The sequence below is a fragment of the Leptodactylus fuscus genome, chromosome 1, assembly GCF_031893055.1.
Source record: "Leptodactylus fuscus isolate aLepFus1 chromosome 1, aLepFus1.hap2, whole genome shotgun sequence".
Classification (NCBI taxonomy): domain Eukaryota; kingdom Metazoa; phylum Chordata; class Amphibia; order Anura; family Leptodactylidae; genus Leptodactylus; species Leptodactylus fuscus.
In genome coordinates, this window is record NC_134265.1 from 196,030,517 (window position 1) to 196,160,566 (window position 130,050).

A 130,050-nucleotide genomic window follows, 5' to 3' on the forward strand; every position below is an offset into this window, starting at 1 on the left:
GGGGTGAACCTGCCCCTTTTGCCGCCCGAGGCGAACTACAGAAAGGGGGAGGGGGCGGAGCGGGGGCGTGGCTGAGCGGAGGGGCGTGGCAAATTGAAGGGGGCAAGGCTTAGCACCGTTCGCCGGCAGAGAGCAGGCCCGGAAACTGCCTGCTCTCTGCCTGAGCATGAGGGGAGGCTGCTGGAGCAGCGCTGCTCCAGTGGCCTCCCCAAACCACCGCTCGGTGCTAAGCCAGTCCAGGACAGCTTTTCCTGGATTGGCTTAGGTTAGCAAAAATGCCGCCCTCCCTAAGGCCCTGGCATAGCGCCGCCTGTAGCGCTCGCTTCAGGTCACCTCATGGGAGGTGCGGCACTGGCTGAACGCAGGTGTGAACCTAGCATCCGTCATGTGACTGCATGTCAGAGCAGCTGCAGAAGGAACAAGAATTCCAGTGTCCCCTGCTGCTCTCTACAAAAGTAACCAGAGGGACTGGAATGTACATTATTAATAAAGGTTGCACTGGTAATTTCAATCTCTCAAATAACCCCCTTTAATGGGTTTACCAGGAAAAAAAATTTTTTTTTCAAAAAAGGTCTGTTAGTGCTATTAATATAAGTGCACCCAAATACCTTTAGCAATGTTTTGAGTGATTTCTGGGGGCTTCGTGTCCTGTGCCTTTCCTAGAACTCCCATGATTCCTTGAGCTGAATCACTCCCCCTCCCTGTTTCCGCAGCTAGTCCACCCACTACGTCCTCAGCAGCCATCTTTAGACTTACTCATTAACCTTCTCCTTTGGCTGTAATATTATAATCACTTCCATATATTATCATTATTATAGGGCTGCCAGCAGGAATTTTGAGCACCCCCTTTTCCCCTCACACAGTATAATATTTTCCACAGTGGCCCCTGCACAGAATACTATGCTCCATTGTGCCCCCCTGCACGGTATAATATGCTTCATGGTGGCCCTGCATAGTTACATGTCTCAAAGAGGAGATGCCAATTAGGTCCAAAGCTGCCAGGAAGAACAGTTAAAGGGGTTGGCCACTTTCAGACCAATATTGACAAACAAATGTACAATGAAAAGATATACAGTTTTCCAATATAATTTCTGTATCCATTCCTCACAGTTTTCTAGATTTCGGCTTACCAGGGGGGAAGGGGTCACCAATACAGACCAGGCATCCGCTGTAATAGAGACGTGGATGCCGAGGAGGGTTACAACAATGGAGGATCGAGAGAGATAGATACAATGTTCATACTCACGGAAGAGTGACTATCAGGCACTGCTCTTATGTTATACTTCTCAGCAAGTGGGGTCTAGAGTCTGGTTTAGAGGCTTTCCTTGCAATAGATTATAGATTTAAATGGGTGTGGAATTAGGTATAATCAGACACAGTTTAGAAAGGTCATTTATGCTAGTTTCAGGTTTCCGTCTGGGGGAGGGATGCATTTGGGGACACCCCCTCATGGAAACCTAATTCGCTTCATTAAAAAAAAAAAAAAAAAAAAGCTGTTCCCCCATAGAACCCTGCAGGTTATAATATAATGCTGTTACAGTATAAAGTAGTCAGTGTACAGCTTGTATAATAGTGTAAATTTGTTGTGCCATCAAAATCACTCACACAGCTATTAATGTCTAAACCTCTGACAACAAACGCGAGTACACCCCAAAAATGGACAACTTGTGCCCCAAGTGTCTTGGGCATGAAGTTCACTGGAACATCACAGGTTGTTGCTGGAAAGCTATTCCACTCCTCCATGACGACATCACAGAGAGGATGGATGTTAGAGACCTTGCTCACCTCTACCTTGCACGACAGATGATCAATAGGGTTTAGGTCTAGAGACATGCTTGGCCAATCCAGCACCTTTACACTCAGTTTCTTTAGCAAGTCAGTGGTTGTCTTGAAGGTGTGTTTGTGGTTATGTTGGAATACTGCCTTGTGGCCCCAGTTTCTGAAGGGAAGGGATCATGCTCTGCATCAGTACATGTTGGCATTCAAGAGACTTCCACCACTATGTTTAACTGTAGGCAAGACACTTGTCTTTGTACTCCTCACCTGGTTGCTTCCATACTACATCTGAGCCAAATAAGCTTATTTTAGTCTCATGAGAAAACAGGACATGGTTCCAGTAATCCATGTCCTTAGATGCTTTCTCGTGCATCTTTGGAAGAAGCTTCCTTTTGGGCAGACAGCCATGCAAACCACTTTGATGCAGTGTGCGGCATATGGTTTGAACGCTGACAGGCTGACCCCTATGACTAAAGCACTGCTGAATGAGTCAATGCTCTATGAGTCAAATTAAATATGAGCAAGGGAACAAAATGTTAGTTTGGGGGGGAGGAAATCAGAAGGAATATCAAGAATCACTGAAAGTAGTTGTGTCTTGGGACAAACTTCTAGCAGATGTGGTTGGGGAATCTACAATAAGGGAATTTAAGCATGCCTGGGATAAACATGTCTTTACTAAAGATAAAATGGATATAATTCAATGTCAGACGTGATGGACCATGTGATCTGTCTTGGTCAATCTTCTCTGTTTCTATGTAACTAATAAAGCAGCAACATTTCTGACATACAGATCAGAAGTGGAGTTCGAGTTACGGGCATGTATATAGGCTGCTGCCCCATAGTTGCCTTTTTTCTATCAATCACTATACTGTGGTTCACTGAAAACACAAAGCTTGTCATAACTGGTTTTCCCTTTTGGCTGCTCAAAAACCGTGATAAAACCATAGCAAAATAAGATTCTGAAATATGAAAGAATACTTTATGCAAATTCTAAATTCTGCAAAATAGTTACATCATTCATCTCTTGTGGTCAATTAGAAAAATACATTGCCACTGCTTGAAAAATCTGCTGGCAAAGTACAAGCCATTAATGGGGAATAAGCGAAGAGGAGAACACAGCCCACTTGCAAAAAATGTAATGCATGTATATAACTTGTAAAAAAAACTCACAATCCTTGCGGTCAAGACAGGTGCACAGGCTGGAGTAGCTCTGTCAGCTCGGAGAATGTCCATAGAAGGAAAATCGAAATATGGTCCAGCAGCCACGAATAAAAATCCAAAATTTTATTCCATGTTAAAAATTGTACAAAATGTTAGTTGGATGGCAAAAATAATTCTCGCGAATTAAGTTAGCGTCCTGGCTAAGGCTACAACTAAGGAACATAGCATCCTGGCTGACAAGTTTCGGAAACTAACTTCACTCACGAGAATTACTTTTGCCATCCAACTAACATTTTGTACAATTTTTTTTTAACATGGAATAAATAAAATTTTGGATTTTTATTCGTGGCTGCTGGACCATATTTCGATTTTCCTTCTATGGCAAAGTACAAGTCCATGGACCACAACTGAAGCTCAGAAGAAACCAGCACATCTTCATGTTGACAACCATACTTTATTTTGTATGTACATATATCTCAATATTTTTTTATTTTTATTATATTATATATTTGATCTAATACTTTCAGAAAGACAAAAACAAAACCAGTGGAAATGGTACAAATATGTACATACACTACGCATAAATGTACACAGTTTCTAAGCATACAAACCATCATTCTCACATCCACAATGAATTATTGTATCTTGAACAGAAAGTCTTCATGAATAAACTCTACCCCTCCCCCTATAATAGAACTTGGGGACTCCTAAACATCTTCAAACTGCCCTAGCTGTGAGATGGTGACCAAATTGCAAATGCTAGATAAATGAGGATTTCAGCCTTGAAAAATCAGAAGTGCCCTAGAATAATCTCCTACATAGTCAGTTATCTGAGCAGAGCTGCTGACTCTACTACTCAGACCAGTGCAGAATGAGACATAAAAATATCTAACAATCTCCTTAAAAATTCTAAAGTGCTTGTAATCCATACTACTTTCATAGGCAAAAAGAGTTCTTCCTGCATCTCTTTATATGCATTGGTTCTCCTCTTCTTAATTCAGCCAGTCTCCAGTACGGAGCAGAGGCCAAGAAGTTTCCAAAGTAATTCTCATGTGGTCTCAGCAAACAAGATATTTACCTAAAATTAAAACACACACAATTTAATAAGACATCTCAAAATGCAAACGTGATTACCCCTTTAATAACCAGCTCATTTTAAAACATCCTCCACCATGAAGAAAGGAAGCCTTTCTTGTCCCTAGGTTAGCCACTCTACCTAAATATACCTGGCTAGCCTTCATTATTTAAACACTTCACTTTTGTACTACCCATATGGACATAAAATGCATTTTAAAGATGCTTACAGGTGTTGTCCTTCTAGACATTTGTCCCCCATTCACAAGATAGTTGTAAATGTCTGCTAGGTTGGGATCCAAATGCTGGGACTCCCACCAAGAACGTAGATCCTGTCTGCTCTCTCGATGAATGGAGCAGGTTTGCTGCATTCCAGTACCATCTAAGGGACTGCTGGAGAAAGCCAAGTGACAGGGATTGTCAATCTCCAGCAATCCCATAGAGATGAATGGAGAACAAAGAACATGTGCACTGCTATATTTATCCCCATTCTCAAGATTATAGAAGATGATAAGGGTCAATAGTTTGAGCATAAATTAACCACATGAGGACCGCCGTACGTAAATTTACGGCCTCATGTGCTGGTACCTAAAGACCGGACTATTGCCGAAATACGTCCGGCCTTTAGGTACCTTTCTGGCGGGGGGAGGGGTGCGGGGAGGACAGGGATTAGGTGTTACTAACACCTAACCCCTTCCTCCATAACGTCCAGTCGGAACTGAGTCCGACTGGACGTGTTAACCCTTTCGATCGCGCCGTCAAACATCACGGCGCGATCGAAAGGGATCCGCCGACAGGTTAACCCGATCGGCACCCCCCGCGGAGAGATCGGGGGGTGCCGATGTCAGTACAAGGTAGTCTGGGGTCTGGCCAGTGACCCCAGACTACCGGAGCCCCCACATACCTGGTTGATCCTGCCGACCGATGGAGGAAGTGAGCGATGCAGCTCACTTCCTCTGCAGCTTACAGGACACGAGCAGGTTCATGTCCTGCTCGTGTCCTGTCTGCTACTGTGTAGAATCAGCTGATGCTTTCATCAAAGCATCAACTGATTCAAGTGTCCTAAAGGGACACATGAAAAAGTAAAAAAAAAAGTTAAAAAAAAAAAATAAAGTGTATGAAAAAAGTAATAAAGTTCTAAAGTCCAAAAATCCCTTTTTTCTATACAAAATGAATTATATAAAAAAAAAAGCACTAAAAATTAAAAAAAAGCAATGCATATTTGGTATCGCCGCGTCCGTAACAACCTGTACAATAAAACTGAAATAATATTTAATGTACACGGTGAACGTCGGAAAAAAAAACCTGAAAAAACTCGCCGGAAATAATGATTTTTTGCCATCTCATCCTACAAAATATGCTATAAAAAGTGATCAAAAAGTCATATTCACCCCACAACAGTGCCAATAAAAAGCGCACATTTTCCCGCAAAAAATAAGCCCTCAACCAACACAGTCAACCGAAAAATAAAAATGTTACGCCTCTCAGAAGATGGCGATGCAAAAAACATTGATTTATGTCCCCATATGTGTTTTTGTTCTGCAGACTTAGTATCGCATAAAAAAATAATATAAATGAGGTATCGCCGTAACCGTACCGACCCGCAGAATAAAGGACATATGTTACTTATGCTGTACGCTGCATGGCGAAAAATTTAAAATGTAAAACTCAATGCAATATTGATTTATTTTTTTTTTTAATCCAGCAAGAAAGAGTTAATAAAATGTAATCAGTAAGTTGTAGGCACCCAAAGATGGTGTCATTACAAAATGCATCTCATCCTGCAAACAATAAGCCCTTATATGGCCATATCACAAGAAACATAAAGAAAATATAGCATCTAGCAATGTCAAGGCAAACCCCCCCAAAAATCGCCAAATTATTAGAACACAACTGGCTGCGGCAGGCAGGGAATGTATAAGCTGTGCGAGCGAATATCAGGGGACACCCCAGATTTACAGCTTATGAGCGAAAAAACACCAGAAGTGACCCCCAGAGTGACTCCCCCAATTATAGGAGCTCCTGGGACATAGTAGGGAATTTGGTGTCTGCAATGTTTTCCGCACTGCTTATATATTCACTCTTCGCCATCCGCTGTGCAGTCACGTTTGGGATACTAATACTCACTACACCCCCTGATAAATTCTGTAAGGGGTGCAGTTTTCAAAATGGGGTCACTCCTTTGGGGAATCCGCTTTTCTGGTACCTTACAAGCTCTACAAACATGACATGGCGTTCAAATACCAAACATCCAAATCTGTGCTCCAAAAGCCGCATAGCGCTCCTTCGCTTCTGTGCCCTGCTGTGCGCCCAAACTGCAGTTTATGCCACATGTATGACACATGTATGACTCTGGTGTACCCGTTATATCGGACGTAATGTCATATGTGGTATAAACTGATATTAGGGCACAGCTGGACGCAAAAGGGAAGAAGGGTTATTGGGTTTTTGGAGCACAGATGGTTTGGTTTTTGGATGCCATGACACTTTTGTAGAGCTGAAACGTCAGTAAAGTGGAATCCCCTGATATGTGACCTTATTTTGGAAACTACACCCCTGAAGGATTTATCCAGGGGTACAGAGAGCATTTTTAACCCCCAAGTGTTGCTATAACTTATTATCCATAAATGAATACGAAGCTGATTGTGAGAGGTGAAAATGACAATTTTTCCAGGAATCTGTCATTTCAGTGCGTAATATGTTGTGCCCGCCTTGTATCAGAGATGAACGCTCTAAAAGCCGTTGTGCCCGGGATACCCGCTTACCAGTTTTTGGAGTGTCTCTGCTGACATAAGTTGGGCACAACATATCGGGCACTAAAATGGCGAATCTCTGGAAAAAATGCATTTTTAACTTCTCATTATCAGCTGTGATTTCATTTCTGGAAACTAAATAAATGCAACACTCAAGGGTGAAAAATGCTCGCTACACCACTTGATAAATCCCATGAGTGGGGTAGTGTCCAAAATGGGGTGACATGTCTGTGGATTCCACTTTATTGGCAATTCAGGGGCTTTGCAAAAGTGGCATGACTTCCAAAAACCAAACTGTGCTCCAAAAACCAAAATAGCGCTCCTTCCCTTCTGTGCCCGGCTGTGCCCAAACAGCCATTTATACCCACATATGGCATTAAGTACGTTATCCGGGGTACACCAGTGTCATACATGTGGGCATACACTGCTATTTGGGTACCCAGCAGGACGTAGATGTGAAGGAGCGCTATGTGCTTTTGGAGTGCAGATTTAGATTCTTTGTTTTTGGACACCACGTCACATTTGCAGAGGCCCTAAAATTGTCCCTACAAAATGGGGTCACTTCTTGGTGAATTCCAGTTTACTGTCACCTGTGTAGTTTCTAAAATGGGGTCACAATGGGGGGTTTCCATTGTATTGATACTTTAGGGGCTCAGCTAATGCGACATGGCACCTGAGAACTATTCCAGCCACATCTGCTTTCTAAAAGCCAAATAGCGCTCTTTCCATTCTGAGCCCCACCGTATACCCATACAGCATATTATGGCCACATATGGGGTATTGCCGTGTTAAGAAGAAATTGTGTAACAAACTCTGGGGGGCTTTTAATTCTTCAGCTACTTGCAAAATTAAAAATATGGCGCTAAATGGACGATTAATTGGAAAAAAAAAGTAATTTTTCATTTTTACGTCCCATTGTTAATAAAATCTGTGAATCAGCTGTGAGGCCAAAATGCTCACCAAACCCCTAGATAAATTCTATGAGGGGTGTAGTTTCCAAAATGGGGTCACTTTTAGGGGGTTTCCACTTTATTGGTACACTAGGGGCTCTGCAAATGCGACATGGCACCTGAAAAATATTCCAGCAAAATCTGCCCTTCAAAAGCCGAACAGCGCTCTTTCCATTCTGAGCCCCGCCATGTTCCCATACAGTAGATTATGGCCACATATGGGGCATTTCTGTGTTCAGGAGAAATTGTGTAACGAACTTTATGGAGCTTTTTTTCCTTTATCCTCTTGTGAAAATGAAAAATTTGGGGCTAAATTGACAGTTTGTTGGAAAAAAAGTAAATTTTCATTTTCATGTCCCAATGTTAATAAAATCTGTGAAACAGCTGTAGGGTCAAAATGCTCACTATACCCTTTGATATGTTCTGTGGGGGGGTGTAGTTTCCAAAATGGGGTCACTTTTAGGGGGTTTCCACTGTATTGGTTCTCTAGGGGCTCTGCTAATGCGACATGGCACCTAAAAATTATTCCAGCAAAATCTGCCATCCAAAAGCAAAATAGCGCTCCTTCCATTCTGAGCCCCGCCATGTTCCCATACAGCAGAATATGGCCACATATGGGGTATTGCCGTGTTCAGGAGAAATTGTTTAACAAACTTTGGGGGGCTTTTACTCCTTTAACCCCTTGTGAAAATGAAAACTTTGGGGATAAAGTGACATTTTAGTAATTTTTCTTTTACACATTCCAATGTTAGTAAAATCTGTGAAACAACTGTAGGGTCAAAATGCTGACTATACCCCTTGATGAATTCCGTGAGAGGTGTAGATTCTAAAATGGGGTCACTTTTGGGGGGTTTCCATTGTTTTGATACGCTAAGGGCTCTGCAAATGCGACATGGTGCCTGAAAATTATTCCAGCAAAATCTGCTGTTCAAACACCCAGTGTCGCTCCTTCCCTTTCGTGCACTGCCGTGTGCCCAAAAATCAGTTTACACCCACATGTGGGGTATTTCTGTGCACGGGAGAAATTGCATAACAAAATGTGAGATGCATTTTCTCCTTTAACCCTTTGTGAATGTGTTAATTTTAGGTCTAAATGAATGTATTAGTGAAAAAAAATGAAATGTCTAAATTTGACCTCCATATTATTTTTATTCTTATGAAATGCTTAAAGGGTTAACAAACATCCCAAATGCTGTTTTGAATAATTTGAGGGGTGTAGTTTTGAAAATGGGGTGATTTATGGGGGTTTCTATTATATAGGCCTTTATAATTCCTTTCAGAACTGAAGTGGTCCCTAAAAAATTAGTTTGAGGAATTTTCTTGTAAATCTGGAAAATCGCTGTTACACTTGTAAGCCTTGTAACATCCAAAATGAATTAAAAGACAATCAAAAGATGATGCCAATATAAAGCAGAGATATGGGAGATAATATTTATTCATGTATTTGGATGGTATGACTATCTGCCTGAAAAGCAGAGAATGTCACATTTTGAAAATTGCAATTTTTTCCAAATTTCCATCAAATTTGCTAGTTTTTTTTATAAATAAATACAAAAATATTGATTAGTGTTTACCACTAACATGAAGTATAATGTGTTACGAAAAAACAATCTCAAAATCACTTGTGTAAGTTAAAGCGTCTCAAAGTTATTGCCATTTAAAGTGACACATGTCAGTTTTGAAAAAAGAGGCCCGGTCCTTAATGTACTTCTGGGCCTGGTCCTTAACCGGTTAAAGAAGTGTAACAGTGTCACCAAATAAAGCTTATTTTTTGATGAATTGGTTTACAATTTCCCAATGATTTCTTCAGTTTTCACAATCTGTGCTAGTAGATATTGAGCAGGATCACTTTCAGAAGCTGGTACAGGTAGTTTACCACTTTTGCCAACCTCTTTTCTGTTGGTGCTGCCCGGGCAGTGGGAGTTGATCCTCCAACTGCTATGACATAATCCATCCAACACTGAGCTTAAAGGAGTCAGGAAGAGAAGCTGAGCAATGCACTGTGCACGTGAAAGATTTATAACCTTGGATGGATCAAGTTAGAGTACTGGGAGGATCAACTCCCACAGCCCAGGCAGCACGAACAGAAGAGGGAAGATTTGCCAATGAATGTGATCCAGGACAGATCCTCTAGGGTGAGAAACTGTGCATCTTCCCTGTACTCTGGCTAATACATGAGGGTCCTAGACAAATAGCCCTCCTCTAACTCATGATTCCTCAATAAGGCATTTAGAAATGGGTTTTCTAAACTAAATAAAAAAAAGAGCACCATATTAGTGCCAATCTCCATTTTGGTAGGATTCTGTCCCCCCCGCCCAAGTACAGCACAGTTTGCAAATGTAAAAAAAACCCCACACACCTGAAAAACTCATTTTAAGTCACTGGCATTAGCCAGGGTTCATTATATGATTAATTGTAAGGGTAGGAGAATTGATCAGCTGATCATTTTTCAAACCAAAAAACTTCCCATATTGCAGTGATGTGGCACTTGAAACTGAAGGTCACCAAAAAAAACAGTAGTCGGTAGTCTTAAAATACAAAATGCTGAATAACCACAAATACTATTACCTGCTGCAAACCTTTTCTTGACCAGTGACATCCTATATCCTGATCCAACAAGCTCTATGTCCACACCAGACAGGGTACGACCCTCACATGTAAACTGTGCAGCAGCTGGAGAGGGAGTGCTACAGTTGTGAAGAGGTTGCCAACGTGCATACAGCTGACCATAGCCTGTAATAGATCATTAAATCTTAAAATCCTGTGCAAAAATTCAACTACAAAATGAAATTCTATATACCGTGATAAAGAATTATTTGATCCCTTGCTGATTTTGTAAGTTTTCCCACTGACAAAGGCATAAACAGTCTATAATTTTAAGGGTAGGTTATTTTAACAGTGAGAGATAGAATATCAAAAATAAAATCCAGAAAATCACATTGTATAAATTTGCATTTTGCATAGAGAAATAAGTACCGTATTTTTCGGACTATAAGACGCAAAATTTTGGGAGAAAAGAAGGGTGCGTCTTATAGTCTGAATGTGGCGCCTGGCATCCGCTGTAATAGAGAGACGGAAGCCGGCAAGGGATAGACGCCGGGGCCTGAGACATCGCTGCGCTCCTCTGCCCTGCATGAAGCCAGCAGCGGCGATGCTATTCCGCTCCTCCGTCCCCCCGCCGCTGGCTTCAGGCAGGGCAGAGGAGCGATGTCTCAGGCCCCGGCACCTGTACCAGCGTCTATCCCTCAGTATCGGTGGCCCCTTCTCCCCCGGGGCCGGTCCCCACCGGCCCCGTACCTGTGAAGTTGCAGGCCGGCTCCTGCGCGGCGATATCGCAGGAGCCGACCTGTTCGGGTGACAGCCGGGAGCCTAATGAGGCTCCCAGGCCTGTCATTGCTGTATTAGTATTGCGGCTGGGTCTATGACCAGCCGCCGTAATACTAATATACAGAATGTCCCATAGACGGCAATACACTTGTATTGCCGTCTATGGGACTTGCAATCAAGTGACCGCAGGTTCAAGCCCCCGGGGGGGAATAAAATAGTAGAAAAAAAAAAAAAAAAAAGAGCTTTAAAAATATATAATAAAAATATGAAATAAAAGTTCTAAATCACCTCCTGGTTTTTTTTTCAATACAAGGTGATCTAAGAAATAGACATTCCCCACAATGGTATAACTAAAAAGTACATCTGGCCCCGCAAAAAAAAAAAAACACTCTATGCATCCCCGTACAGCTGCAGGGTCACCTGTCAATGTGGCCTTGCAGCTGTTGCAAAACTACAACTCCCATATATTAAATATTTTACCAGTTTTTGCTTCAAATTTTTTTTTCCCTATTTTCCTTCTCTAAAACCTAGGTGCGTCTTATAGTCCAGTGCGTCTTATAGTCTTATATATTTGATTCCTCTAGCAAATAAGACTTAATGCTTGGTGGGAAAACCCTTGTTGGCGCGCACAGCAGTCAGAGGTTTTTGTAGTTGATGATGAGGTTCGTGCACATGTCAGGAGGAATTTTGGCCCACTCCTCTTTGCAGATCATCTCTAAATCATTAAGATTTTGAGGCTGACACTTGGCAACTCGGAGCTTCAGCTCCCTCCATAAGTTTTCTATGGGATTAAGATCTGCAGACTGGCTAGGCCACTCCATGACTTCAATCTGTTTCTTTTTGAGCCACTTCTTTGTTGCCTTGGCTGTATGTTTTGGGTCAATGTCCTGTTGGAAGACCCACCCATGACCCATTTTTAATGTCCTAGCAGAGGGAAGGAGGTTGTCACTCAGGATTTTACGGTACACGGCTTCATCTATTCTCCCATTGGTGTGGTGAAGTAGTTCTGTGCCCTTAAAGAAACATCCCCAACAGATAAGGTTTACACCTCCATGTTTGACAGTGGTGACTGTATTCTTTTGGTCTAAGGCAGCATTTCTCTACCTCAAAACATGACGAGTTCAGTTAATGCCAAAGAGCTAAATTTTTGTCTCCTCTGACCACAGCACCTTCTCTCAATCACTCTCAGAATCATCGGTGTTCATTGGCAAACTTCAGATGGGCCTGCACATGTGCCTGCTTCTGCAGGATTTTAATCCATTACGGTGTAATGGATTACCAATGGTTTTTTTAGGCTGATCTCTCACCTTCCTCATGATCAAGGATACCCCACGAGGTGAGATTTTGCATTGAGCCCCAGATCGATGTCAGTTGACGGTCATTTTGTATTTCTTCCATTTTCTTACTATTGCACCAACATTTGTGTCCTTCTCACCCAGCATCTTACTTATGGTTTTGTAGCCCATTCCAGCCTTGTGCAGGTCTATGATCTTATCCCATGTGTAGAAGTTAGACTCTGATTGATTCATTGAGTCTGTGGACAGGAGTCTTTTATAACAGGTGACAAAATAAGACAGTTGTCCTTAATGCAGGTAACAAGTTGATTAGGAGTGTAACTGGTCTGTAGGAGGCAGAACTCTATATGGTTTGTAGTGGATCAAATACTTATTTCTCTATGCAGAATGCAAATACATTTATAAAAAATTTATACAATGTGAATTTCTGGAATTTATTTTTGATATTCTCTCCCTCACTGTTAAAATTAACCTACCCTTAAAATTACAGACTGCTCATGTCTGTCAGTGGGCAAATTTACAAAATCAGCAAGGGATCAAATAATTATTTCCTTAACTGTACAGACACACGTATTTTTTTTTTTTAAATAGATATAGTAAGTACATCCCTCACATTTGTGAAATTATTTAATTATATATTTTCATGGGACAACGCTAAAAAAATCTAATTCTGATACAATATAAAGTAGTCAGTGTACAGCTTGTATAACAATATAAATATGTTGTGCCATCAAAATTACTCAGTACACAGCTCTTAAAGTCTAAACCTCTGGCAACAAGAGTGAGTACACCCCTAAGTGATAATGGACAAATTCCGCGCCAAGTGTCAATATTTTGAGTGGCCACCACCATTTTCCAGCACTGCCTTAATCCTTTTGGGCATAGAGTTCACTTGAGCATCATAGGGAGTTACAGAGTTGGTAAACGTTGAGACCTTGCACTCCTCCACCTTCTATTTGAAGAAGCACAATAAAGGTTTAGGTTTGAATTCATGCTTGGCTAGTCCAGTACATTTATCCTCCGTTTCTTTAGCAAAGCAGTGGTCATTCTGGAGGTATTTTTGGGGCGATTATGGAATACTGCCTTGTGGCCCAGTTTTTGAAGTGAGGGGGATCATGCTCTGCTTCAGTATATAACAGTACATGTTGGCATTCATGGTTCCCTGAATGAACTGTAGCTCCCACAGCCAGCAGCACTCATGCAGCTCCAAATCATGACACTCCCACCACCATGGTTCACTGTAAGCGAGACACACTTGCCTTTGTACTCCTCACCTGGTTGCTACTATACACCATTGACACCAAATAAGTTTATCTTGGTCTCAGCAAACCACAAGACATAGTTCCAGTAATATATATGTCCTAAGTCTGCTTGTCTTCAGCAATCTGTTTGCAGATTTCTTGTGCATTATCTTTAGAAAAGGCGCCTTCTGGGATGACAGCTAAGGAGACCAATTTGTTGCAATGTCTGGCATATGGTCTGAGTAGTCACTCATCTATTTTGCAAGGTCAACCTCTGGATGTGATGCAAAGAACGGGCATATTTATATATATATAAATATAATCTCTCTATCTTAAGCTCTGACTTATCTACTGAGGGCAAGATACTTCTTGTCAGCAGTCTGGCTCACACTGAGCTTAACCAGGTCCCTTTTTGGATTTCAGTCTTGGGACAGACCCCTCTGTTCCCAACTGGTCCACAGTGCACCTGCTCCTGTAGGGCACCAGCAGCACTCCCTCTCTGAAGTTCGCTCCTTTTGGATTCCAGTTCTCTTGGGACAGACCTCCTGTCTGTCTCCAACTGGTCCGGTCCACCTGCTCCTGCAGGTCACCAGCAGCACTCTCCTGCTGTGTGCACTCCCTCTGGATTTGAGCTCCTTTCTTCGGTACTGGTGTGGTCAGAGTCCTTTTTAACCTCGTTTTTGATAACTCTACTGTGCCCTCTAGACTCACACTCTTGCTATCTATCTATCTATCTATCTATCTATCAATTTTGCTCATGGTTTTCTAATTTCTGCCCCAGCCTTTGCATACCAGCATTTCACTATGCCCGCATACATAGTGAAGGTGGTGCTTCGTGTAGCCAGGCTCAGTGTGACGTCATGGCTCCACTCTGGACTGAAAGGAAGGGAAGACCTGTGAATATTGTGTGCTGGCACATGGAAAGAATAGGGGGCAGCCTCCAGAGGATGTCACATCGGCCCAGGTCCAAGGCCTTTATACTAACGTAACGGGTCAGGATATGGAAGACACCGGTGACCCTTTAAGACCGTGTAAAGGTAAAAAAAATTAATCTATGTAGGTCACATGACCTACATATATTACAAAGTATAGAATATAGATTTAAAAAGTAAAGGGAAAAAAAAAAAGATATATTACAAAGTTGGAGGGGATGGCTTGGGGGACAGAGCTACAAAATATTGCATTATCCTAGAAACCCCTTTAAAACATCTGCTCCCCATTCATACCTAAGACATTGTAACACTAATAAGTCACATGACACCAGGGAGGAAAAATCGCTAATTGGGCACAATTTGTCCATTTTCACTTAGGGGGTGTACTCACTTTTGTTGCCAGGGGTTTGGATATCAATGGCTGTGTGGAGTGACTTTGATGGCATAACAAATTTACATTGTTATACAAGCTGTACACTGGCTACTTTACATTGTATTAAGGTGCCATATCTTCAGTGTTGTACCATGAAAATATATAATGTAATGATTACAAAATGGGTATAAGCATACATATGAACAGTTAAAAAAAATTAATTCAACCCTATTATCCTACAGCATCAATCCAGAAGAAGGCAAAAATCCCTATGAAGCAGGCACCAATTATCCCATATTAAAGAAAAAAAATCTCAACTTCAAATATGAAAGTCAGAATTAATTCATAATTGTACCATTTATTATTCTGTACATGTACTGTTTGAGCTCGAGTGGCTGCCATATTTAAATACAAGACATTCCCATAGAATACCCAGATTATTATGACAAGGGGTTAAAGTTTTTCTGTAATATTTTTGCAAATCTCAGTTTTACGTATTTTACAAAGTTCTGTATCAGCAAAGAAAGAAACAGCTTTATATACTACACACAAGGTCATTAAAGGTTAAACGAGAACTGCACCTAACACAGATCCTTATGGTACTATACTACTGACCTTTAGCCCATTTTGAATATTTATCATTTATAACTATTCTTTGTCTTCTGTTTATTAACTAGTTTTTACCCATATGCATATAAAGACCTAGCTATTACATCTGTAGTTTTAAAACAAGGCATGGTCCAGTAAATTCAAAGGGTTTGTCCAGTTTCAGACCAATATTGACAGACAAGTTATTGTTTGTATATTGGACAATTTTGTATATTTGTACAATTTTCCAATATACTTTGTATCAATTCCTCACGGGTTTCTGGATCTCTGCACTCATTCATCCTGCTTATCTCTAGTGAATAAAAATCTCTCCATGGTCATGTGATGTACACACAGGTGCACAGCTCGTTACAGTCACATCCCAGTAATCAGACACTGCCCGGCAACGAGCTGTGCACCTGTGTGCTCATCACATGACCATGGACTGATTTTTATCCACTAGAGCAGGGGTCCCCAACCGCCGGTCCGCGGACCAGTACCAGGCCGCGGGGCATGTTGCACCGGTCTGCGTACCGGCGGTGAGGAGTCAGCAGCTGCTGTGGAGTCGGCGAGTGCCCAGGGTTGAGCCAGGACGCTTGATTGTTGCAAATCAGGATAAGGTGAGCAAAGTGCAGGGTTGAGCCGGTACCCGCTGTATGTCCAGGATTCTAGTACTATGCAGGACATGCAGTGGGTCTTGGCTCCACCCCGCACTCTCCTACCAAACTTTGGGCAACTACATTACACGTCACTTGTCCCTGTAGTGAAGCTGTAGTGAAGTTAATTAGGCGTGAGATTCGTCATCAGTATCCATCTTCATAACAGTGTCTGTCATCAGTAGCCATCTTCATAACCTGCAGTGTCAGTCATCAGTAATCTACACCCCCATGCTTAACCCGCCCCCAACCACACCCCTTCCCAACCCCTTTCCGCCCCCACCGGGCCATAGAAAAATTTTCTTGCTGAAACTAGTCCCTGGTGAAAAAAAGGTTGGGGACCACTGCACTAGAGTAGTGATGGCGAACCTTTTAGGGACTGAGTGCCCAAACTGCAACCCAAAACTCACTAAATTATTGCAAAGTGCCAACAGGGCAATTTAACCTTAATACTTTGTGGATCCACAATTGCAGACAGTTACGGACCCACAAATTAGTATCATGTGAACGGGGCTATATCGAGCTTTCAATAATACAAACAACTTTGTACTGAAAGGTAAAAGCTTGTATTTGATAGACACATTAATCTCTTCCTGACATCCACTGTACTAATACAACAGACACCATACACTAAATGCTCACACTCATCATGGGTAATAACCCTTCTGGCACCTTGGTCAAAGGTGACCGAGGCGCCATTTTCCTGGCAGCGCATGGGCGCTGCCATTTTGCTGGTGATTGTCGGCACCTGGAGCAAGCTCCAGGACCGACATTACGTTGGCTTGACAACCGGAAGCCTTGTAAAGACACCTCGGCCTGTCTGCAGTGACTTTCTTTTGCAGGCTGCTTTATTCCTGCAAAAGAAATGACAATTTTTTTTTTCAATGTATTGCAGTGCATTAGTGATCAGACCCCCCCCCTTTCCCTAGAACACATATAAAAGTAGTTAAATATTATGAAACACATACATGTTAGGTATCCCTGTGTCCGAAAACCCCTGCTGTACAAATCTATAAAAATATTTTTCCTGTACAGTAAATGCCGTAGCAGGAAAAAAGTCAAAAGTGCCAAAACGCCATTTTTTCACTGTTCTGCCTCTGATAAAAATTTGAATTAAAAAAAAAAAAAAAAAAAAAAAAAAAAAAAAAATCAAAACAATAGCAATTTCCCAAAATGGTATAACTAAAAAGCACACCAAGCCCCACAAAAAAAAAACACCCTATACATCCCTGAATACAGAAGTATAAAAAAAAGTTACGGGTGTCAGAATATGGAGACTTTTTAGAAAAAAATTGGAACAGTTTTGATTTTTGTTAAGGGATTACAATGTAAGTAAAACCATATAAATTTGGTATCTCCAGAATCATACCAAAACAAAGAATACAGATGACATGTCATTTTGGCTGCACAGTGAACGCTGTAAAAACAAATCCCATAAGAAAATTGCACAAATGCACTTTTTCTTCAAATCTCCCCCATTCTCAATTTTTTTCCAGCTTCCCAGTACATTGTACAGAATAAATAATGGTAGCCTCATGAAGAAAAATTTGTCTCTCATATGGCTCTGAGAATGGAGAAATAAAAAATAAATAAATAAAAAGTTATGGGGTTTGGAGGGGAGTCAAAAACGAAAATCAAAAAATGCCGTTGGCGGGAAGTGGTTAATGTTCACTATTTACACCACACAGGATCTGTTTTATAGCGACCGTGCAATGTACTAATATCACATGTCTGCTATAAAACAGATACTGTATTATATAAATAGTGAAGGGCCCCCACACAGTACAATCTGGGCCACAGTAGTCCCCAGGCAGTATTCTATGCTCCATAGTACCCCCCCACTCCGTATTATATGCTCCACAGTAGGTCCCCCACACACAGTATTTTATGCACCACAGTAGCCTCACTCCCCCACATGGGACTTCAGGTAAGCATGTGTGTTTAAGTCATCACGCCTCTATTAGGGCAGAAGTTTCTGTATTCAGTGTAGGCCGCATTTGCCCATACAGCTGAAAGCAGCGATCGTTCACTAAACGGAGAATCCTGTGCCAAATTCTCAGTTAGTGAGCGATCTGGGCTACGGTGTGCATGCCAGCAGAGAGGGCTCTGCATGAATGACAGCAAGCAGAGATCTAGAAAACCGTAACCAATTGATACAGAAAGTACATAGGAAAATTGTTTATCTTTTCATTATATGAACAATTCTATTTGTTTCTCAATATTGGTCTGAAAGTGGACAACCCCTATAAGATTGTGAGGAAGCAATTTTCTAATATTACTCTAAGCTCAGGAGCAATGTTGAGCATGTTCACTGCAAACTCGTCAAGCTCAACAAAAGCATAAGTAATGCAGTTTATATATGTATACCTTCTCTTTCCTTTCCAGGTGATGTATTGGGTATTTGCCACATCAATCTTCTTTCAGAGCTGGGTTTGAAAAAAACAAAACAAAACAAAAACCATTTATACATAAAGTGTTAGCTAAAAATTACATCAGTAGCACAGTGCTGGAGATTGAGAACTAGAAACTTTCAAAGAACAGTTTAAGGCTAAGGCCGCACGTTGCAGAAATGCAGCTTTTTTTGTTGCAGATTTTGCTGTGGTTTTTTTGAGCAAAAGTCAAGAATGGCTACAAAAGGAATAGGAAATATATAGGAAGTTCTTATACATCTTTCTTCTGCTCAATCCACTCTTGGATCTGGCTCAAAAAATGCAGCAAAATCTGCAAAAAAAAAAAAAAAAAAAAAAAAGATGCGTTTCTGCAACGTGGTCCTTAGCCTTAGGGTTTTTGCAGGTAAAGGATATTGATGCCGAATCCTTAGAATAGGTCATCCGTATCACATGGGTAAGAGTGCAACATCCAGAACCCCTGCTGGTAAGACTGTGCTGAGTTACTAAAGCTTGTTAACTTGAATAGGAGTAGAGCTGTAGTAACTCAGGACAACCACGACACAAACAATGTAGATCTCTTCTTATGGCTCTGCTCTCCGTAGAGTGTCTGTGGGTAATAGCTGATCAGCAGGTGTCCTGGCCACTCTAACAGTGAAAGGTCATCAATTTCCTTTGTTTAACCCAGCCTTATGCACCACAAGTACATTTTTGAGTTTTTCCAGACAGTTAGGGATGCTAACCGCATTCGCCACCTAACTATAGGATAAGTATAACTGTTGGAGCTGCAACCATTTTGATCTCCCCCTACACCTTTGATAAGATTGCAAGTCCAGCAGTACAGTTACCAGTACAGCAGTATTGTTCAAAGGGGAAGATTACAGTATGGGCAAAATGTGTTGCAGCTGGGGAAGGGCAAGGCTTCAAGATGGTCCAACGGGAAATAACTGCCTATTTACCCCCATTATAATCTCACTTGATAATTAACTATATTGGCACTGCTACTGTAGTGGGGCACAAAAGTCTACTGAAGGAAAGCTGAATATTTGTTGGGCAAACCTCAGATTCATTTAGTTGGAAAAGAACACATCTAATTCAGAACTGCTGTTATACTCTGGGATCTCTTCAGAGCACAATGGCAGAGATCCAGAGGAGGTGAGTAAATATCAAACCGCAGTACTCTCCCAACCCTGGGCTCCAGCGCAGATCCTCATGTTCTTTAGGCCTCTTTTGGCCTCCTGAATGACATCACTGGGCTTCAACAGTTACACTAGAGCCATGATGCATATATGCAAGCATCATGACCACATGATTGGGCCTTATTGGTCCCTGACATTCAGGAGGCTGGAAGAAGCCCAAGGAAACTGGTGCTCTTGCAACCAGGAGAGGAGAGTAATAATGTTTTATTAACTCACCTTCCCTGGGTTTCCATTTATTTTACTCTGGGCTCAAAAGAGATCCCAGAGTACAATTGTGTCGCATTGGTGGAACATCCCCCAAATTTTGAGTTCATGCATGTGTTTTTTTTCTTCTATTTCAAAAGCATAGGGGTCACTTGGACATTATACTGAGTTGAGGAGCCACTATGGGATATTATACTGAGTGGAGGGGCTATTGTGGGACATTACACTGTGTTAAGAAATGCTATTGGACATTATGGAAGGGGAAAGGGGAGGAGGGGGTCTGCATTTTCTGAATAGCCCAAGGCCCACAGTACCATTAATCTGCCCGAGTGCATGCATGACGGCTTCACTAACATCTTGTTCTTATCTATCCCTTCGCTCCAACTGATACAATATCCGTACAAATTTTTTTAAAAAAAGTTTCCCTCCATTTTATATGTACACATATAAGTAAACACACTGCTAGATTAGGGTCACCTGAATATTTTTTTTTTTTCCTTTTTATTTCCTAATCCGGGTCTCAGTTTCAGAAATAACTTTAGAAATCAGATTGTGAAAGTGATCAGTCAGGAGAACTGAGGGCATCTCTAGCGCTCAAGACTGCCGCTGTATTGAAATTGGCTACATTATCACAGCTATTCAGGAGTAAACCTAATCTCTCTAGCAGCGTTACTTGCATGTGCTCATCCCTGGAGAGTCCATTTAAAAGTTAATCTCAAGACAAAGCCAAGTACACCTAAACTGAAAAAGGGAGGGATACTCCATACTTTCTTACCAGCGAGCAGGGGGATCAAACTGCAAATTTGATAAAGGTTCATCAAGGGGAAGAACAATGTGCAGGTCATAGAGAGACAGGGTATGTTTATACTCCAAGCGGAATTCTGTAGAGGTGGGACTGCAATTCCAGGAACATGAGAGATGCAAGGGAGCAGCAGAAAAGCCTGGCTTCAAAGCCTTAAAGGGGAATAAAAACAGTGTGAAAATTCTATTTGAGAATTTATCATTCCAGATGCAAAAGATAAAATTACATAAAAGATCAATGTAGTAAAATATTGTGAATAAAAAGTAAAACAAAAGGAGACCTGGTACTTCAGAAGGACGACATTGTAATACGGAGCAGTGTGCTGTTCTGCCATATTTTGCAGGTGACAAGTCAGCCGCTGCATATTTAACCAGAAGTCTTTGCAGTTTCGGTCACTCTGAGACAAGTCACTGGTGTGGGGGAAAAAAAAAAAAAAAAATTAAATAACGAACAACAACATGACAGTATGGAGGAAACTTTTTGCAGTGATTTGAATGATTGCAATAACATTAAATTCAAGCTGGACCCAGGGGCTTTGGGCTGGTTGCAACTTCAAATCATGTGATTGGAACCAGTCTAAGTTTGAACAGCCTAACTTTAAACAGTGGTGGATTTACCCATAATACACACCAACTGTACCCAACAGACCCCACTCATTTATAATGGGGACTGTGGCACATTTATTATGTCCACCATTATGTCCAACAAAAAAAAAAAAAGCATTGTAAGGGGGCGTTCACACTACCGTCGGTGTCCGACAGGTAGTGTCCGCTCCAAATCTGTCACGGACATTAGGAGCGGACACTAGCTGTGTCCGAGACACCTGTCATTCATTTCAATGGGCATCGGGTGCGTTCTTTTGCACTCCATGCCCGTCCTTCCCTGTCCGCAAGTGAAGATGTCCGACTTCTCAAGCGGACAGAAAAACCCTGCATGCAGGAGCTTTATTCTTCAAACAGGTCCATCTTCTGTTCCAAATATGAAAGAAAGCTTTAGCTTATGCTGTGCTATATTTTCCGGCAACTGTGATTGCTCGGTACTAGAGTTGATTCGAATACGTCGCTCCATAGGAATGCATGTTAGCGGCCGGCGCTTAACCCCTTGGTGTTTGGCTGCTCCCATGCATTCCTATGGGAGCGAGGTATTCGAAACTCTAGTTAATCTCTACTCGGTACCTAAATTAGTCAAAGTCTCTGATGTAGATATGAATTGATGTAGTGAAAAAATTAAAAAAAAAATAAAAAGTTCTAAATCACTCCTTTCCCTGGAATAAATATAAAAGTAGAAAATTACTATGAAACACATACACATTAGGTATCCCTGTGTCTGAAAGTTCCCGTTCTACTGAATATAGGGGATCTGCAGTGCTCCTGTTCCATCGGGAAGGGGTTAATAGGAGCACTGCAGATACCCTATATTCAGCCAGGCTGAATTCCACGTGGGGTAAAAAAAAAAAAAAAAAAAAAAAAAATCCTCAAGCTCAGGGAAGGGGCCGACAGACAACCAAAACACCCTCTCCCCAGCATCTACTGCACCCAAAAACTCCGACCATTTTAATTTTTGAAATTTTCCAGTAGCTACTGCATTTCCCCCCTAGGCTTATACTCGAGTCAATAAGCTTTTAGTGGAAAAATTAGGGGCCTCGGCTTATATTCAGGTCGGCTTATACTCAAGTATATACAGTATCCTGAATCCAAATGAGTTTTTCAACTTGTCACATTTAAAGAGTCCAAGCTTTTTCATGTTTTCTGACAATGTAGCGTAATAAATTTTAGTACTGATTAGCTTTTATAAAAAAAAAAAATTGTGAGGAGAATGCATATTTGTGGAGAATATTTATTTGACTGGTTGCTGAATGTGTTGATAAATATGTACTGAGTTTAAGTATCTTTGCACAATTAAAACATATTTTACCTCTGGACAAAGCCAGCGGCAAAACACCTTTGAGGTGTCTGTTCACTAGATGGGGCTGCTATGTTGTACTCTGTGTATGGCTACCATCTTTGTCAATATATTTTCTGTGGCACTGTCTATAGATTTACCTATATTGGTATTGTGCATATATATGTAAACAAGCTATATTTATGGCAGTTGACACCACCAACCACCATATTTATCAATTGTTAGTTTCCTACGACTGGCCCTCCTTAGTAGAGATGAGCGAATATACTCAAATCGAAAACCTTGGCCGCATAGCTCCCGGCGCCAGAGAAGGTGGGAGGGGCAGTAAAAATTTGATACCCCGGAAGTGTTTTTGCACTGGGAGCTATGCAGCGTAGGTATTCGATCGACTATATTCACTCATCTCTACTCCTTAGTAGCTATTTTTGTTAGTATTCCCGTATGTATATTGAAAAATGAGATTTTTATTTAGTATGGGCTTTTTTATTGTTAATAGCTGTGTGGTAAAAACAGTTTACTCAATGTGTCAATAAATATGTATTGAGTATTTAAGTTTTTGTACAATTAAAGCAGGTTTTATGGTGGAAAAAGTCATTTCTTGTATCATATTACAAAAGTTAAACGTAAGGAGGCTTTTTTTGAGGGATGAACTGCAGATTTTATTGGTATCATTCTCGTACATATAATTAGAATATATTTTACAAATTTTTTTGGTAAATAAAATGGCAGATTCATATTATTGCAATGCTATGTGGTATATTGTAATATGTGAACCCAAGTTTAATTCATTCATGTGTAAACTGAGGACTGCATTAATGCAAGTGGCCTGCCGTCAATTACTTCTCCAATGTTCCCTGCATAAGGTAAAAGGGATGTTGCTACCTGCTTATATACAAGATGTATTGCTTTTATGCATCCAAAACAAAGTGAAATCCTAAGCCCTTCCCTCTTCTGGGACAGACACCTGGCAGCAGAAAACGTCATATGAACTTCTCCTTACCTATACAAGAGATCTGGATTTGGAAAGAAATGCTCAACGTCCGACGTGTGGATCAATCGAAAGCTTAATACTGGAGGTGGATTTGGGCCACCAAACACGCGTAGAATACCACCTGGAAAGGACATTGTGAGTTCTCCAGAAACACGTATTCCTGAGCTGCAGAACAGAAGGTGTGAATATTCAATAACTCCATAATTAGAACCAAAAGTTGCAATATATTTTGCCATCAATTCAGACACCACCATACATGAACTTAGATTTCTGGTAAACCTGCGTGAAACAAGATCATTGCATTTTATATTATAGATTTATCTACATTCAAAACAATAAAATATTAAAACTGAAAAAAGGAAAGTTTGCAATTGCATGTCTGCAAACTTACCTTTCTAGTCCCCCTTCTTCAAAAACAGCATTCACATATTCTGTGAATGCAGCAGCCACAGGAAGAGACTCCTGAGATCCAAGAACAACAGGACTGGGTCCACGAGATAATCCTGAAAGATGGTAAATGGAATTAAATTATACAGACTAAGACAGCTAGAGAAAAGTAAAACTCGTTAAAATTATAAATCGCTAAGGCTAGGTTCACACCTTAGCCCTGTATTTGTTTGGGGTTTCCATCCCTAAATCAGCTTTTAAAAATGCTATACTTTTCTCTCTGTATTTTTCGGGTGGAAACCAGACAGAAACCTAGCGGACTCCATAACAGTTTATGGGGTCTGCTGGTTTCCGTAGGTAACTTATTTATTTTTTTAAGAGAAGTAGGTTTCCACTTTGTGGTGTCCTCAAGTGGGCCCCATGAACGAAAACTTGAATGCAAGTGTGAACCTAGCTCATTAGCATTTTGAACCTGTGCTTTTTCGATCATATTTTGTAATGGGGGCTCACTTGCACCCTGCACAGCCATGCATTATCTGGTATTGGGCAAGCGTGGACTTTTTCTGCGATTATGTTTTTTTCAAAATCAACGTCAGACGCCGCAGTGTGAACATAGCCTTAGTTAGACCTCTGTTGCGCCATTCCTCAGTTATTCCTGTTACAAATGTATAACAAAAAGATGCTCCCAAATTGTCATTTCATGTTCCTAATAATAAAGGTATGTCAGGATAGATGAAAAGTTCTCTAAGTTTGCACTGTAATCATTTGGCTCTACATTTAATACATGGGCATAACCAGTCTAGAAGCTCTGATGTATAAGGGTTCTGAAAGGAAAGAATCCACACAAGCTGGTGTCACTAGCAGAAATGGCTGGAGCAACAGAATAGGTGAGATGCATATATCTCACCAAGGTTAAAAAATAAATAAATAAATCCATTTACTCAAATAATGTACCCAAAGTAATTTTTGCAAACATTCTTACCAACAGACAGCCCAGCACTTAAAGTTGGAGGCGAGAAGAATCCACGGTCACTGGTTGCACTGGATGGAGGACCAGGGATCAGCAGAGACTGTTTGACAGAGGCAGTCTGGGAAACAAATTTGTAAACAGCGGGCATAAAGCTCCAGTTAGGTTACTATAGAAAATATACCATAAAATTACAGTCATTTAGAGCCAACTACCACAGAGACATTCGAGACTACTATAATGCAGCCATGACAATGGACACACACACACACACACACACACAGCTCTTCTTCTGCATACGTTACATTACTGTCTCTGCGGGTCAACATTTTCTAAGCTTTAGATTTCACTTTCTCTGTGTTCTGCTATCATACTTCATAACATCACATGTCGGCGGGGAAGACAGTAATGAACCATCTATCTATAGTCTCCTAAACAAGCTAAGAGACAAATATGCTGTCAGGGAGGATAAACAGTCATCCTCTTCATTACAATTGTGTGTCATGGGTCCAGACCATCTGTACTGTGACAGATGTACTTCTCATGCAGGAACACAGAAGCAGGTAGGGATAAGTTCATGCACAAAGAGTTAACCTAGCTAAAATAAGGAACAAGTGCCTACAAAGACTAACGACTGTCAGCATTAAGATATTTAGCAAGAATCTTCAAAGCGCTGCATAAAATTTACCGTATTTTTCGGACTATAAGACGCACCTAGGTTTTAGAGGAGGTAAATAGGGGAAAAAAAATTTAAGCAAAAAAAAAAAAAATAGTAAAATATTTAATATATGGGAGTTGTAGTTTTGCAAAAGCTGCAAGGCCACATTGACAGGTGACCCTGCTGCTGTACAGGGAGGCATAGAGCGTTTTTTTGCAGGGCCAGATGTACTTTTTAGTTATACCGTTTTGGGGAATGTCTATTGCTTAGACCACCTTTTATTGAAAAAAAACAACAACAAAAAAACGGCGGTTTGGCACTTTTGATTTTGACGTTCACCGTACAGGAAAACTATTAGTAGACTGGGCATTTTCGGAGACAGGGATACCTAATGTGTAATACCTGTAATGTGGATACCTAATGTGACATATGATTTTCTACTTTTATATGTATTCTAGGGAAAAGGAGGTGATTTAGAATTTTTATTTATTTCATTTTCTTATTATATATTTTTAAAGCTTTTTTTTTTTTTTTTTTTTACTATTTTATTCCCCCCAGTCATTTGATTGCAAGTCCCATAGACGGCAGTACAACTGTATTGACATCTATGGGACATTCTGTATATTACTATTACGGCTGGTCATGTAATAGTGATGCACAGTGACACCATCTGCAGCAAGATGATGCTGCAGCTCTTTGGAGGTGGTCTGTGGATTGTCCTTGACTCTTCTCACCATTCTTCTTCCCTGCCTTTCTGATATTTTTCTTGGCCTGCCACTTCTGGGCTTAACAAGAACTGTCCCTGTGGTCTTCCATTTCCTTACTATGTTCCTCACAGTGGAAACTGACAGGTTAAATCTCTGAGACAACGTTTTGTATCCTTCCCCTGAACAACTATGTTGAACAATCTTTGTTTTCAGATCATTTGAGAGCGGGCTGTCCATGTTCGGCGACCATCAAACTTAACTGAACTTGAATTGTCTTGTAGAAAGAAATGGTCCAAAATACCTTTATCCAGGAACTGATTAAAAGCTACAGGAAGCGACTAGAGGCTGCTATCTTTGCAAAAGGAGGATGTACTAAATATTAATGTCACTTTTCTGTTGAGGTGCCCATACTTTTGCACCGGTCAAATTATGGTTTAATGCATATTGCGCATTTTCTGTTAGTACAATAAACCTCATTTCAATCCTGAAATATTACTGTGTCCATCAGTTATTAGATATATCAAACTGAAATGGCTGTTGCAAACACCAAAATATTTAGAACTAAAAATGATTAAGATTAATAGGGGTGCCCAAACTTTTTCATAGGACTGTAGATGTGGAGAAAACCAACTTTGAAATCTTATGCAAATTAGGCACTTGGTGCACTGGGGGTGGCCTTCAGCCATGGGAGCAATGTCTTTTCTGCTTAATTAAGTAGGATGGACGATGTAAGTGATTATAATATTGGAGTAAAATTATAAGATTACTGGGGAAACTACAATTAAAAAGGAGGCTCTAGTACCCTGTTGGGCCACTTCTAGCCCGCATACAAAACTACAAGATGAGATATAGTTGATATGGAGGCATTCTTGTTTTGTATGGTCTATACATATTAGGAGCTTCACAGATCCAAAGCCCTTCCTGCTTCCACAGAACAAAATTAAAATGCACACCCTTTGAGTTTATCTTCCACAACCCTTTCTTTTACATATACATTTGACATAGGTTACATTGGTGCAATCTTTCTTTACAATGACAATTGACAATCAAAGCAATCCACATTAATGTGAATTATGTTATTTAAAAAACAAACAAAAAAAAAACCAACAAACCACAACTGATTAAAGGTAATGCTGTTTACCAGAATGCCTACCACACTAGCTCTATAAATATATTTTACTTCACATTAAAGCGGCTGTCCCATCACAAGGATCCTACCTATACGGCTAGTTTATGTGGATTTAAGACTTTTCCTAAATGCATTGCTTTATCAAAACTGCTTTGTTTGGCCGCTATCTTACTTTACTCACTTCATTGTTTACACTCCGTTTCTATGGCCCTTGGGATTATCGGCTCATTTGTGAAGTGATGTAGCTGCCTGCTCTCAGGGGGGAGGGAGGGTCTGGGAGCAGCAAATATAGTATGGGAGGAATAGAACTAAGTGATAGCATAGGGGAAAAGGACTTGGGCATAATAGTAGATCACAAATTCAACATGAGCCAACAGTGCGGTGCTGCTGCAAAAAAGGCTAATAAAATTCTGAGATGTATTAAGACAAGCATTGAATCTAGATCAAGAGAGGTCATTATTGCGTTGTACTCTTCCCTGGTCAGACCACACCTGGAATACTGTGTACAGTTCTGGGCGCCTCAATTCAAGAAAGACATCGATACGTTGGAGCAAGTCCAGAGAAGAGCAACCAAAATGGTGGAAGGTCTGCAAACCATGTCCTATGAGGAGCGGCTAAAAGAACTGGGATTGTTTAGTTTGCAGAAGAGAAGGCTGAGGGGAGATTTAATAGCAGTCTACAAATATCTGAAAGGTAGTCACAGTGCAGAGGGATCTACCCTATTCTCATTAGCACAAGGAAGTACAAGAAGCAATGGGATGAAACTAAAGGGAAAGAGATACAGATTAGACATTAGGAAAAACTTTGACAGTGAGGGTAGTGAGAGAGTGGAATAGGCTGCCACGGGAGGTGGTGGGCGCTCCAGCAATGGAAATCTTCAAGCAGAATCTGGATAAACATATAGCTGGGATGATTTAGGAAGACCTGCACTCGCAGGGGGTTGGACCCGATGGCCCTTGAGGTCCCTTCCAACTCTACCAAAAAGTAAAGTAAAAGTAAAGCTCTGAGCTGTTTGTGTCTGATAAGTAGCGGAGCTTCTCAGATAGGGGAGGTGAGAGCTCCGGGATTTCTGAGCTCTTATCAGTTGGTTTAATTGAATTTGGCTGATAGATAGTCTGTTACCTCTGTATGTAATGCAAACTGACTCAAATCCAGCTCTGCTACATCAGCTTCACACTGTGGTAATTCATTTACAACCAATCCTGTGCAAGTGAAACCCCGCCCACCTATGTGCTGAGAAAAGCAGGAAGTGGAGAGAGCACAACAGCCTGCAGGTTAGTGAACAAGCGTCATGAGAATATCCCTTTAATTTGATGTTTTCTTACTGTAACTAAGATGGACATAGTTCCCTTTAGTACAGATTATTGTCTATACCTAACATTTATAGAGCATCGCTATTTAAAAGTGCTTGTCCCTCAATAGAAAGTTAGGTTACCAGATAGATAAATTGGGGACATCTAGCAAAGTATCAGTATGTATTGTTCTTATATTATAGAAAGGTTCATGGGAAGCAATGTACTATTTCAATATTCATGCCCTTCGGGCCATAGTAACTGATGGATGTATTCTGTCTCATTCTGAGACAGTACTCTCACCACATCTTCATCTCTCCATTGATTTTCCAGCTTACATATGCCTATCATCTTAAAGAGGACCTTTCACCACCTCCACCAACTGCAGAGTATGACACAGTCAGAGGCAAAAAATAGGGTCTACCAACTATGACTAAAACCTCTCACCAAGGAAAAGTTAGGGAAGAAAAAAAACAAAAAACAAACTTATTGCAAGTTCAAATAAAATCTGATATAGTGCAAAACACAAAAAGTAGTACCACTAGCATTTTAGAAGTGAATAAACTGCGACTTAAATACTGCACTAGGGAGTATCTCGAAGATATCAGGGCTATTTGGCCATAAACACATGTACTGCCAATGAGATATACTATCCTTATAATGCTTTACCTCCCTATAAAAGAATCAATAGCATAGAATTGTTCCACAAATGCAGTTAATAAATGTAATCCAGTACAGACTAACTTAAACTGAGGCTACTGGCCCACTACCACGCCAACAAGCTCAGGGGCAAAATCTACTGAATAGCTATATTAAGAACAACTCTGCTTGTGCCTCATCAGCGGTCCAATGCTGATCGTAATAAAAACCGCTGTTACGATAATGGTTTAAACCATGAATCGCTGGTGGTACAGCATGACCACTCTGATTCCGGCGGTAACAATGATGCTGACAGCACCATCTTATACGCACACACACCCTTCGTGTGGCCACAGGATTTCCTGTACATCCCTTGTATCGTTACTAGCGGAGACTGACTAATGTATGCAAAAGCTCTCCAGATCATTACAACAGCAGTTGTAAGCAGGGAAGGTGAAAAATAAAACAAAGCACACTATAGGTATAACAATAGTAGAAAAGATCCAGTGTCACCAGGAACTTTAAAATTTAACCTTTATTTCTTCATCTTTAGAAAAAAGTTTTAACAGCATACCGAATAATACTAATACAGTGGATTGGAGTCCGTCCATGTCCGAGCAGCTCGGGAACCCATTCAACACATCAGGAAGGGCGAGCTGGATACTGGTTTTTCTAAATTTACACTATAGGTATGTTCACACAGCGGAACATGGATTCAGTGTGTGAACATACCGCGCAGCTAGCCGTGACGAAATGCCGATGTAGTGCACTGGCATCCCATCACGGCATTCCACTCCAGATTAGGCCTGAAGAACGGGCCTAATCGGGAGGGAGTCTAGCGCGTGTACGCCGCAGCTGAGTCAGCTGCGGAATCCGCGGGAGGAAGGGGCACGTTGTTTCTTTTTACAGCTAGCGGAAAAAAGAAGCGAGCGGCTCCCATTGAAGTCAATGGGAGATGTTTTTGCCAGCAATTTTGATGCGGATTCCGCATCAAAATCCGCTGCCAAAAAACTGTGTGAACAGACCCTAACACTGATCTATCCCTGGTGCTCTGGTGTCTCCTTGCATGGTCTGGTTCTAGGTTTTCTTCTGGTGAAAGTTCCTGCTGCACGTGACCACTGAGGCCAATCAGCAGCCTCAGCAAAGGATATGGGACATCACAGCACTGATGACTTCCAGCAAAAGGTGACAGCAGAGCAGCAGGACCAGATCCCACTGGCAGACACCAGGGTCAGGTGAGAATGTTTGCTTTTTTTTCATCTTCTCAGGGCCAATTTAAAAAAAAAGTTTTTATCCTGGACAACCTCTTCAACAATTATATAAGGGTCATTCCATATCAAGTGATCCAAATATGAATATTTTTTTTACCTGATGTCTTTAGATTTTTTAATTTTTTTTTTGGAAGTACAACTTTAGTTAATTACAAATTAAAAGTTTAGAATTTTTCCCTTAATCAGTTAATTATTTACAGACTTCCAAAGTTTTGAAAAAGCGCGAATTTTGGCCTGGTATGGCTTTACATTTTTCATGACATCTCGGGCTAGAATTTAGATAAAGAGGTGGGAGAGGCATCATTTTTCTCAGAACTGTACCAATTGTGAAAAAAAACATACGGTTTAAAATTGTGAAAAAAATTCATATTTGTTACTTGTGTTCTTGGTTATATTTTCACAGGTATTCAACTTGGAACCAAATTTTTTTTTTTTTTTTTAAGCTTTGAATCATCTGATTTTATGTTTGTATGAGTTTCTTCCTTTTTTCTTTTCAAATTACAATCTACTGAATTCAACATTTATATGCAACAAAGAAACACAAAAAAAAAATACCGCAAGTGCCAGAATAAATACATCTTAATCATCATAACACAACTTTTCAACCTGAATGCATTGAACAAACCAAAAGATAAAAAAAATGGATTATTGTTAATGATATTACAATATTCATGGCATACATAGGGTTAATACTCTGCTAACTTCACTCTTCTATATTTTGGTACATGGGTGTGGTTAGCGTACACCATTTTAGAGTTGTCCTTATAAAGCAACAAGATGGAGGGCAACACCTTCTCTCATGAACATAAATGAGTGACAGACACACGTCTGGGGTTGTCGTTGTGGTGGTCATCCATGGGGGAGGGGGGGAGAGGGGTCTGTGTCAGGTCTGCCTGCTATCTCTCTCTCTCTCTCCGTCATCCTGGACATGATGTTGTGACCAGCCTAGAGTCCATCAACCAGATGATCAAGCATGAGCCAAGCTGTAACTCTACAAAGTATCCAGATGAAGAAACCTAACTATGAGCGTCTCTGATTATGTAAGCTAATGAGACATTGACTGATATTTCGGTTACTCTGGAAGTTTTCCCTGTTCCTGTGCTTTCCTTAGAGACATTAATAAACCTCTACACTGTTTTTATAACAAGCTGACTCTTCCTATCATATTAAGGCCTCTCAACACGTGATCACAAATTTCACCGAATACTGGATATTTTACAAGTATCGAGTCATCCCAGTGATATTTTCAGATCCTCAAATGTGATTTTCTAAATACAGTCTCATCATTTATACACGTAACTTTTTTTTTTTTTTTTTTTTTTAATCACTAAACATGACATTTATGAAGTTTTTAAAGAAGAATAGTGCAGTAGATCAAACAATTAAAAAGGACCTTTCACCACCTCAGGCACATGCGGTTTTATACACCGCTAGAAAGCATACAGTGCGCTGAATTCAGCGCAGTGTCAGCTTTCTAGCTGTGTACTACAACGCATGTGCCGCAGGAGGCGAAAAGTCCTCTTTAATAGTACGTTTTTAAACTGGCCTTTTATAATCAATTTGTCCCTTCCAGTGGGTGAAATGTAATCTTGTCCATAAGTACTTACTAGCAAAGAGTATGCACGGCCTGTCATGGTGTTCGGCTCCACCTGAGTTAATATCTGATTTTTGTTAACGTTTAAAATGTCTGGTTTTCTACCAGTGCATTTACCGATAATGCTTCACTGTCAGAAGGGTGTTCCTGATAGTCTAACTGGAACGCCCTTCCTGACAGTACTGTGTGTAGCGCATTCCTTACCACTCAGCAATGACACAGAGTGGTGAGGAAGTACTGTCAGGAGGCACTCAGTGTCATCGTTGGGTGGTAAGGAACACCTCCTCAAAGTATAGCACTACAAACAGCTCTTCACGGTACTATCGGTAACTGCACCGACAGCTCTTCACCAGGGGCACATAATGGGAAAGCCGAGAGTGTGCTGAATTCAGCGCGACGTTGGCTTTCTAGCGGTATATAAAACCGCATGTGCCTGAGGACATGAAAGAATGTCTAATTCATGCACAAAAAAATGGAATCCACGATGATAGATTATTGCTAACAGAAAAATTTGTATAGCTGCTGCTGTATTAGGCTAATGGGGGAGTCCCTAAATTAGATACAGGATCCAGACCAGTTTTGTACCTATTTGCTTTTGGTGAATTATAACACTTTCTTGTACAGACTGCAAACTAATGGCTTATAAACAGAAAAGGATATTTCTATCTAAAATATTAGTGGCACAGAAATGAATGAATTAAGTAAGAGGGTGGAGGGGTCTGATTGTGTAGCTCCTTCCATCAAGATGTGGTGAGCCATTTATCAGGTGGGACAGGGGTCAGTGGTAGGACCTATACCTAATCACAGGCCTCAGTGGTTCTATCAGGAGAGGCAAGTAACACTGGTTTTTGTTTGATCTCCTCTATGGGGAATCAGCATATTATACTCTGGGGTCTGAAGCTAGGAACTAGGAGACCTGCACAGTTAACACTCCTTTATTTTAATAAATGTTGATTCTCTATACATACGCAGTGGCATTGTACACACAATGGAAGCGCTGACATGTTTCTTTACTGAATTACTCCATATATAGTAAGTGGGATGTTTCCGATATACCATATATACTCGAGTATAAGCAGAGTTTTTCAGCACAGTTTTTGTGCTGAAAAAGCCCTCCTCGGCTTATACTCGAGTCAAGGTGGAATTTCTCGGCAGCCGCTGGAATTTCAAACTGCAGAAGTACTTACGGTACTTCTGCTAGCAGGCCAGGAACGCAACGGGCCTCCGCTCCCTTGCTCTCCAGACCCCTCCCCATAACATGCTAGGTGACGTGGCCACATAAGCTCAGGCCCGCACCCAGCGTGTGTCTACGTTCCTGGCCTGTTAACAGAAGTACTGCAAGTACTTCTGCAGTTTGAAATGAATAGCATCGCCAAGTTCCTGCCGCCGCTGGTTTCCTGCTGCAGCAGGAGTGCGGCGATGCTGTGCCCCTGAAACCCACCCAGGTGTCTGTATGCCAGGTCTGTAAGTATAATGTTGTCGCTCTGCTGTAAAGTGGTCGCCATAGCAACCAGCATCTCGGCTGTAACTCTTACAGCAGAGATGCCGGAGCTAATGCCAGGCATCAAAGTCTATGACTGTCTGCAATAGTAATGTATAGAATCTGCCTTTTACGATAATACACTTGTATTGCCGGCTATGGGACTTGCCAGGGGGGGGGGGGTGGACGACTAATAAAACACCTCCTCCCCCCCCCCCCTCGGCTTATATTCGGGTCGGTTTATACTCGAGTATATACGTTACTTTATTATATTCACCTGCACCTTCATTATTGTATTTACACTGTTTTATGAACTTTAAACATTTTTGTACTTTATTGCTGTATGCATTTTTTTTTTTTTTTTTTTTTAAATCTAGATTGTGAGCCCCATATAGGGCTCACAATGTACATTCTATTTTCCTATCAGTATGTCTTTTTTGTTAAATGGGAGGAAATCCACGCAAACACAGGGAGAACATATAAACTACTTACAGATGTTGTTCCTGAAAGGATTTGAACCCAGCACTCCGGCCCTGCAAGGATGCAGTGCTAACCACTAAGCCACCGTGTTACCCCTGTATGCATCTTATCTATGTGATTGTACATTACCTTTGTGTTTATGCAAGTGTTTATTACACTTTTAATATTTGCATTTTTGTACTAATTGTATCTTAATTATGATTACAGTGAGCATTGTGCACCTTATATAATGTTCCCTTGGTCACTGTGTTATTGATTGAGAAAGGTTCCAGCTTAGGAACCGAAACGTTGCAACTTTGAAAAAAAACATTGAACCTTTTTTGAAAGGTTTTGCCTTTTGTATACATACTGTAAAAGGGTCGTGCTTTAAAAGGGGCATTACCTAAATAGTAGTCATTGAGGTAAAATGTGATTTTGAATCATTAGTTACAAGAGCGATGTCAATCACGTCAAGTAGTCCAGAAAGCAATTTTAAAAGAAATGCTACTCGCTATTTAGTACTTACAAGATTATTGCTTCGTTGCGTTCTGGAAGTTCCATATGTGGATTCAGTGCGGGAGCATATATTGTTATGGAACCCAGAAGAGATGCCCCAGCAATCTGGGAAAACAGAATTTGAAAGGTTTAAAAGACACAGTTTATAAACTTTATATGAAATTAAGTACAGTATATATTTGTTATAGTAGAAACAAACGCGCGCTCATTTTGGCAAAATACACGTGTAAAAAAAAAAAAAAAAAAAAACGTCAAAATACACGTGTAAGATGTCACTGAAGTCAATGAGAGTCTTATTTTACACGTGTATTCTTTACACGTGTATTTTGCCAAAATGAGCGCGCGTTTACTCCGTGTGAACTACCCCTAACGCTAGGTTCACACTAGCGTTCACCTGTCCGTTCTGAGCTTTCCGTCTTCTGCATGCCAGAAGTTGGAGAGCTCAGACCGGGTCCGGCCATGAGCGGCGGTGAGCGTTTTATGCTCTCTGCTGCGAAACCAGATTTTTTTATCCGGACACAGAGTACTGCATGTCCGACTATGTCCGGATTATAAAACCCGGTTTCGCGGCGGAGAGCCTAAAACGCTCACTGCCGCTCACGGCCGGACATCTCTCTCACCCATTCAAATGAATGGGTGAGAGAGACTCCTGCACGTTTCCGTCTCCTGCCTCTGTTTTATGCAGGAAACTGAAACCTGCACAACGGAGTTCACAACGCTGATGTGAACGAGCCCTTACAAACAATTGTCCAAACTCAATAACCCTTTCAATTGAGTTTGGTACCATTCTTTAGTTATAACATACGTGACATATTTATGTATTCTTAGTCTAATGATCGCTTTATGATGAAATTCTATTATGAAGAAAAAGTATTGATCATTACGGATCAACTGAAATGTCTGTGTGGTTTCATGTGAAAAAATAATACATATATCTACCCCCACACAGCAAAGCAATAGAACCTTTAGCATGGCAACTGAATAAATATACCGACTATTCTCCACAACTGGAAAAACACTAACTCAATTCACTCTTCTAAAGATGAGGTTATCCTCAGATAGGAGGGATTGGGTGTCCATTCCTGCATATTTTTCCTACATTAATGATAGGGACTATTTGAAAAAAATTCTAACACATCTAGTAACTGATTATTTCCAGGATGCACAATAGGGACTACACTGTGTATGATTTGCAAAAAAATATGCACCATTAATATCTATATTCTGGTAACAAAGTGAATAAACACTGTCCTTCCATACATACATATAATACAGAACCTTTCACCACTTCAGGCAAGTCCAGCTCTTTGTATCAGAATGGGTGCAATAGCACCTATCAAATGATACAGTTAGAATTTTTACTCCAGCCGCCACCGTTCCCAAACAATCAGTGCAGTTAGTTTTAGTGCTTCAATCACACCCCATTCCTGTTCCTGTCTAGCACTGTCCACCTGACTGAGCAGAGGCCAAGTAGCATCTCAAGCAGCATAAGTACCTGCATTACTTGTTTTGGAATGGTGGGCACTAGAGAAATATTTCCACTGGAATAAGAGAAGCACCTGACAATATTAAAGAACGTTCACACTACCGTCATTGTCCGACAGGTAGTGTCCGTTCAAAATCTCGCACGGACATTAGGAGCGGGCACTAGCTGTGTCCGTGACACTTTTCATTCATTTAAATGGCGATCGGGTGCGTTCTTTTGCACTCCGTGCCTGTCCTTAACTGTCCGTTTGTAAAGATGTCCAACTTTTCAAGCGGACAGCAAAACCTGACATGTAGGTTTTTTCTGTCCGCTTGAAAAGTCATACATCTTTACAATCGGACAGTTAAGGACAGACATGGAGTGCAAAAGAACGCACCCAATCGCCATTTAAATGAATGAAAAGTGTCACGGACACAGCTAGTGTCCGTGCGAGATTTTGAACGGATACTAGCAGCAGACACTACCTGTCAGACAATGACGGTAGTGTGAACGCCCCCTTAATAGATGCTCAGAACGGAAGTTGGAGGAAGTTGTGAAAAGTATTCTAATCAAAAAAATACATTCTTGTATTCAATGGAGATTAAGCTTGATGTCCGATTTTGGCCCCTGGCTGCAACTCTGTTGCCCAACAAGAACAAGCGATTGTTAACTGCATGATAGTCAGGGTGCAAAAAAAGAAAGGAAAAGCATTTTACAGCGAGTACAAAAATCCTAGTTTCTCGTTTATTTCACTGGGGGACACTGCACCATGGGATGTTCCAAAGCAATCTCAAAGGGTGGAACTTACATGGCTATGTGAACAACCTAGCACACAGTCACTGCAGAAACTTACGGCCCAAACTGCCATTGGCAGAGGCCACAGAATGTATCTTGTATAACTTAGTGAAAGTGCAGACAGGAGCCCAGATGGAAGTCTTGCAGACCTTGGTGGTGAGACCCTAATGCCGAATAGCCCAGGCAGCGCCTACAGCTCTTTAGGAAGAGCAGTCTCACAGAGAGGCGACGGTTGATCCTTGAGCTGACCTAGCAAACCTAAACCATCAAAAGACGGAAACCTTGGAACAGCCAGGGCCTAGCTACGGCCTACAGGGAGAATGACAAAACATCTGCAGAACAGAAGGGAGTCAGAGAGATAGGAAGAAAAAAAAAAAAAAAAAAAAAAAAAAAAAAAAAAAAAAAGAAACACCCAAACACTATATCCATAATGATAAGGGAAGAAACCACCTGAGTGAAAAGAAGGTGGAGAAATAAGGGCAACCCTTTTATGTGGAGAACCAGAAAGGGAAGCTTTCAGAACAGGGAGGAGAGACCAGAGACCCTGTGGATGGAAGAGAGAGAGGAGAGCTCACAAGGCTCAAAAGAGGGATTTTGAAGGGAGGAAGGAACACAGTGTATCCATCCCTACAAGAAGGTCTTCACCAAAGGACAGAAGGACAGAGACTTCTGAAAATAAATGCCCATTAAGAGAAGAACAAACCAAGAACTTAGTTCAGACCAAACAGGAGAAAGGTCAGGATCCAATAAGTAGAAAGGGAGAACAGGTCAACAGAAGTCATTACCCCTCACACAACTGAACTTAGGCCTTCCACAAGCGATGAAATATCAGTGCAGATGGAGTGTCAGGCCCCGAGCATGAACTGGACAACAGGCTCTGAAAAATCGTGTTGCCTCAGGATCTTGTCTAAAAACAGCCACACCAGTAAAAACGCAGATGAAGGAGGAAAAACAGTCCTTGTGAAAGGACTAGCAGAGGAAGACGCCAAGGATCGTTCATCAGCATGAACATGAGATCGGCATATCACACAGGACTGCAAAACCATAGAGTGAGCCATAAAAGCTTGGCAACTTGAGAGGGAGAATCCATCCTCAAACTGTGGGAGCCCCCCTTGCAGAGGGAGGTGGAGTCTGCTAAGCGCAAGACTGTAGCCTGCGAGAGCCTAGCCATCGTGGGGACTCTGGCCACTAGTAGACACACTGGTCTATGAAAAAAGGACAGCCAATTTCTGGAGGAATGCTGGAAAAGTCAACACTCTAAGGCTGGGGGAGGCCAGAAGAGGACAGCGACTGTGGTAGAAGGAAATTACCTAGGATCTTCAGAGGATCTCTGACCGCATGGCTGAGCTTCTGCATAGCAGCATATATAGATGTGCCTAGCTGATGTTCCCGGTCAGAGGCAATCCCAGAGAAACAGATTGTGCGGGAGAGACCAGGTTCTGGCCAGACAGAGTGGAACAGTGAGCTGTGGCCCTATGTAGGGATTGTCCAGGGGAAGGGGAGGAGGACACTGAACTGTAGGAAGATATCCTAGTCCTCAGCGAGAATGTTCCCATTCCATCTCCTGGAGCCAATGAGGGCTCCCAGGAGGAGCCTGGAAGTCGCTGACTGAATGGCAATCTCGCAGGAGCTGCTCCAGAGCTTCCACCACGTTGGGTAAGGAAAGACACAAAATCCAGGGGAGTCACCGCCAGAAGGGGCTGGGTAGTCCAGAGCTGGCTACAGCAGAAAGAAGAGAGCACATGGGCTCAGGAGACTACATGGCAACTTTTTATTACAGCGGGTGCACATAGAATAAAAAAAATATGGCAGTACAAGAAGCGGCTAGGGGAGCGCAGCTCATTGCGGGAGGATGGAGGCAGGGGCCCAAGGAAAAAAGTAAAAGAGGGGGAATGTTTACACAGGGTGTTAGCCTATCAGACCGCTGGAAAGAGAAGCAACCCCTATGGAAAACTGCAGTGCTGGCAAGGGAAAAAAAAAGAAAAAAAAAAGAAAGGGGGCTTATTTGCTAAAATGGCAGAGCGAGGTGGAGTCTGCTAAGCGCAAGAGTGTAGCCTAGCCATCATGGGGTGGTCAGTGTGTTTTTTTTTTTTTTTTTTTTTAATATAATCCCCTAAATAAAAACAATGTAAGACAAAAAGACCTGAGTCAGGTCATGTCTGCATCCTATAGATATTAGATTAAAACTGACAAAGGACAGGGTCTTTGAAAAGTTATAGCCCAGAGGCAGAGCAGACAGCTTTTCATTCTCCTAGTGTCAGCCTCCTAGTGGCCAGGTCTATACAGGATCCATAATATTGTAAGTTGCAGCTGGAAACATGTTTTTTGTTATCTAGTGCAAGTGTTGTACTTGCAATATGTAGGTTGTATCAGGAGAATCTAAAATGGCCACTAACTTTTCAGCCGACTATATACATAAATATACATAGTACACTAGCAGTTTGCAACACACTTGTGGAGGCATGTCTGTCATCTCAGGCTCAGTATGGGATGCTGATTACATGAATGGCGAACCCTCTAGATTTGTACACAGAGGAGACCAAGAGTGGAAGTGAGGGATCGAATGTCCACTCAGCATAGTACTGGCAGACTTCATGCTTAGGGACAAGACTCCTCTATAGAAAGAATATAAAATAGCGATGGAGCTCTAGCAGGTGACTATAGCTCTGTGGAATATGATGTTGGGTTACAAGTAAGCAAAATAAATAAATCAAAAAGCGGCTCTACCAATACAGAATAGTTTGGAACTAAATAGTTTTTGTCATTTTTTTTCTTTTAATTAAACTCTGGTATACTAAGTATATAGCTGAACACATTTATGACATTAAGAATCAAGGGACCCACAACATGTCAGCTGTGTTCCAGCATCTCCCTCTCTCATCAGTAGTATATGTTATCCCCTAATATATATTACATGTGTCTTTTTGGGCATATTGTCCTGTCCTTTTTCTGCCCCTAAATAATCAGAGGGAGTGTGAACGAGTTGCAATTGATTACCATCCCTTGTATGATCCAAGACATGTAGCTTTTGCCTAACTACTAACTTACTACACTGCACATTTGGATTTAATACATGTTGAAAAGAATACTTTATTTGGTTTAAGTCCTCTGCACCATTGTATATAAGAAGGGACTTGAAACTGACCCTGTACTGTACTTATATTATTCAAAAAAAAAAAAAAAAGTCACATCCTAAATACACTAAATAGAACCTGGATTGGTAAAAAGATGCAGATTTTTAATACACAATTTGTAATCTCGGTACGCAATGCCATTCTCCTGCAGTCAGCCCGTAAAGAGTGACCGTGCTGTATTCTAATGCACACCCAGGACACCTAAGCCCAGCAATACAATGCAGAAGACTCCCCAAGTGCAGTCAGTCTGCAAAGGGTCAATGTACTTTAGCAGTCAGTGAGTATCATTACAGCAGTTTGTGGGTATAAATACAGTGATATATTCCCTTTAGTTATATATACACCCCTCTAACACTTTACAAAATAGGATTATAAAAGCTCAAACTGATCAGCTGTGAAAAACATTACAAAATATATAAACACTAGTTTAATTACAAACCATGGTTAGAAGAGAACAGCTCTGTACTTCCTGTTGTACAGCTTTGTAAGGGAGGACTAGGAGCAGTTACTTTGTGTTCCCAGGTATCTCTTCTTTCACAGAGTTGTTGCCCCGTAGAATTTGATGATGTTAGATCGGCTGGAGAGTCGGTAAATAAAGAGGTCACTAAAACAGAATCCCCAGTGGAAGAGTCATCTCGAGGTGTCCATGGCCTAGAATCTGGTGAAGGGCCAGAAAATGGATGGAATGGAGAATCCAAACCAGAGTCTTCCACATTTTCGGGAGAAGAGGAAGAGAATGGAGATGGGCTTGAGGCAAGAGTGTATGTTCTGCAAACTAAATTTAGAGAACAAAACTGCATTCATGAGAAAATAAAGGCTTTATAAAACATAATTTACAACAAGAACTGTAGTTGTTAATTCAAAGGTACATATTGACAGCATCTTACATCATATATTACAGTTTTTTTCCCCCCTGACAAAGGTATAGGTCGATACATACGTCAGGTGATGGTGTCTGGTGGTGTCACCTGAGTATCTGACTCCACATGGGTACAGTTTCCTCCTTATATAGTACAGACCAAAAGTTTGGACACACCTTCACATTCAAAGAGTTTTCTGTATTTTCAAGACTATGAAAATTGTAGATTCACACTGAAGGAATCAACACTATGAATTAACACATGTGGAACTATATACTTAACAAAAAAGTGTGAAACAACTGAAAATATGTCTTATATTCTAGGTTCTTCACAGTAGCCAAACTGTGTGTCCAAACTTTTGGTCTGTACTGTATTTTATATTTATTAAAAAGTGTCTTTTGCAGTGATTTAAAGAGGACCTTTCATCAGATCGGGCACATGCAGTTCTATATATTGCTGGAAAGCTGACAGTGCGCTGAATTCAGCGCACTGTCGGCTTTCCCGATCTGTGCCCCGGGTAAAGAGCTATCGGTCCCGGTACCGTAGCGCTTTACAGTCAGAAGGGCGTTCCTGACAGTCAGTGAGGTACATCCTTCTCCACAGCAGAGCCTATCGCGCTGTACAGTGTGAGCGGGGAGGAACGTCCCCTCCCTCTGCTCACAGTGCTCATCCATAGATGAGTATTATCAGGAGGGGAGGGGGCGTTCCTCCCCGCTCACACTCTACAGCACGATAGGCACTGCTGTGGAGAAGGACGTATCTGACTGACTGTCAGGAACGGCCTTCTGACTGTAAAGCGCTACAGTACTGGGACGGATAGCTCTTTACCCGGGGCACAGATCGGGAAAGCCGACAGTACGCTGAAATCAGCGCAATGTCAGCTTTCCAGCAATATATAGAACTGCCTGTGCCCAAATCAGTGAAAGGTCCTCTAAGCATCAATTGTGAAGTTACTGAACATGCTGCTTTTAATGACATATATATACATACATGTTACAATATAAATGCAGGATTCTCACTTTTACTTGTTATAAAGACCCTGAGGTTACAGATACCACATCGATATATGTATGTATGTATGTATGTATGTATGTATGTATGTATGTATGTAAGCAATATATGTTTCTTTAAATATTTTCAGTGTTATATGTGGTTAGCTTCTAAGTATAGTAGCTGTTACAAAAGGTAAACTTATTCGATATGCTTTAGAGGCAGGATACCTGGAAAATCATCTGGTTCAAAAGCAGATTCCTGCAGAGGTCCAAATGAAGAGTGGGCAGGATGAGAGTTGCAGTCAGAATTTGAATCAGAGCTGAAATGTACAGAAGGAGGTATTCAAGAACAAATTCTACAAACTATACAAAGAAACAGTAAGATTTCAACAGCAAATGGCTTTGGTCCTTGCTATGACCCATTATATTTTCAATTTATTGACAGGACAGTGTATGCGCCACCACAAAAAACAAAGGTAGATTTTTCTCCATCATCCTCATCTTTTGAAGGGCCATGTTTTAACACTGAGAACTATCCTAGCTCTTAGCTGGTGTACATTTCATACAACATTTATGCTAAAAAAAACTGGGGTAAGTGATAAATCTGGTGGCCTATCCTTTGTAAAAGTGGTGATGAAAACTAAAGCGCCACCAACAATTTGTCAAAAAAGGCATTCAAAAAGTCTCAAACTCAAGTTTTGAGACTTTAATGCCACAAAAATTATGTAGGAGAAAAGTGAATTTTTCCCAAAGTGTCATCATTCGCTATGTCACTTCCTTGTTGAAGAACATAGTATAATTTTCCTGGATTTAAAACACGGATATAACAAAACATTTAATTTTTTTTATCCGTGCATTTCCTGCACTGGATAAACTTTATTACTAATGTACAAGCAGGTCTCCTGGAGTCACTTTGCAGAGCAAAGTTGAGGAGTCCAAAAGTCTCACTACTCTGCCTCTAAGATGCTGTGACTCTCAGTCACATAACCAGCATTCTGCGGTGGTCTTCAGATCATCAGGGAACTTCATATATTAGTAATATACTGTATTTTTCGGACTATAAGACAAAATTTTTGGGGAAAAGAAGGGTGCGTCTTATAGTCTGAAGGTGGCGCCTGCCATCCGCTGTAATAGAGAGGCGGAAGCCGGTAAGTGATAGACGCCATTACAGGTGCCGGGGCCTGCGACATCGCTGCGCTCCTCTGCCCCGCATGAAGCCAGCAGCGGCAGGGGCTCCTCCGTGCCCCCGCCGCTGGCTTCATGCAGGGGAGAGGATCGTAGCGATGTCTCAGGCCCCGGCGTCTATTCCTCCCCGGCATCCGCCTCTCTAGTACAGCGGATGCCGGGTCAGTAGTCAGTATCAGCGGCCCCTTCTCCCCCGGGGCCGGTCCCCACCGGCCCCGTACCTGTAAAGTTGCAGGCCGGCTCCTGCGCGGCGATATCGCAGGAGCCAACCTGTTCGGGTGACAGCCGGGAGCCTAATGAGGCTCCCGGGCCTGTCACTGCTATATATTAGTATTGCGGCTGGGTCTATGACCAGCCGTAATACTAATACACAGAATGTCCCATAGACGGCAATACAGTTGTATTGCCGTCTATGGGACTTGCGATCAAGTGACCGCAGGTTCAAGCCCCCGGGGGGGAATAAAATAGTAAAAAAAAAAAAAAAAAAGCTTTAAAAATATGAAATAAATAAAAGTTCTAAATCACCTCCTCTTTTTTTTTTCAATACAAGGTGATCTAAGCAATAGATATCCCCCAAAATGGTATAACTAAAAAGTACATCTGGCCCGCAAAAAAAACGCTCTATGCATCCCCGTACAGCTGCAGGGTCACCTGTCAATGTGGCCTTGCAGCTGTTGCAAAACTACAACTCCCATATATTAAATATTTTACCAGTTTTTGCTTCAAAATTTTTTTTCCCTATTTTCCTCCTCTAAAACCTGCGTCTTATAGTCCAGTGCGTCTTATAGTCTGAAAAATATGGTACATTGGTAAGTATTATTTATTCCTGCATAACCTTTTTAAGAAGCAATTTTGGTGGTGCAGACTCTCTTTGACACATCAATTAGAAAGAAATTTGACACAAATCAATCTTCCATGACTGAAAGATGGCAGGAGGAGTGGCTATATATTTAAACAAGTCTTCTGGTCTGCATTCAAACATGTTTGTCAATCTAATGTAAATAAAATTAAAAAAATAATAATTCTGTAATTATTTTTTATTTTTTTGTTAAAAGTGTAAAAAAATAATTGCAAAATTTCATATAAAAATGATAGCCAAGAGAGATACAATTATAACTTGTATACCTGTTGGTTACGGAGGACGGTGAGGTGTTGGAAAAACCCAGGTTAGAGTTATCTGTGTAAAGATATGTACAAGAAGCCTTAGAATCTTCAATGCAAATTATGCTTTGTAAATAGGCCAATAAAAGTTTCAAAAACAAACCTGTGTGACAATTTATTTGTGCATCTGCAGATGTAGCTCCCGAATTGGTCACTGTCCCTGTATTTCAAAAGTGTGGGGGGAAAAAGAGGGGAGATTTTATTTTTTAAAAAAGGAAAAGCACAATAAAAAAAAAAAAAAAAAAAAAAAAAACAGCCAAAAAAAACCCCAAATACTATACACAAATATACTCACGAATGGTCTGCCGCCTCACAGAAACCTGCAAAATACATTAAAAATGTTATTAGTAAAATGGAATGTAACCCTCTAAACTAAAATAACTGAAGACCTAAACTAAAAAGAACTAACACAAATTTAGATTGTGAGCTTTATATGGGACAGACTATTAATGTCTGTAAAGTGGTCAGGAATATGTTAACGATACACATGTAAGAGAGAAATAAAAAAGATAAAAAAATTTACCACTGCTGTAGGCGGCTGAATCATGCACACCACGGTCTCCCTTAACCTTTTCATTTTAGTTTCCTCATCTTCCTCCCTTTCTCCACTCTGCGGGGGTTTTATCTGAATTCTGTAACGCCGTGGTTCATCGTCATCATCATCGAAGTCAGAGTCACTAGAGGAGCAGCATGCAACAGAGGATTCTCCTGTATTTTAGATAAGGTATAAAAGCCACGACTTATTTGTTCTCCTGTTTGGAGGATGGTGGGTTGCTTTGTGAGTTAGAACACTTATTAGCTCTATTTAAAGATGAAAAGCTCTGTTGAGGGGCTACCCCTTGCTCCTTGTGAAGAAAACATTAGAGCTGGTCCTGTTTTGATCAGTTTTCCTAGATCAGAATAGCACATTTAATGTGTAGCCCAAGATATCCTCATACTCCATAGTGAAGCTTTGTTCTTCAGGCAGCATGAAGGATAAAAACACTATTTACATGAACATAGCCTAAAAACTAGTCATAGAAAAAGCAGGTGGCAACATTCATGCATTTATGATGATGGGAAATCAGTAATGAAGTCTACATTGAATTAATTTACACTACATTTAACAAGTGTTGCATAATGTTGGATAAATTTGGTGCACCTCTGAATTTGCAAACACTGTTGCAGCTGTAGTGTTAAATTTAGAGAAATTACAAAAATTTACCGTACTTTTATACTCCAGACATACTTGGGTATGCACCTAATTAAATGTGAATTTTGTTTATAATTAACAAACTATACTAATCTTCAATAACTACAAGAAAAGCATTTTCACAATCTTGCATAAATATTGAAACATATACCCTGCTAGGAAGTATGGCATATCCTCAAATACCTGAAATGGGTTATCCTTTTTAAAATGGATCTTAAAACCATAAAAAAAAAAAAAAAAAAAAAAAAAGTACCATTTATGTTGGGTTCACACCAGTGTTCGGCTCTCCGTTATCAGGTTTCCGTTCTCTGCATGCAGAAGATGGAAACGAGTCATGCCGAGTCCGACCGTGAGCACCAGTGAGCGTTTTATGCTCTCCACGGCGAATCAGTTTTGTTTTTTTGTTTTTTTTTAACTGGACACAGAGTACTGCATGTCCGACTCTGTGTCCGGTTAAACTCACCGGCGCTCACGGCCGGACACTTTTCCAACCCATTCAAATGAATGGGTTTGAAAGATGCCTGCAGGTTTCCGTCTTCTGTTCTGTTTTGTGGAGGAAACGGAAACCTGCAGAACGGAGTCCCGGGCGCAGATGTGAACGAGCCCTTAGTATGGCAGCGGTCCTGTTACTAGGAAATCGATTTTAAAAAAAGCTTACTTCTATTATTTCACAGGGGTCCATATTAACTATTACAGACCCCCCTCTGAGGCTTTAAAATCACTACATCTTGACAGTGGTGCAGACATTCCTGTATTCCATAGTTAATGTAGTACTAACAGGTGTCACAAACCATTCTGAAGTGAATCTGCACATCTATGCATGTAAAGTAATATATTGGGAAATTCAGTAAATTGGGGCTAATTAAAGGATACTGTTTATATGGTCCTCAGGGCGCCTTGTAAAACCTTCTTCATCAACATCTGGGAGATCCTGCAAAAAAAAAAAAAAAAAAAATTAAAATAAATAAGCAGCCATTGTCTTGTGGCCTGTGGGCATGCACAGTCTGCTCTGCCCAAGGCCTAGAAGTTACAAGCCACCGCCAGAAGAAGAGGATGAAGAGGACGCTGCTGACGAAGATGGAGGCGGCGCTGGAGAGAGCTTTCTATGAGCATTGGGGATGCCCCCAGTGCTGCGAGTTTACTCATTTGCATACCGACAAGAACCGGGATTCCTATGGAATGGCAAGGCGGAGAAGAATAGCCTTTCTTAAAGCTATTCCAACGTGGTAGTCAGAAAAAAAAGGTTTGTATGATAGGATCCCTTTAACATGAAGCTACATCATCTGCACACTTTCCATGGTGGATGGGAACTCATAGCAATACTAGGAGGCCTCTATGGCCAATTACTTAGGCGAAGGCTGTGCCAGGACCATCAAGGGTAATCACAGTTCAAATATGACACAGCATATCTCAAATGTAGATACACTTAATGGAAACTAGAGCTGTTCAGAGACAAAATATGTTGTACTTTATTCTTTCCTGCAGAATGGAAAAATTGTTATTATACTCCAGGAAATGGTGCTACAAGAGAGGGGTAACAAACCAACCAGACCCTTCTAGCCAAACAGTTCAGAGACCAGATGGGAAAGGTGCCCTGCATGCCTATCGTAAGGGAGATGGCACTATAATATAGGACCCTTGCAAGTTTTAGAAGAATTTTGTGAGACTGTAGGTCCTGCCTTCCAACCCACCCTCTGAAACCTGAAAGCAGTCTCCTCTCTTTGGATCTATTCACACGACTGTGTGCTTCAGGGCTAGCTCAATGACCCATATGTTTATATGGCCCCATACACACACATACACACACACGTATTATCACATGTTCAGTGTATGTGGCAGTGAGCTCAGTGCAAAACTTTGCAAAGGTACTATACCTGTCAGTTTTGTTGCTGAGGCTTACTAGATGAAGTGAATGGCTCTATGCAGGAACAGGCAGCCATGGATATCATATTTTACCACAAACTGGGCACATGCACAGTCATGCATATGCAGCGTTAAAAAAAAAGTTTTCCCCACAACCAACCATATTTAAAGAGTCTATGATTTGTATTTTTTAATTTTAACCAAACCTAGCTACATATAGCCTTTAGAAAAGCTATTTTAGGCATACCTTTGGTTTCAATTATGTTGTATGTAGGCTTTTAAAACGTTTTAGGAAATTATTGCATCCTATTTACAATGCTACATTCCTTTATTACCTTGATACCTAAACTGGGCAAGGACTAGCCAGATTGAAAAACAGGCCATCAATATTAAACCTGCGGGGGTTCAACACATGGAACCCCATAGATCTCTGGTACCGAGGCAGCACGTGTTGATGCTGCAGTGCTGCCCCACTGAGGTCTTTTGAGCTGCTCTACAGTACCTACACACTTGCTGCTATAGTTTGTATGGTAAGGAGTGAGCAGAGCAGCTTTTCTGTGCTGCCTCGGTAACAGTGATGAGCAGGGGTCAAAGATAGGCCATCAATCTTGGAAAATGAATAACTCCTTTAATACTATGAAAACAGAGGTCCTCTCTATAAACATCCCACCTAACAGCTTCCTATACGTCCCTCTACAAACACAACTTCACTTCTTTTAACCCAAAGAAGGATCCTATTTGCCAAATGTTGCCCCTTTTCTCTATCTTGCTTTAGTACAACTTGGGCCATGAAGACGTCCAAGTATTATATTTGAGGCCTTACTGATACTATTCCCTTTAAAAGATCTTGGATCCCTCTAGGGCAGTGATGGCAAACCTATGGCACGCGTGAAAGAGAGGGTACGCAGAGCCCCCTCTGCTGGCACGTGTGCGGTCACCCGGATCGCTCAGTAACGGGGAATCCGGTACAGGATTCCCCGTTATTGAGCGATCGCTGCTCTCAGCTGGTTGTGCAAATGCACATCCAGCTGAAAGCTGTCAGTGAAAGCTGTCAGTGTAAGCTGTGCAGTACGTGCAGCCTTCACAGACTATACAAAGTGTGACCGAGTGTGACGCAAGTCATCAGCGCCTGCAGTGAATAGGAGAGAGGACGCCCGGCGGCCCTTCAGGTAAGTATATTTTTGTGTGTACTGTGTGGGAAGGGGGGCTACTGTGGACCACTTCATGCTGTGGGAGGGCTACTGTGGACTATGCCACTGTGGAGTATACAGGTATAATCCTTCGGGGGGGGGCCACTGCGTACAGACCTTTACCCTTCAGTACAAACTCTGTAAAGCCACATTCACACAACTGTAATTTGTGTGTCTGCAACTGTGGATCCACATAGTTTTAAGGTTAAATTGCTGTGTTGGCACTCTGCAATAATTTATTGGGTTTTGGGTTACAGTTTGGGCTCTCGGTCTTAAAAGGTTTGCCATCACTGCTCTAGGGTTTTCGCTTACACTTTGGGTACCAACAAAAAATATCAAAATACCACACCAAAGAGATGGGGAGCAGTCTCCACAGTTGTGGAGAATCTCATCCTGGTCCACCATTTCCATCCTACTAAGTGAAGAGAGATTGAGAAATTCTGGACTAGCTTCTGCATGGTCCTCATTCCTTGTCCTCTGAAGAAATTCTTGGACCCATGACGTTGACTAGAGATATCTGGAAAACAACTGTTCCATGCAGTGTTTTCAGCTGAGTTGACCTCAGACCTGCTGGTGCGTTGTTTCCAGTCTCAATATGGACTACCAGACCATAACAGATACTATTATTTTTAAATTAAGCAGTACAAAACCACCACTTTTCTGTGAGCCCCAATCCTGTATCCCTACCCCTGGGTCACTTTTTGGATAACACGTGACTTGTAGTTAGGCCTAATCACATTTCAGCATGTCACTCACTTCCGCTCACCTTCTCTCTCCCCCCCCCCCCCCCCAACAGTGTCCTGTATTTTTTACTTTTTTTCGTTACAGTACTATTGTTTGATCTTGTTCCCACCTTAGCAGTTACCATGAGTTATAAACATTTGGTTTGGTACCCTGCAGCCATGTTTAATCACATATTAAAAGGTCTTAACCTTCTGTAATATCTGGTTCTACAATTTTATATGGTTTTTACTTAACATTTTTCTTTACTCTCCCCACTTTGTTTTTTGGCAATTCTTAATAAAAATAAAGGGGAACATAGAACCACAGAAACAAGAAAATACGTTATACTTGGTTGTCTTACCACACAATCTGTCTCCGTGTGTTCCCTGAAAATAAACAGAGAAAATAAATCTGTGAAAACAACAAAAAATATCCCTTTGTTGTGAAAAGTAATTAATGACACTTACACAGGCTGTGTGTCCTTCTCCCTTCTACTTAAGCCCCGGATACGAAAAGGCTTTGACCATGTACGCTTTACACCTATGTGTATAGAGAAACATTTTTCATGATATTTAATTAAAAAAAAAAAAAAGGGTTCAAAAGTCTAAAGTTTATCCAAAGGCTTTAGTCCATATGTGAGGAGGTAATCCCAGTGAAAGTGTAATACAATTATGCTAAAATTTTTCTAAATATGACCTTAATGCCTTCTATAATTCTGTGCTAAAGTGTAAATGCAGGTGGTTATTTTTTTTCCTCCCGCTGTGAGCTAAAGGAAATTCTAACTCTTGCTGAGACCTTCTCCTGTTTTTAGCAAAGTTAGAGAACACAGACCTAAAATATCCCAACAGAAGCTCAGGGATCAAGAATGGCATATTATTAAGACACAAGTTTAAGTAATTCTCTCCCCATGCTTTCTTGTGGTTAAGGTTGCATTGTTTCTATACCAAAATAAAAAGAACCAAAAAGACCTCCTGTTTAAGAAGACCACTTGCTTGCTTCCAGAAGACTTACCCAGACCACATTTTCTGTGACAGATTTTGAGTCTTCCATACTAGCCAACCCCCTAAAAGACCACATTTTTGTGCAATTCTGGGTGGTCATCTCAAAGAGGTTTCACCATATTATGAATTCTCCAAAGGATTTTGCTTCTACAAATTGCGCATACTTAATAACAAAGGAAAAAGTGGACAAGGGGACGTGACTGCACTTAAACTATGCATTTCTTTAGCTATTGTATTAATATTGTAAAGCCTACTAATCAATGCACATAAGTGATATGACGTTACTTTTTAATTTTATATTTTATTTCATTATTTGGTTACTATCATTTACTAGTATTTTTCTATATGGCTAGCAAAATAAATACCTTCTAAAGCAGTTGGAAAGCGAAAACCTTCGAACTCTACAGCCTCTGAAATAAAAGCAGAGAATCAAAAGAAAAGAACAAAAACATCTGAAACATCAACTCCAAAACACAAAAGACATTACTACATTTATCTATCTGCATAATGCTCTTACCGGGCCGCTCTGTTCCTGTCCCATTACTCTCTGCAAATTTCCTAATCAACTTTTCTATGGCCACATTTTCCATGTTGTGTTTGAACTCTTCCTGGACCTGTCAGAAAAATTGTAGTGGAGAATATGGTTTGCATTCAAATTTACAAAAATCAATCTGTGTGAAAAACAAAATCCTGCCTATCAATTTTTCAATCTCTTGGACTAAAAGGTGTAACTAAACTGGCAAACAACTTGATTTTCTGGCAGTACTTATGTCAATACATTTAGTAATATACTTTAAACAAATTTTGGATCTTTTCTGTCAAAGCCTGGATTTTTTTTCTACTCTTTCACTCTCTCTCTCTTTTCACACCTGCGCCTGGTCTCCGCTTTCGGGTTTCCGTCTTCTGCCGAGAGAAACTGGACAGGAGACAGAAACCCGGTGTTCAGCTTTCAAACCCATTCACTTGAATAGGCCCGCCCTGATTACATACCGATAGCAATCAGTTTGTATCTGTTTTGCACATGCTCAGACTGAAGATGGTGAAGAAAGAAAAAGTGATTAGTCAAAAACTGATTACATACTGAGGACGGGTTCACACCTGCACCTGGTCTCCGCTTTGCAGGTTTCCGTCTTCTGCCCAAGAAACTGAACAGGAGACTGAAACCAGCAGTCAGTTTTCAAACCCATTCACTTGAATGGGTTTGCAAAGTGTCTTCCCATGAGAGTCTTCTACCTCTCCGCCGCGATTCCTTCTTTTTTTTTCCTTTTTTTAAACCGGTTTCGCCGCGGAGAGGCACAAGATGCTTATGGGCGGAGACATGACTGCCGGGATTCCGTCTCCTGTCCAGTTTCTCGGGCAAGAAACGGAAACCTGCAAAGTGGAGACCGGGCGCAGGTGTGAACATGCCCTTACACAGTTTTCATCCGGACAGCTTCAAATCAGTTTTTGAACATGTTAAACAGGGGCGTAACTACCGTAGAGGCAGCAGAAGCAGCTGTCACAGGACCCGGGACATTAGGGACCCGGTGACAGCCGCTTCCGCTGCGTTTTTTTTTTTTTTTTTTTTAATAGGCCGTTACCGGCTGAAGTTACTTCAGCCAATAACGGGCCCCATTTACTTGCCGATTCTGGCTGGGCCGGGATCGGTAACGCTAGGTTCACACCTGCGTTCAGCCTTCCGTTCTGCGCTTTCCGTCTTCTGCATGCCTTCGGCGTCGGTGTCTGTCGGGGGGGGGGGGCATGTCAAAAGTTCGCCACGGGGCCCCACCATTCCTAGTTACGCCACTGATGTTAAATACTGATTTCAAACAGATTTGCCAAATGCAGATGTGGACATGGTAGAGAAACTGATCAGTTTTTATTTGAGGCTTGGTTCACACATCAGTATGCCATCCCTCAGTTTGAATTCAGTTTGAGACTAAAAACGGACTGATGCACATACTGATTGTATACTGACACCTTTTTATGCTGCTAGCAAACGCTGTCGTCCCCTAGAGGACAGATAAGAGGATTAAAAGTAGAAATTGTAAACAGAGTAGAGATAGGGACATTTATTATATGAGATAAGGACATTTATTATATGTCCTCCTTAACTGTACTCTGTTTACAATTGCTACTTTTAATCCCCTTATCTGTCCTCTAGGGACAGATCCCCTTATCTGTTTGCTATCAGCATAAAAAGGTGTCAGTATACAATCAGTATGTGCATCAGTCCGATTTTAGTCTCAAACTGAATTCAAACGGACGGATGGCATACTGATGTGTGAACCAAGCATAACACTGACTAAACAGATGGTCGTCAGTTTAGGATAGGTCATCAATTGAATGTCAGCAGGGGTCAGACACCTGGGATCAGCCATCTAAAGCAGTTGCAGTGCTTTACTTCACAGGACACGTAACATCACACTTAACAGTCACATGGCCGAAGTTGTCATCTCTGGCCCATTCAAGCTCACCTGTACAGCACAGAGAATGGTTGTCTGTGAAAACACTACATATCTCACCTGAATGTTGTGGTCTCTCTTGCATGCTAGAACATATACATACAAATTTGGGTGTTTTTTGCTGCAGTGCTTTTGGATAAAAATGCAGTCACTGCAATAATTGCGCAACAAAGAGGCCCATGGAGGCTCTGCCATCCAAGAGGCCACACAAACATGGAGCTGGCCCTGTCAGCAGGGATCCCAGGTGTCCGATCTCTGCCCATCTTCAAGTGATAACCAGAAAACCACTAACTGTAAATACTTACTTGCCCAATTTGTACATGAGTATCCTCAACAGAATGGGAATAAGCTGCAACAAGCCGCTTCATTTGTGTGAGGTGAGCTGCCTCTGTGTCCTGAAATAACTAAGAGAGAAGAAAGCACGTTAATTTCCACTGCAAAATACTGATCAAATCTGCACTAAGCGAAAAGTCAATTCCTCTTCCTGCAAGGAAACAGCTATCTTCCCCGACTACTACCCTGACTGCAATTCATTCCAAAGAAGACTGATTGCTGGCTATATACTAGAGAATTTGGAAGACTTAAAAGGCTGATTGAGGCCAAGGCCCCACGCAGCGAATCACTGCAAACCCCCCCCTCAAAAAAAAAACAAAAAAAACAAACCACAACTCTGCGGAAGAGACAGTGGTGGAAAAGCATCCTGCAATGTGGAATAGGATTATCCAGAATCCCGTCCACTTTGTAGCCAATGTAAAATACTGCTGTGATTTTGTGCCATGTGGCCTGGCTTTAGGCCATTTTCTGGTGACAGAAGGCAGATATCTGAAGAAATTTCATCCAGTCATAAAACGCAGTCTAAACTTTATTCATACCTACATATAACTCACAATACAACCTTGAGAAGCATTGGGCACTACTAATCAAAGAAAATACCACTTCATTTTTAAGGTTATTGATGGGGAGCTTTGAACTGCCTCAAAAGCCTCATCCATCCCTGATGGACTCATGGTATTTGAGTGGGTAATCCACTCTGCCTCCTTTTGTAGGAGCACATTGTGACCATCAACTCCTGCCCAAAGGCTAAAGATATATTCTATACCTATAAACCGTAAACACAATGGATCACCAATATGGTGTATTTTAGAGGAAAGTGGTTTTAGAGTTACTGGTTAGCCACCTGCCTGGTTCTACCCATCTGTAGCACCCAGCATTGTAAATTGAAGACACAATAATCACAGTGTCCACCTCTAAGGGCTTGTTCACATCTGCGCCCAGGTGTCCATTCTGCAGGTTTCCGTTTCCTGCATAAAACAGAGCAGGAGACGGAAACCTGCAGGAGTCTCTCACCCATTCATTTGAATGGGTGAGAAAGCTGTCCGGCCGTGAGCGGCAGTGAGCGTTTTGCGCTCTCCGCCGCGAAACCGGGTTTTTTTAATCCGGACACAGAGTCGGACATGCAGTACTCGGTGTCCGGATTAAAAAATCCGGTTTCGCGGCAGAGAGCATAAAATGCTCACCGCCGCTCACGGCCGGACCCGGTCTGTGCTTTCCGTCTTCTGGCATGCAGAAGACGGAAAGCACAGAACGGAGACCAGAACGCAGGTGTGAACCTAGCGTAAAATTGTCTTTAGGTACAAATATATCCAAGCAAGTGGGGTATTAGAAGCAAAGTGGTTTTTGACAAAATCTTTCAAATGTATGCTTCTCCTATATGTAATTAATGGGTGTTGTCATATGCCACACCTATAAGGCATGCTGATGCCACTCAGCAGGGCAAGAAGAGTGAACACACGTGAAACGGTCGTTTTCCACTTTCCATACATGTAAGCACTCCTACATTGCTATGTGGCTTTTAAAGGAGGATGGAATAAGGGACACTTCTTCATTCTTTTCTCTCTATTGCTGCAAGTTCCCTGGATGGCAGAGCAGAACAGAGTTGCCCAATCAAGTCTGCAGGACATTGCATAGTTTCTATTGTGGATATGAGAGATTAGAAATGCCACTGGGTTTCTTTCTCTTGCCTAGACTTATCAAAAATCAGTTCATGGTCACGTTATGGATACAAAGGTGCACAGCTTGTCACCAGGCAGATGTCAGAGTACGGTGCTGTGACATTTACCTGTGTCCATCACATGACCATGGACTGATTTTTATCCACTGTAAGTAAAACAAAGGATTACAACAAGCAGACATGAAGAAAATCATATAGAGATTAAATAAAGTATATTAGAAGTTTGTATAATGAAAAAAGTTATACAAACAATTGTCAGGGTGGTCTGAATGAGACCACTTAACTATATTGGATGATAGTCAAATTTAACCCTTTCACTGCCAAGGATCTCTGGAAATTTTGCACCTCCGCCTCAATTTTCACAGTTTTGACATGTCTGAATAAAAAGCATATTTCTAAATTAAATATTTGTAAAAGTCAAATTTAATCCCCGGGGTACCTGTGTACTCGGGGATCTGGGGAACATAGTTCTCAGGAACCGAAGTCCAAATGGGGCAACTTTCCTCTGGGCTTTGTATAGTGCTGTCACTCCTTTCTGGGGTCTCAGGTGCAGTGGGTCTAGGGCGTCTTCTGGGGGTCCCTCATCATCAACATGACTTGATGAGGATGATGAGAAATAAAACAGTGTGGCACCATCAGAAGATTCGCTTTCAGAGGCGAGAAATTGATACGCCTCTTCAGCAGTAAAGGAGCATTTTTGTATGTAATGTGTGTTCACAGTTTATTATATTTGTGTGTTCTCAGTATACAGTATATTGGTGTGTTCACAGTAAACTGTATATACAATAAAAACTGTATAAAGAAAAAAATATATATATACACCCCAAAAAATCAGGTATATAAATGAAAAAGTTTTCCCTAAACTACACTACACCTAAACTAATTTTATTTATTCCCTGATGCTAAACCTAACTAAATTTTTGCAAATTCCCTGACACTGACTAATTACGAACACTGACTAATTAAAAAAAAAAAAAAAAAAAAAAAAAAAAGACAGACAAAGACAAGACGCAGAGGGTAGACAGACGGTAAACTCACCTAACTAACACTGAACTAATCCCTATTACTAAAACTAAGGTGACGGGTTTCTAACACTAAACTACTATTATATTTAAAAAAAAAAACAAAAAAACAAAAACAAGGACAAACAGACAAAGATGGGACACAGGTAAGGAGGTGGACGGACGGGGAAATTCAGGTGGTGCAATAAGGAGGTGGGCAGAAGGGGTAATTCAGGTGGTGCAATAAGGAGATGGGCAGAGGGGGAAATTCAGTTGGTACACAGTGGCACAAACACACAGGAACAGAGTTTTGAATATATCTCAAAATAGCACAGCACAGCAACCACTAGCAACCTCTCTCAACGACTGACTAAACCCAACAGAGAAGATGGAGGAGGGTGCAAGATGTAGTAGCAGTTCTGTGACATCACTGATCACTCCTATTGGTCAATAGTCAGTGACTAACCAGTAGTGGCGATCAGGAGGCAGGACTACTACTACAGTAGCCAATCACAGCAATGGCGCCAATGCACATCTGGATAGATGGAGAAATGCAAACAGCAGCATATCGCCCACATATGCAATGGCGTTCTTGATTCACAGCAGGATAAACATACATAACGTTTGTATATTGGCGATCGCTGCCATTGCAGACATTGTTCACATGTCTGCAATGGCGGCGATCGCCAATATGTTCACGATCCTAACAGGCGACCGCCGCCATTTTTCTCTGGCGCCTCATACCGGGGTTTGGTGCATCATACTGGGCCTCATCTTGCATGCTGTGATGACTGCTGTCCCTTACAGAAGCCATCACAGCAGGAATTTTATTTATTTGCAGCGAAGAGACTTACATGGCAGGGGTCGCACTTTCACGGTCGCCGCCATTATCCACGTGACTAATGGCAGCGATTGCCGAAATGGGACCACTGCCATTTGTCACCTGAGACAGCAGACCATCCCAGCTTGTACGCATAATGAAACAAAATAGCAGCGATCCGACTTCGGCGATCGCCGCCATTAGTATTCTGTCAGTGACTAATGGCCACCATTTGTCTTTTTTTACTTGCCTGTGATGGTCTGCTGTAGGGAACAGCAGCCATCACAACTTTTTTCAGTGAAACAGAGGCAGGAGGGTGAGGGGAAGCTGGTCATTAATATTACTGACCTGAGCGTTAACGTAGTACATGCGAGGACGTACTATTACTGACCAGAGCGTTAAGGGGTTAAACAATAATTGGCACCCCTGCAATTCTGTCAGATAATACTAATTTTCTTCCAGAAAATGAAATGATTGCAATCACAAATTCTTTGGTATTATTATCTTCATTTAATTTGTCTTCAATGGGAAACCACAAAAAGAATAGTCAAAAAGCCAAATTGGATATAATTCCACACCAAAGATAAAAAGGGGTGGACAAAAGTATTGGCACTGTTTGAAAAATCATGTGATGCTTCTCTAATTTGTGTAATTTACAGCACCTGTTACTTACCTGGGGCACCTAACAGGTGGTGGCAATAACTAAATCACACTTGCAGCCAGTTGAAATGGATTAAAGTTTACTCAACCTCTGTCCTGTGTCCTTGTGTGTACCACATTGAGCATGGAGAAAAGAAAGAAGACCAAAGAACTGTCTGAGGACTTGAGAAGCAAAATTGTGAGGAAACATGAGCAATTTCAAGGCTACAAGGCCATCTCAAAAGACCTGAATGTTTCTGTGTCTACCATGTGCAGTGTTATCAAGAAGTTTAAAGCCCATGGCACTGTGGCTAACCTCCCTAGATGTGGACGGAAAAGAAAAATTGGCGAGAGATTTCAATGCAAGATTGTACGGATGGTAAAGAACCTCGACTAACATCCAAACAAGTTCAAGCTGCCCTGCAATCCGAGGGTACAACAGCGTAAATCCGTACTATCCGTTGGCGTCTGAATGAAAAGGGACTGTATGGTAGGATACCCAGGAAGACCCCACTTCTTACCCAGAGACATAAAAAAGCCAGGCTGGAGTTTGCCAAAACTTACCTGAGAAAGCCAAAAACGTTTTGGAAGAATGTTCTCTGGTCAGAGGAGACAAAAGTAGAGCTTTTTGGGAAAAGGCATCAACATTGAGTTTACAGGGAAAAAAAAAAAAGAAGCCTTCAAAGAAAAGAACATGGTAGTAGCTTGAACAAACAAAAAGAACATGGTCCCTACAGTCAAACATGGCGGAGGTTCCCTGATGTTTTGGGGTTGCTTTGCTGCCTCTGGCACTGGACTGCTTGACCGTGTGCATGGCATTATGAAGTCTGAAGACTACCAACAAACTTTGCAGCATAATGTAGGGCCCAGTGTGAGAAAGCTGGGTCTCCCTCAGAGGTCATGGGTCTTCCAGCAGGACAATGACCCAAAACACACTTCAAAAAGCACTAGAAAATGGTTTGAGATAAAGCACTGGAGACTTCTAAAGTGGCCAGCAATGAATCCAGACCTGAAGCCCATAGAACACCTGTGGAGGGATCTCAAAATGGCAGTTTGGAGAAGGCACCCTTCAAATCTCAGGGACCTGGAGCAGTTTGCCAAAGAAGAATGGTCTAAAATTCCAGCAGAGCATTGTAAGAAACTCATTGATGGTTACCGGAAGCGGTTGTTCGCAGTTATTCCCTCTAAAGGTTGTGCTACCATTAGGCTGAGGGTGCCAATACCTTGATCTGGCCCGTTTTTGGAGTTTTGTGTAAAATGATCAATGATTTGACTTTTTTAGAGTTTGTGCTTGCAATCATTTTCTGGAGGAAACCGAGTATTATCTGACAGAATTGCAGGGGTGCCAATGCTTTTGGCCAACACTGTATCTTACGGAAGTAGACACGCATATGCTGAGAAGAGAAGATATACTAGGAGTCTGTAGCAACTTAGGAAGAGAAGAAAGAAATTCAGACGACTTCATAGTCATATTCATTTAGTTTTCTGTGCGGGGTGATCTTCGCTTGGTCTGATGTAGATTATACACAGCCTGGTCACGGTTGGAAGGAAGGACTTGCGATAGCGCTCCTTCTCACACTTGGGGTGAAGCAGACGGTCACTTACAGTGCTGCCAAGTGCCATCAAGGTCCCATACATGGGTTGGGATTTGTTCTCCCGCATGGAGGCCACCATAGACAATATCCTTCTGTCGCCCACCACATGTACTGGGTCCAGGGGACTCCCCAGGACAGAGCCGGCTCTTCTGATCAGCCTTTCAAGTCTATTTCTGTCCCTGGTTGATATACTGCTCCCCCAGCAGGCCACACCGAAAAAGATGGCTGAATCAACCACAGAGTTGAAAAACGCCCTAAGAAGTGGCCCATGGACTCCAAAGGCCCTCAGCCTCCTGAGCAGGTAGAGTCTGCTGTGGCTGACCTGTAGGCTTATTTGGACTTGGAGTATACAGGAGAAAAAAAAAAAAAAAAACTATATATATATATATATATATATATATATATATATATATATATATATATATATATAATGTATATACTTCCCCCATCATAATAATTATTTGCTAAAATTGGACAACACCTTTAACCCCTTAAGGACACAGCCCAAATGTATGTTAAGGACCAGGCCTATTTTTTCAAAACTGACATGTGTCACTTTAAATGGCAATAATTTTGAGACGCTTTAATTTACACAAGTGATTTTGGGATTATTTTCTCGTAACACATTATACTTCATGTTAGTGGTAAACACTAATCAATATTTTTGTATTTACTTATTTAAAAACTAGGAAATTTGATGGAAATTTGGAAAAAAAATTGCAATTTTCAAAATGTGAAATTCTCTGCTTTTCAGGCAGATAGTCATACCACCCAAATACAGTAATAAATATTATCTCCCATATCTCTGCTTTATATCGGCATCATCTTTTGATTGTATTTTAATTTATTTTGGACGTTATAAGGCTTACAAGTGTAACAGTGATTTTCCAGATTTACAAGAAATGTAACTGTTTTTTTGTTTGTTTTACACACTTTATTTTTTTTTAAAAAAACTTTACATTTTTTTATTTGTGCTGCAAGCACACTAGAACCAGTGATCAGAGAGGATCGCTGGTTCTATACTAACTATAGACTGCAATACACGTGTATTGCAGTCTATAGGAAGCTAGCTATGCAGATGCATAGACTAGCTTCCCCTCGTCCTGGCAACCAAGGGGTTAACCCTCCCCCCATCGGAGCTCGCTCCGATGGGGGGAGGGATTAAGGAGCAGCGTGTAGCTGTAAATTACAGCTCACACAGACTCCAGATGCTGCCGGCCAAACCCCTAGGGTGCCATGATCACTATGGATCATGGCACTTTAAGGGTTAAACAGCAGGGTCGGTGCAATCACCGTCCCTGCTGCTACAGGGGAAGCCTGGCTGTCAGATACAGCCAGCCTCCCGTGGAGATCGCAGGGGCTCTGCTTCTGAGCCCGTGCGATCTCAATCACGTACAGGTACGTGGGAATGCGGGAACTAACCACATTCCCTGACGTACAGGTACGTGATTTAGCGTTAAGGGGTTAAAGGTAAAGCCACACAACACGCCACAGGTTTTCCACAGAGAAGCCATGGCAAGAACCAGCCGAAAGTGGGTGATTTTGTAGTGGTTTACCTGCGGTTTTCTCTGCTGGTCCCCTAGGGTTTTCAACTTTTTGCACTACAAAGCTTAAAAAAACACAGGTAAAGTCTACTGCAACATCCCCATGCTTGAATTTAAAACCAAGATGGGTAGTCATGTACATGAAGCCCCAGCCAAAGGACCACTAATTCTTTTTCTAGGTTGTACACAAGCATGACTATACTCACCCAGTTAGGATTGCAGCGCTTCACACTTCATCTATCTAGCGCAGTAAAACAGTTCAGAGGGATCAAAATAGCCGATGCCAAGTTCATACTAGCGTTAGGGTTTCAGTTCTTTGGGTCCACTTGGGGACTCGAAAAACAGAAAACCTATCTGCCTAAAAGTTGTTATTGCGGACTCTTTAGACAATAATGGGGTTTTCTTGATTTTCTGCTTGAAGGACTTTTCTCTCTGCCTATTTTAATTAGAATAGGGGACAGGGCCCCGAAAACAAGTGTGAACCAACCCTGACATGCCCCCAATAACTTGTCAGAAAAGCTTCAAGCAGATCTTCTATACTTTTCTACATCATGGGTTTCTTGTTTGTAAATCAGATCTCAAAAAAGTTACTACAACTAGAACTGTAAACACTGGAGGCTGCATTAGGTCTGCGTAGAGACACAAGCAGCTTCATTTTGCCTCATTCAGTGGTAAAATGTTCTTTATTTAGGTAAAAAACCTCATACTAAATTATTGTTTTTTTTACTTTGACAGTTATGTTTATTCAATATAAAAAAACAAAAACAAAACACTATTTTAATCTAATATGTATCAAGAGGGAAAGTTTCTCAAAATATTCACAAACCTGAGCAGACTGCAGCATCTTTTCCTCAAATTCCTTACGAACAGCATTGTATTTTTCCACTGAGCCACGGAGCGACTCTGCTGCTTTTTGGGTCTTCTGCTCTGCCTGATAAATTAAACAACATGGACGAAAACGTAAACTCAAGTTGATACAGAACATCAATTGAATTTTAACTAAACATTCTTCCCAACACCTTTACCTTGTCCATCTCCTTCTGCGGGGCTCCTTCCCTCCTTAGACGTTCTTGCTCGGCAAATCTGCTACAGTAGCTGTCCCTGGATTTCTGCAGAAGCTGAGAGCTACATTGCAACAGCTGAATAACCTCTAAAGTGCCAGACATCTCCTCTTTGGCCTAAATAGATTTAGTAAGGAAATAAATAGATGAAACAAAGTTGCAAAGGCCAACATAACAAATCCATTGCTTCCAATGGGGGAAAAATTTGTTTTGGAAATTGTGCTTTTACCCCTCCATATGTGGCTTGGAAACGAAAAATTACCACACACACACACACACACACACACACACACACACACACACTTGGGAGACCTGGGCAAGTCAATGTGTTGGCTACTCCCCTTTTCCAGGACATGGCCGAAAAATAAAGTGCCCATGGTAAAAGACAGATTTGGCCACTGTTCTGGGACTCTGAGGTCACACATCTTTTCGTGAGCCTCTTGGACTCAATATTATATTTATATTATATGTTCTCATAACACATTATACTAAGACAGGGATACCCTCTGGAATTCTTAGTATAACCAATGAAGTGAAAAAACAAGATAGAGGAATACTTTGAAACTATCTCTGGCTGCTTCTATAGTCCGTATGCTGCTATTACGTTACCTGTGATCTGTACTTGCAAAGCAGAAATTAATCACACCAACGCCTGAACTCCTTTTTCAGGTTTCCGTCTTCTGCATGCAGAAGACGGAAACCTGTCATGCAGAGTCCGGCCGCGAGCGCCGGTGAGCATTTTATGCGGTCCGCGGCGAAAGTTGTTTTTTTGTTTTTTTTTGTTTTTTTTTGTTTTTTTTTTTTTTTTTTAAAACCGGACACAGAGTACTGCATATCCAACTCTGTCCTGTTTAAAAAAAAAACAAAAAAAAAAAACACACACACGTTTTCACTGCAGAGCGTATAAAACATTCACCGGCGCACACCACCAGAGACTTTTCAAGCCCATTCAAATGAATGGGATTAAAACATGCCGGCAGGTTTCTGTCTCCTGCCCCTGTTTTGTGCAGGTAACGGAAACCTGCAGAACGGAGTATGGGTGCAGGTGTGAACGAGTCCTGGTTGCACGACTTTTACACCATGCTTTCAGTATTCAAAAATTCTTGAACACTACGTCCACTTTTTTTTTTTTTTTTTTTTTTGTAGATTGTGAGCCCCACATGGAGCTCACAATGTACATTTTTCCCTATCAGTATGTCTTTGGAATGTGGAACACCACGTCCACTTTGAACTATCCCTCCATTTCACTTTCTAACAGACTACAGTCAGGTTTCCCACCCCTCATTCTGAAATGATCGTAACCAAAGTTACAGTCCTATGAAAAAGTTTGGGCACCCCTATTAATCTTAATCATTTTTTGTTCTAAATATTTTGGTGTTTGCAACAGCCATTTCAGTTTGATATATCTAATAACTGATGGACACAGTAATATTTCAGGATTCAGGACATTTTCTGTTAGTACAATAAACCTCATTTCAATCCTGAAATATTACTGTGTCCATCAGTTATTAGATATATCAAACTGAAATGGCTGTTATAAACACCAAAACATTTAGAACTAAAAATGATTAAGATTAATAGGGGTGCCCAAACTTTTTCATAGGACTGTACAAACAATCTACTAACTGCCAATGCCTAAACTCTGTTCTCCTCCTACACCTTTTACCTGCCTCTTGTTACAAACTCTCATGCCGTGGCATCACAGATTAGCCCTCTTCCTGCCTCACCAACCAAACCGCACATTCAGCACTTTCCTCCTCTCTCTGTTGTTGTCCCCCAAAGTTCTGTCCTAAAACCTTCTTCTGTTCTCCATCTACACCCTTGCCAATGCAGAGTCCCATGGTTTTCAATGTAACTGTAGTGCTGACAACAATAAACTATATCTCTCTTGCACAGATATTACCACTCTGCCTTCCAGTGTCTAGCAGCCATAGTCACTGCCTCCTCCTCCCACTTCCTCAAATTCAACATGGAGAAAACAGAGTTCATCTTCTCCCCCCTCGCCCAGCACACAAAGTCCCATATATATATATACACACACACACACACACACACACACACACAAAGAGCATGTGTGCAATAATCCATCACCAAGCCAAAATGAGATCAGTGGAAGAGAGCCCTTGAATTTTTAGATCTATAGCAATAAGATAATACTAGCCAAATTATATTGATTTTTTTTCTATTTTATTTTCCCCTCTACAAGATTATGGTGGACAGCCAAGGTGATAAAACAGAGGCTCTTTATATACTATCAATAGAACGCCAAGAGAAGTCCAAGTGTTCTGCTTGTAATATTGACCTGTGGCCATAGTATTGTCATTTGTAATAGGGAATAAAAAGTACTCATCTATTTGCAATTCATGCGCCAATGTGTAACCTGCCGGAATATCACTAAACTCAAGCACGTGTTGTGTTTGGTTCATCATGCAAATAGGAGTCTGCTCAAGATAAGTTGGTCAAACAGCAAATTTATAAAATTAGAGAATGAAAGGTGATGAAATAGGAATAGTTCATGAAAGAGACTAGACATTTGTCAGATATTAATGTGATCACCTATGCTTACTTTTTTATGAACTTTTACTTGCTCATCTCCATATTTGTTAATATCCTTTATTAAATCATGCAACTTCTTGCTCAGTTCTAAATGGCAGAGAGCCAGCTTGTCTGAAGAAACCCGAAACATCTCCCACATTGGGGCGAAGGTTCTGTAGAGAAAGGAGGACATATTAAAATATGAGGCGTTAAGTATTACATAATAGAAATAGAATTCTTCTTTCAATAAATTAGGACTTGCCCCAGGTGGCTTCCACTGCTGACCATCTTGGATAATTTTTGCATAGATTTTGAATATGCCTCTTCCACAGTTGCCCTGGAAAGTTACATAAAGGTTAGAACAGATACAAAGAATTATGTTAAAGGGATTCTATTATTGCGAATTACCGATTTTAACTAAGGCTATGCTCAAGTTTCTTTTAGGAAGGCTATTGTAGGCATATCTTTTATTTGCAGATTGTTGCAGCCTTTTGCCCAAAAAATTCAGATTGTTAAAATTGTGCAAATTAGCCTTCTTGGAGCACAGTGGGGACCTGCATCGCCCTGCCCACTTGTTGACAGAAGATGACTCTTTCTGTTCATCTTATTAGCTTCCTCCTCCCATCGGCTCAAACGAAATTTGCACATGTGCTGTACGATCGGCTGCACAAGATTCCGTCCACACCGATGGGAGGAAGCAGCTAAGAAGAGGAGCAGAATGCCTGTGCTCCAAGAAGGCTAATTTGCATAACAATAATCCAGATTTTTCAAAGAAAGGGCTGCACCAATTTGCAAATAAAAGGTATGCCTACAATAGCCTTTTTAAAGGTTACTTGAGCATAGGCTTAGTTAAAAAACGGAAAATTGTAGTGATGGAATCCCTTTAAAATGTATCAGATACTGTATTTATTCTTAGCCATATTTGATTTTGTTGAGGGCTGCCAACTAAATAGATAGATTATTCCAGTCACAGAGTAAACAAATACATCTAGAATTCTTTTGCCAAGAAGTCTTCAGCTTTCTTTTGTTACCATATGTTGTTACATACCCTGAGGTGTTAGAAAGTGGTAAAAAAGCAAAAAAAAAAAAAAAAAAAAAAAAAAAAAAAAAAAAAAAGCAAAAAAAAAAAGCAATGGAATACTTATGGCTGTAAACCTTACATATTCTCTTTGGCAAGGCAGCCCACACCATGTGATAACCTTTTCAGGCTGCAAAAGACAAGACTCAGTTGTTGGCTTAAAAATAAACAAGTTTTAGCCTGGTTATCTGATGTAGACATGCTACAAAAACCCATGGTGTGTCAGGCGCCAGCAAGATTCTCTTAAAACCTCAGAGAAGGTTGGGATAAATGCCTGCCAATCACTAACACAGAAGAAAAGGCACCCTCCATACATCTTGGTATCATCACAAATCCACCACCTGTATAACGCAGGTATTATTTGTTCTCGCATCCAATACCGAGGAGACGTGTTTTTTGAGTCTTAATTTAAAATTGTACAAACATGAGATCTCTGATCGGTCACGATAACACGTTTCAAAGAGTGGAAAATGGATCCTGGGGGACAGACAGCTTATTTGTACCAGCTGATCTGAGAGGTCAGCAAGAGTTATGGGGATTCAGATGTTCTTTTAGGGTCCATTCATACGGAGTAATGTGCCGCGTGACCTGGCACGTATACGGCGTGTGAGATTTTGAGCACCGTAAAAGCTCCCATTGATTTCAATGGGAGCCTGGATCGTATACACTGCATTATTTTCATGGCCGCAAAATAACGCGGCGTATGCGATCCAGGCTCCCATTGAAATCAATGGGAGCTTTTACGGCGCTCAAAATCTCACACGCCGTCTATGTGCCAAGTCACGCGGCACGTTACTCCGTGTGAATGGACCCTTAAGTAGTCAGGGACTAAGCGGTTTATGGACTTGAAGGTCATGAAGTAGACTTTAAAAGTTATTCTATATTTTACACAGGGCAGAAAGCAGAGGATGGGGTTTATGGGAGCATGTCAGGGTTGTTTGGTTGGCGATTTATTCCTTTATCTGGAAGACCTATGTATGTCCTATACATTACAGTAGCACAGACGTGAGGTTATAAAAGCATGGATCTTCTGTTGGAATAGAGATTTTTGCAAAATGTGGATGGAATGGATGAAAAAGAGCAATTCTACCTTCATGTATTTAGTTTTGTATTTAAAGCTCCTCTCTATCGTAGTAAAAATATTTTTTCAAATTCTAAAAATTTCAAAATATTTCAAAATTCAAAAAATATTTTCTTTGAATCAGCACAAATAGTGATACCAAATTTATCCAGTTCTGTTTCTTACATTTTACTTTACAGTTAGTATTAAACAAAAAACACACACACACACACACACACACACACACACACACACACACACACACACACACACACTACAGCACTAATACCAGAATATAGTGGAACAACAAAAATGTTATACTGCTCCACCATCCTCTGATACTAATGCAGCCATGGTAACTGCATCAGAAATCCTGCTGGGCCAATACACAGCCTGAACAGACACCATGGCATTAAGCCCTGTCCCGACTCTGCCCCCACCCTTCCAGCAGTACCGTACAGTACTGCAGAGGCAGCCATTAACTTTTTATAATAATACCCATAGAGGCAAAACCTACATCACGCTAATGATGTCCTGATTTGGGTAGTTATCAGGAGAGGTACCCTGACCCTTTCAATCACATATGAAGAGTTAACCTTGATGTAGTTTCCTGAACTATGGGATACTATATAAAAACACAAATAAGATAAGATGGGGCACCAATATATTTTCGAAACAAAAAGTTTGTTGTAGTTAAAACCTGGAGGGTTGGGTTTTTTTGTAATGCCAATTTTCACAAAATACGCCCATAAATTGTACAGAACAATTAGTATTTTAAAAGATGAAAAAACCTTGTAGTTTTTCTTGACAAAGATGCAACCAAATATACTTAAAAAAAAAAAAAAAAAAAAAAAAAAAAAAATCACCAAACTGTTCACCGTGTTACTAAAGGGTCATAAAAATGTTTAAAAATGGCCTGTCTTTAAGTCGTAAAATAGTGCTAAAAGAGTCCTTTTTCAGCAGATGAGAAATTAATGCCTTAGATATTTGGATGCCCATTTAGAATTTACTTTTAAAGACAGGGAACTGTAAATACAACCCCAAGAACATCAAGCTAAATTCACGTTTAGTTCAGTTTTTCTTATGGCCAAAAGCAATAAGTTAACCCAACAGGGAAGACACACATCTTTCTTTATATCCTTTCTTCCACACACTCCTGATTTCACAAAAAAACTGCATGTAAAATGTGTGAATCCAGCCTTATATTTTGCCAATAGTTTTAAATCTACCTTTGGGTATCACAAATACCAAGAGAATTGTGTTACAGAATACTATATACAATCATACTTTGATGAACCATGACAATACTGTAAGTAGAAAATGAACACAATGAAAAATGACATACAAAATATTTTTCTTGCTACACAAGCAGGAGGGGGGGGGGGAGAAGACACATCTCCCAATAAATCATGCATATGGGTAACTAAAAGCAAATGACTAAATCAATTAAAGAAGCCTATTGTGGTCTCCCCAAGTTATAAATCTAGAATGCGTGCACTTATATGCAAGTGTACTTTTAGGATCTAAATAAAATATGAGCACAAGTAATAAACCTCAAAGAAAAAAAAAAAAAAAAAAAAAAAAAACCACCACACACTTCTCAATCTATCATACATACGAGTAACACAGAGAAGGCTTACCTCTCTCGCACAAATTCTGCCAATTCCTTGATGGAAAGTTGCCCATGTTTCATATTGTGGTATAACACTGCAAAGCCGGAATTTTTATCTCCCTGAAAATCAAGTTGCCAATTCAAAGTTAAAAAAAAAAAAAAATTAAAAATATAAAGCGTATCAGTAGTACCTTAATTATAGCAAAAGCACAGATATTCCAAAAGATCCTTAGATAGAAGGATCACTGCAATACTAGATTACTTTGGTTGCAAAGAGGAAGTCATTATCTGACAGGGAGATCGAATATAAAAAAGGAATACAAATGTGTAAAATAATCATGTAAAGAAAAAAAATCTCTAAATTACATCCATTTGTACTATGTGCCGGCTTCCTTACAGAGAAAAGTACGAAAGAGAAAGAGAATGCTGAGGAAGGAACTTATAAGCAAGTCAGAAGCACAGATGTGCATGCATGCATGGGACACCTGCAGAGAGGAACAATGTGCAAGGATGTCAGATGACAGAGTTGGCCTCTAGCTGGGGACAATGCCAGTCTGTGTACAGCTCTATGGCACAGAATAGGCTTGTGTGCCAGGCTGAAGCTGCAGGCCTTGTCGTCAAGGGAGGCTGGTTGCTCATAGTTACTAGATCTTCCCTTTGAATGTCAACAAGGCCTTAGCAAACGCCCACATTGCACCAAAATAACCCCTTCCAAGCAGGGAGAAAATTTACTAGGATGCATAACTGAAGCGATAAAAGGAAAATGTAAGGTTTAACTCTTTGTCTGCAATGACCCATTTAACCAGTGTTTCCACAATTTTAAAATGGGGGTTCCAGCTAGTTCTATTAAATACAACCTTGCCAACCCTGCTACCCAAGACATTATATCAACAATATGCCCTTTACTTCTAGGTTTCTGCATACTTCGGAATGCCGGAGAAACTGAAAACCCCCTTGACACTGAAACAGTTAACACAATGGTTATCTCAGTTTTATTCAGAAAGAAGAAATGAATAGACAGAACATGGCCGTGGTTAGGATGTACACATACAGGAGACTTATTTTATGCAGAAGCACACATATTAATATTTAGTATAAAGGAAAACATCTAAAGTGAAATAAGCATCTTGAAGGGTTAACGCTTGCAAAGACAATGAAATATGGTTATGAGTGAATTCTGGAATAGGTTGCGAGCATGGATATCATTAGGTTCCGGAGACAACTTCATATGAAGGAAGTAGAAAATCAAATTAGCAGGGGTCTGGCAAGTAATGGAAAAAGACTGATGTGACGGAATGGCACCAACGCGAAAAAGAAAAGGGGAGGAAAAAAAAAAAAAATATATATATATATATATATATATATATATATATATATATATGAAGAGCTCAACGGAAAAATGGCCTAAGTCCACATTTTGTCATATTTCAAATTATTACCTAGAAAGCTTCTTTGTACCTCGTTCTATGCATTGGGTTTACAAGGTACCTAGGATTAATGACCTAAGTCCATATATTTCAATGCAGAAGAATTTACATTCAATGGAATAATGGCCTAAGTCCAATACAAACTTACTTACTTCACTCTCGTTGGTCATTTTTTCATTGAAATCGTGACTTCCGGTCTGTTGTTTATATTAGTGTAAAAACTTTGTCTTATTGTTTAAAAGGCTCTAAATCGACTTTTGCACATATTTAGCGCCGAAAAGGGAGGCAGGTAATTCTTCTTCTTCATCGTTTAATAATTTTTACGGTATATTTGACGATATTAGCATAAGATTGCACTTAAGCCGACTGCTGCGGCAACCATAAAGATACGTGTATATATATTAACGGTGTTCATTAGCTGATTACATTGGATAGATATATTCCACAATAATGCCCGTTTGCTTTAGGCTAAAACTTTAAATTTCGTTTTTCTCACAATATTGATTTTTGGACTTAGGCCATTTTTCCGTTGAGCTCTTCATATATATTTAATATATAAATGTTAGCTAGTCACGACAGTGGGTGTATCAAGTCTTATACACCACATTTTTTACTTTGGTGTACTTATGGAATATGTAATTACAATAATATTTCAATTATTGTGAAGTGTCCACAAGCCTCATAATTTGCCGTTTGGCAATGAAACTCCAAAGGTTAAAAGCTTGGAGGGCCCAAAGAAAAACCTGCAGCAAGTCAGAATACCTTGAAAACCTTGTTTATTACTAACCCCATACATGATATGCTGCAGGTATGGCAAGCTTTTAGATCAATTGTGGATTTCTGTGACATCATAGTAGAGATACATCTTTGAGATAAGGCACTTAAATGTGGGAACTTCGGACTGAGCTCTGGAGGCAGCATGGTATTTCTACTATACATCATTTGTTTATTGAGACAGTATTAAAAGGTGTAAAGCCACAATAACACTTATCCATTCTGCAGAGGATATGTTATACGTTTATACCTGCAACATTCTACTGTTGGTATACAGAAGGACAACATGTTCGTTGAAAAATTGGGAGACCTGGGCAAGTCAATGTGTTGGCTACTCCCCTTTTCCAGGACTTGGCCGAAAAATAAAGTGCCCATGGTAAAAGACAGATTTGGCCACTCTTCTCGTACTCTATGAGGTCACGCATCTTTTCGTGAGCCTCTTGGATTCAATATTATATTTATATTATACGTTCTCATAACACATTATATTAACACAGGGATACCCTCTGGAATTCTTAGTATAACCAATGAAGTGAAAAAACAAGATAGAGGAATACTATGAAACTATCTGAGTGCTTCTATAGTCCGTATGCTGCTATTACATTACCCGTGATCTGTACTTGCAAAGCAGAAATTAATCACACCAGCACCTGAACTCCTGAAAACCTGTCATGCAGAGTTTGGCCGGTGAGCGTTTTATGTGGTCCACGGTGAAAGTGTTTGTTTTTTTTAAACCGGACACAGAGTACTGCATATCCGACTCAGTGTCCTGTTTAAAAAAAAAAAAAAAACGGTTTCACTGCAGAGTGTATAAAACACTCACCGGCACACACCGCCGGAGACTTTTCAAGCCCATTCAAATGAATGGGATTAAAACATGCCGGAAGGTTTCCGTCTCCTGCCCCTGTTTTGAGCAGGAAATGGAAACCTGCAGAACGGAGTACAGGTGCAGGTGTGAACAAGCCCTGGTTGCACGACTTTTACACCATGCTTTCAGTAATCAAAACTTCTTGAACACCACGTCCACTTTGAACTATCCCTCCATTTCACTTTCCGACAGACTACAGTCAGGTTTTCCACCCCTCATTCTGAAACGATCGTAACCAAAGTTACAAACAAACAATCTACTAACTGCCAATGCCTAAACTCTGTTCTCCTCCTACACCTTTTACCTGCCTCTTGTTACAAACTCTCATGCCGTGGCATCACAGATTAGCCCTCTTCCTGCCTCACCAACCAAACCGCACATTCAGCACTTTCCTCCTCTCTCTGTTGTTGTCCCCCAAAGTTCTGTCCTAAAACCTTCTTCTGTTCTCCATCTACACCCTTGCCAATGTAGAGTCCCATGGTTTTCAATGTAACTGTAGTGCTGACAACAATAAACTATATCTCTCTTGCACAGATATTACCACTCTGCCTTCCAGTGTCTAGCAGCCATAGTCACTGCCTCCTCCTCCCACTTCCTCAAATTCAACATGGAGAAAACAGAGTTCATCTTCTCCCCCCCTCGCCCAGCACACAAAGTCCCCCCTACCTGACTCATGTATCAAAAATAAATCGCACCATACTTATCCCAGTCCCACAAGTTCATTACCTTAGATTCTGCCCTATCATGCTAGTAGGGCTGGACAATAAAAAAAAAAAAATAATAATATCGAAAAATAACCGAAAGTCAATCCAAATAAGCAATGTGATTTTGTATACGTCAATTATTTCAGTTTGGTGAGCACAGTATTCACCTGCAATTTTGTTCAGTCCTAAAATGTTCAAACAAGAACCACTACTATAGGCCCAATCAATGGAAATAGCAGTCCCGATACCATTTAGGAGGCTGGAGAGACCTGAAAAAGGACCAGGGATAGCGCTGGAACCCAGGGGAGGAAAGTAACAGTGTTTGTTATGTTTACTCACCTCTCATGAACATAAAGAGACCTCAGTGTATAACAATAGCAGTTCCGTTTCAGACCTCAGATGGTCCATGGATCTTGCAAAGGTTGGACACATGACTTACTTATAATTGCAATGATTTCATGGTATTAAAGGAATTCTATCATTAAAATGCTATTTTTTGTCCCTAACACATAGGAATAGCCTTAAGAAAGTCTATTCTTCTCCTACCTTTAGAGGTTGCCGTCGTTCAGCAGAAATCCCGATTTTCTTTTGTATACAAATGAGTTCTCTCGCAGCACTGGTTGAGTCCCCAATGCTGCAGAGAACTCTCCAGCGCTGCCTCAATCTATACCTGGAACGGCCTCTCCCTGCGTTTTCTTCCGGCGCTGGCTTCAAACTTCTAGGCATGAGCAGTCGGCTCTGCTGTCGGGCCTCAGGCAGAGCCGACTGCGCATGCCCGCAGTAATTTTCCTGTGGATGCTTACACAGTAAACTGGTGTAAGCGGCCATTTTCTTGTGGCTGCATTCACAATAACCTGGGATAAGTGGACACAAGAAAATGGCCGCAGGCATGCACAGTCAGCTCTGCCTGAGGCCCGACGGCAGAGCCGACTGTGCATGCCTAGAAGTTTGAAGCCAGCACCGAAAGACGACGCAGGGAGAGGCCGTTCCAGGCAAAGATAGAGGCGGCGCTGGAGAGTTCTCTCGCAGCATTGGCGATGCCCCCAGTGCTGAGAGAGAACTAATTTGCATACAGAAGTAAACGGTCAATTCTACCAAACTACGACGTGGAGAAGACAACTAAAGTTAAAAGAATAGCCTTTCTTAGGGTCCCTTCACACAGCATAAGCGCACCGCTCATTTAGACACGTACACACGTGTCTGAGCACGGCGCTTCAAAACCGAGCCCATTGATTTCAATGGGAAGCGCGCGTATATCGGCATATCAATCAATGGGCATGGTTTTGAAGCGCCGCGCTTGGACACGTGTATACGTGTCTAAATGAGCGGCGCGCTTACGCCGTTTGAAGGGGTCCTTAAGGATATTCCTATGTGTTAGGAAAAAAAATAGCATTTTAATGATAGAATTCCTTTAGAGAGTGTCATGAAAGGCACAGAGGAAAATATTGCAATTAGTACAAACTGCACATACGCACAACAAAGCAACACTCCCACAGGAACATATTTTGTGGGATAAAGCAAATTACAAGCAAACAAAACTACAGACAAAGATAGGGGTCTAATAGGACTACAATGTCTTTGTGGTCTCAAAAATTATACCACCTATAAACAAAACAGCAACACTTTATAAAAATTAGGAACATCTTTATTATACTCAAATAATATCAAACATACAGGTCACAATATCCCCACGCATAAAATCCACATGTCATCAATCCACAACAAAGGGCCAATACATCAAAATCGTATATAGCTTAAGAGGGTTTTCTGGGATAAATTAAAATATTTAAACGCAAGAGCTCCCCTCCCCCCTCCAACTTTCTAAATTACATTTATAATTAGTTTTTCTTAGTTTACTGTAATATGTAGGTTACATGACCTACATATATTACATTTTTTTTTGTCTTTCTGCTGATTTTTCAGGGTGTCTGTCTAAACAATATCTGCCTACTGGCATGTCACTGGAAAATGGGCGAACTGACATGCGCAGTTGGCTCTGCCACCTGATGATGAGGTGGAGAGCCCCCTGTGCTTTCTGTAGACTCATTTGCCTAAGGAAGAAATAAGATATTTCTCAGGAATGGTGGTACGGATCAGAATAACAAAAGTAGGTGAAGAATAGCCTTTCTAATGACAGAATCACTTTAATACACATTCAAATGAAATACATAAATGGGGATCAGCAATTTATTTAAAAAAAAAAAAAAAAAAAAAAAAAAAGTCAGCTTAATTAATCGATATGGGTTAACCGGGATTGCCGATGTGAATGACAAACCAATATTCTGTGTCATGACCTGGCATATAAAAACAGGAGTATCCTAAATTAATAACTTGTTAATCATAAATCTAGGTAAACATTCAAATCGAGATTTTTGATTTAGGTCACAATTACCAAGCCCTAACAAATAATGTCATCCTAAACTGCACAGAATGCCAACCATAGGGTCTGACAAACTGCAAGCATGGCAAACAAAATATACAAATGAGTGGCTCTTCCATAGTGCGGCAACTGCACCACAGCCTACACAACTTCACCACAACAGCCTTATAGTATGTGTGACATGACTGATTAAACTCCACTACATGTGCAAGGTAACACATACTCTCTCATGACAGAGTAAATTTATCTACCATTTCTATTCAATGTCTCACTCATATAATATATATATATATATATATATATATATATATATATATATATATATATATATATATATGTTAAAACAGCACAAAGAAACAGCTTGCCGCTACCTCCCTTGAATGGCTCATCCCCACTATTTGAAACACTTGACCAGAGATTACTAAGGCATCTGAGGGAGGTATATAAATAACATACATCCCAGAGAAAGCATGTGGGAGAAATGAATACAGGTTTTTTTTTTTTTTTTTTTTTTTTTTTTTTTTTTTTTTTAAATGCAGCATATATACAAAGTAAACTACACACAGGAGATTCTAAAAATATATATATATATATATATATATATATATATATATATATATATATATATATATCTCTCTCATCATGCAAACAAAACAATGGGCATATGCATAAGATCACTGAAACAAGTGACAAATAAGTGAACATAATATGTCAGTGCATACAGGTAATGGAGGAGATGTGAAACATACTATGCATCATATATCATACCCAAAAATGGTCTCCGAAATAAGACATCTTGTGAGTAAGCAACTAAGGTAAGCAAGCAGCCTTCACGGTCAGAGCAGGTCAGTCAGCAGTCACCAAGCTGGAATGACATCAGAATGAATAAGTGACAACAGAAGAACTGTATGACAATTCATACACAAGAGAAAGGGAGGGAGTACAGGAAGAGGGAAAATATTACAGGAGGTAATTCAGAAGGCAAATCTGAGAAATGTAAAGAGAAACACACACACACACACACACACACACACTATAGAGGCAAGTGATTAAAACTAAAGTGCATACAGCAAAGGACAGATTTGTAAATCATATCTTTATAGGATTTCAGATACAAATAATGAGCATATATTCAGGTTTACAGTTTGAGATTAGAGCACAGTAGTAGAAAAACAAAAACAACTGATATTGCACTACAGAAATGACATCTTGTCATAGCCACGCACATTCTGGTAGCACTGCTTTTTTTGTATCCCAGTTAACACAAGCATCCAAAATAGCAACCACATGCTACTTTAGTCAAACATTTCTTCTGTCAGAACTTGAAAGGCACTTGTCTAATGGTACACTAAGCACAAGGTTCTCAGACCACCTCTATACGTTTACAAGAAACCCAAAGACCATGTTATGTGTGATTGGATAAGAATTAATATAGATTAAATATTTCTTAACTTACTATTTTGTTTGTAGTATAAAAAGCACCAAAACACAAGTTTCCTTTATTGGTTTGTAGCGCGCTTAGCCATACTCTTTAGTTGCATTAATACATCAATCTGCAACAGTATCAGTTATTACTATAGGATAGTGCTAATGACTGACTCAACTAGCAAAGGAGAGAAAAAAAAAAAAAAAAAAAAAAAAAAAAAAAAAAAAAAGGTACACTAAACCAATGTGTTTTAATCCAGCATTACTATCATCTTCTAGGCCTAGGCAAATAACAGAAAAATACCCAAGTCAACTTAGAGGGGTTGTCCCATTTCAAGTATCTTATCTATACCTCTAGCTTATGCAATTCAAGACTTTTCCTAAATACATTGCTTCAGCAAAACTGCTTTGTCTGGCCCTGAGATTCTTCACTTCATTGTTTACACTGCACCTCCATAACCACAGACCTGGGGATGATCTTATCTCTCCGCCTAGGACAAGTGACGTAGCTCACTGCTCTCAGCAGGGAGGGGGAGCGGAGTGCTTGGAGCAAGCTTGTATTTCTGAGTGCTTTATCCCTCTGCCCAGGACAAGTGACGTAACTCCCTGCTCTCAGCTAGGGAAGGGGGAGCTGAGTAGTCGGAGCGAGCTGCAATTTCTGAGCTGTTTATCTCCCTCTTCCAGTTATCAGGTCTGCGAATTTAATTTTGCTGAGACAGGGAGTCTGTTACCTCTGTATGTAAACACAGACCTAAAATTCAGTTTATTGCAAGCTGACTCTTGGTGCTCTGCAGCATGCAAGTTTGTTTTTCTCTCCCACCCCCGTGTAGTATAATAGTGAAACCCTGCCCACCCATTTACCGAGAAAACCAGGAAGTGAACAGAGCTTACAGCCTGCAAGTTTAGTGAGCGGGCGAGGTGGGGAAACCCCTTTAATTAACAGGTATTAATTTAGTTTTCACAGCCTGAAAGACCTGACAGAATCTGGGCAAGATGAAGAACAACACTTATTTATTCAGTTTGCTCCGATCTCTACCTAATATCGAAAACAAAAACCGCCTGAAAAAAAAAAAAAAAAAAAAAAAAAAAATCTGAACCAGATTATTTTTTGACCAATCATTGTTAGGAGTATTTAGGTTCTTTACTTTCTATTTTTCTTACCTGGGGAGTTTTTGGCTGCGCGGTGTCTGGGGTGGCATCCTGGCGCTGCGGGGTTGTCCTGTCGTGAGTATTGGTGCACACCTTCTGACTTGCACGCGCGCACTGATGGTAGGCAGCTTTATCTCCTGGTGGATTAGTCTGTCCTCCCATTTGCACCTGGGAGGAGTGGTCTCTACTCTGTATTTAAACCCATGCCTCCCATGGTTCTGTGCTGAGTGTCGCTTTTACAGAGCTAGGCCTTAGCAGGAGGAGTAGGTGGTGTTCTGGGATAGAGGAAGTTCCGTGGTTGATTTTTGGGAGGTTTGGGTGAACGAGTTGGTTTGTGTGTTTTCCCTTCTGTGTTCACCAATCCTCCCTCTGTGTAAAATTGACTGTGTGAGTGAATTGCCTTATCCTTTGATTTCTACTCAGTTTCCCTGTGTTTGTTTCCTAGTGTATGGTTCCTTCCCATATTGGTTTGGGGGAATCCTTTCCCACATGTTTCCTGTGTGCTGCTTGTGTTGTTAGTCAGCGCACACCCTTGTCAGTCCCTGTCAGTAGCAGCTTCACTTGTTCGTTAGGGGTGACCCCCTTTAGTCTCCAGTCCCTAGAGGTCTTATAGGGCATTCCTTCTCCCACTTCCCTCTAGGCCTACGGAATCAGTGAGAGAGGAGCTGTCGGGGTCAGGCTTAGCCTGAGTACAGCCAACCCACACCCGTGAGGCAGGGACCGGGATAGCTAGTGGGAGTAGTGCAGGGCGAGATTCCCTACTGCTATCCCTTAGCCCCGTTGCAGCTACCTGGACTGACATAACAATCATGGCTTGAACTTCCAATGGCCAATCCAGCACCAAAAAATAAATAAATAAATAAAAATTTAAAAAAAATTAATAGTAGATACAATTAGCATCCGATAAAAGCCAACTAGAAATCAGGGGTCAGGGGCAGAACTGGGCACTACAGGAGTCCCAAGAAGCCTGGCACCCTGTTTACTCTCATTCCTAGAAGGTACATTAAGTAGATATACCAACTAATTTCAGAGTATAAAAACCCCCAGGACTGTGGCTACCACACACTTAAAGGGATTCTACCATTAAAACACTTTTTTCCTCATTGACACATAGGAATAGCCTTAAGAAAGGCTATTCTTCTCCTACCTTTAGATGTCTTCTCCGCGCCGCCATTCCCTAGAAATCCCTTTTTTTTGTCGGCATACAAATGAGTTCTCTCGCAGCACTGGGGGCGAGCCCCAGCGCTCAAACAGCACTTGGGGCGTCCCCAATGCTGCAAGAAAAATCTCCAGCGCCGCCTCCATGTTCTTCAGGAACATCCTCTTCACGCGTTTTCTTCCGGCGTAGGCAGTGAAAATTGTAGGCCTCGAGCAGAGCAGACTGCGCATGCCCACAAGAAAATGGCCACTAAATGGGAGACGGACCTGAACCTGACTCTCTCAGATGCTAAATGTGCCAGAGTCTTTGAGTTCACCTACAAGTGTTCAGTGGCTTGTAAAGAGGCGGGTTATAAACTCCTTACCCGTTGGTATCTTGTCCCCTCTAGGCTGCACAAAATCTTCCCTTCCTCCTCCCCTATTTGCTGGCACTGTAAATTAGAGGAGGGGACCCTTTTGCATGTATTCTGGGAATGTGGTGAACTCAGGGACCTTTGGAGTGGAGTCCACAGGGTCCTTTGTCAGGTGTTTCACTCCTCTCTGCCCTTCACACCAGCCTTCTTTCTACTTCACTTGTCAGATCTTCCTTTACGCTCCTACCGCAAATCCTCCCTGTGCCATATGCTCTTACAAAAACCTGGTTGGTGGAGTCCCTTCGGCGGCTGGCTTGTTGTGGCTTTTGCTCTGGAGCCCTGGTGCCCCTTACGCCGCCGCCCAACCCCCCCCCCCCCCTTTGTGTGTTTTGTTGTTTCTTTCTTCTCTCTCTCAAACCCCCCCCCCCCCCTTCCTTTTTTTATCTGACCGGTAGATGATGTAATTGTATTGTCTTGCTCTGTTTGCTAGTATATGTATTGCTTTTCTGTTCCCTTCATCCATCCCAGATGCATTTTTATTTTTTCTGGGCCGACTGGGCCGGTACTTCCAGCCTTGTTCCACCCCAATGTTGTATTTATTATTGTTTTTATCTAAATAAAGAATTTATTTAAAAAAAAAAAAAAAAAAAAAAAAAAAGCGGCCACTAAATGGTAGGCGGACCTGAACCTGACTCTCTCGGACGCTCAATGTGCCTATGGGAATGCGCAGTCTGCTCTGCCCGAGGCCTACAAGAAGAAGACGCGTGAAGAGGACATTCCTAAAGAAGATTGAGGCGGCGCTGGAGAGTTTTCCTGCAGCATTGGGGACGCCCCCAGTGCTGTTTGAGTGCTGGGGCCCGCCCCCAGTGCTGTGACAGAACTCCTTTGCATGCTGACAAAAACAAAACAAAACAGGATTTCTACGGAACAGTGGCATGGAGAAGACATCTAAAGGTAGGAGAAGAATAGCCTTTCTTAAGGCTATTCCTACGTGTCAACCAGAAAAAAGTTTTAATGATAGAATCCCTTTAACCTCTCCCTAAACAGACAAATAAATAATATGGGTTTATAAATCTTCACACATGGATGGACTTCCTATATATTTTCCCCATTCATTTTGTAGCCATTCTTGGCTTTGCCTCACAAAACCACAACAAAAGCTGCAAAATAAATAAAATATATATATATATATATATATATATATATATATATATATATATATATATATATATATATATATATATATGTGCCTAGAGCCAGGTTCTCACGTAGTTTAAAGAGGACCTTTCACCACTCCAAGCCTGTGCAGCTTTCGGCCCCATGTTATAGGCGCTGCTGCATAGACTCTGGTGCACTTTGAATTATCTCCCTAGCCCCCCTCGTTTTGGAGCTCTGAGCCCCGTTTATTCTGGCACCCTGTATGTTAATGAAGCCGTTCAGTGTCAGAAGGGCATTTCTGACTATAAAGACAAGAGCTACGTCAGAACAAAATTCCAGCATTCACGGACAAGAAGATAATATAAAATCTTTCTCTTTATTTCTTCATATAAAACAATTCATTTCATAGTCCTAGAGGTGCTGTATCGGCAGATCCAGCATATCGTTATGGATGATAGCTACGCGTTTCAGGACATAGTCCCTTCCTCATGGCATGAAACAAAACTACTGAAACCTTGGTTAAAAACATTTCACAAGGGTGTGTCCCATACTAATTTAACCCCTAATTAACCTCCTAAAAACCACGATACTGCTATACCTGCCGTACAGCAACCTCTTTAGGTATACACTCTTTGCCATTTTATAATAAATCAACATTTTAATCCAATCATATACAATTCATAATGACTGCAACTCACAACCTGCTCCTTATATCTGTTTGTCAAGTTATAACATTCATATAGAAGAACACTTTTTAACATATTTGAAATATCCTAATAACTTGGTATCCATGATCAAAAAAGGAATATATGTACATACCAGTAATAGATGTAAAATATCCATGTCCCCTTTCACAAATCCTCTTCTAATTCAATTATAGATTTATATTATCCCGGCCTGGGTAATTCCCTAGTCATGTGATACTAAATCACATGATACCTCATCACATGGGCCCTACACTTACTATAGCCAGACTGTCTACTATCGCGAGATTTATGTCTGCGCATCAACAGGTATCTAGCAAGACACCAGAATTCAGCGATCATCTATTAAAACACCCAAAGAACATCCCAACTCAAAGTAAGTATACAAGATATAATGATCCATAAACCTCAGCATATATTTCTTTGTTGTTTAATAATATATTACCTGATTAAACTATTTCTTTAAAGCTACGATGGATACTTATGTTTATTTACCACTAGTTTTATCATCTACATCTTTGGTGTTTAATATATATAAGACACATCCGAGCGTATATTAAGACCTGTTGGAAATCTGGTATTAAGCTTCATAATCCAGAAAGCTTCTCTACGTAATAATTTTCTACGCCAATCTCCACCTCTAATAGGTCTAGTAACCTGTTCGATAGCATAGAATTTTAAAGTATCCACTTTGCCTTGATGTACAGTAGAGAAATGACGGGATAAGTTGGACATATTCTCCAATTGTTTGGCACTGTCATTAACATGTTCCGAAATTCGAATCTTAAATTTACGTTTAGTACATCCTACATATAACTTATTACATGCTGTACACTCTCCTACATATACTACATACTGACTATTACAGTTCATGAAACTGTCTACATTGTATACCTTTCTATTATCAGAGTCATGGAATATTTTTGTTTTTTTAATAAACTTACATGAGTTACACCGTGGTAAGCCACAGTTATAACATCCTTTCACAGACAACCAAGTATCTGTACTAGGTTTTGTTCGAACATATAGACTAGGGGATATTTTGTTACCTATGGTACATCCTCTCTTTGCTACTACATGGATACCATCCTGTAAAATATTTTTAGTAACCATATCCTGATATAAAATAGGTAGATTACGATGTAAAATATTTTTGATAAGTTTAAATTGGTTACTATAAGGGGTAGAAAACACGATGTTATGGTCAGCCTTCTTGATGCAATTTTTATTAGAAGTTTTTTTATTAGTATTTTCTTTAAGTAACTCCTGTCTGGGTATCCTATTTACAATATTAGTGGCTCTCCTTAATGTCCATTCGGGATAACCCCTGTCCCGAAGTCTTTGTAAGGTTATATAACTTTGTTCCTTATAAATATCATCAGTTGAACAATTACGTCGGGTGCGCATAAGCTCCCCAACCGGAATGGATTTAATAGTGTGACTTGGATGATGACTATTCGCTCGCAACAATGTGTTGCCTGCAGTATCCTTTCTATAAATTTGAGTATTAATTGCTCCAGTCACATCATCACCTTTCAAAAACACATCCAAAAACGGAATATCTGTATTGTGTTGAGAAAAAGTAAAGGACAATCCTATAGGATTTGAATTAAGATATTCAATCCATTCTGGCACGGGCGCTATAGAGCCTCTCCAAATCACCAGGGCATCATCAATATAGCGCCCGTACCAGAATATATACTCACAAAAGGGATTAGACGGAGTAAAAATACATTCCTCCTCCCACCACGAAAGTGTCAAATTGGCGATCGACGGGGAAAAAGGGGCCCCCATAGGGGCACCCTTAATTTGCATGTAATATACGTCATCAAACATGAAAAAATTATTTTTCAACAGGTACATCGTAACATCCAAAATATATTCACATAAGATGTCTGAAAATTGACTATATTTAGATAAATGAAAGGCAACTGCCTTTATAGCCATATGGTGAGGGATGTTAGAGTATAGAGCCACAATGTCCATAGATACCCAGGAAAAATCTTTTTGCCATTGTATACCATTCATCTCATTAAGTAGCATTTTAGTATCTCTAATAAAACCTGGGCAACGTGCAACCATAGGTTTCAAAAGATTATCCACCCAGGCACATAGTTGTTCGTTTAAGGCACCAACCCCTGCTACAATAGGTCGAAAAGGTATTGGATTGGTCTTTTTATGCGTTTTGGGTATACCGTGGAAAATAGCTACAGTAGGGCATTCTGGTATCAAATATTTGGCTTGAGACTCCGTAAATATACCTAAACTTACTCCCCTAGCGACTAGTTTTTTCAAAGATTCAGTTACACTTGTAGTAGGATTACCTTCGAGTTTTCTGTAGATGGTATTATCTTTTAAGATTTCCAGACATCCTTGTCTGTAATCCTCATTATTCAAAACAACTACTTTGCCATCCTTATCACTTTTTTTAATAACAATCTCTTTCCTATGGGTAAGATCTTGTAATATTTTATATTCCGCTGGTGTCATGTTTTTGTTACGTTTATTATATTTCATAGTACTAGATAATTTAACTAAATCTGCTTCTACTGCCTGCTGGAATAATGTATATACGGGTGCTCTAGACCCTATCGGGTAAAACATAGGATTCTTTACGGATGTCCCTACCATATGAATAGACTTATCATTATAAGGGCTACCCAACTCCTGCAATTGTACCAAATTACATAATGCCACCTGCTCTTGAAATGTTAGATTTTCATAAATGTTCTGATGATCTTTAATATGATCTGGACATTCATTATTACTGATTTTTTGACTATCAATAATATCATAAGACCGCGGATCAATACTAGTATCTTCCTTGTTATCACTAAAAAAGTGTCTTTTTATAGTTAGCAGTCTTACAAACCGGTTTACATCCAACAAAGTATTAAATAAGTTGAAATCCTGATTGGGTACAAACCCTAAACCTTTAATTAAGACAGACATTTCAACAGCATTTAGATTATGTGAGGATAAGTTGACAATAGTTTTGTTTCATGCCATGAGGAAGGGACTATGTCCTGAAACGCGTAGCTATCATCCATAACGATATGCTGGATCTGCCGATACAGCACCTCTAGGACTATGAAATGAATTGTTTTATATGAAGAAATAAAGAGAAAGATTTTATATTATCTTCTTGTCCGTGAATGCTGGAATTTTGTTCTTACTATCTAAGTCTACACTGACCGAGGGAGTCCATCGGTATCCGTGCATCTCGGCTAGAGGTATTTGGAAATTATTCACAAGCTGTTGGGTGAGCTGGAGTTATTTTTCTATATAAGAGCTACGTCAGTCTGACACTGTCCAATTAGCATTGGACAGTGTCGGAGCTGCTTCCAGCTGCGTGTTCTCATGAGTTCTCCGGAGATCAGGCAGTCGTCTCTTCACAGGGGTGCACAGAAGACCCGGAGAAGCGATCCAGGCCGTGTATTGAAGTGGATGAAGGGGAACTTCACTGACATTGCTACAGGTAAGTAAAGAAACCCCTAAGCAATGAGCATAAGTGCCCAGTACACCCTGTGGACCTAGGTCTAGCCCCTATACAACGAGCATTAACCCCTATAGCCCCTAGGCAATGCTCAGGGGCTAGACCTAGGTCCACAGGGTGTACTGGGCACTTATGCTCATTGCTTAGGGGTTTCTTTACTTACCTGTAGCAATGTCAGTGAAGTTCCCCTTCATCCACTTCAATACACGGCCTGGATCGCTTCTCCGGGTCTTCTGTGCAGCCCTGTGAAGAGACGACTGCCTGATCTCCGGAGAACTCGCGAGAACACGCAGCTGTCCAATTAGCTGTCCAATGCTAATTGGACAGTGTCAGACTGACGTAGCTGCTTTCTTCATTGTCAGAAACGCCCTTCTGACACTGAACGGCTTCATTAACGCCAGAATTAACGGGGCTCAGAGCTCCAAAACGAGGGGGGCTAGGGAGATAATTCAAAGTGCACCAGAGTCTGTGCAGCTGCATCTATAACTTGGGGCAGAAAGCTGCACAGGCTTGGAGTGGTGAAAGGTCCTCTTTAAATGCTGTGGTTTGGCTGCAGCAGAAATATATGCAGTATTTTAAAGGTCACTGCGAAGTGGACGGGATTTACAGAAAAATATGCATAGCAGACATGTTGCAATTTTAGAAATTACAGCAAGCCAATTATACCTATGGAAACACTGGCAGTCTCTCTATTGGTACAAAGGAAGCAGAAAATCCGCAGAGATTTTGCAGCGGTTTTATAAGCCATAGCCCGGAGTGTACTTAAAAGAAGTGATAAGCTCCAGTTTCCCATCCCTTTTCAAGTCACTAAAACTTAAGCCTGATTATCGTACTGTAAAGAGATTTGTGGCTTATTAAGAGCAGATTGGTTCATGCAGATAAAGGCATAATGAGAATGAATCTGTGTGGCAGAAAACTTTTGATTAACCCCTTCCCGCCGTGAGCATTATTCAACTTTTGTCCCCCCTCCCCCCCCTTCCAAACCCCACAAATCTTATTTTTCCACTCTCAAAGCCATATTAGGTCTTAATGTTTGCAGAACAAATTTTTCTGCATGATGCTACCATTAATTATTCTGCACAATGTACCTGGAAAAAAAAATAAATAAAAATTCAAAATGGGGTGGATTTGAAGAAAAAGTGCATTTGTGCAACTTTCTTACAGGCTTCATTTTTACAGCGTTCACTGTGCGGCCAAAATGACATGTCATCTGTATTCTATGTTTCAGTACGATTCCAAGGACAAAAAGTTTTTATGGTTTTATTTACATTTTACCAAAAATCCAAAACTGTGGCAAAATTTTTTTTAATGTCTCCATATTCTGACACCTGTAACTTTTTTATACTTCTGTGCATGGGGATGTATAGGGCATCTTTATGCAAGACCATGTGTACTTTATTGTTTTACCATTTTGAGGAATTACTATTGCTTTTTTCACTGTTTTGCCTCTGATAAAAAGTGATCAAACAGCAGTTTGGCACTTTTGATTTTTTTTTTTTTCCTTCTGCGCCATTTACCGTACAGGAAAAATATTTTTATAGATTTGTAGAAAGGGAGTTTTCAGACACTGGGATACTGAATGTGTTTGTTTCACAGTGTTTAAGTAGTTTTATATGTGTTCTAGGTAAGGGGGGGGGGGAATTTGAACTTTATTTAAATTCTTTTTACCTTTTTTATGCATTTATTAGAACTCCTAAGGGTCTTGAACCCCAGGGAGTCTGATCACTAATGCAATGCATTACTATTGCAGGCTACATATAGTAGTTTGCATTAGAAATAAAGCAAAGATAGGCCTGGGAGCCTTCACAAGGCTCCTGGCTGTCATGCCAACGTGACGCTGGCCCCGAAGCTTGCTCTGGGAGCCAGCAAACACCGGCAAAATGGCGGCGCTTACGTGTCGCTGGTAAAATGGCGCCTTAATCACAGACATTAGCGCTGTGTTTCTGCTATATAAAACAGCAGACACCCGGCGGCTATGGAGTCCGCCCGGCTTGTACTAGTACGGCAGATGTTGGGAAGGTGTTTAAGACAGCAGCTGCTAAAATACCAATACAAAGCACCAAACAAATATTTGATGGTGGATGGTGAATCTGGAGTCCCACAAACCTCAAAGGTGCACGATCCTCCAGAGGTTGTACATAAACCTACTATTCAGCCACAGTGCTCACAACAGAAACTGTTGGGCTCAGAAGTACATGAAGACTAATTTTAAAAAAAAGTCTTGTTTACTGATGAGTGCCATGCAACCCTGGATAGTCCAGATGCATGGAGTACTGGATGGTTGACCATTGGCCACCATGTCCCATTAAGGCTTCAATGTCAGCAAGGAAGTGGCGGAGTCAAGTTTTGGGCCAGAATTGTGAGGAGAGCGCCGATAGGCCCTTTAGGGTGCATGAAGGTGTGAAATGACCTCTGCATAGTATATAGAGTTTTCCTGACCAGTTTCTTCCATGGTACAAAATGATGATTATTATTTTGCACCAGAAGGCACGGCGCAGGGATGACAATGCACAGTCTCAGCAAAGAATATCTCTGAGTCATTGGCTTCTATGGGCATTAAAAAGGAGAGAAACTCATGGTGTAAACACCATCCTCCTATGACCTCAAACCTATTGAGAACTTTTAGAGTATTGTCAAGCAAAAGATCTATGAGGATAGGAGGCAGTTCAGATCACAACAGCAGCTCTAGGAAGCTAATCTGACATCCTGCAAAGAAATTCAAGCAGAAAAACAGTACAGTAAAACAGGTTTTGATTTAAATAAATATAACCTCTTAAAGGGGCTCTATCAGCAAAATCATGCTGATAGAGCCCCACATATGCGTGCATAGCCTTTAAAAAGGCTATTCAGGCACCATAAAAGTTATATTAAACTAACCCCCCCCGTTTTAAAATAATAACCTAAAAAAGAATGTGATCTACTTACCGAACGTGCACGCTGGGCGGGCATTCAGGGTGTGTCTTCATCTTCATCCACGCTTCTTCTTCTTCCGATGTCCTCCGGTCCCGTCCTCCTCTGGCGCTTGCGAACGGACATTGATTAAAAAAAAAATAGCCTGGGCGCATGCGCAGTAGCCGTAGTAGAAGCCGCATGCTACTGCGCATGAGCCCAGGCGATTTTTTTTTATATCAGTGTCCGTTTGCGAACGCCAGAGGAAGACGGGACCGGAGGACATCAGAGGAAGAAGAGGCGTGGAGGAAGAAGAAGACACACCCTGAATGCCCGCCCACAGTGCACGTTCGGTAGGTAGAGCACATTCTTTTTTTAGGTTATTATTTCAAAACGGGGGGGGGGGGGGGGTAGTTTAATATAACTTTTACGGTGCCTGAATAGCCTTATTCACGCATATGTGGGGCTCTATCAGCATGATTTTGCTCTATCATTGGGAAAAGTCATTTTTAACTAATCACATCCTTGCATAGCCTTTAGAAAGGCTATTCCACACTTACTTTTAGTATATAGATTGCCTCAGGTGGTTTCTGAATAAATCAGTTTTATTCATATGCTAATTAGACTGTTGCACGATACATCGTGCACCCCTTTGCTATTGTTTCCTATGCACAGACTGCTGTGTGTATAGTCTGACCCAATATCACTCATCCCTCCTGTACGCTTTTTTCCCCACTCAGCTACTGTAGTCTGTCAGCAGGCAAAGCCTCATCCATCAGGAAGTGGTATATACATAGTATGAAAACTGGGTTGGGAATTTATGGAAAGGGAGCAGCACATTCATTTGTTCCAAAAAGTACAGATGAGACAAACACTTGAGATTTGCAAAGATAGATGTTTTACATATACAGGAGTGTTTTGGGTTTATATGTATCCTGCATGCGGTTCCATGTAGAAGTAATTTACTTTAGATTGCAGTAAAGCCTCTAAGTGTAACAAGTTCCATTTAAATCCCTTCTTGCAGCAGAACAGGCAGGAGTTTGATATCGGTAACATAATGACAGATTGGGAGGTCACTGAGGCCGATATTCTTTCTATATGTTCCATTTGTGTTATTAATAACTTTTGTTGATCTTTAGTAAGACCCAGGGATCATGATTGTTTCTCGGGTGAAAAGAGTTTGAGAAGCCCTGCTCCACAGCATCAACAATACTGCAGGATGTGGTCTAGTCATAGGTTACAGAAAACTATTCATGTAACTACTGGAAGAGGAAGTAAAACTATGTAACTTTAGTTTTCAGTCTGTTATTATTCTAGCAAGAGAAGATTGAGTATATCAACAGTTGGTAACTGTGACAAACAGCATTTTCAAAATAAAGATGTAAGGAGAACATGAGATAAGCAATGCCACAAAACAAAAAACAAAACACTGCATGTAAAAAGAGTTGTGTCATGAATGACATGCATCCCCTATCCAGAGAATACAGGATAACTACTGGAACCTCATGTGATGAGCCGAAAGATACCCTGAATGCTTTATTTAAAGCATACCTCCAGTTAAACAACTTTTCATAATTTAATAGAACAGGTTAATATATAACTTTATAATACATCTTAAAATAAATTGGTTGTTCTCCACATGTAATTACTTTCTACATATTAGGCTATGGGAAAGGTGGTGGGGGAGAAAGGGAGGAGGGAAAAAAAAAAAAAAAAAAAAAAGCCTCCCATTGACTTCAATGGGAAGCTTTTTTTCAGCACTGAAATTCCACACCAAATTCCTCACTATTTTCCTCTGTCTGAATGGACCTTTAGAGGGGTTTTCCCCAGCTTAAAATTTCAGCAGTGTGCAGTCTGTTCTTCTCACTTCCTGTATTTCTCTCCCCTCTATTGCTACACGGGCTGAAGAAGTCACAACACTTACACAAATCAGACAGACAATATGCAGATGCTTTTACAGATTGGACTCAGTTTTATCTGTGTGTTTACATAGAGAGATAACAGACTCTGCTGAACTGATTGTCCTGCCACTAAAAAGAATTTCCGGCACTCAAGATTGAAGCTTCCAAAAGTGTATATTTATTAACATCCGACAATAATGAGCAAACGTTTCAGTCTGATATAGACCTTCTTCAGTGTGTCGGTAAATAAGTAGAAATGTGGAATGGAAGCCCAAAAAGAGAGGAGGTATGGAGCCCAAGTCAGATGGCACCTGACCTGGACTCCATACCTCCTCTTTTTTGGGCTTACATTCCACCTTTCTACCTATTTACCGACACACTGAAGAAGGTCCATATCAGACTGAAATGTTTGCTCATTATTGTCGGATGTTAATATACACACACTTTTGGAAGCTTCAATCTTGAGTGCCGGAAATTCTTTCTATTGTATATTATGGCCATGAGAAGCCTTTTCCTGGCACCTTACACCTGAAGATCGAGTGACGGTATACTATTACTATTACTGATTGTCTTGCCGCCAAGAGCAGCGAGTGAGTGATGTCACTTGTCCTATAGGTCTGTGGTTATAGCAACGCTGTGTAAACAATGGGAGAAATAAGGTCACATAACATGAGAACAAAATTTCTAAAGCAATATATTTAGGAAAAGGCTTCAATTTACATAAGCTTCGAGTATAGATAGCATCCTTGAGATGGATCCCCTTTAATATAAAGATGAATATAATGTGGAGGAGCCAAGATAAAAGGAAGAGGAGAAGGAAGCAGATCTCCTTAAGATACATTTATCACACAATTCTAGGCCTGATAACAGACAGGGTGGAGGGGTAGGCATACTTCTATCACCACAGAGCACTTTTTAAGTTATTTCCCAGTTCCCTCACTCACTTTCCCTTCATTTGAGGTCCACAGCATCAAACTTTTCCGCCCACTCTCCTTATGCGCAGCTGTGATCTACCGTCCACCTGGCTTACCCTACCAATTTCCGGATTACTTTGCTTCTTGGCTCCCCCTATTTCTATTCTGTGAAATTCCTACACTCCTCATTGATGACTTTAACATCCCCATTGACACCCCTGTCTCCCCAGCTGCCTCAAAGGTTCTCTCAATAACCATTCATTTTGGTCTTTTATAACTTTCCTCTTCTACCACACACAGACGGCAACACGACTGATCTAGTGTTCCTCTGACTCCTTGCAGTTTCTAAAATTTACTAACCCTACTCTTCCCATCTCTGATCAGAACCTTCTGTCTCTCACAATTGGTACTTTTCTCTCCTTCACAGGACACATCTACCCAGGACAGTGAGAACTGTAGAGTGTCTCAGAGGTGCTGGTGGTTAGTAACATATAAGTTCCGATAGATGGATATCGCTATCCATCTATTAGAACTTACATGTTATTAACAACCAGCACCTTTCAGACACTCTACAGTCCTCATTGTCCCCATCTGGCCACCAGTCACTATAATGAAATCCTTAAAGGGATTCTACCATTAAAATCAAATGTTTTTCTCGTTGACATGTAGGAAAAGCTTTAAGAAAAGCTATTCTCCTACCTTTAGATGTCTTCTCCGTGCCGCAGTTCGGTATAAATCCCGGATTTCGTCGGTATGCAAATTAGTTCTCTCTCAGCACTAGTGGCGGGTGTCCCCAATGCTGTGAGAGAACTCTCCAGCGACGCCTCCATCTTCTTCAGGAACGGCCTTTTCATGCGTCTTCTTCCAGAGCGGGCAGTCAAATTTTTAGATTTCGGGCCTAGGGCAGAGCCGACTGTGCATACCCACAGGCTACAAGAAAATGGTCGCTTACTTACTGTGTAAGCGACCATTTTTCTTGTGGCCGCGGGCATGCGCAGTCAGCTCTGCCCTAGGCCTAGAAGTTTGACTGCTCGCTCCAGAAGAAGGCGCGTGAAGAGGCCGTTCCTGAAGAAGATGGAGAGTTCTCTTGCAGCATTGGGGATGCCCCCAGTGCTGTTTGAGCGCCGGGGCCTGCCCCTAGTGCTGCGAGAGAACTCATTTGCATACCGACGAAATTCGGGATTTATACTGAACGAAAGCACGGAGAAGACATCTAAAGGTAGGAGAAGAATAGCCTTAAGGCTATTCCTACGTGTCAACGAGAAAAAAATTAATTAATGGTACAATCCCTTTAAAAATACACTGGATGAGGCAGCTCCCCCTCCACTTGAAGGAGGCAGCAGCCCTGGCATACGCCACAGACGTGTTTTCTTCAGCAATGCTCTAAGTGTGCTGAACGTTTGTTGGGAAAAAGAAAGAAAAAAAAAATTGCACACAGCTGAAGACTTTCTCCATGACAAGTTTATGCTCAAAACCTAAAGCTCTACTCTTCACCTTGCCAAACAAGCCTATTTCACCATTTTCAGCTCTTCTCTCTCCTGTAACATTAAGAGAGAAACTTTTCACTCATTACTCACTCCCAAGGTGCAGGCACCATTCATAGACCTCTGTGCAAATGACTTGGCCACTTATTTTTGTGACAAAATTGATAAGATTCATCAAAACATAATTGCCCAATCCCCAGGCAGCATTGATCCCCTCACCCATCACACCTGTGTTCATCCTGTGTATGCTCATCTTTTGAACCAGTTACAGAAGTGGAAGTATCCCGGCATCTCTCTTCTTCTCACGCTATAACCTGCAGTAGTGACCATTTCCCCATCACACCTTTTCCAGTCTGTTGCCTGCTGTCTCTGCTTACCTTACTAAATATTATTTAACCCCTTGCTCTCTCCTGAAATCTTTCCCTTCTCTTTCAAGCATGTGGGCATAAATCTACTACTGAAGAAATCCTCTTTTGACCAGTCCTGTGCTGCTAGCCATCAACCTGTCTCTAACTTCCCCTTAAACTCCAAAATCTTGGAATGCTTGGTCTAATTCTCATTTAATCCACTATCTTTGTGCTCTCTCTATTCTGGATTCCTTATGATCTGGCTTCCGCACTCTGCACTCTATTGAAACAGCCCTCACAAAAGTCTCCAATGATCTCCTAACAGCTAAAATGTTTTGGTGACTAGTCTCTTATTCTTCTGGATATCAGCATCATTTGACACATTTGACATTTCTTCAGCAGCATTTGACACTGTTGACCACCAACCCCTCCTGCTCTGCCGGCCTGTCACTACACTCTCTCAATTCGTCTCTTATCTCTCAGGCTGAACTTTCAATGTATCATTTGCGGGCTCTGTCTCTTCCCCTCACCATTGGGGTTCCTCAGAGCTCAGTCCTAGGCCCCCTGCTCATCTCACTCTGCACAGCCTCTATTGGACAAACCATCACCAGATTTGGCTTCCCGTACCATCTTTATGCTGATGACACCCAATTATACACATCTTCCCGTGACATCACCCCTGCACTAATACAGAACACCAGTGACTGTGATATCAGGTCCTCTCTGTCTGAAACAGAAACTCTCCAAGACTTAACTACTGTTGTTTCAACCGTCTAACAGACCTAACCCTGATATCTCCATTCCAGTCTCTAGGAAGTATGCCCATTGCCTCGGAACTTTCCTCTACTCCCCCCGACCCCCCCCCCCCCCCCTATATCCTATCAAACGCGCAGATCATCTCCACCTCAAAAACATCTCCAGAATCCACCCTTTCCTTACCAGGGAAACATTAAAGACACTTATTGTTGCCCTGATTCACTCTCGCATTGACTACTGTAACTCCTTACTAATTGGTCTTCCCCTTACTAAAGTCTCCCCTCTACAATCTATTCTGAATGCATCGGTCAGGCTCATCCATCAGTCTAAGCGCTACAGTGATACCTCCGGTCTATGTAAGTCACTAGACTGGCTACCTATACAATATAAAACTTATCACTCATCCAAAAGAATCTCCATAATGCTGCACTTCCTCATCTCTTTTTATCGCCCAACCTGTGCTCTCTGGTCAGTCAATGAGCCAAGACTAACATCCTCTATTATCAGAACCTCCAACTCCCGTACCCAAAACTTCTCCCGAGTTGCACCACTTCTCCGGAATGCTCTACCCCAGATAATCAAATTAACTCCCAATTTCTACAGCTTCAAACACAAACTAAAAACACATCTTTTCAGAACGGCCTATCACAATTTCTAATGTAAACATTTCCGCAGTTAGAATCCCTAAAACAAACCCACCTCTGTTCACGTTCAAGGACAATGAAATCTCATACAGCTTTATTTATGTGTAATGAAAGTAACCTTGATCACAAAAACTGCTAGACCACTGTATAAGAAATGCTACCTCCTATACTGCCCCTTTTAACTCTTGTGTCACTCCCTCTACCTCAGATTGTAAGCTCTTGCGAGAAGGCCCTCTGTCCCATTGTGTGAACTGATTGCTACCCTGTAATGTCTCTTTGTCTGTACTTGAACCCTACAATTTGAAAAGTGCTGCAGAATATGCTGCCACTATATAAATAAAATGTATTATTTTTTTCTGTACTATAAACAATAGCCCAGATTTACTAATAGTGAGATAGTGTAAACTTACACAGGCAGTCTGAAAATACTTCTATATTTATGATGAAGCTGGATGATAAATATGCTGCATCTTTATACATTTTAATCTAGCTTTATGCTAGCTTTCAACTGACATATTCTCAGAAAAGTGCGAGTCATTTAAACCCACGTGTCTAGCCCAAACAAGATGACCAAGGTGCTCCACAACTATGCCAGGGTCTAGTCATATCCACAATAGTAAACCCGGGCAAATGTGTGTTAATTCCCTGAACGCTATCTTGTTACATAAGGATATTACATGCAAAACAGAGCGTGATAGGAAAAACTGATATTGATTATACTAGGTGAAAATCCTCAAAAAGCAGTGCATTTTCATTGGTGTTTTTGAATTTATCAATTCACTTAAGCCCTGTACCAAGCATAACACAGTGGAGCAGGCTTTAATGGAATGTTACTTTAATATATATTTTATATCATTTCATAGTTCTAGTAACATATACACACACATATGAGAGATTGAGTATTCACCTAGGCCTTTTAAAACAATTTCCCAATCCAAGCTACTTAAATGATAGGACTGTATTGAAAAACAGATTTCTACTGTAGACAAACTTTTCTATAGACACATTCCTGAGCTCCTGTACTATAACAACACAGTAAACTTGTTCTTACATCATATTATTGTGAGACTTCTGGTGTAAAGATGAATGAAAATTACCAAAGCAAGCTCTGGATAGACATCTGGCCAATAAGGAATGGTGGAAGATAATTTTGGAAGCCTACAGATGAACTTTACTACAGTCTGTAAATCATGATCAGTACATTTTACATAATCTTCCTGCAGAACATCTCAAAATAGAGACTGTAAAACAGTTTGCACGCTAACAGAAACCTAATCACAAGTCATATTATAATATATATATATATATATATACATACATACACACACACACACACATATTTTGGAAACCACCTTTCTAATAAGCAGAACAGGAAGTGCACAGAGACTGCAGCTTTAGAACGGAAAGGAGGATTAGCTGTGAAAAGGGTGTGAGGACTAGTGCGCTCACCTTCCTCCTATCTGAGGTACAGTATTACTCACCGTGTACAAGTGTCTTTGTAGCTCCCTCCTCAACATCCTCCACTGACTGGGATGAAGAAATTATCACTGCAAGAAGACACCAAAGGTTTAGATTTCACTCGCTGGCAGCTGCTAGAAGGAAATTAGTCAGTTTACTGTCTAGTAAGAAGTTTGGTGTCAAAAATAAATATATAAAAGTTGTCACACATTACATACTTATTACACAATTGTATCAATACAGATTAGATAATCCGGAAAAGCAGCAGGTTTTAACTAAATCTAAGAAATCGATGACTTTTCTAACAAACCACCAAGAAATCAATTGAATCATTTACAGTCTTGGCGGGGGTCTAAGTTTATGGACTGTCACCTTTCATCACATGACAATTCAGAAGATGCCGCAAACTGAACTGCCTCACCATTCACACAGTAGTGTACAGAGAAAGGACCCACATTACTCCCACTCCTCAATTGCAAACAAAGTAATATGACAAGTCATGTTAAAAATGATTTGCCCAGCATCATACCTAGTAAACATTATTGTGATATACTCTAAGGGCTAGTTCACATGGGCACAAAGGGGGCGGATTATGGTGCGGAATCCATGTCATAATCCGCCGCCTCCCAATGGTGGTCTATGGAGACAGCTAGCGATCATTTTTCTGTGAGCAGCATGTTGCCACTCACGAAAAAAAGAAGGGAGCTGCCCTTTCTTCAGGCGGATTCCGCGGCGTCCGCCTCGCGGCAGTACCCTCCGGACTAGGCCCATTCATTTTGGGCCTACTTCGGAGCGGGAAGCCACAACTGACAGTCGCAGCAAAAGTATTTTGGTCCCGATTTTGATGGGGCTTCCCGCATCAAAATCAGGACCAAAACACGCTATTCCGTCCCAGTGTGAACTAGGCCTAATAGTATGCTATGATATGTGTAGTGGTTTGGTGCATACACACATGTATATTGGAGACCTTTTGTCAATTGCGCCATTTCTTTGTGAGGCCATTTACTGTTATATCCATTTATAAGTATGGCACTATAGTTAAAATCTATGTAAATATCTAAAGAATATCATTAAATTCTGTGAGTAATTATATATAATATATATATATATATATATATATATATATATATATATATATATAATGATATTCTGTCATGCTGTGATCGTGATATCGCTGTATTATCTCCAATTTTGTGCCGGGTATTGGATGGGACCTCTATCATGAATTTGTCATTTTATTATTAGTTTTTAGTGCTTAATGTTTGTTAATAAAATATTTATATTTTTCAATTATGTTTTGTGTATGATTTCTTCAGTATATTCATATAGATTGGTTATGTAGATTTCTGGGATATACCCATTTTCTTTAGAATATATTTTTTCTGGTGGATCTTTGTAGGTTAATAATAGCATTCCAACTACTAGAATATAGGAGGAACTAGGGGGTACCTTGAGAGAACCCACACAAACACTATATCCACATAGGCTACACCTGAAAGATCGAAACCCCAAAGCTCAAAAACAAGTTATAGAGACTAAGCCCAATGTTTTGTTTACCCACGAGACATTGAAAATCATTATGGTTCACCAATCCTATGTTGTTCAGCAAGTCCCCAAAGATTTTCACACGACTCCCACTGTGCACATCTTTAGGGATACTAGGACATGACATTAATGATACGTACAGAGTCAGAAGGTGCTACAACATGTAACCAAATACTCTTCTAAACCTTACGCACCAGATGGATTCATGGATATTACATCTTGGCTCAAACATGCATTGGACATACTTGACTGCATTTCCGCTATCATGTCATTTGTGCTCTTAATAGCCATATCTAGCTGTAGCGGATATACCTGACCAAAGCGTACCGCGAGTTGGACCATGATCATAAAGAAAACAGGTGTCAATTCACTCTGCACAAAATGTGCATCATGTACAGAGAGTGCTAGGACTCGAGCACCATCTACAACACACCGAATGCTTGGGCTAGGTCTGGCTTTGGCTAGTAATAGGAACATATTAGATACATATAAACTCACCTGGAAAGATGGTAGTGGCAAACAACAAGGATGCGCAACCCTCAGTCTTCTGTGCTTGCCTGTGGTACGGCTTGTGAGGGGGAGGCTGGCATGAACGCTGCCTACACTGTGACTGCTGCGTGAGTAAGTCACATGGCTAAGTACATATCATTACAGAACATGCCAGTTACATCCAACTCCAATGAAAACTGATACAGCCCCAAGAAGCCATTACTGACTGCATTCATTAGAAATGAGCAATAGCAATGCAGAAGCCACAGCAGCTCCATACACAGACATTGTATTGACTAGCACACAGAGACATATATATACATACACACATTATCTATATGAAGATACAATCATTAATGCCACACTGAAAGCAGAATAGCCTTCTACATGCCTTCACCTGCTGCACTCCTACCAACCCCAATGCAAGACCCTCCCACTCCCGCTGCAATGTCATGCTATGTATTATAATATGTACCAAACTGCAGCCTCACCTGGCGACAAGTACAGGCCTTTCGACTCTGGCTGCCCCCTCAGGTGCCGCATCACCCCTCCCCTCTCCCAGGGCAACCACCCGAGCCGCGAGTCTAGCACGCCGCTCTCATTTGTCAGCAGTCTTTGCTAGACCCGCCCCCTTTGCGTCCGCCGCCAATTAAGCTAAAATCCCGTTACTTGCATTTAGCTGATAAACCAAACCACGCCTTGCTTAATGCTGATTGGTGAGTGAACGTGTCAGTTTTTCGGAAGGTCTGTGGGCGGGAGTAAGTGATGCTGGTGATTCTGATTGGCTGTGGCTGAAGTACTGCTGTACCACTTCTAGTATATTTGGCGCGCCGGGTGCGTAGGTAGTTTTCGCGTGGTAGTCAGCTCTTTGGTTATCCGATTCTAACATATTGTTCTTGGGCTCTGCCCTACGCTGTATCCGCTGACAGCTGGCACTCTGGCGCTTAAAGGGGTTGTCCAGGATAAAATATAACTTTACCACTAAGCTAAACCTTCTTCCCCCACCTAACTTCTAATTTACTCCCTTTAAAAAGAAATGTATATTTACCCATAGTCCTGGGGCAATCATGTGACCATCCCTGACACATTTCCTGGTGACGCTTTGCATACCTCCCAACCGTCCCGATTTCCGCGGGACATTCACGATTTTGGTGACGTGTCCCGCGGTCTTGGTTGGAGGGAGGTATGTCCCGATTTCAGGGCTGCCATCAGGAATTTTGGGGCCCCATACAGCCTGTGTCTGCCCCCCCCCCCCCACCACCATTTTAAAACTACCTTATTTTGCGTCATACCAATTCTGTATTACATTTCCCTTTATTTAGCAGCATTACAAGGCTTAATCAGATTCTATTTGCAGGTAAAATCTGCTATGTGTGAAAGCGCCTATAGAGAGCCAACACCATCTATAAGAGCCCTCCTAATAAATCCTCAGGGCTTTTTCACATTGCGTTTTTGGCCTCCCTTGCCGGGATACGTTGGTAACCAGTCAGAATCAGCTGTCAACTTATCCCTGCACGAAGAACTGGCCATTAAAAAAAAAGGGGGTCCTGCAGTTCTCCATGCAGGGATAAGTGGGGAGCTGATTGTGACTGGTTACCAACGTATCCCGGCAAGGGAGGCCAAAAACGCAATGTGAACACTCCTTTAAAGTGAAAGTCCCACCCCCAAACAGGCTGCTATGCTAGTAGCATAGCAGCCTACATCATTATTAATACAAAGCACACATACCTTTGGAGGTATTGTGTGCCTTGTAGTTCTCCAGCTAAAAACTTATATATTATATATTATTGCCCCAGTTCCCTCTCCGCAGTGCCGCACACCCGATGCCCCAACAATCCCCCCCCCCCTCTGTCCACCTTCTAACATCTTTCCATTGCCCCCTGTACCCATACCTCCCAACTTTTGAAGAACCAAAAGAGGGACAAAATGTGCAAATTTAGCCCCGCCCACTTATATGTTGACTCCGCCCATTCTCATTAATTTTTCGTGCACCCGTACACAGTATAATCCTCCTACAGTCAGCCGTAAATTATATGTCCCCCCTCTATCTCTCCCCCAGCTTCATATACACCCTTCATCTGCCCCAGTTTCATGTCCCCTCTCCATCTCTGCCCCCAGTTTCATGTCCCCTCCATGTCTGTCTCCAGATTCATGTCCCCTCCATCTCTGTCCCCAGATTCATGTCCCCCATTTCTGCCCACAGTTTCATGTCCCCCATCTCTACCCCCAGATTCATGCCCCCCATCTCTGCCCCAGTTTCATGTCCCCTCCATCTCTGCCCCCAGATTCATGTCCCCACATCTCTGCCCCCAGATTCATGTCCCTCCATCTCTGCCCCCAGATTCATGTCCCCTCCATCTCTGCCCCTAGATTCATGTCCCTCCATCTCTGCCCCCAGATTCATGTCCCTCCATCTCTGCCCCCAGATTCATGTCCCCCCATCTCTGCCCCCAGATTCATGTTCCCCATCTCTGCCCCCAGATTCATGTCCCCCCATCTCTGCCCCCAGATTCATGTCTCCACATCTCTCCCCCAGATTCATGTCCCTCCATCTCTGCCCCCAGATTCATGTCCCCACATCTCTGCCCCCAGTGTCATGCCGTCCTCTCCTTCATCTGCCCCCAGTTTCACGTTCCACCTCAGTACACATTACACTTACCTTCTCCACTTTCCCTCGCCGCTGTGCGCCCAACTGCGCGCCTCTCTCTCTCACTCGCGCACAGTTGTAGACACGATGTGACGTCATCACATCGGGTCTATACAGCCAGTAGGCGGCGTTCAGCGGCGAAGCAAGGAGCTTCAGCCACGTATGTGTTCAACTGTTCCTGTTCCTCCGGACGCAGATCTGAGTTGAAATCGGACATACAATGACTGCTGCGGGCGCCAGGGGGCCGGCACACAGTGGCGGGCCAAAACCGGGCCCCCCCATTTTTCAATTTGGCCGGGCCCCTGATGCCAGTAGCAGTAAAACTGGCCTATCGGCGTTCCTGCGCGATTTCAACGCAGATCTGCATTTCGGGGGACATTAAACTGGGGCAGAGATGGGGGGGCATGAATCTGGTGGTAGAAATGGGGGACATGAATCTGGGACAGAGATGGAGGGGACATGAAACTGGGGGCAGAGATGGAGCGGGGACATGAAACTGGGGCAGATGAAGGGTGTATATGAAACTGGAGGAGAGATAGAGGGGAGACATATAATTTACGGGTGACTGTAGGAGGATTATACTGTGTGAGGGCACATGGAAAATGAATGGGCGGAGTCAACATAAAAGTGGGTGGAGCTAAATTTGCTGCGTAGCGCGCCGCACATTTTGTCCCTCTTTCGTTTCTTCATATGTTGGGAGGTATGGGTTTGTTTCGACATTTCCGGAGACGAGAGGCCACCAGTACTCCTCTCTCTCCCCACCCCTCCCGCGGTCCCCCTCATACATCCTTAACTAGGAGTAGGCGCCTGCGCAATAGAAAGCCGCCAGAAGCAAAAAGAAGCATCGTTGTATTGCGCATGCGTGGTTTCTTATGGCCTTTCTATTGAACAGGCGCCAATTCCGGATCCCAGGTCCAGGCAGAAGAGAGGACAGCGGCACCTCAAAGTCATCTCCAGGACAACAAGGCAGATAACTATGGTGGGGATGGGGTTGGGGGACTGAATTTGGTAGATAGGGTTAGTAGTCCAAGGGCTAGCTAGGGAGACTTGAGGATGGGGGGGTTGTGAGGAAGGAAGTGAGAGGGTAGTTGTAGGCTAAGACAGCAGGAAGCTACCCATGTAAACAAATGCAGAAAACACCATGAGCTCCCAGAGAAAGCCAGAAATCACTCAAAACACTGCTAAAGGTATTCAGGTGCACGTATTAACCCATTGATATAACTAACAGTCCTTTTTTTAAAAAAAAAAAAAAAAAAATTTCCCTGAAAACCCCTGTACGAGTAAAAGGTCCTGGGGACCCATCTTGTAACTATGCAGAACATATGCAGGGCTACTTTTAATGGTGTTGATATTTTATTTTTGTTATTGCACACGACGTATCAGCAGTGTATTAAAGGGTGTCCCAACTCATGTTTTTATTATTTAATACTGCTGTTGAGGGTCCCTTAAAGAGGTTTTCCAGGCAAAAATTATTTTTTTAAAAAGGTCTGTTAGTGCTATGAATGGGTTAATAAGTACACCCATATACTTTTAGCAGTGTTGAGTGATTTCTGGTTTTCTCTAGGAGCTGCTGGCATCTTCTGCATTTGTTTATTTGGTGTAGCGTCCTGTGCGTCTATCCTGCAACTTCCATAATGCCACCCTCCCCGACACTCAATCTCTCCCGCCCACTACTATCCCTTACCAACACACTCACTCAGCGCACTCCCCAACCCCACCATACTTACCTGTCTTCCTGTCCTCTTCTTGACGTCTGCCTGGAGCAGAGGAGATGCTACCTGGAGCCGAGCTCAACATCACTTCCAGAAGTAACGCCACGGCTCAGCTACAGATCGGAAGCAAGAGAAGCTAGGTACGAGAGTGTTCTAGCTTCCCAGGCACTATTGCGCATGCGTGGGAAGCTGGCAAGCAGAAGAAGAAGAGGTGGCCTTCCCTGGATGATGTTGCAAGCCCAAATCCATAGAGACGAATTCCCCATTAACAAACTGTGCTTTAATTTATGTGCCAGATCACGCTAAAATGCCAGCAGCGGAACATGAAGAGGAATTTCCTCTTCATTTTCCACCATGTGAACTGACCCTAAGAAGGGGGATAGGAGTGTAGAGAAGGCTAGACAGGTACTTGTAGTGGGGGATTCAATTATTAGGGGAACAGAGAGAGCAATCTGTCACAAAGACCGGGATCGTCGCACGGTGTGTTGCCTTCCTGGCACTCGAGTTCGACAGATTGTGGATCAGGTTGACAGATTACTGGGTGGGCCTGGTGTGGATCCAGCTGTCACAGTACATGTTAGCACAAATGACATAGCTAGAAGTAGGTGGAAGGTCCTTTAAAAATGATTTCGGGGATCTAGGAAGCAAGCTGAAGGCATGGACCTCCAAGGTAGTATGTTAAGAAATACCTGTACCGCAAGCCACACAGGAAAGGCAGCGGGAGATTAGGGAAGTAAACAAGTGGCTCAAGAGCTGATGTAGGAAGTAGGGGTTTGGGTTCCTCGAGAACTGGGTCGACTTTGCTGTAGGCTACAGGTTCTTTGGTAGGGATGGGCGGCATCTCATGGGGAGGGTGCAGCTGTGCTGGGGGAGAAGATGGCTGGTTGGTTTCACTAGGGATTAGGGGGGAGGGTGATAGATGTAGAGGCCAAGATAGTGTAGAAATGGAAAGAGAGCTAAATACTGTAATGGGGGTTAGAACAGTCAGTAGGCAGTGGAAGAGTAGGGAAGACAAGAAGTGTTTACTCAAGAAAATCCAATGGCCAGCAACATGATTAGTGGTAATATTAACTCTCAATTAAATGTCTCCTGCTTAACCCAGGAAGAAGTGCGGCGCCGCCTGCAAAACACTAAAATAGAGAAATCACCAGGTCCAGATGGAATACACCCCCGAGTTCTGAGGGAATTAAGCATGGTCATAGATAGACGCTTGTATCTAATATTTAAGGATTCAGTAATGACTGGGTCTGTTACACAGGATTGGCGCATAGCAAATGTGGTGTCAAAAAGGTGTCTAAAACTGATCCTGGAAACTATAGGCAGTAAGTTTGACTTCCGTGGCGGGTAAGATATTTGAGGGCTTTCTAAGAGATGCTATCCTGGAGTATCTCAATGTAAATAATCTTATAACACCCAATCAGCATGAGTTTATGAGGAATCGGTCCTGTCAGATTTGATGTTGTTATAAGTATGTTCTGTCCTGATTACTTATGTTGCTTTGTCTGCCTAGCAACAGTGAGGTAGTAATGGAGGAGGAGCTGAGCTTAGGGGGAGGGGTTGTTAGACAGGGAGCCATGATGGAGCATGAAAATAAAGAGTGATGATCTATAAAAGTAACTATCGCATGGTGGGCTTATTCCAGAAGACCTGCATCCTCACTAGAACACTACATCAGACTATTCTGATCAGCTTCTATGAAGTTCTAGACTGGACATGGGTAATGCAGTAGACGTGGTGTATCTGGAATTTTCAAAGGCTTTTGATACTGTACCACATAAAAGGTTATTATGCAAAATGAGAATGTTGGGACTGGGGGAAAACATATGAATTTGGGTTGCAACTGGCTCACTGCTTGTTAATGGAAATTATTCAGAAAGGGTCACAGTCACCAGTGGGGTGCACAGGGGTCAGTATTAGGTCCTCTCTTGTTTAATATCTTTATTAATGACCTGGTAGAGGGGTTACAAAGCAGGGTGTCCATATTTGCAGATGTTACTAAACTTTGTAGGGTAATCAATAATGAGGAGGATAGTAGAATATTACAGGGGGATCTAAGGAAACTGGAAGCATGGGCAGAGACTTGGCAAATGAAGTTTAATGCTAACAAATGTAAGGTAATGCACTTTGGTCAACAAAATAACATTTATAATTATGTAATTAATAGTAAATTACTGGGTAAGATTGCCAATGAAAAAGACTTAGGGATTTTGGTGGACAGCAAGCTTACCTTTAATGACCAGTGCCAGGCAGCTGCTGCCAAGGCAAATAAAGTTATGGGATGCATCAAAAGAGGTCTAGATTCTCATGACAAGGACATAGTTATGCCTCTATACAAATCACTGGTACGGCCACACTTAGAATATTGTGCGCACTTTTGGGCCCCGATATACAAGAAAGACATAATCAAACTAGAAAAAGTGCAAAGACGGGCAACCAAAATGATTAGGGGAATGGGTGGACTGGAGTACAACAATAGATTAACAAACTTGGGGTTATTCAGTTTAGAGAAAAGACGTCTACGGGGAGATCTAATAACAATGTACAAATATATGAAGGGACAAAACAAAGAACTTTCTAAGGATATTTTTACTCCTAGGGAATATCCTCTACGTCTGGAGTAGAGAAAGTTTCACCAGCAACATAGCCAGGCTTTGAAATCTAAGGTGATGGGTTCAACATTGCTCTTAAGTGTGTAGCGGTTGTATACTCATTAGACCTCTGCTGCTCATTACTAATGCACATTTACCACTCTATGCCTAATAGAGTTGGGGATTCCAGAAATATGTAAGAGGGAGGGGGTGTGGTTGATAGGGACATATGGATCCCTCCGTATGTTGTAGAGGTCCTAATTAGATAATTAATTAACAGGCCTAGATGGACTACAGCCATCTTCTTTAAGCCTGGAGAACTGATTAAAGACACAAGATGGTAGTGTATCAAAAGAGTTCTGATTTTATTATAAGAAAAAGGTAGTTTAAATACATTACAGACAAAGAGCTGGCTTGGCTATTCTAATTAGTACAATCATGATTGGTCATAGAGATATTAGATAAGCCTGGCACATGACTATTGGCTGAGGCTCATTATAATCTGCATCTCATTATAACTTTCCACACTGGGATGGACTTTCCCATGAAACAAAGAAGGATTCAAAATACTTATGTGTGAGCTAACATCCCAGACTATGTCTATATGTATATATCATGGCAAAAGAGATAAGATGACACGTTCCATAGACCCTGTGTCTATACACTCTAAGTGACCTTCATATACCATAAAATATGACAGAGTGCCCAGATACCATAAGATTAATACTTTTGTTGGTTATGTGTCCATACATCATGTAAAGGAGATAAGAGATATACAAAGTCAGCTGCATCTTCTCAAAATAAGGCCCTTGAGAGATAAGGATTAGCAACCTCTGCATTAACGTTCATTATCACATTCCTTAAAGTCTAACAAAGGGCCTCCTTGACTTAAGCAGAAAAATACATACTTATGTGAAAGAGTACAAGATGGCTGCCAAAATACAAAGATAGAGGACTTAACTCCAACATTTCCCCCATTTTGAGATGGTTGAATACAGAAATTAACATGTAAGTACTTCAGTGACCTAATGTCCACTGCCGGATTTCCCAGATTCCCTACATGTGTTTTTCTGCATTTCAACCTGAATCTCAAAAAATCCTTCTTAGGGGTCTGGCCTCTCAAGTTTTGTATTTTTCATCAACACTGTAATAGTTTAAACAAGCAAAGAAACATAAGATTATTACTGCGACTTGCTGATACTATGTATCATTCCTAAAATATAAGGTGGTATCTTCTTAACTACATACTTCAAACATTTCCTGTTGTGTCATGAAAACAGCTATATATAACATGACTGAGGCTAATATGGGGCTATGAGTACACATCCTACAATCTGACACATTCAAATCTTTCTTCAAGATCGTATGCTGTTCAAGAAACTTATTGTCCCACTCATTGTCAAATGTTCTATGCAGGCTTATTGCCAGGACCATCTGTAACAGTAACATCAGGAGAATCTTCATCGCTTTTTGTGTAGATTCTTCCTTACAATGTGAAGCATGGATACAGTTAGGTTTTCCTTCAAGTTTCATAGAAATACTGGTTATCAGCAGCACTTGGAAGGACCATCAACTCTTGGGTCCAAGGTTTTTCTCATGTGTCTCTTTATCACCATCAATCCATTGTCTCAAATGAATAGGTCCCATCCACTAACTTAAAATCTGAGAGGGAGAAGAAAACTCAAAGCTATACATTAGTCAAATGTTTTTGCCTAGACATCACATAGTTAGTCAGTACACCATAATACAACTCTAACCTAGGGGCTGACCCAAAGAAAGTTTGATATGGGCTAAAACCAATTTTCCTATCAGGAGGGTACCTTACAGAAAATACAAATACAGGTGACACACTACTTCTTTAGTAGCCGTCTATCTGCAGCCCTGTTTATGATAGCTTTCTTCACCAGATATGCCCCGGGCCATCCTGAAGAGAAATAACTATACACACAAGCACGTATTTATACCGTCTCACCTTTAGTAGTTACTAAAGTTATAATTATATCATATAGTTAACCTGCAATCTCTGGAACAGGTACAAGGGCTCTGGGCATGGCTCACAGAAACTTTTCACTTTTTGGTCTATATTGTGTTTAACACGTCATGCAGGCTCACACAGATCTTACTATAGTGATGCTAAATCCTGCAGCCGCCCATCCTCTGCTCACCAGGTCACACATGGCTACTACTAAACAGTACACTTAATAATAATCTGCTTATGCCATCAGTGGGGACGATGCTCTCAGTACATACTCTCTTACCACCAGACACCAGGAGTTATTCATCCTCTTTTGGTCCTTGCTATTTCCAAAGCTTCTTTCCTCCTGAACCATTTTGGTGCCTCAGTGTTGTAAAACCTGAAAAGAGAGCTAAAACGGGTTTGGGCCTAGTATAATGACCAATTATCAGTAAAGCATATCCCCTAGGCCTCTGCAGCTGGGTTAGTGGCAGTGTCTGCCCGCATGTTACCTCTACTTTCTTTCATATCAGCCTTGGTGTGTGCCTTCACTTCTGACTATACCCACCTGTGTGGGGGCAGCAGCAGGGTCCATCACTACCTGAACAGCCTGGAAATCCTCTTAAGCTTAACATTAACCCTACAGAAAGCTCTCGCTCTCCAGATTGGACCATAGTCCCACTATATCAAACACCTACCCTCAGACATTGTACCCTGTCTCAGTGATGGCTTCTAGTTCAGCTTCATGAGCTGAGACCCATACAGTTCCATAATGGTTCTACTTTGTGCTTGGTTCACCCTTGGTTTACCTCATATTCAGTGACCATGACATATCTGGTGCAGAATCCACCATCATTCCCAAATCGAGAATCATCTAAAATAAAAGAACTCAAAAAGTCAAAGTTAACAATAGGTTCATCATTCAAATAACTAACAATCTCTTGTAACATACAATCATGTTGTTTTATTCTATATTGTCAGCAGAAAATACTTGTATATTTCAGTTACTCCCCCCTTGAACCTATTGTTAGAGAAAACACACACAGCCACTGTTATCTTTGTCTACAATGCAAGATATACGACCCCCTGTATTAACAGCAGCCTCTCCTGCAAGCAAGCTGTACAGCCCACATGGCTGTGGCCCCCCTCCCTCTGACTTCTGTGTGTGCGTAGGACTACAGGATTCAGCAAGCTCCAGGGCACACTTCTTAAAGGAACAGAGACACATTCATATAATCTCATTAGCAGAGAAGGCAGAAACACCGAACAAAGGATCACATCAGTCTCCAGATCACATAACAGAAGTACACACAAAGAACATTACAGAGCAGATATGTGAGTGACTTCTGATTTACTTAGACAGCTATCTAGCACCTTATCACAAACAATGTTCCAGAAACACCACTTTAGTTTTGCAGAACTTCAATTTATCTTTACCTGCGTGTACATGTTAGGGGTGTTCTGTGCCCCTTGTGGTAAGAAAGTTCACATGTATTGCCTGATCCCATACCAGAAGGATCATCCGAATAACAATGACCAATAACATTGTACAAGTATTAGATTCAACTTTTTTTCTCAAAATAATTCCTGATTGTTAACATTCATAGATTTATAGTATAAACCCATAACCAATATTTATATTACCAGTATAAAGCCCATGTGATATACTTAATACACACAAGCACCAATAAACACTGATTACCTAGTACATGTACATGTTATATCAAGTACATCTCATATTCACCAGAAGATATATATATATATATATATATATATATATATATATATATATATATTCAACGATGTAAAGGAACTCATATCTACTTGTCACCACCCTCTATGGGGTTATCAATATCTTCATCTGCTACCTGTGGAGACTGAAAATGTAACAATACAGACATAGGCAAACAGAGCATGTGCATATAGCAAATACATGTAACACATATGGTCCCATTCACTTCCATACATACATGCAAACGTCACACTGGAGCTCCAGACAACACACATCCATTAAATCATAGAGAACTTGTCAATTTTCATATATTTTGTACAGTGATCTCACGTATTGTCTCTTTTCCTACAAATAATCACAGAGTTAGTTATAATTCCTGCACAGCTGAATATTGAAGAAAAATAAACAAAACATGTCATTAGATTGCTTTGTCTTCTTATCAATGTGTATCACTGAAAAATAAACATAATAATGATTATCTAAAATTTATGCCATTAATCCAATTCTAAAGACATTAAATATGATTTAAACAGCCAACACTGCTACCAACATTACATATTAATATTTCTGTGCAGTTTTTGAATATTTCCATGGCAGACCCCACTCATCTAATTACCACAGATGCTCAGAACCTCTTGCACTATATCTGAGATTTGCCTTGAGGGCCAAACTTTTTAACACTTTCCTTTACAAGATTCCAATCAAAGTTTTTACCACTGTAACACATCACAATAACCTTACACAAGTCTTTTAAAGATCAATCCATACATTGCGAAAAACAGCTTACCCTATACAGTTACAAATTATTAAACCATATATTCATAATTCTCCATACATTATACCAATGGTGTTACATTGTTACAATCTCACTTATAGCTGACAACTTAGCCACCTGCTGTCTCCCCTTCCTCTCCCCCATTTGAAATCTACCAAACTGTATATACTATATACCTCTGCTGTGGATATACCGAGGACAATAGTAGGTGGGGGGAGAAGACACACAGGAGCTTCTGATCTTTCCAGACATTTTTTTTCCCTTGCATAAATGCTTCAACAATCATGGTGTTTTTCAAAGCATTATAGACCTGATTTCACCCAGAATCTACTACCTTGGTGAGTAGTCTGCCACAATATACTTCAGCGGACTCTCCCTATATCTTTATTTAGTTACCACTCATATATAGCTGCTGACAACACAATGCAGACCACATTAACCCTTTTAGCTGGACTGTGAGTGGGTGCTCACTATACAGTCCCTTATACTAAGGAAAATATACAAACACTTAATTTTATCCAACTAGCCATGAGTGAAGCCAGTTCCTGACCAATGACTACTATTCAGAAGTCCAGTACAACAACATTCTGACTTCAACAATTTGCTACAGCCTTTCTCCACAGCTCTACTTCCATCTCTTCTACTATCTCTTGAGCTTATTTACAAACTGACTGACTCTGTATCCCTCCCATTCTGTTCTGTGTGAATTCTTTTCTCTCCTCCTTCCCACTGTCTTATCCTGCCCCAAATTCCTATAAGACTTCCTCAGTATAACATACACTCACCGGCCACTTTATTAGGTACACCTGTCCAACTGCTCGTTAACACTTAATTTCTAATCAGCCAATCACATGGCGGCAACTCAGTGCATTTAGGCATGTAGACATGGTCAAGACAATCTCCTGCAGTTCAAACCGAGCATCAGTATGGGGAAGAAAGGTGATTTGAGTGCCTTTGAACGTGGCATGGTTGTTGGTGCCAGAAGGGCTGGTCTGAGTATTTCAGAAACTGCTGATCTACTGGGATTTTCACGCACAACCATCTCTAGGGTTTACAGAGAATGGTCCGAAAAAGAAAAAACATCCAGTGAGTGGCAGTTCTGTGGGCGGAAATGCGTTGTTGATGCCAGAGGTCAGAGGAGAATGGCCAGACTGGTTTGAGCTAATAGAAAGGCAACAGTGACTCAAATAGCCACCCGTTACAACCAAGGTAGCCAGAAGAGCATCTCTGAACGCACAGTACGTCGAACTTTGAGGCAGATGGGCTACAGCAGCAGAAGACCACACCGGGTGCCACTCCTTTCAGCTAAGAACAGGAAACTGAGGCTACAATTTGCACAAGCTCATCGAAATTGGACAATTGAAGATTGGAAAAACGTTGCCTGGTCTGATGAGTCTCGATTTCTGCTGCGACATTCGGATGGTAGGGTCAGAATTTGGCGTCAACAACATGAAAGCATGGATCCATCCTGCCTTGTATCAACGGTTCAGGCTGGTGGTGGTGGTGTCATGGTGTGGGGAATATTTTCTTGGCACTCTTTGGGCCCCTTGGTACCAATTGAGCATCGTTGCAACGCCAAAGCCTACCTGAGTATTGTTGCTGACCATGTCCATCCCTTTATGACCACAATGTACCCAACATCTGATGGCTACTTTCAGCAGGATAATGCGCCATGTCATAAAGCTGGAATCATCTCAGACTGGTTTCTTGAACATGACAATGAGTTCACTGTACTCCAATGGCCTCCACAGTCACCAGATCTCAATCCAATAGAGCATCTTTGGGATGTGGTGGAACAGGAGATTCGCATCATGGATGTGCAGCCGACAAATCTGCGGCAACTGTGTGATGCCATCATGTCAATATGGACCAAAATCTCTGAGGAATGCTTCCAGCACCTTGTTGAATCTATGCCACGAAGAATTGAGGCAGTTCTGAAGGCAAAAGGGGGTCCAACCCGTTACTAGCATGGTGTACCTAATAAAGTGGCCGGTGAGTGTATACTGTATCTTATTCAATGGAGACTTTAAAGATCAGTTAGAGGATTCCCTCCTTCCCTTTCTGTCCTTTTTTTCCAAGATACAGCACACTATATATACTGTATCTAAATCAAAAGTGACTTTTAAGGTCCCTCTAGTGTAACACCACCATTTACACTATACCACTGTGAGGTTACTACGAGCTTCCTTGCACTCAGAGATTGAAGCTCTGCAGCTTGGATCACCGGGTCCTTCTTCTAAATGTAAGTGGTGCTGTTTGCTTTCACTTTACTGAGCTGGCTGTATTAGATTGGCAACATTATAGGTGGATTAACCAACTTTGGGTAACAAGTTTACTGGGAGTTGTGTTTACTTTGTATGGACACTGGCTTTGGTAATGGAGGTATTATTTAAAGAGGACCTTTCATCAGATTGGGCACAGGCAGTTCCATATACTGCTGGAAAGCTGACAGTGCGCTGAATTCAGCGCACTGTCGGCTTTCCCGATCTGTGCCCGGTGTAAAGCGCTATCGGTCCCGATACCGTAGGGCTTTACAGTCAGAAGGGCGTTTCTGACACTTAGCCAGGGACGCCGTTCTGCCCAGCAGCGCCTATTGCGCTGTACTGTGTGAGCGGGGAGGAACGCCCCCCTCCCTCTGCTCACAGTGCTCGTCCATAGACGAGTATTATCAGGAGAGGGAGGGGTGAGTTCCTCCCCAGTCTTAGAGCACAGCGCGATAGGCGCTGCTGGGCAGAAGGCCGTCCCTGGCTAACTGTCAGAAACGCCCTTCTGACTATAAAGCCCTACGGTACTGGGACCAATAGCGCTTTACACCGGGCACATATCGGGAAAGCCGATAGTACGCTGAATTCAGCGCACTGTCAGCTTTTCAGCAGTATATAGAACTGCATGTGCCCTTTCTGATGAAAGTCCTCTTTAACACTGCACTTTGTATTTGGGTGTGATGGTTTATACCAGGGGTCAGCAACCTATGGCTCTTCAGCTGCTGTGAAATTACAACTCCCAAAATGCTTCATTCAGTTCCTTGGGAGTTCCAAAAACAGCAGAGCAAGTATGCATGCTGGGAGTTGTAATTTTACAATGGCTGGAGTGCCGAAGGTTGCCTATCCCTGGTGTATACTGACTAGAGTGTGATTTTTGAGCCCTATTTTTTGTGTTTCCTTTGCTTAGATCCCCTGATGAGAACTTATGCAAAAAGCGTTGTAAAGATATAAATAGGGTTGTTAGAGTCAGTTTTGAGACTGCCCTTATTAGGGCGGGAGCTATTCATTTGGGCTGACAGGGTGTTTTAGTATTGTTCTCCTGTATGCAGTGTTTTCCCCCTTCTGCTGTTAACCTGCATGACCCTGGTATGTGATGCTACATTACCTACAGGAACTGGTAAGAATGTTCCAATATTTTTAATACACTCCTTTGTTATTTGTGGAGCTGTTTTTTACTAAGATTCATTAAATGTTATGTTTTATGTATTATATATTTACTTTGGAGGATCTGTGCTTACAAGTTAGATAAATCCTTACTGATAATATTGTCATTTACTGTCCTCATCTCAAATTCCCACTAGTGCTGGGGGGCAGGTTCTTTCCACTGACATTGCAGATATTGATTGATCTTCCAGAAAATGATTGCGGACAGAAAAGAAAAATTGCCGAGAGATTTCAACGCAAGATTGTGCGGATGGTGGATAAAGAACCTCGACTAACATCCAAACAAGTTCAAGCTGCCCTGCAGTCTGAGGGTGCGACAGTGTCAACCCGTACTATCCATCGGCGTCTGAATGAAAAGGGACTGTATGGTAGGATACCCAGGAAGACCCCACTTCTTACCCAGAGATATAAAAAAGCCAGGATGGAGTTTGCCAAAACTTACCTGAGAAAGCCAAAAACGTTTTGGAAGACTGTTCTCTGGTCAGATGAGACAAAAGTGGAGCTTTTTGGGAAAAGGCATCAACATAGAGTTTACAGGGAAAAAAAAGAAGAATGGTCTAAAATTCCAGCAGAGCACTGCGGTTCGCAGTTATTTTGTCTAAAGGTTGTGCTACCAAGTATTAGACTGAGGGTGCCAATATTTTTGTCCGGCCCATTTTTGGAGTTTTGTGTAAAATGATCAATGATTTGACTTTTTTTTCATTCTTTTTTGTGTTTTGTTCATTGCAAGGAAAATAAATGAAGATATTAATACCAAAAAGTTTGTTCTTGCAATCATTTTCTGGAAGAAACTGAGTATTATCTGACAGAATAGTAGGGGTGCCAATACTTTTGACCAACACTGTACATATATTACAGTATAACAAAGAAAAATTGTAATTAGATGTAATTTAAAAAGTTGGAGGAGAGGGAATAGAGGCCTTATTTTTAAAATATCCATTTATCCTGGGCAACCCCTTTAAGTCTGTCACTCAAACTCTGTGCATTTTGTAGTAGCCTTTGTGTGACAGAGCACAACTTATGCTTCACGTAATAAAAGAGGTACAGCAACCTTGCTCATACCATTGAACTGGATCTTAACAAATTCTCCAAACACATATTTCAAGAATACAACGTGCTGGTTGTCCACTTTTAGCTTCTATGACACAGAATCAAATGAAACATACGGTCTGTCCAGGGTCCTTGCTTTGGTTAAAAAAAGATAATCTAGTGTGAAAAGATGGCAGGCAGAGTGCTGGAGTCACATTAGATATTCTCCAGAGTTCTGACATTTGTCAGAATAGGTTTGGAATAGGTTTCAGCCCCAGGTTTGGTTCCTGAGGCTCGTTTCTGGGCCATAAAAGGCTGCAGAGCCTGCAATTCAGGGCAGATCCTGGGAGCGAAAGGAGGTATATATACATTACAGACTAAAAGTTTGGACACACCTTCTCATTCAAAGAGTCTTCTGTATTTTCAAAGTTTTCCCATTTTTTTGGACTGACTGACCTTCATTTCTTAAAGTAATGATGGCCACTCGTTTTTCTTTACTTAGCTGCTTTTTTCTTGCCATAATATAAATTCTAACAGTCTATTCAGTAGGACTATCAGCTGTGTATCCACCTGACTTCTGCACAACACAACTGATGGTCCCAACCCCATTTATAAGGCAAGAAATCCCACTTATTAAACCTGACAGGGCACACCTGTGAAGTGAAAACCATTTCCGGTGACTGCCTTTTGAAGCTCATTAAGAGAATGCCAAGAGTGTGCAAAGCAGGAATCAAAGCAAAAGGTGGCTACTATGAAGAACCTAGAATATAAGACATAGTTTCAGTTGTTTCACACTTTTTTGTTAAGTATATAATTCCACATGTGTTAATTCATAGTTTTGTTGCCTTCAGTGTGAATCTACAATTTTCATAGTCATGAAAATACAGAAAACTCTTTGGTCTTTACGATATATATATATATATATATATATATATATATATATATATATATATACATACACACACTAAGTTAAAAAAAACTCCTATAATATTGCAATGATATTAAAAGAATCAATATAAATATATATATTACTTATAGATATATATCTAGCTATATAAAGTACCATATGTACTCGAGTATAAACCGACCCAAATATAAGCCAAGTCCCCTAATTTTACCACAAAAAACTGGGAAAACTTATTGACTCGAGTATAAGCCTGGGGGGGGGGGAATCTACCATTGCAAATAAAAAGTCTGGTCATGTGCATTACAGCTTAGTAGCTCCATGTGCCTCCCCCGAGCACAGTGCTTATTTTAGCACATATATATATATATATATATATATATATATATATATATATACACTCACCGGCCACTTTATTAGGTACACCTGTCCAACTGCTCGTTAACACTTAATTTCTAATCAGCCAATCACATGGCGGCAACTCAGTGCATTTAGGCATGTAGACATGGTCAAGACAATCTCCTGCAGTTCAAACCGAGCATCAGTATGGGGAAGAAAGGTGATTTGAGTGCCTTTGAACGTGGCATGGTTGTTGGTGCCAGAAGGGCTGGTCTGAGTATTTCAGAAACTGCTGATCTACTGGGATTTTCACGCACAACCATCTCTAGGGTTTACAGAGAATGGTCCGAAAAAGAAAAAACATCCAGTGAGCGGCAGTTCTGTGGGCGGAAATGCGTTGTTGATGCCAGAGGTCATAGGAGAATGGCCAGACTGGTTTGAGCTGATAGAAAGGCAACAGTGACTCAAATAGCCACCCGCTACAACCAAGGTAGCCAGAAGAGCATCTCTGAACGCACAGTACGTCGAACTTTGAGGCAGATGGGCTACAGCAGCAGAAGACCACACCGGGTGCCACTCCTTTCAGCTAAGAACAGGAAACTGAGGCTACAATTTGCACAAGCTCATCGAAATTGGACAATTGAAGATTGGAAAAACGTTGCCTGGTCTGATGAGTCTCGATTTCTGCTGCGACATTCGGATGGTAGGGTCAGAATTTGGCGTCAACAACATGAAAGCATGGATTCATCCTGCCTTGTATCAACGGTTCAGGCTGGTGGTGGTGGTGTCATGGTGTGGGGAATATTTTCTTGGCACTCTTTGGGCCCCTTGGTACCAATTGAGCATCGTTGCAACGCCAAAGCCTACCTGAGTATTGTTGCTGACCATGTCCATCCCTTTATGACCACAATGTACCCAACATCTGATGGCTACTTTCAGCAGGATAATGCGCCATGTCATAAAGCTGGAATCAGCTCAGACTGGTTTCTTGAACATGACAATGAGTTCACTGTACTCCAATGGCCTCCACAGTCACCAGATCTCAATCCAATAGAGCATCTTTGGGATGTGGTGGAACGGGAGATTCGCATCATGGATGTGCAGCCGACAAATCTGCGGCAACTGTGTGATGCCATCATGTCAATATGGACCAAAATCTCTGAGGAATGCTTCCAGCACCTTGTTGAATCTATGCCACGAAGAATTGAGGCAGTTCTGAAGGCAAAAGGGGGTCCAACCCGTTACTAGCATGGTGTACCTAATAAAGTGGCCGGTGAGTGTATATATATATATATATATTTATATATATATATATATATATATATATATATATATATATATATATATATACACTATCTATACCTGTTGCCTGATTCCACCGAAGTTAGGAAGATCACCTGGCAGCCATGGCCCTCTTCAAATTTTGAATGAAAATTTTAATATGTGCTGAAAAGCAAAAGATATAATGGGGATGATTTCTCTAAAGTGGTGGAAAAGTCAAAGGAGACAGTTGCTTACTGCCACCAATTTGGTATTAGATGTCAACTGTCTAAAGAAAATAAAATAACTAACCTGAATGGTTGGTATAAAGACCCACATCACTAACCTTCCCATTTAGGATTATGTAGTAAAGTGCACGACTTGCTACTGGCAAATAAGAAGGTAAAAAGTAAAACCTGGCAAATCCTGGAGATTGCGCCAAATAAAGGTTGATTTATACTGAAAAATCCCATAATGAAATAACTTGAAGTAACTCCATCTATCTCCTCTGGATACAATCTTCTGATGACTAATAACAGAGAACAGCAGTGGGCAATAGTATACAAGTTACAAAAGTGCTGTCCTGTGATAATATCTGATTACAAAGACTAATGGTGAGTCTCACATACAGACCGTTCTAACACATGACGCAGGTGAGGCTGTCAGGGGTCCATTCACTTCACTCACTCAATCTTGCCCTCCCCCTTCACTCAAGTTGCAAATTGAATGTAAATTAAAAACTAACAAAATCCACGCAACCCCCAAATACACTCAGCCACCGCTATTACTCCATTCCCTACTAGGGTGACTCCCTCTTCCCTTTTTTCACATCTTGGAGAGTTACTGAACATCTGGTTTTGTGCTGCAGGAGGTTAATAGTCTCAATTCTGACCTTCCCTCCTGATATTACTTTTATACACACATACCAATGTAATAGACTGATGACACATACATAAACGTTATATTCACTAATGATAGATACGTAAACAAAATAAATCAGTAATAATATATACACAAGTGGGGCTCCTTTCATAACAGCGTGGTAGCCACAAATCACAGAGGATGCAAGTTTAACATTAAAAAAAATAATAATTCAAACTCACCTGTCCCTAGTGCTTCAGTGTCCAGCAGTGCTATTTGTTCAGCTGTGCACCTTGCCTTTACCACAAGAATTCATGCACTATGCATGACTACTTAGGACAATCAGTAGCCTTAGCAGTGGGTGGAAAGGACCTGTGATGTCACCTACGTACAGTCCTCAGTGGTCACATGCATCATATGACTTCCATTGGGGAAGGCACAGTGCACCTTTTTATTTTTATGTTATACCTTCTCCAGCCTCCTCTGTGATTTCTTCAATTTCTGGACAACCTCTTTAAGAGTGAAGTACCTGAGTACCTAATGTGTATTTTTAGTGATATATACGAGGGTAGTCTGAAAAGTTTCCGACCTCCACATGTAGATGGCAACACTAGTCAACCAAAGTTGGGGAATGTGTTCGCGCATGCAATGGAATGTATTCACAAAAATTTCAGCCATTTTGCACCAGCGGTTTTTCTTTGACAGTCATTGTAGTGAGTCGATGTGAGTGATTTTGTGAAAATGGATAAAATCGAATATCGAGCTGTGATTATATTTTTGTTTTTGAAAGGCAATACGCCTTCACAAATTAAAGATGAGTTGGACGCTGTGTACGGGGACTCTGTACCATCATGTACCACCGTTAAATTTTGGGCAGCTGAATTTAAACGTGGCCATACCAGCTTGGTTGACGATGAACGTTCGGGACAGCCAAAAACTGCACCACGAATGAGAACAACTGGGTGTGATCCTCAATAATAAACTAGACTGGGCTGCTGATCCCCTGGAGGCGCTGTACAGAAAGGGTCACAGCAGGCTCTACCTGCTCAGAAGGCTGAGGGCCTTTGGAGTCCAGGGGCCACTTCTTAGGGCCATTTTCAACTCTGTGGTTGCTTCAGCCATCTTTTTCGGTGTGGCCTGCTGGGGGAGCAGTATATCAACCAGGGACAGAAATAGACTTGACAGGCTGATCAGAAGGGCCAGCTCTGTCCTGGGGAGCCCCCTAGACCCAGTACAGGTGGTGGGTGACAGAAGGATACTGTCCGTGGTGAGCTCCATGCGGGAGAATAAATCCCACCCCATGTATGGGACCTTGATGGCACTTAGCAGCACCATAAGTGACCGTCTGCTTCACCCCAAGTGTGAGAAGGAGCGCTATCACAAGTCCTTCCTTCCAACCGCGATCAGGCTGTATAATCTACATCAGACCAAGCAAAGATCACTCCGTACAGAAAACTAATGATTATGACTATGAAGTCTTCCTTCTTTCTTTTCCGTTCCTTAGCTGCTATGGACTCCTAGTTTATCTTCTCTTCTCAGCATATGTGTGTCTACGTCTGTAATATATTACTGTGTATTATCCTGTATCTGTATTACTATGCTGCTGTAACATGCTGAAATTTCCCCACTGTTGGACTATTAAAGGATTATCTTATCTTAAATCATAGTTTTGGTGCCGATTAATTACTGTTGATGAAATTTGGATACCCATTACATCCCATAAACAAAAACATAGTCAAAACAGCGGACTGCGAAAGATGAATCAGCTCCAAAAAAGGAAAAGACAGTTCCGTCAGCTGGGAAAGTGATGCCAACTCTTTTCTGGGATAGTCATGGAGTTATCTTCATAGATTTTCTTGAAAAAGGAAAAACTATTACAGGAGCATACTACGTGACATCACCTGACAAGCTGAAAGCGGAAATTGAGGAAAAACGGCCCCATTTACAGAAGAAGAAAATTCTGCTTCACCAGGACAATGCGCCAGCCCACACCTCAGCGGTTGCCATGGCGAATATCCATGAATTGCGGTTTGAACTGCTTGACCACCCTGCTTACTAACCAGATCTAGCCCCAAGCGACTTTTTTTTTGTTCTCTCAGCTAAAAGTTGAGCTCTGAGGACAGAAATTTTTGACAAATGAAGAAGCCATCACTTTCGTGAACAACTATTTTGAACAGAAAGATACCAACTTTTTTTTTGACGGTTTAAAGAGATGGTAGCATCGCTGGGAGAAGTGTATACAATTACAAGGAGATTACGTCTAAAAATAAAAATAAATTTGAAGAAAAAATGTCATTTCTTTGTTAGGTCGGAAACTTTTCAGACTGTGGCAGTGCAGCTATTCAAGTTGCTGGTTTGGAGTGATAAGAAAACAGCAGGTTTCACTCCATATAGCAGGGCAATCCAGGGTTTGGGCTGTTTAATGAAGTTCTTCAGTCTGGCCATTCCTTGTCTTGTGAGTGGATTTGTTTGAGCTTTTGCACAATCACATTTTAGAAGTGATATATGTCCTAGGCTTCATTTATGAACTTCATTAGAAACTGAAGCATAAGAGAAAAGTCCAATCAAACACATAAGGGTGAGTTCTATTTAAGTATGAATTGTATAAATTTTATAAATGCGGTCACAAATTTGTTTATAAATTTAAAATTTTGGTTATTAAACACGTGTATGACCAGCCTTAGCTATGTCAGTACACATAGATGAATCTTAGTGAAATAGTATTGCACATATATATATATAGTAAGATGAACTACACCTGATGCAACCTCCACAAACAATTTATTAAATAATCACACTACCCGAATGCGGCTAAACTACTCTCCTAGTATTGACTAAGCATGTATATAGTCATAATATCCTGATTGCAGAAAGAACACTCTCCTTAATTCCACATAAAGTCAGAAAATTACCAATAATATGTATTTCCGAAGCAGGAACAGGGATAAACCCATGTTTACAACATATTGTCATCAGGGAGGCAGAGCCGCAGGTATAATGCACACATAATGTAAAATACAATAAGGATAGGTCTACATCAAGAAGAAATATGCCATCTTACCCATATAGAATCACTGTGATGTAAGGCAAGAACACTCAGTGTCTGTTTGTCAGCCCGACGCACGTTTCGGCACGCTAAGCCTTCTTCAGGGGGTGGAGTTTATGTGGGACATAGAGGGTTTAAATATCCTAGAAATAATTAACCCAACCAATCAAAGACTCCTGATCTCAACACATGGTGTATACAATGATGCACACTTGCGTGGCTGTCCCAAGCATTGTACAGTGGGCATGCGCCGCAGTCAGTATCACATGATTACCTATACCACTCGTACGTCTCTTTCCTTATCGGCACTATTTTGAATGGTGCACAGGTGTGCATCATTGTATACACCATGTGTTGAGATCAGGAGTCTTTGATTGGTTGGGTTAATTATGAATGCCTGAGGATTTGGAGCGGTGTTTTGGATCATTGTCTTGCTGAAATATCCATCCCCGGCGTAACTTCAACTTCGTCACTGATTCTTGAACATTATTCTCAAGAATCTGCTGATACTGAGTGGAATCCATGCGACTCTCAACTTTAACAAGATTCCCGATGCCGGCATTGGCCACACAGCCCCAAAGCATGATGGAACCTCCACCAAATTTTACAGTGGGTAGCATGTGTTTTTCTTGGAATGCTGTTTCTTTTTGGACGCCATGCATAACGCCTTTTTTTATAACCAAACAACTCAATTTTTGTTTCCAAAATGAAGCTGCCTTGTCCAAATGTGCTTTTTCATACCTCAGGCAACTCTATTTGTGGCGTACGTGCAGAAACGGCTTCTTTCTCATCACTCTCCCATACAGCTTCTATTTGTGCAAAGTGCGCTGTATAGTTGACCGATGCACAGTGACACCATCTGCAGCAAGATGATGCTGCAGCTCTTTGGAGGTGGTCTGTGGATTGTCCTTGACTGTTCTCACCATTCTTCTTCTCTGCCTTTCTGATATTTTTCTTGGCCTGCCACTTCTGGGCTTAACAAGAACTGTCCCTGTGGTCTTCCATTTCCTTACTATGTTCCTCACAGTGGAAACTGACAGGTTAAATCTCTGAGACAACTTTTTGTATCCTTCCCCTGAACAACTATGTTGAACAATCTTTGTTTTCAGATCATTTGAGAGTTGTTTTGAGTAGCCCATGATGCCACTCTTCAGAGGAGATTCAAATAGGAGATCAACTTGCAATTGGCCACCTTAAATACCTTTTCTTATGATTGGATACATCTGGCTATGAAGTTCAAAGCTCACTGAGGTTACAAAACCAATTTTGTGCTTCAGTAAGTCAGTAAAAAGTAGTTAGGGGAATTCAAATCAATAAAATGATAAGGGTGCCCATACTTTTGCACCGGTCAAATTTTGGTTTAATGCATATTGCACATTTTCTGTTAGTACAATAAACCTCATTTCAATCCTGAAATATTACTGTGTCCATCAGTTATTAGATATATCAAACTGAAATGGCTGTTGCAAACACCAAAATATTTAGAACAAAAAATGATTAAGATTAATAGGGGTGCCCAAACTTTTTCATAGGACTGTACCTCCTGAACATAACCAGGAAGTTTATTGGCGCTGTGACCCAGACGTTTACCATTGTCCAGGTCGCAGCGCCAAAAAAAAAAAGTCGCACCAAACACTTACACAACATATACATAAAGTCGCAAATAAAGTTTACATTTCACCCAATCCCTGTCCTGTCTATACCTGAGCTTTCTACAGTAAAATACATCTCTAGTGATATCCATTACACGCTACAATAATAGTAATAACGATTATCACTAGAGATGAACGTATAGATTGCTAAAATTTTTATAGGGGGATGGAAAATAACATTTTTATGTAAAGTCCTATTTAATTTGCATGCACAAAATGGGATGGCGCATTTCTGCGATTCTTTAACACCCGCCCCTGTAAATATATACATGTGTGGTATGTATGAACTCCTCACATATTGCAGTTTTTTGGAAAGTACATTATGTTTGCAGAAAGGGATTGCTTGAGCCGCACATTAGTGGCAAATTTGAATTTTTGCGCAATTTTTGCTAGCAATCTCTGTTTGCCGCAAACTTGAATGAAGGTGGTTGTACCGTATTTTACAGACTATAAGGCGCACTGGACTATAAGCCGCATTGCCCATGAGCGTCTTATAGTCCGTCTCGGTTCATATATAAGGCGCACCGGACTATAAGCCGCAGTCCGGTGCACATTATATCTTATTGAAAGCGGCGGCAGGCAGACTTTGCCAGCGGCCGCTTAACCCCCCGCGTGCCAGCCGCTTCTATTGGAAGCGCTCGGCAGGCGAGGAGGGGCTCTATCAGCAAAATCATGCTGATAGAGCCCAACTGTAAACGTTAGGTTAAACTACCCCCCCCCCCCCCCCCCCCCCCGTTTTAAAATAAAAGCCTGAAACAGAATGTGAAACTTACCGAGCGGTGTAGGGTGGGCGGGCATTCAGGCCTCCTCTTCCTCCGATGTTCCGTCCTCCTCCGGCGCTCGCAAGCTGATAATGGCCAGGGCACATGCGCAGTAGAAGCATTATGATATTGCGCATGCGCCCCGGCCATTATCAGCGAGCGCCGGAGGAGAAGGACGGAACATCGGAAGCAGAGGAGGCCTGAATGCCCGCCCGCCCTGCACCGCTGGGTAAGTTTCACGTTCTGTTTCAGGCCGGCGTGACAGCAGGGCTGCCGGACACTTCCCATTCATTTCTATGGGAGCCGACATGCGAGCGCTCCCCATAGAAATGAATGGACTGCTTTTTTCCATTCATTTCTATAGGGAGCGCTCACATGCCGGCTCCCATAGAAATGAATGGGAAGTGTCTGTCCATTCATTTCTATGGGGAGCGCTCGCATGCCTGCTCCCATAGAAATGAATAGGAAGTGTCCGGCAGCCCTGCTGTAACGCTGGCGTGTACGGCTGTGATACACGCCGGCGTTCGGTAGTGTGAATGCACCCTTACGGTGCCTTTTATGTATGTATGGAAGCGGCACGCAGTCTTTGCCGCCGCTTCCATCCATATATAAGCCGCACCGGACTATAAGCCGCACTTACGATTTCTGAGGAAATCGTAGGTTTTTATGTGCGCCTTATAGTCCGGAAAATACGGTATATATGAACTATTAAATTGTGTTTTTATATACGGTATGCTGTGTACTCTGAAAAAAGTTAGATTTTGGTATCACAGTCACAGTTTGGTAGGTGCAGTATAGCTTTTTAACATATTAGTGAACAACAGCAAAATCCTGCTTGTCTTCTGTATTCGTGTTTTTGGGAGTCTGAGCTCTTGTTGTAGTTGATGTTTGCGGTACATATAGTATATATACACATTGTATACACCATAAGATATTATTTTAAAAGTATTTTGTATATGAATCTGAGATTGAACATGAGTTTTAGGTGCAAATATGTGTTTTAGCGTATTTTTTTCAAAAAATTATTTGTGTTGGTCGCAAAGTTGCATCAAGGTGGATGTGGCTATCGATGACCCATTAAGATATTTGTAATCTTCAGGTTGTCTACTTTCAAAAAATATATAGGGTTTAGGGGTTCACTTACTTTTCATGGTGTGTAATCCCTACATTTTATAGGATGATACTTTTTTAACATTTCCAGCTTCAAAGCAGATTTTTGTTCCTTCCAGTTCTAGCGATTTTCTGAAGACACGTACATGCAGGTTCAGGCCATAGTGATATGTATGAACTCTGCACATGTTGAACTCTTATTTTTAGGAGGTTTGGTGCATTTAATTTTTTGTTTGGTTTCCGCTTTTAACAACTAATATACATTTATTTGCATTTTTTCATAAAACATTCACTTTAAATCAAAATTGCATGAAGGTGCCTGTTCGTATAAAGTACCAAGTGGCATTCTGACAATGCTGCAGGTGTCTACTTTAAGAAAATATATAGGTATGGGGGGGTTGGATGCTTTTTTAATGTTGCAATTTAGGTTTGATTTATTCATCTCAAAACTGTGAAAATTGCTCTGGCTACTGGAGGTGCAAAATTTCCAGAGACCCTTGGCAGCAAAAAGGTTAAAGAGAAATCACCTGTGACCCCAGAACTGAGTGAGGTTATAACCACATTCTGTATGCTGTGTAGAATCATCCGGGGGTTGTCCCATCACAAGGATCCTATCTATACTGCTTGTTAATGTGGATGTAAGACTTTTCCTAAATACACTGCTTCAGCAAAACTGCTTTGTTTGTCCACTATCTTACTTTATTCAATTCATTGTTGACCCATCCCTTGACTTATCTGCTCAAAAGTCAAGTGATGTATCTGCCTGCTCTCAGGGGGGAGGGAGGAGGGGCTAAGTGCAGGGAGCGAGCCTGTGTTTCTAGCTATTCCTGTGTCTACACCACACATGTGACCTAGATCCTGCTCTCAGATAGGGAAGAGGAGCTTCTTTCATTTCTGAACGTCTTCTGTTCTCCCAGTTATAAGGCTAGCTAATTCAGTTGTGTTCATTATGGCAGAGACAGGCAGTCTCTGTATGTAACACAGAATGGAGTTGCTCCTGCCTGTACTTCATAGTCCAATAATGTGCATATAGTGTTGTTTGAGGACCTTTGATGACATCACAGGCCCTTCAGCCACTCCATAGGATCATGCTATGTGGTGGGTGGAGCTACATGCTAATTTGGGGGCGGAGCTAAACGGCAGGTTGCATGTGAAATCCCGCCCACCAAATGACGCAAGAAAACAGGTAGAAAGAAGATTTTACAGCAGTGAAGACTGGTGAGTATGCGACGTGGGAATACCCCTTTAAGGTATTTTGTCTTAATATAGCAATTTTGCAGCTCGCTTTTACCTTTACTACCTGGTTTCCCGTTCAGTGTGCTTTGAAGGGGTGCAATATTGTGAATACAATATCATTTAAGAGACAGTGGGGGCTGAGATAGAAAAGGAAGTCCTTTCTATTCTTTCACTCCAGAGAAGATTTTGCAAATGTAATGTGGAGAGTGAACCCCGGATACATTAGAGGTCAATAGTCCTAGTAACGTGGTTGGCCTGTTAGGCACAGGAGGCTGAAAAAGTAGGAGCTGTGAGAGGCGAAAGATCTAGATTGTGGTGCCCACCAGTTAGTTGGCATGTAATTCATGAGAGAGCAAGGTGTGACAATAAATTGGGAGAGGGCTGAACACAGGAGCCTACAACAGCATTTTGATTCCTGGTTTATGGAGCATACCTGCATCACCATTGATACCAGAAGGGGCACTCAAGTCAACTCCCAAAGTTTGATGCCACCTGTATGTAGTTAGGGGACTGGAAAAAGGGGCTGGAATCAGTGACCAGATTTGGTAATGTGGCCAACACTTGTCGCTCATTTGAAGGCAGAACTGGTCCTGAACATGCTGGAAGGAGAGCCAAAAAAAAAGCCATGTTGCAGCTGGCAAACTACATCAGAATATTTGAAAAGATCTGGAGCCTACTAGAATATGGTGATGTATGTACCATGCAGTAGTACAGACTATGTTCTTGACAAGGTTACAGAAAGAGACTCTGGCCCAGTTTGTTAACATCCCAGAGCCTCAGGCCATGTTGTAGAGAAAGATGCAGATGGGCAGCAAGTTCTTGGTGGATCAAGTCCTCATGGGTCTCTCAAATTGGTCACTGAAAATGACCTGAGGGAGAGGATGAAGACAGTACCCTAGAAACCCTTTAAGAAAGTACTGGAGGAAGAAAACCGTGGAAGTCAGGTTAACCTCCATTAACCATTTCCTTGCCAACCACGTATCTCTATGTCGTCCCAGGGTGGCACTTCTGTAGCTGATCATGTATATAATACGTCTTTACTAGAGATGAGCGAACAGTGTTCTATCGAACACATGTTCGATCGGATATCACGCTGTTCGCCATGTTCGAATCGAACACCGCGTGGTAAAGTGCGCCATTACTCGATTCCCCTCCCACCTTCCCTGGCGCCTTTTTTGCTCCAATAACAGTGCAGGGTAGGTGGGACAGGAACTACGACACCGGTGACATTGAAAAAAATAGGAAAAACCCATTGGCTGCAGAAAACATGTGACCTCTGATTTAAAAGAACAGCGCCGCCCAGGTTCGCGTCATTCTGAGCTTGCAATTCACCGTGGACGGAGGTTTCCGTCCATTTAGCTAGGGCTTAGATTTTGGTAGGCAGGGGTAGAATAGGATAGGAAGGAGAAGACAACCAACAGCTCTTTTAAGAGCTAAATTCCAGGGAGAAGCTTGTCAGTGTAACGTGGCACTGACGGGCTCAATCGCCGCAACCCAGCTTTCCCAGGATCCTGAATGGAATACACTGACAGCGTATTCCCATATATCCTATATACCCCCAATCCACGTTCCAACGGTGTGCCCCTCCACCTCCACCCCAGAAACTAACTTCAATACACTGGAAGTCCCCTAACAATACAATTGGGGCTATATACACCCTCAATTTTTGCTACTGGTATATAGTGCCATTTTCTGATTGGGAATTCAAAGATTATATTGGCGTTACATATACCCTCAATTCTTGCTACTGCCATATAGTGCCAGTTTCTGACTGGGAATTAAAAGAATATATTGGCGTTACAAATACCCTCAATTCTTGCTACTGCCATATAGTGCCAGTTTCTGACTGTTAATTCCCAAAATATATTGGGGCCTTCATACAACCCTCAATTGTTGCTATAGGCATATAGTGCCAGTTTTGGAGTGTGAATTCCCCTAATATATTGGGGGCTGCATCCCCCCCTTAAGTTGTTTATATTCGCATAAACACCCAGGTTCTGAGTGTTAATCCCACCCAATAAATTGGGGCCTGCATACACCCTCAATTTATTGGTATTGCCATATACACCCAGGTTCTGAGTGTGTTTAAGCAAGAAAAGTATATTGAAATGCGTAAGGCTCCCGGAAAGGGACGTGGACGAGGCCGTGGGTGAGGTCGGGGGAATGGTTCTGGGGAGCAAGTTAGCGGTGAAGCCACAGGGCGTCCCGTGCCTACTTCTGTGGGGCAGCAAGCATTGTGCCGCTCCACAGTGCCAGGGTTGCTTGCCACATTAACTAAACTGCAGGGTACAAACCTTAGTAGGCCCGAGAACCAGGAACAGGTCTTGCAATGGCTGTCGGATAACGCTTACAGCACATTGTCCACCAGCCAGTCAGCCTCTGCCTCCTCTCCTCCTCTTACCCAACAGTCTTGTCCTCCTTCCTCCCAAAATTCCCAATCTTTCCAGAACAATAACCCCAACTGTCCCTGCTCCCCAGAGCTGTTCTCCGCTCCTTTCATTGTCCCTCAACCTGCCCCTCCATTTCGCGATTCCACGGACCTAACAGACGAGTATCTGTGTCCAGATGCTCAAACACTGGAGTTTCCTCCATCTCCGTTCGATTTGGTGGCGGATGACCAGCAACCCACCCTCATCGACGACGATGAGACGCAGTTGCCGTCAGGGCAGCCAGTTGACATGCGCATTGTGCGGGAGGAGGAGATGAGACAGGAGTTGGAAGAGGAGGTGGTGGATGATGAGGACACTGACCCGACCTGGACAGGGGGGATGTCAAGCGGGGAAAGTAGTGTGGATGTTGAGGCAGGTGCAGCACCAAAAAGGGTAGCTAGAGACAGAGGCAGAGGTCAGCAGCTTAGGCGAAGCCAGGCCACACCCGGAATCTCCCAAGATGTTCCAGTTCGTACCCGGCCCCGAAAAACTCCCACCTTGAGGGCACGTTTCTCGAAGGTGTGGAGTTTTTTCAAGGAATGCGCTGAGGACAGATATAGTGTTGTCTGCACAATTTGCCTCTCGAAATTGAGTAGGGGCTCTGAGAAGAGCAACCTGTCCACCACTTCAATGCGCCGTCATTTGGAATCCAAGCACTGGAATCAGTGGCAGGCAGCAACGGCAGGACAAAGGCCGCCCGCCGTTCACGCCACTGCCTCTGCCACTGCTCACAGTGCTGGCGATGCACTCCAGAGGACGAGCCAGGACACCACTTCATCTGCCTCCGCCACTTTGTTGACTTCTCCCTCATCCTCCCCTGTTCCTGTCTTATCTCCTTCTCCTGCACCATCAAAGGCACCATCAGGCGCTTCTTTACAACAACCCAGCATCTCTCAGACATTGGAGCGGTGGCAGAAATACACCGCTAACCACCCACATGCGCAATCCTTGAACACCAACATCGCTAAACTGCTGGCCCAGGAGATGTTGGCGTTCCGGCTTGTTGAAACTCCCGCCTTCCTGGACCTGATGGCAACTGCGGCACCTCGCTATGCCGTCCCTACTTCTCCCGGTGTGCCGTCCCCGCCTTGCACCAGCACGCGTCACTCAACATCAGGCGGGCCCTTAGTTCCGCGCGTTGCACAAAGGTCCACTTGACCACCGACGCGTGGCCAAGTGCATGCGGACAGGGACGCTATATTTCACTGACGGCACACTGCGTGAATGTAGTTGAGGCTGGGACTGCTTCCCAAACTGGCCCGGTGTACCTCGTCTCCCCGCCTAACATTCCTGGCAGAGACACGGGAAGAACACCCTCCTCCTCCTCCGCTGTTAGATTGACCTCAGCTACGAGTTGGAAACGTTGCAGCACTGGTGTTGGTAGACGTCAGCAGGCCGTGCTGAAGATGATCAGCTTGGGGGACAGACAGCACACTGCCTCCGTGGTGAGGGATGCCCTCCTCGATGAGACGGCAATATGGTTTGAGCCGCTGCACCTGGGCCCAGGCATGGTCGTTTGTGATAACGGCCGGAACCTGGTAGCAGCTCTGGAGCTTGCCGGACTCCAACATGTTCCATGCCTGGCCCACGTCTTCAACCTAGTGGTGCAACATTTCCTAAAGAGCTACCCAAATGTTCCGGAGCTACTGGTGAAAGTGCGGCGCATGTGCGCCCACTTTCGCAAGTCGTCAGTAGCCGCTGCTAGCTTAAAATCTCTCCAGCAACGCCTGCATGTGCCACAACACCGTCTTTTGTGCGACGTCCCCACACGCTGGAACTCAACATTTCAGATGTAGAGTAGAGTGGTTGAGCAGCAGAGACCTTTGATGGAATACCAGCTACAAAACCCTAGGGTGCCACAAAGTCAGCTGCCTCAGTTTCTCATCCATGAGTGGCCATGGATGAGAGACCTTTGTGACATCCTATGGGTGTTTGAGGAGTCCACAAGGAGGGTGAGCTCTGAAGATGCGATGGTGAGCCTTACAATCCCGCTCTTGTGTGTGCTGAGAGAATCCCTGATTGACATCAGGGATAACTCAGATCACACAGAGGAGTCAGGGATAGCATCCGATCCGTCACAGCTAGAGAGTAGGTCCACACATCTGTCCGCTTCATCGCGTTTAATGGAGGAAGAGCTGTCCGATGATGTGATGGTGATACAGGAGGCTTCCGAGCAACTTCGAATCGTCCCATTGTTGCAGCGCAGATGGGTAGAAAGGGAGGATGAGGAGGAAATGGAGATTGAACTTTCCGATGTGGCCAGAGGAGTCATGCCAACTAACACTGTGGCAGACATGGCTGAGTTCATGTTGGGGTGCTTTACAACTGACAAGCGTATTGTCAAAATCATGGAGGAAAACCAGTACTGGATCTTTGCTATCCTTGACCCCCGGTATAAAAACAACATCTCCTCTTTTATTCCGGTAGAGGGGAGGGCCAATCGCATCAATGCTTGCCACAAGCAATTGGTGCAGAATATGATGGAGATGTTTCCAGCATGTGACGTTGGCGGCAGGGAGGGCAGTTCCTCCAGTAGGCGACCAAGTGCTCACCGGTCCACACAAACAAGGGGCACACTGTCTAAGGTCTGGGACACCTTGATGGCACCCCCTCACCAAAGTACCGCCATTGAGGGTCCTAGTGTCACCAGGCGTGAGAAGTATAGGCGCATGTTGCGGGAATACCTTTCCGACCACAGCCCTGTCCTCTCCGATCCCTCTGCGCCCTACACGTATTGGGTGTCGAAGTTGGACCTGTGGCTTGAACTTGCCCTATATGCCTTGGAGGTGCTGTCCTGTCCTGCCGCCAGCGTCCTATCTGAGAGGGTGTTCAGTGCAGCCGGTGGCATCATCACTAACAAGCGCACCCGTCTGTCAGCTGAGAGTGCCGACCGGCTCACTTTGATAAAAATGAACCACCACTGGATAGAGCCTTCATTTTCGTGCCCACCTGTGTAAAGCACCCCAACATGAAACTCCATGTCTGTGCTCAACCTCTCCAATTCCTCCGCATCCTCATCCACCATAAGCGTTGCACAATTCTGCTACTACTAGGCTCCCTCCACCCTGATTTCCCCCAACTCTGCTGGTTAGAGGCTCCCTCCACCCTGATTTCCCACAACTCTGCTGGTTACAGGCTCCCTCCACCCTGACTTCCCCCAACTCTGCTGGTTAGAGGCTCCCTCCACCCTGATTTCCCACAACTCTGCTGGTTACAGGCTCCCTCCACCCTGATTTCCCTCAACTCTGCTGGTTAGAGGCTCCCTCCACCCTGATTTCCAACAACTCTGCTGGTTAGAGGCTCCCTCCACCCTGATTTCCAACAACTCTGCTGGTTAGAGGCTCCCTCCACCCCGATTTCCCTCAACTCTGCTGGTTACAGGCTCCCTCCACCATGAATTTCACAAAACTGTGCTGGTTAGAGGCTCCCTCCACCATGAATTTCACAAAACTATGCTGGTTAGAGGCTCCCTCCACCATGAATTTCCCCAAACTGCGCTGGTTAGAGGCTCCCTCCACCATGAATTTCCCCAAACTGCGCTGGTTAGAGGCTCCCTCCACCATGAATTTCCCCAAACTGCGCTGGTTAGAGGCTCCCTCCACCATGAATTTCCCCAAACTGGGCTGGTTAGAGGCTCCCTCCACCATGAATTTCCCCAAACTGGGCTGGTTAGAGGCTCCCTCCACCATGAATTTCCCCAAACTGGGCTGGTTAGAGGCTCCCTCCACCATGAATTTCCCCAAACTGGGCTGGTTAGAGGCTCCTTCCACCATGAATTTTCCCAAACTCTGCTGCTTAGAGGCTCAATCCACCCTGATTTTCAAAAGCAATGTTGGTGCCAACCTCAACTCACTACAAGGGCCAAATTCACTGCTGGTGACAAGCTCTCCTCACTCCAAGGGCCAAAGACACATGTTTCAAGGGGTTTTTCTGTCTGAGAGGTGGTATTGAGTGTGTAAAGTGTGTAGTTGTTAGGCTGTGATGTTGGGGTAATAGAGGGTCTTTGGTGCGTTAGATGCCCCCAGGCATGCTTCCCCTGCTGTCCCAGTGTCATTCCAGAGGTGTTGGCATCATTTCCTGTGGTGTCATAGTGGACTTGGTGACCCTCCTGAGACGGATTTGGGTTTCTCCTTTAACGAGTATATGTTCCCCATAGACTATAATGGGGTTTGAAACCCGTTCGAACACTCGAACAGTGAGCGGCTGTTCGAATCGGATTTCGAACCTCGAACATTTTAGTGTTCGCTCATCTCTAGTCTTTACTACTAATGCCGATATCTCAGGACTAATTGGGGCGACGAAGACGAATTTGGATTAATTTTAAAGATGGAATCTCATCTTTACCATGATCTTTATGATAACTCTTACACATCCGGAGCGATTCACTGTTAAAAACGCTATTTGGCATTGAGATCCCACTGCAGATGTCAATTCCCGACAGCGTTTTTAACAGCAATTTGCTCTGAAACTGTAATGGCTACAATGAAGATCTTGAATCATTTTAAAGATGAAAATCTCATCTTTAAAATGATGCCAAAATCATCATCATAGCCCCATCCAGAACTGAGCTATGGGGCTCTTTTCTGAAGACACGTGCATGCAGGTGTAGGCCTTAGTGCAAAATTCAATCATTTCACAAGTTCAACTCTTATTTTTAGCAGGTTTGGTGCACATATTTTTTTTTTGTTTGGTTTCCACTTTTAGCAACTATTATACATTTGCTTTGTTTTATTAAAAAAAAAAAAAAAAAAAAAAAAATTCACTTTAAATCAAAACTGCATGAAGGTGCCTGTTCGCATACAGTACCAAGTGTCAGTCTGACAATGCTGCAGGTATCTACTTTAAAAGAAAATATAGGTATTTTTTTTTAATGATGTAATAGGTTTTATTTGT

The 130,050-nt window shown here is 41.7% G+C and overlaps 1 protein-coding gene across 3 annotated transcripts; it reads right to left on the reverse strand.

The window, feature by feature from the left end:
- Positions 1 to 3,463: 3,463 nt before the first annotated feature.
- On the reverse strand, positions 3,464 to 96,291 carry LOC142213029 (F-BAR domain only protein 1-like). Of its 3 annotated transcripts, XM_075281192.1 has the most exons (30): positions 96,186 to 96,291; positions 95,704 to 95,818; positions 93,684 to 93,749; positions 74,593 to 74,689; positions 67,700 to 67,791; positions 64,184 to 64,258; positions 63,953 to 64,094; positions 61,351 to 61,503; positions 61,152 to 61,256; positions 53,021 to 53,119; positions 50,789 to 50,885; positions 50,637 to 50,681; positions 49,738 to 49,810; positions 49,632 to 49,656; positions 46,368 to 46,425; positions 44,826 to 45,010; positions 44,598 to 44,622; positions 44,406 to 44,462; positions 44,267 to 44,318; positions 42,185 to 42,276; positions 40,544 to 40,879; positions 34,721 to 34,815; positions 24,981 to 25,086; positions 24,003 to 24,114; positions 23,621 to 23,776; positions 20,999 to 21,128; positions 20,692 to 20,870; positions 18,494 to 18,552; positions 10,283 to 10,447; positions 3,464 to 4,015 (listed from the first exon to the last, which is right to left on the reverse strand). In XM_075281192.1, exons 4-30 carry the CDS (start codon positions 74,617 to 74,619, stop codon positions 3,996 to 3,998), a joined length of 2,760 nt encoding a protein of 919 aa, XP_075137293.1. In that variant the 5' UTR covers positions 74,620 to 74,689; positions 93,684 to 93,749; positions 95,704 to 95,818; positions 96,186 to 96,291; the 3' UTR covers positions 3,464 to 3,995. The 3 variants fall into 3 exon arrangements, with proteins under 3 accessions (XP_075137293.1, XP_075137286.1, XP_075137278.1); XM_075281185.1 differs by lacking the exon at positions 74,593 to 74,689 and having other exon boundaries at positions 95,704 to 95,815; XM_075281177.1 differs by lacking the exon at positions 74,593 to 74,689.
- Positions 96,292 to 130,050: the final 33,759 nt, after the last annotated feature.

What these genes read in the sequence shown, in the direction of transcription:
- LOC142213029 (XM_075281185.1), bottom strand. Translation starts at nt 93,719, where the DNA reads ATGTTGAGGAGGGAGCTACAAAGACACTTGTACACG. An exon ending in CGCAGAAGGAGATGGACAAG is followed by an intron (nt 61,257 to 61,350) that starts GTAAAGGTGTTG and finishes TTAATTTATCAG; the next exon opens with GCAGAGCAGAAGACCCAAAA. An exon ending in ACAAATAAATTGTCACACAG is followed by an intron (nt 44,319 to 44,405) that starts GTTTGTTTTTGA and finishes ATCTTTACACAG; the next exon opens with ATAACTCTAACCTGGGTTTT.